Raw genomic sequence first — 112,580 nt, 5'->3', positions numbered from 1 at the left:
TTCATAGACAATTGGACAAGGTTTTGAGGCAGACCTGACCTGTTGAAAAGAGATGGTCTTCATCCCTCCTGGGGTGGCGCCACTCTTCTCTCTAGAAATATGGCAAATAGTCTTAGTGTTTATACTTGACTAACTGGGGCCCAGGTCAGGAAGCAGACAGACTGGCTAAACCGACCGTCTGCTAGCTGCCTCCCGTCACAGAGGTCAGTTAATTCTCAGCACATAGAGACTTTTTCACCTAGATATCACACTATAGAGACGGTGTCTGTTCCCCGAACTAGAAATTACAAAAAACGTCCAAACCAAGTTAAGATTAACAATTTAATTGAACAAACAAAATGAAATAATTTCAACAAATAAAAAACAGAAGCAATAATGATAAACAAATGATAAAGCTTGGCTTATTGAATATCAGATCCCTTTCTATGAAAACACTTTTTGTAAATAATATGATCACTGATCATAATATAGATGTACGCTGTTTGACAGAAACCTGGCTAAAACCTGATGATTACATTATTTTAAATGAGTCCACCCCCCAAGATTACTGTTATAAACATGAGCCGCGTCTAAAAGGCAAAGGTGGAGGTGTTGCTTCAATTTATATCAATGTTTTCAGGATTTCTCAGAGGGCAGGCTTCAAGTATAATGGTGAAGCAATGGTGCTTCATATAACATTATCCAGAGAAACATGTTAATGATAAATCCCCTGTTATGTTTGTTCTGGCTACTGTATACAGGTCACCAGGGCACCATACAGACTTTATTAAAGAGTTTGGTGATTTTACATCCGAGTTAGTTCTGGCTGCAGATAAAGTTTTAATAGTTGGTGATTTTAATATCCATGTTGATAATGAAAAAGATGCATTGGGATCAGCATTTATAGACATTCTGAACTCTATTGGTGTTAGACAACACGTTTCAGGACCTACTCATTGTCGAAATCATACTCTAGATTTAATACTGTCACATGGAATTGATGTTGATAGTGTTGAAATTATTCAGCCAAGTGATGATATCTCAGATCATTATTTAGTTCTGTGCAAACTTCATATAGCCAAAATTATAAATTCTACTTCTTGTTACAAATATGGAAGAACCATCACTTCTACCACAAAAGACTGCTTTTTAAGTTATCTTCCTGATGTATCCAAATTCCTTAGCATATCCAAAACCCCAGAACAACTTGATGATGTAACAGAAACTATGGACTCTCTCTTTTTTAGCACTTTAAATAAAGTTGCTCCTTTACGCTTAAGGAAGGTTAAGGAAAACAGTTTGACACCATGGTATAATGAGCATACTCACACCCTAAAGAGAGCAGCCCGAAAAATGGAGCGCAGCTGGAGGAAAACCAAACTAGAAGTATTTCGTATTGCTTGGCGGGAAAGTAACCTATCCTACAGAAAAGCATTAAAAACTGCTAGATTACTTTTCTTCTTTTTTAGAAGAAAACAAACATAACCCAAGGTATTTATTCAATTCAGTGGCTAAATTAACGAAAAATAAAGCCTCAACAAGTGTTGACATTTCCCAACACCACAGCAGTAATGACTTTATGAAATACTTTACTTCTAAAATCGATACTATTAGAGATAAAATTGCAACCATTCAGCCGTCAGCTACAGTATCACATCAGACAGTGCACGATAGACCCCCTGAGGAACAGTTCCACTCATTCTCTACTATAGGAGAGGAAGAATTGTATAAACTTGTTAAATCATCTAAACCAACAACATGTTAGACCCTATACCATCTAAGCTCCTAAAAGAGGTGCTTCCAGTCATAGATCCTCTTCTGACTATTATTAATTCCTCATTGTCATTAGGATATGTCCCCAAAACCTTCAAACTGGCTGTTATTAAGCCTCTCATCAAAAAACCACAACTTGACCCTAAAGAACTAGTTAATTATAGACCAATCTCGAATCTCCCTTTTCTGTCCAAGATACTAGAAAAGGTGGTATCCTCACAATTATATTCCTTCTTAGAGAAAAATGGTATATGTGAGGATTTCCAGTCAGAATTTAGACCGTATCATAGTACTGAGACTGCTCTCCTTAGAGTTACAAATGATCTGATCTTATCATCTGATCGTGGGTGTATCTCTCTATTAATTTTATTAGATCTTAGTGCTGCGTTTGACACAATTGACCACAACATTCTTTTGCATGGACTTGAACACTTTGTTGGCATCAGTGGAAGTGCATTAGCATGGTTTAAATCGTACTTACATGACCGCCATCTGTTCGTAGCAGTGAATGAAGATGTATCATATCAATCACAAGTGCAGTATGGAGTCAATGTCACCTTTATTTATATAGCGCTTTAAACAAAATACATTGCGTCAAAGCAACTGAACAACATTCATTAGGAAAACAGTGTCAATAATGCAAAAATGATAGTTAAAGGCAGTTCATCATTGGATTCAGTTATGTCATCTCTGTTCAGTTAAATAGTGTCTGTGCATTTATTTGCAATCAAGTCAACGATATCGCTGTAGATGAAGTGTCCCCAACTAAGCAAGCCAGAGGCGACAGCGGCAAGGAACCGAAACTCCATCGGTGACAGAATGGAGAAAAAAACCTTGGGAGAAACCAGGCTCAGTTGGGGGGCCAGTTCTCCTCTGACCAGACGAAACCAGTAGTTCAATTCCAGGCTGCAGCAAAGTCAGATTGTGCAGAAGAATCATCTGTTTCCTGTGGTCTTGTCCTGGTGCTCCTCTGAGACAAGGTCTTTACAGGGGATCTGTATCTGGGGCTCTAGTTGTCCTGGTCTCCGCTGTCTTTCAGGGATGTAGAGGTCCTTTCTAGGTGCTGATCCAGCATCTGGTCTGGATACGTACTGGATCCGGGTGACTGCAGTGACCCTCTGATCTGGACACAGACTGGATCTGGTGGCCACGGTGACCTCGGAACAAGAGAGAAACAGACAAATATTAGCGTAGATGCCATTCTTCTAATGATGTAGCAAGTACATAGGTTGTTATGGGAAGTGTTTCCGGTTCCGGTTTACCTAATTAATGCAGCCTAAAAATCCTTTAACGGATTTGGATAATAAAAGCATATTAGTATGTTATGTGTAAGCCAGGTTAAAGTGATGGGTCTTTAATCTAGATTTAAACAGCAAGAGTGTGTCTGCCTCCCGAACAATGTTAGGTAGGTTATTCCAGAGTTTGGGCGCCAAATAGGAAAAGGATCTGCCGCCTGCAGTTGATTTTGATATTCTAGGTATTATCAAATTGCCTGAGTTTTTAGAACGTAGCGGACGTAGATGATTATAATGTAAAAGGAGCTCATTCAAATACTGAGGTGCTAAACCATTCAGGGCTTTATAAGTAATAAGCAATATTTTAAAATCTATGCGATGCTTGATAGGGAGCCAGTGCAGTGTTGACAGGACCGGGCTAATATGGTCATACTTCCTGGTTCTAGTAAGAACTCTTGCTGCTGCATTTTGGACTAGCTGTAGTTTGTTTACTAAGCGTGCAGAACAACCACCCAATAAAGCATTACAATAATCTAACCTTGAGGTCATAAATGCATGGATTAACATTTCTGCATTTGACATTGAGAGCATAGGCCGTAATTTAGATATATTTTTGAGATGGAAAAATGCAGTTTTACAAATGCTAGAAACGTGGCTTTCTAAGGAAAGATTGCGATCAAATAGCACACCTAGGTTCCTAACTGATGACGAAGAATTGACAGAGCAACCATCAAGTCTTAGACAGTGTTCTAGGTTATTACAAGCAGAGTTTTTAGGTCCTATAATTAACTCCTCTGTTTTTTCAGAATTTAGCAGTAAGAAATTACTCGTCATCCAGTTTTTTATATCGACTATGCAATCCATTAGTTTTTCAAATTGGTGTGTTTCACCGGGCTGCGAAGAAATATAGAGCTGAGTATCATCAGCATAACAGTGAAAGCTAACACCATGTTTCCTGATGATATCTCCCAAGGGTAACATATAAAGCGTGAAGAGTAGCGGCCCTAGTACTGAGCCTTGAGGTACTCCATACTGCACTTGTGATCGGTAGGATACATCTTCATTCACTGCTACGAACTGATGGCGGTCATATAAGTACGATTTAAACCATGCTAATGCACTTCCACTGATGCCAACAAAGTATGACAATGAGGAATTAATAATAGTCAGAAGAGGATCTATGACTTCTGGAAGCACCTCTTTCAGGAGCTTAGATGGTATAGGGTCTAACATACATGTTGTTGGTTTAGATGATTTAACAAGTTTATACAATTCTTCCTCTCCTATGGTAGAGAATGAGTGGAACTGTTCCTCAGGGGATCTATAGTGCACTGTCTGATGTGATACTGTAGCTGACGGCTGAATGGTTGCAATTTTATCTCTAATAGTATCGATTTTAGAAGTAAAGTAGTTCATAAAGTCATTACTGCTGTGGTGTTGGGAAATGTCAACACTTGTTGAGGCTTTTGCTGTTGATGGAGTACCTCAAGGCTCAGTACTAGGGCCGCTACTCTTCACGCTTTATATGTTACCCTTGGGAGATATCATCAGGAAACATGGTGTTAGCTTTCACTGTTATGCTGATGATAATCAGCTCTATATTTCTTCGCGGCCCGGTGAAACACACCAATTTGAAAAACTAATGGAATGCATTGTCAATATAAAAAACTGGATGACGAGTAATTTCTTACTGCTAAATTCTGAAAAAACAGAAGTGTTAATTATAGGACCTAAAAACTCCGCTTGTAATAACCTACAACACTGTCTAAGACTTGATGGTTGCTCTGTCAATTCTTTGTCATCAGTTAGGAACCTAGGTGTGGTATTTGATCGCAATCTTTCCTTAGAAAGCCACGTTTCTAGCATTTGTAAAACTGCATTTTTCCATCTCAAAAATATATCTTAATTACAGCCTATGCTCTCAATGTCAAATGCAGAAATGTTAAACCATGCATTTATGACCTCAAGGTTAGATTATTGTAATGCTTTATTGGGTGGTTGTTCTGCACACTTAGTAAACAAACTACAGCTAGTCTAAAATGCAGCAACAAGAGTTCTTACTAGAACCAGGAAGTATGACCATATTAGCCCGGTCCTGTCAACACTGCACTGGCTCCCTATCAAACAACGTATAGATTTTAAAATATTGCTTATTACTTATAAAGCCCTGAATTGTTTAGCACCTCAGTATTTGAATGAGCTCCTTTTACATTATAATCCTCTACGTCCGCTATGTTCTCAAAACTCAGGCAATTTGATAATACCTAGAATATCAAAATCAACTGTGGGCGGCAGATCCTTTTCGGCGCCTAAACTCTGGAATAACCTACCTAACATTGTTCAGGAGGCAGACACACTCTTGCAGTTTAAATCTAGATTAAAGACCCATCTCTTTAACCTAGCTTACACATAACATACTAATATGCTTTTAATATCCAAATCCGTTAACACCCTATGTACTTGCTACATCATTAGAAGAATGGCATCTACGCTAATATTTGTCTGTTTCTCTCTTATTCCGAGGTCACCGTAGCCACCAGATCCAGTCTGTATCCAGATCAGAAGGTCACTGCAGTCACCCGGATCCAGTACGTATCCAGACCAGATGGTGGATCAGCACCTAGAAAGGACCTCTACTGCCCTGAAAGACAGCGGAGACCAGGACAACTAGAGCCCCAGATCCCCTGTAAAGACCTTGTCTCAGAGGACCACCAGGACAAGACCACAGGAAACAGATGATTCTTCTGCACAGTCTGACTTTGCTGCACTTGGGAATTGAACTACTGGTTTCGTCTGGTCAGAGGAGAACTGGCCCCCCAACTGAGCCTGAGGTTTCTCCCAAGGTTTTTTTCTCCATTCTGTCACCGATGGAGTTTCGGTTCCTTGCCACTGTCGCCTCTGGCTTGCTTAGTTGGGGTCACTTCATCTACAGCGATATCGTTGACTTGATTGCAAATAAATGCACAGACACTATTTAACTGAACAGAGATGACATCACTGAATTCAATCATAAACTGCCTTTAACTATCATTTTGCTTTATTGACACACTGTTTTCCTAATGAATGTTGTTCAGTTGCTTTGATGCAATGTATTTTGTTTAAAGCGCTATATAAATAAAGGTGACTTGACTTGACTTGACTTTAATCTAAAACAGGGGTGCCTAACTCTGGTCCTGATCAAACACACCTGAACCAACTAATTAGGATCTGAAGGAGCACTTGATAATGACAGACAGGATTGCTTAATCAGGGTTGGAACTGAACTCTGTAGGAAGGTATATCTCCGAGAACAGGATGCACCCCTGATCAATAACAATACATCTGTTTCACTTTAAAAACTTTTCAACTAGACTTTTCCTAACCAGGAACAGGAAAAAATAGTCCAGAACCTCACAAATAAAGAGTCCTTCTAAAACGCATACAAATACACTCTTAAACTTTTAGCATCAACCCAAACATAGGCTATGCATACATGTACTATCTCTGCAAAAAACATCAGCAATATAGACTTTTAAATGACACATTTCCAAACCAGGACACATCACAATGTGTTCACCAGGTATGCCATGCTGGCTACTGCTGCTTTCTATTGCTAACTCCTCTACCCACATGGCTTTACATAAAGAAACCTAAAACACTCTATCACCCCTAATGGTAAGGAAGAAAACTGCCAACAAAATTCTTAGGCTCATGTCTGTTACACCTCAAATATGGCTTGTGAGATCCACTTGTTCAGGTGTGTTTGATTAAGGTTAGACCTAAACTCTGAGGGAAAGTAGATCTTGTGATCCAGATTTGATTTATAAAACAAGAAGTTCTGAAAGGTCTCTTTTGGTTTGAGCGATTCCAGTGAGTGTCAACTGAGTGGCTAAAGAATGGCCAGTCAATGTTGTTTGTATTCTCCTAGTTGCATTAAAGGGCTGCCTACACAAAACCTGCATGGGCCCAAAGGATACTAAAGTTTATCTGGGCCCAAACAGGCTGGCCCACACTGTGCCATCATTGGATTAATGTGGGGAGTCCACTAGTGTGGCCTGCTCACAGAGAGCCTTCAGTGATCCCAAAGCTGTGGGCCTCGCCTGGGCAAGCCGGCACTGGGCCTGTTTTGGTTTGGTGTAGACTGGCCCTAGCCCACTGTGCCCACAAAAAGCCAGCGTGGGCCCCGTTGTGTGCAGGGACAGACAGGATGTCCAAATCAATCAGACTTATTTTATCAGCCATGATTTGGTAGGACTCCACATCATCCGCTCCACCACCAAAATTCACTCAGACACTGAGGTTGATAAACAAAAATGACACATTTGTGATTAATTAATTTTTTTAGCCACTTGTATCTGCAGTCTTGTTATTTCAAGTCACCACCCAAAGGACATGACCATAGGTGATGTCATCATAAGTTATTACACAACTCACAACTGAGTCATATGTGTATTGAATAATACATACAGTATAGATATATACATATATATATATATATATAGATATATCTATATATATATGTATATATATATATATATATATATATATATATATATATATATATATTTGATCCTCAATGCATAATATGCTATATACTGTATAACAAGACATGTCGGTGCTCTGCTAGTAGATAGGATGTATGAACTTGATATAACTGATTTCACATATAAATGACCAAGACATTTAAAAGTCAGTGCAAAATATGTTTTAGAGAAGTTAAGTAAAATCTGAGAAAAACTCTAGCAGTATTTGTTTAAAGACGCTAGAATGAAACAAAAGCTTCCTATATTTTTCCTGTTGACTTGTTCATTCAGTTTATGTGTATCTGGCTCATAGCAACTTTGTGTTCTGGCCAGCTCTGACTGACGATGAGACTGACTCCTAGTGGACATTTCAGTATGTGAGTTTACAGACACGCCTGTTTTGCACACGTCTCTCAAACACAGAACCAGGAAACTCAGTTAAAAGGAACTCAAACTGTTCTGCTGTTGAGCTGTTGTTTGTGTGTCTGTATTGCTGTAGACAGTGAAATGGCTGAAGCCAGTGTTTTTTCAGTGGAGCAGTTCAGCTGTCCAGCGTGTCTGGATCTCCTGAAGGATCCTGTGGCCATTCCCTGTGGACACAGTTACTGTATGAGCTGCATTACAGACTGCTGGGATCAAGAGGATCAGAAGAGAGTCTACAGCTGTCCTCAGTGCAGACAGACCTTCAGTCCAAGACCTGCTTTAGCTAAAAACACCATGCTGGCTGAAGTGGTGGAGAAACTGAAAAAGACCAAACTAAAAGCTGCTGTTCCTGCTGGATCTGGAGACGTGGAGTGTGGCATCTGTACTGGAAGAAAACACAAAGCTGTCAAGTCCTGTCTGGTGTGTCTGGAGTCTTACTGTCAAACTCACTTTGAGCGTCATGAAGAGTTTCATTCAGGAAAGAGACACAAAGTGACTGATGCCACTGGACGACTGCAGCAGATGATCTGCCAGAAACATGAAACGCTTCTGGAGGTTTTCTGTCGTACTGACCAGCAATGTGTTTGCATGCTGTGTGCAATGGATGAACATAAAAACCATGAGACTGTGTCAACTGCAGCAGAGAGGACAGAGAAAGAGGTATGAACTGAAATCACACATTTAATGCTGACCCTTCAAGTGTTTCTCCTCACTGTAGTCTCCAGCTGTATCATGAGTGCATCATGTGATCTACTCTCCCATTGGGAGTTACTACATGACGCCTCTGTGCATTAGAGCATGAGTTGAACTTTGCTCATTTTTGTAACATTGCTCATGTTCTCTGCTCTAATCGAACATGCATTAGAGTTTCGGTTTTTTAAAGGTCCATGTCGGCTTCACATTATTTTATTAATGCAGAATAGACAGTAATAATCATATATGTCCCCTTCATGTGAAAGGACTTAATGTCTAATCTAAATTCATATAATGCTCTTACAACTCTTGAGAAATGCTGTAAAGAATCATTTTTTAATCAAACAGACGCCTTTTTATATGATGAATGTGTAATAGTTTTATGTTATAAGCCTTGTGTTTGCAGAAACACTTGAAGGAGACACAGAGTGAAATCCAGCAGAGAATCCAGCAGAGACAGAAAGATCTTGAGCAGCTGAGAGACGCTGTGGAGTCTCATCAGGTGAGTTTGGAGAAGAAGAGAAGTTTGAGACTCAGTTTGACTCCTCTTTCAGTCCCACTGAAGCCGCTGTGAAGAAGCAGTAAGAGCTGATTGTGATGTGTGTCTCACAGCGCTCTGCACAGACAGCAGTGGAGGACAGTGAGAGGATCTTTACTGAGCTCATCCGCTCCATTGAGAGAAGCCGCTCTATGGTGATACAACGGATCAGAGATCAGGAAAAGACTGCAGTGAGTCGAGCTGAAGGACAAATGGAGCGACTGGAGCAAGAGATTGAAGATCTGAAGAAGAGAAACACTGAGCTGGAGCAGCTTTCACACACAGACGATCACATCCATTTCTTGCAGGTAACAGAGATCTAGAAAAAAACAGTAGACTTTAGCAAGATTTGCTGTTACAGGGACTAAATGTAAAGACCTTTAACAAACTGACATTTATTATTTGATACAAACTGACTGAATAAGCATCATTCTACTAATGGGAATAATTAAAATCATAGTCTTAATTATGTTTAACCCTCTGGTACTGTTTAAATTTTGCCCGAACAAGTTTATTTATTTAATTATTTATTTTTTCCAATGTTTCTTTACTTCAGCGAAATGGTGCAATGCATATAAAAGTTTTGGCACTTACTATATACTTAATTTAAAGTTACTATTACTTAGCCTTAAACTTACTTTACACTTAAAAAAAAAAAAAAGTCAGACAAAATTCACTTGTAAATGGAAACAAATGGGAAACTAATTTAATTTGAGGAAACTTTTGCTACTGCACCCAAACAGGATTTGAAGCTCATTTATTAAGACGTCAACCTCAAATTTGAAACGTAACAAAGATGTTTATATATATGACTTTGGCTGATGGTTTTAGAGTAAAGCATGTTTTGGAAAATATTTATTTCACATAAAATCCGAATTAGTATTTTTGTACTTTTTTAAATAATAAAATCACATGTTTATATACACACACACACACACACACACACACATATATATATATATATATATATATATATATATATATATATATATATATATATATATATATATATATATATATATATATATATGTATGTACATAATGTATGTATGTGTGTGTATATGTATTATATATATATATATATATATATATATATATATATATATATATATATATATATATATATATATATATTACACTTCAGCAATAATCAGCTAAGTATCATCTTCAAAAATAGAACAAACTTAAGTGCTCCAAAGCATCTGAGATTTATGACAGTTTAAGTAAGAAATTTTATTATTAGGTATTTGCTAATTACTGCATAAATACAATTTATTAAAATCTAGCCCAACCTAAAATACAAAATATTCAATAAAAAACATGATCAAACTAAAATATAATATAAATTTCAATGAAATATATACTAATCAATCCCACATAGGGGGGCCTCCTGTCAATAATGTGCAATAATGAGACAGTAAATCTTTATTCACATAACATTTTTCAATTATGTGTTTCAAGTGGGCAGCTAAACAATGCATTAGTGAAGAATTAGCTGATAAAAAGCAGTTTTTTAATTATTGTTTTATTTTCTAGGCAGTCATGTTTTGGAAGTTTGAACGAGAGACTGTGTGAACTTTTACCAAATATGTATCTCATTATTTAAACTGTCTTTTAGATTTTTTTTTCTGGTTTATTAATTGTTATTCCTGTAGAGTCTTCAGTCTCTCTCAGCTCCTCCTGAATCTACAGAAAACATCTCTGTCTGTTTCCTCTTTTCTTTTGATGATGTGAGAGAATCTGTCTGTCAGCTGAGACACAAACTGGAAGATTTCTGCAAAGAGGAGATTAAAACGTTATCTGGTAAAATATTAAAGATCGATCTGCTCTCTGTAATGAGCTACACATAGGTTATAATATATCTCTTTGAATGAAATTTACAGTTTGTATCTGTTTGTTTTCTCAGTCACTCACATTAACCTTGTTCCAAGGACCAGAGAGGACTTCCTAAAATGTAAGTCAGTAACAAACACAATGGCACACACTATGATACTTCATCTAGAATGTCTCTGGTTATGTACATAACCTTGGTTCCCTGAAAGGGGGGAACAAGGCATTGCGTTAACTCACACTATGGGTATTATCCCCTTCCTCTAATAGTGAAGCCTGATTGCATTGCGCCGGTAAATCTTACCATCCAATGATGCTTGAGTGCTCAAGCTTGGGGTGGATCCATCCACCTTATAGGTCGATGCCACAGCAGCACACACTATGTCTTGTTCCCTCTTTTTAAGGAACTGACATTACGTACATAATCAGAGACTATACATAGACTGCAGCGCCACTGGTGCCACGCACATATGCAGCATATACCAATGGCAACATAACTAGTAGAATAAACACAGAATCCTTGTCCTTACTGCAGTCAGGTAAATATCCTGAATCAACATTCCTTTAGCCCAAGCCAATGACAAAGCTACTTTTCTCATGGAATAGGCATGTATTCCCCACGGACAAGACTTATTCTTAGAGGTATACGCCAATGCAAATCACTTCCACAATCATATCCTTCGATACCGGCAGCCCTTTGAAACAGACAAAAAGCTGCTCTGCCAATCTGAAATGACTGATGATCCTGATAAGTTTGCAGTCCATGGAATTAGAAATAGAATTAGAATCCAATTAGAAATCCAATCCCACCGAACGATCACCAGTGTGCAAATGAAAAGCTGAAATAGCAGCCACATATACTTTTAAAGTAGATGGCGTGCATCCAGAATCCAAGCAGACATGCAGAAACAATTACAGACACAAACACTTCCATTTCAAGCTATACAGATCTCTGTTCGAAGGACCTTTTGCTTCTGTTATTGTATCCGAGACTCGCTGGAAATCATTTAGCACTCATCCTTCGAGCGGACCTGCCAAAGATGCGGGTTCCATAGCTCTGGGCTGGGGTGCCATACTTCATCTGAGATAAGTGATCCCTTCGCAAACCATGGCTGGTTGGGCCTATTAGGTGCAACCAAGAACACATTCTCGAAATTGCCCAAAGGAGGTGATCAAGCGAACAGGTAGTAAGATAAGTGGAAAAGATAAGTTTAGAAACGCTTGCCTCCGAGAGTGGAGAGGAGGAGGAGGAGGAGAGAGAAAGAGTATCTATGGTTATGAAGCTCGGACACAGATGGTGGCTAGCCTCTGGTCACACAGAAGCGTACACAGATGAAGCACAGGGGGGTACTGCAGTAGCTCTATCAAGCGCAGCACTGATACAGAGCCGAACATAGGTTAGAGCAAAAGCAAATTATACTAGCAGCAAGATGAAACCATGACAAGACAGGACAGGACTAAATAGAGAGGAAGTTCAACATGAGACTTCTTAATGAGTGGTTAATGAACAATCTGACAAAGAGACAGGAGGAAGAGAGGGGAGAAGTAGCAAACCAAATCAGAGGGAAAAAGGGACAGATGTGATGTACTTAGAGTAAAGCAGGAGAAGATAGGGAACAGCTGGGAAGAGGAGAGTGGATGATAGAGTGTGCAAAAAAGGCCAGTGGCCAGAAGAGGACGGAAAAGGATAGAAAGAGCCAGGCTCATGACAGTACCCCTCCCCCCAATGAGCGCCACCTGGTGCTCCTAAGGGGGAAGACTGTGAGAGCGGAGGAAATCATCGATAAGCGAACGGTCCAGGACGTCCCGAGATGGAATCCAGCTTCTCTCCTCAGGGCCGTACCCATCCCAGTCCACTAAGTATTGGTAACCACGATGGCGAACGTCCAGAAGTCTTTGGACTTTATTAACGGAAGTGCCCTCAACTGAGACGGGAGGGTGCGAAGGACGTGACGGGGTGCGTGTGACGGGCTTAACGCAAGAGACTTGGAAGGTAGGGTGGACCCGACTGAGATTAGGAGGAAGTATTAGCTTGACTGAGACAGGACTGACAATCTTAGAAATCCGTAAAGGACCGATAAAACGAGGTGCCAGTTTCTGCCAAATGGATTGAAGAGGTAGGTTAAGGGTGGAAAGCCACACCTTTTGGCCGCAATGATAGTGGGGCTCTTGACGCGACGCCTATTCGCCGCTACGCACATCCTAGTCCTAGAACGACAAAGAGCTGACCTTACCCTCTTCCAGGTTCGTCTGCAACGTTTAATGTATGCTTGGACAGACGGAACACACAAATCTGAATCCTGTGAGGAAAATAAAGGTGGTTGGTATCCAAGGCAACTTTGGAAAGGCGAGAGACCAGTTGCAGAGGATGGGAGAGAATTCAAAGTTAAAAATTTTCAACTCGGGTGGCCGAAAAAAAAAGCACAAAAAGCACCATTCGCACGAAACACTCAATTCGCGTCATTCGCACGAACTAGACGCACGAATGAGGCGAATTCGCATCTTCCGTGCTGCGCTAAACACCTCATTCGCGACGCGAGACCTCCAGATGCGAGTAAACACGCCTTTGCATTGACTTAACATTGAAATCATTCGCGCCAGCTGCAACAAAACGACGGACATCTCTGTCATGGGATGGCCACCAAAAACGCTGTTTAACCAAGTCAAGAGTACCTCTAACGCTGGGATGGTCTGCCAATTTGGAGGTATGGCCCCACTGGAGGACCGCACGTCGAGCAGAGACCGAAACAAAAAGCAAATGTATAGGACAGCCTCGCGGCATGAAGGAGTGAGCGAGCACGTGTTTAACAAGTCTCTCTTTTCCCCAAATCGTCACCCCAACAACCCGTGCAGGAGGAATAACCACCTCCTGGGATGGGGAGACCACAGAGGAATCGAAAAGACGAGAAAGCACGTTAGGTTTAACATTCTTAGATCCAGGACGGTAAGAAATGGAAAACTCAAAATGGGGAAATCGAGCTTGACGCGCATTCAGTCTCTTAGCGGAACGAATGTATTCAAGGATACAGTGATCTGTCCAAACAATGAACGGAACCGACGCTCCCTCCAACCAGTGACGCCACTCCTCCAAAGCCAAATGAATGGCGAGTAGCTCGCAATCGCAGACATCATAATTGCGTTCTGTAGGCAACAGACAGTGCGAAAAATAGGCGCACGGGTGCACCCTGCCATCAGAAGGTGATCATTGGGAGAGGATGGCCCCGACACCCACTTCTAAAGCATCAACCTAGACAATGAACTGGTTAGAAATGTTGGGAGTAATTAAAATGGGAGCAGTAGAGAAAAGGTTCTTAAGACGCTCAAACGCACTCTGGGTGGACTCAGTCCAAACAAAACTAGACTTAGATGATGTGAGGGCTGTTAACGGCGCTGCCACCTGACTTAAATTGCGAATAAACCTACGATAAAAATTGGCAAAGCCAAGGAATCGTTGAAGGGCAGTGTGTGACTCAGGAACAGGCCAGTCAGTGACCGCTTGGACCTTAGCGGGGTCCATACTAATCCCCTCAGCCTAGAAAGGTTACCGATTGCAAAGAGGATGAAGAGGGGGGGGGGGGTGTTGGCGCAGTGGATAAGAAACATTCCTTTGCTGTGAGAGACCCCGGTTCGAATCCACTGTGAGACACCAATGTGTCCCTGAGCAAGACACTTAACCCTTAGTTGCTCCAGAGGCATGCGACCTCTGACATATATAGCAATTGTAAGTCGCTTTGGATATAAGCGTAAGCTAAATGAATAAATGTAAATAAATGTAAAGAGGCGATTCTCTAAAAGGCGCTGAAGAATGCGTCGAACGTGCTGAATATGAACCTGAAGAGAGGGTGAAAAAAACAGAATGTCGTCTAGGTGAGCGAAGACAAAGATATTCAGAATATCGCGAAGAATGTCGTTTATAAGTGCCTGAAAGATGGCGGGAGCGTTTACAAGACCGAAAGGAAGAACCCGGTATTCAAAATGCCCAAGAGGAGTATTGAATGTGGTCTTCCACTCGTCACCTTTCTTTATGCGCACCAAATGGTAAGCATTGCGCAGGTCTAACTTTGTGAAAAACTTGGCTCCCTACAAGATCTCAAAAGCGGATGACATAAGCGGCAAAGGATATTTATTCTTTACTGTTATGTCATTGAGCCCCCGATAATCTATACAGGGATCCTGCACCGGCAGGAGAGGAGGAGGGAACAATGGTACCCGCAATGAGAGCCTCTGAGAGGTAATTCACAAGAGTTTCGTGCTCAGGAATCGATAGAGAATACAGTCTACCGCGTGGTGGCATGGTATCGGGAAGGAGATTGATGCTACAATCATAAGGGCAATGGGGAGGGAGAGAAGTGGCTCGGGAACGACTGAAAACCGTTCGCAGATCGTAATACATCTCCGGCACCCCAGACAAATCCCCTGGCTTCTCCTGAAACACAGAAACAGAAGAAACAGGAGGGATGGCAGAGACAAGACATTTAAAATGACACGACAGGTTCCATGACAGAATAGTTTCTTTAGACCAGTTAATATGGGGACTAACCAGGGATGTCCTAGCACTATGGGGGGAAAAGGAGAACTGAAAATTAAAAAGGAAGTGGTCTTGCGATGGTTTCCAGAGACCTTGAAAGACAATGGAACAGTCTCACGGCAGACCTTGAGAAGGGAACTACCATCTAGGGCAAGAAGGGGAGTTAACTCTAGATCAATGAGAGGAATACCTTGCTCGCGGACCCAGGCTTCGTTGATGAAATTTCCCTCGGTCCCAGAGTCAATCATGGCGCTGGTAGAGACAGAGGAACCCTGCCAGTGCAGATGTACCGGGATGGTAGTGTTGGTCTTGTGAGATGGGACCAGAGGAGTAGTGCTCTCCAGTACCCCTCCCATTACTGGCGAGCGTTGGCTTTTACTTGACACGTTGACACAAAATGCTTGTCGGAACCACAGTAGAGACAGAGGCGGTACAAAATTCTCCGTTCTCTTTCCTTCTGAGAGATACGTAAGCCCACCAGCTGCACGGGTTCTGGTGCAGCTTCTGCAACAGTAGAAGATGGAGAAAAGGATGGGGGCGGAGAAAAAGAACCAGTCTCAGTATACCTCGCTCGTTGTCGCAGGTGGAAACGCTTCTCCACTCGGATGGCGAGGTCGATGAGTGGATCGAGAAGACTGGGAACCTCCCTGGTGAGGATCTCATCCTTGCCCTCTGCATTGAGCCCTTTCAGGAAACGGGCCACTAGCGTCGGCTCGTTCCAGCTGTAGGTTGTTGCAAGAGTGCGAAACTCTAAAATCAGAAATCAGCGGCAGAACGTCTGCCCTGGCGAAGAGAAGTGAGAGCAAGCGAGAGGCCTCGGCTCCATGTGCAGAGCGATCGAACACATGAATCATCTCCTTAAACAGAGAAAAACGATCCAGAAAGTCTGCCTCCGCATCCCAGCTGGCCGCTCCCCACTGACGAGCACGTCCGGTGAGGAGAGAAATCACCAAGGCGACCTTGGCACGGTCCCTGGCGTAAGTCGAGGGTTGAAGAAAAAAAATTACTTCACATTGTGTCAAAAATGAACGACACTGGGTAGGCTCACCCGAGTAATACGTGGATTATTTATTCTAGGTTCAGGAGACACAGGCAGTTGAGCTGATGAGGAGGACTCAAGACGAAGATGATGCAGCTGCGCGGTGAGATCAGACACCTGCTCAGCCAAAGATTCCACCACGCGTCTCGTAACAGTCAGCTCCTCTTCATGCCTGCCCAGCAAGGCACCTTGACGCTCGACAGCAACTTGAAAGGATGTCTCGTTCGTTGGGTCCATCTTGGTCAGATTGTACTATTATAAGGTGAGAGAAGACCCAATAGCAAAATGACAGTCAATAAGCTCTTTAATAAAAAGTAAATGAGGCAGCCACCAGTAGAGTGAATAAACAAAAATCTGAAATATAATCACAACGTAAACCGCCAAAACATCAAGCCAGTAATCAGTAACGGAAAAATCTTCTTGTATTCAAGCTTTGACAGAGTTCAACGAGGAAGATCGGGCACAGATATTGGCTAGCCTCTGGTCACAAAGGAGCATACACAGATGAAGCACAGAGCAGAACATAGGTTAGAGCAAAAGCAAATTATAATAGCAGCTAGATGAAACCATGACAAGACGGGACAGGACTAAATAGAGAGGAAGTGCAACATGAGACTTCTTAATCAGTGGTTAACGAACAATCTGACAAGGAGACAGGAGGAAGAGAGGGGAGAAGTAGCAAACGTAATCAGAGGGAAAGGGGACAGGTGTGATGTACTTAGAGTAAAGCAGGAGAAGATAGGGAACAGCTGTGAAGAGGAGAGTGAGTGATAGACTGTGCTAAAAGGCCAGTGGCCAGAAGACGATGGAAAAGGATAGAAAGAGGCAGGCTCATGACAGTGTTAGATTAATAAGTGTATAAATAGTGTGTGCTCTACAGTTATTGTCAAGTGTTCATGAGAAGAATTGCCTGAGGGAAGAAACTGTTCCTGGTCATTCTGGTGCTCAGAGCTCTGTAGCGTCGACTAGATGGCAACAATTCAAAGAGGGAATGTGCTGGATTTGAGATGTCCAGATTTATTTTACTAGCCCTTTTGCTCACTCTGGATGAGTACAGTTCCTGGAGAGAAGGGATGGTTGTAACAATGATTCGCTCAGCTGTCCGGACTACCATCTGTAGTCTTCTGAGGTCAGATTTGGTAGCTGAGCTGAAACCGACAGTTACTGAAGTGCAGAGGATGGATTCAATGATGACGGAGTAGAACTGTTTCAGCAGCTCCTGTGGCAGGTTGAACTTCCTCAGCTGGCAAAGGAAGTACAACCTCTGCTTGGCCTTTATCACAATGGAGTCAATGTAAGTGTGTCCCACCACATGGTGGTGCCCAGGAACCTGAATAACTCCACTGTCGTTACAGTGTTGTTCATGATGGTAAGTGGGGGGAGAGCAGTGGGGTTTCTCCTGAAGTCAACGATCATCTCCACAGTTTTAAGCGTGTTGAGCTCCAGGTCATTAAGACTGCGCCAGACAGCCAGCTCCTTAACCTCTTGTCTGTAAGCAGACTTGTCACCATCCTGAATGTAAGTGTGGTGTCTTCTGCAAACTTCAGGAGCTTGACAGAGGGATCTTTAGATGTGCAGTCATTGGTGTACAGGGAGAAGAGCAGTGGGGAGAGAACACAGCCCTGAAGAGCTCTAGTGCTGATCATCTGAGTGCTGGATGTGAATTTTCCCAGCCTCACTAGCTACTGCCTGTCTGTCAGACAGACCACTGACAGACAGAGGTGGGCACGGAGAGTTGAGTTGGTTTGGGCAGGAGAAGGTTTGGAATGATCGTGTTTAAAGCTGAGCTGAAATCCACAAACAGGATTCTCACATAAGTCCCTGGTCTGTCTAGATGTTGCAGAACATGATGCAGTCCCATGTTTAATGCATCTTTCCACAGACCTGTTTGCTCAGTAGGCAAATTGAAGAAGATCCAGCAAGGATTTGTGCATGATTGTGTGGAGAAGTGTTCAGGGCGGGTGTTGGGTATTTTTTCAAACCAGCAGTAAAACTCATTCAGATTGTCTCCCAATTGTTGATTCTCCACAGTGCTGGGGGATGGTGTGCTTGCGGAGGAATGTTAACACTAACGAGTGAAACTCCCGTAGTAAATAGAATGGCTTGCAGTTAACAAAGAGCGTTTCTAGATTGGGAGAGCACATTTTCTTTAACACTGTTTCATGTGTACACCACCTTTCATTGATGTAAAAACATGTCCCGCCGCCACTCAATTTCCCAGTTGATTCTGCATCGCGATCTGCTCTGAACATCTGAAAGCCCAGCAGATTTAACGCCCTGTCTGGTATGGCTTCATTCAAAAAATTTACAGCCATTGTTGGACTTTCTGACTGTCTTCGGATAGGCCTCATTTCTCTCAATAATGCAGTCCATCAGATCAACGTAATAGAAAACTCAAGTTTTGTCCAGCAGCTTAACACAGAATATGCAGATCTTTTCCCGGATGAAATAGGAAAGCTTCCCGTAACATACTGCATGAAACTGGACAAAGAAGCCCAACCTGTCATCCGTCCAGCACGCAGAATTCCTGCAGCAATGCAACACAAGGTAAAAGCAGAGTTGGAAAGAATGGTCGCTATCGGCGTAATCACTCCTGTGTCTGAGCCATCTATGGAGCCATCTATCTGAGCCATCTATGGTGACAAGAAAAACTCAGATGAAATAAAACTTTAGGAAGACAAGTTCCTAAAACGTCTGCATCACCCCATGCGCACAGTGGAAGAAGTGGCAGTGCAGATGCCAAACTCCACAGTATTCTCTGTGCTTGACGCAAAAAGCTCCTTTTGGCAGATTTTGCTGGATCACAATTGTTACGGCCAGCTCGTTTCGACCGTACATAAAGTACACAAGTACACTGAAGAAATGACTTGCAAGATTTTATTAGTCTTCAAAAACACAAAATAACTTAATATAACGAAGTCTAGGGATCAAAATCAAAAGGGGAAAAATCATAATCCTGATGGGGAGGAGAAAAGGTTGTTATGGACTGTAAACAAATAAAGGTTCGCAAAACAAGTGACTTCTCCAGAGGGTGTCGATCCCCTGGACGAAGTGAAGAGGAGTGGTTGAGTCCAGTGTTTTATCCTCTCCACAATTAAGTGGTGATCAAGTAACAGGGGTGTGCAATCTCCCAAGCTCTCCTGGAAGAACACCGCCACCAGCAGGCGAGCAAGTAGAATGCAGGGTCGTAACACCTCCCTCCTAAAATAAAGATTCGGCAACGAATCTAAAAACAAAACAAAGAACAGACAGTTAAACACTACCCAGAACGAACACATTAAAAGTTCTGGTGATCCAAAGGAACGTCGTCTTCTCTTCATTCTACAACACCTCTGGGCCCTAGAGATGCAAAGAAAAAGGAACGGACAAAGCAGAAATGATGTTACGCTCTAGAAAGTGTGTCAGCTATTACGTTATCTTTTCCTCTAATATGTTTAATCTGGTTAAGATGCTCAGACCAGGAGGAACTATACAGCACGACGTCATCAAGATATGCCTCACATCCTGACATTCCATACAGTATACGGTTTACGAGTCGCTGGAAAGTCGCGGGTGCATTTCGAACTCCGAAAGGCATTACCATATACTGCAGGAAAGCATCAGGCGTAACGAAGGCAGATAATTCCTTAGAACGACTAGTGAAAGGCACCTGCCAATACCCCTTTAAGAGGTCGAATTTGCTGACGTAACGGGAAGAGCCAACATGATCGACGCAGTCATCAACTCGAGGTAAAGGGAAACAGTCCGGCTTTGTCACAGAGTTAAGTTTTCGATAATCTGTGCAGAATCGATATGAGCCATCGGGTTTATTTACTAAAACACAAGGAGAACTCCACAAACTGAAACTAGATTCAGCCAGATTATGAGCAAGCAGATAGTTCACCTCTTGTTTCAGCAAATCTCTTTTAAAAGGATTGACTCGATAGGCGTTCTATTTAACTGGACACAAGGTTCCTACGTCGATATCATGTTCTATGACAGAAGTACGACCGGGAACGTCAAGGAAAAGAGAGGGAAATGACATCACCAACTCAGTGACATCACTCCTCTCCTTCTCTGTCAAATAAGAAAGATAAGAGGACAGGTTAAGAAGAATCTCAGAGTTTTTAAGTCGCCCTTCGACTTTCCCTTGAGAAAGAAAACACTCATCCTCATCAGCATTCTCTAAAGAATCCCCCCTCGTACTGCAAAAAAGAGGAGATGATTCAGAGTTTACCACGTTAACAGTAACAGAACAAACAGGAGCTATATACAATTTCAACAGGTTACTGTGACAGACTTGTACTTTTTTTCTCCGGTCAGGAGTATTTAACAGATAATTATTATCGCAAAGACGTTTAACTACACTGTAGGGACCTGTAAATTTAGCCTGAAATGGGTTGACAGGTAGAGGCAGCAAAGCCAATACTTGATCACCCACCCGAAACTCCCTTAACTTAGCTTTTCTGTCAAAATGTTGTTGCATTTTTATTTGAGACTTACTCAACTTCTTTTTAGCGAGAGCTCGTGCCTCATACAAGCTACGCCGGAATCCACTCACATAATCTGAAATGTTTTCAGAAGGTTTCGACATTCGCCACTCCTCAGCTAACATAGCCGTAGGTCCTCGCACTACATGTCCGAACACTAATTCATTTGGGCTAAACCCAAGGCTTTCTTGGATTACCTCACTTATCGCCAATAACATCCACGGCAGACCTTCTTCCCAATCCGCATCGAGTTCCACACAATATGACCTCAAAAGGGACTTCAGGGTTTGATGAAACCTCTCAAGAACTCCTTGACTCTGCGGATGATAGGCACTAGAAATATTGTGGTTTACTCGAAGTTGACGCAGGGCTTTTGAGAACTGTTTTGACATAAAGTTCGAACCCTGATCGGATTGAATAACTTTGGGAATTCCAAAGGTCGACATAAAATTAGTGAGGGCCTTCAAGACAGATTTTGTAGTGATGGACCTTAACGGATAAGCAGCAGGATAACGAGTAGTCTGGCACATAACGGTTAGAAGGTATTGGTGACCAGTCTTAGACCGGGGCAAAGGACCAACACAGTCAATGATTAAATGCTCGAAAGGAGCGGAAACAACGGAAATAGGCTGCAACGGAGCAACAGGCACTTTTTTATTTGGCTTACCGGTGATCTGGCACATATGACAAGATCGAATATGTTTTGCCACATCTCGTTTTACCTTAGGCCAATAGAACTGTCGTAAGACCTGATCATATGTTTTACGAACTCCGGTATGACCAGCAAGTCCTTGATGAGCCAAATGCAACACAGAGTCTCTCGCTGGAGAAGGAACCACAATCTGAGTTTTAGGTTCTAGAGAAACATGTTTATGCAGGACCCCTGTCCGACAAAGCAGACCATCATCAAGAAAGTACGAAAAGGACAGAGGATCAGAACACTTCTTAGACCCTGCTGCAGAAAATAAAGGTCTAAGAGTGTCATCGCTCTGTTGAGCTCTAATTAAATCCTCTCGAGAGATCTGTAACAAAGTAGTCAGAGAACAGTTATCAACATCAGAGAGATCAACATTGGTTTTCTCAGGAGTGGAAAGAACCTCAGATGTATCAGCAGATTCACTTTGTAGCACTGTTGAATCTTTCTGGTCAGAAGACAACGAAGAGCAGGACTTCAGGTCTCTTTGCTCAGGACATTTGGACACATCAGATCCTGGCTTACCTGTATTAACAGTATAAAAGAAAGTGTCATGCAGTGGAACTTCAACTTGATTTTCAGATAATGGTTTAGCCATTGATCGAGTAACTGCACAAGCTGGAAACAAATCAGGAAATTCTCTACAGTTTTCAATATCAGATTTCCTAGGTATAGATGCTATTATGGGCGGAGCTGCCACACCACTCCGTCCCCAAACATTCTCACCAGCTAAATCATTTCCCAGAATAAATATAATCCCAGGGACTGGAAGTGCAGAACGAACACCAACCACTACATCACCAGATACAATGGCAGAAGAAAGATGGATTCGATGTAAAGGCACTTCAACAAACCCCATCTCAAAACCTCGCACTAATACATGAGTTCCAGTAGCGGTTTTAGAAGTTAAAGGCAAAATTCCTTCTAAAAGAAACGACTGTGCGGCTCCCGTATCTCGAAGAAGACATACTGGCACAGTTTCGTTTGAACCGGCAATGACACATTTCCCTCAGTGATAAAAGGTGTATAATCAATGGAGGAAGTTATACACTGATCAACAGATTTATCACTAGAACTAGATAAATGACGATCTTTCTCATTACAAGTATCAACAGTGAATGGTGAGGTAGAAACCAAAGCAACAGGTTTCAACAATCTCTCTTTCTTCTTGAGAATAAGACAGTCAGATATTTTATGACCAAGCTTTTTACAATAAAAGCAAACCATGTCTCGTGAGAGTGCAGGTTTACTAGAATGTTCAGCAACTGTCGCCTTAATATTCTTACTCATCACAGGAGACTTTGTCTTAGGTTGAAAGCAAAACTTAAGACTTACTCATATCGTTGCTTTTAAGACCGACTGAACTGAATGACCCACGATGGGTTAACACAAATTCATCAGCCATGATAGCAGCTTCAGAAAGTGTATTCACCTTGTGTTCAGTAAGATGCGTAGCTACAGCATGAGGAACACAATGTTTAAACTCCTCTAAGAGCACTAATTCTCTTAATTCCTCTTTAGTTGTAACTTTCATTGAAGTGCACCACCGATCAAATAAGTTCTCTTTTGCTCTTGCAAATTCAACATGAGTACATTCATCAGCTTTACTCAAATTCCTAAATTTTTGACGATATGCCTCAGGCACGAGTTACACGATTTGCATGTAACACAGCAGATTTCACATCATCATACTCCCCACTCTGTTCCAGTGAGAGTGCAGAATAAACTTCCTGAGCTTTACCTGTGAACACACACTGTAACAATAAAGTCCAAAAGCTTTTCGCCCATTTCATGGATAAAGCAACACGTTCAAAGTGATAGAAATATTTATCCACTTCCTTTTCAGAAAATGGCGGCACTAATCTCATATTTCTGTGAACGTCAAACACAGGTTCACCTGCATTCGCTTGCTGTTGTAGAAAAGGAGGCACATTCGCTTGTGAAACTTCAGCTGTCTTTGCTGCTAATTCTAACTCCAACTTTTTTATCTGAAACGCTCTCTCTTCTCGTTCCTTCTCTAACTGAAACATCCTCTCTTCTCGTTCCTTCACTAACTCAAGCTCCAGTCTTCGCATAGCTAACTGATGATCTAATTTTCTCTCTTCAAATTCTCTTTCTACCACTCGTTCTTTCATAGCACGATCGTCGCGTTCAGCACAAATTTTTGAGGCATCTAAACACAATTGCTTCTCTTGCAAAGACAATTGTGTATATTTTGTCTCACCTTCACTATAAACCTCAGCAGGAGTAGACACAACCGATTCACTGGGATTAATTAACTCAGTGCTTACCTCTATAACTCTATCAACAAGTGACCACTTCAAAGTAGTCACAATAGTTTACTTCAGCCTCTTTTCCTGAGACGTAAGATCGACACTGAAGCGTTCGGTGATTTGCACTAACTGCTCCTTTGTACAACTCTCAAGCAAAGCTTCTGATGGACACGCAAAGAAATCTTCGATCACCGAAGACATTTTGTTCGTATATGTATACGCACAATAACACAAACGAAACTACTAGCTAACACACGGGAGACGCTGTTTACTCGAAATACAACCCCATAAGCCACTTCAAAGAAACTACGTCACCGTATTACGCAACCTATGCTCATTCACAAAAACTTCCCACAAGTCAAAACACAGTGTAAGCGTGAAATTAAACCGCACTATACACACAAACACAACGATTCACCTTTATTTATTTTTGTAGAATGGATTTACCGTTTACAATGAGAAAACTCCAGCTCCTAACTCAGAAAACACTAACTAAATCCTACCTGGTCTTCAGAGATGTACCGGGCTCGGGGCGGCATTAAACGCTGAGCTCCGCGACAATCAGTCAAACTGAAGGTCCGGAAGCGTACCCCCTACAGAGAGTTAATCTCCTCCCAGGATAACCTCCAAAAACAAGAAAGGCAAAATAACAAAACAAAACAACAAACAGTGCCCTGTTGGAAGGATTGTATTCACAATTCAGCTGGAAACACTCTAACTCACCGGAGTTCTCATTTATAAAGGTAACCATTCACAAAAACATACTCACATACAACCCATACTTACCAACGTTTCCTACCCCCATAGGATCACGGACGAGACACCCAATTTATGTTACGGCCAGCTCGTTTCGACCGTACATAAAGTACACAAGTACACTGAAGAAATGACTTGCAAGATTTTATTGGTCTTTAAAAACACAAAATAACTTAATATAACGAAGTCTAGGGATCAAAATCAAAAGGGGAAAAAATCATAATCCTGATGGGGAGGAGAAAAGGTTGGTATGGACTGTAAACAAATAAAGGTTTGCAAAACAAGTGACTTCTCCAGAGGGTGTCGATCCCCTGGACGAAGTGAAGAGGAGTGGTTGAGTCCAATGTTTTATCCTCTCCACAATTATGTGGTGATCAAGTAACAGGGGTGTGCAATCTCCCAAGCTCTCCTGGAAGAACACCGCCACCAGCAGGCGAGCAAGTAGAACGCAGGGTCGTAACACAAGTCTTCCCTGCCTACTATGTTCAGTACGCCATTTGGAAGATTCCAATTTCTTAGGATGCCCTTTGGCATTAATTCGGCCAGCGAGGTCTTTCAGCGCGCTATGGAACAGATCATTGCTGGCTACCCGTGCGCAGTCATAGTTGATGACATCATCGTTGGAGGTAATGGTGAGCAGGAGCACGATGCAAACCTAAGGAAAGTGTTGGACCATGGTCGTGAAGTGAACTTGAGGCTGAACCCTCAAAAGTGCAAAATCCGCCTTAGTGAGGTGAGCTATGTCGGTCATATTTTCACAACCAAGGGACTACAACCTGACCCAGCAAAAACAAAATCAATCACAGAAATGCCAGCACCAGACAATGTCACTGCGCTGCAGCGCTTCCTGGGTTTGATCAATTCATACAGAACCCTAGAGCTGTCTGCCCCTCTTCGCGAGCTGACCTGTAAAAACAGAGTGGAGCTGGTTCAAACAGCATCAAGATGCTTTTGAAGTTCTGAAGCACATGATTTCTAGTCCACCTACCTTGAAATACTATGACGTCCTGAAACCTGTCACACTCACCTGTGATGCCTCCCAGTTCGGACTCGGAGCTGCGTGTCTTCAAGAAGATGCTCCTGTCACGTACGCGTTACACGCAGATAGAAAAATAACTTCTGGCTGTTGTATTTGCGTGCACCAAATTTAATGACTATATATATATATATATATATATATATATATATATATATATATATATATATATACATATATATATATATATATATATGGTAAACAAATTCACATCGAAACGGACCACCAGCCATTGGTTACCATCCTTAACAAGCCTATCCACACAGCTCCAGCAAGGCTGCAACACATGATGCTAAGATCGCAGAAATACAATTTCACAATCACATACAAGAAAGGGAAACATGTGTTCCTTGCTGACACGTTGTCACATTCCCCTAGAGACTCTCTGCAGTATTATCAAGTCAGGGTGGCCCTCTAGCCAATCAAAGCTGCCAGCAGAAATTCGTGAGTATTTTCCCTTCAGGGATGAGCTCACAATCAATGAAGATATACTCATGAAGGGACAGAGAACGGTTGTTCCAGAATCACTACACAGTGAGTATATCACCATTATTCACAGAGGTCATCCAGGCCTTGATGCGACCAAACGCAGGGCACAGGGCATTGTATTCTGGTCTTCTTTAACTAAAGACATTGAAAAGGAGGTTCTATTGTGCTCTATCTTGTAACAGTATAAAACCCTGTAACGATTAAAACTCCATGATCACGAGAAGAAGGAGGCGGGAACCGGCGGACAATCAAATATAAACTTTAATAATCAAAATAAATACAAAACAACACACAAATAAAAAGCAAACTAAAACTGAAACCCAGGCCTGGTCCTCTCTCGTCCGTCACTGTCATTGCTCCAGTTTTATATCCCTCCATCTCCTCTGTGGGACTCGAGACCGGTGGGTCGAGCAGGTGTCGCTCATTTCCCAATCACTCCACCGGCCTCGCTCCTGTTCCCACGTCTCTCGGCCCCGCCCCACTCGTCACATACCCCCGACCGCTCACGGGGACCTGCGGGAACCTGGGGGTAGGACAGACGAGGCGAGAGAAAAGGAGATGGAAGGAGGAGCGACAGAGACGAGAGAGGAGAAAAAAAAAATCTGGGCGATCTCCTCCGCGGTGCCTGGCAGTGGCACTGGACGGCCCTCGGCGGACGGCATGACACTCCTCTGCCGCCCGGTGGACGGCGACGGCTCCTCCGGTTTTAGGCATCTGGCAGGAGTCCCCCGTTCCCTGCTCCTCCCCATTCCGGCGGATGGCAGCAGGCTCCGGCCCCTTGGCAAACGGCGCCGACTCCTCCACATCACAGGTGGCCAGCAGCGAGCTCGCCTGTCCCCGGCAACTCACTCCAGCCCACCGCCTCGAGCGTCCATGGCGGCACACTCCCTCGCCTGCTCGATGGCACCGCGGATTCACCACAGCAGCGAGGGATCTTCAGCAGCGCGTCCCTCCTTCTCCCGGGCTTCGGCACCACTGTAACGATTAAAACTCCATGATCACGGGAAGAAGGAGGTGGGAACCGGCGGACAATCAAATATAAACTTTAATAATCAAAATAAATACAAAACACAAATAAAAAGCAAACTAAAACCCAGGCCTGGTCCTCTCTCGTCCGTCACTGTCGTCGCTCCGGATTTATATCCCTCCATCTCCGTGGGATTCGAGACCGGTGGGTCGAGCAGGTGTCGCTCATTTCCCAATCACTCCACCGGCCTCGCTCCTGTTCCCACGTCTCTCGGCCCCGCCCCACTCGTCACAAACCTCATCAACAAAAAGAGCCTCTACACTTACATCACATCCCAGATCTTCCATGGTCAAGTGTGGCTACGGATATCTTTGAGTGAAATGGTCAGCACTACCTCGTACTAGTTGACTCATATTCGGGATGGTTCGAAATTGATCTGCTTTGTGACCTGTCCTCCTGTACAGTAATCACAAAACTCAAAAGGCACTTCTCTGTTCATGGGAGTCAACACAAAGTCTTTTGAGACAACGGTACTCAGTTTACAAGCAAATAGTTCAAAGAATTTGCTACTGCTTGGGATTTTACACATACCACTAGTAGCCCTGAATATCCACAAGCTAATGGGCTAACGGAGAGGGCAGTGCGGAGTGCAAAACATCTAATGGAGAAATCCAAGAGGGATGGTTCTGATGTGTTTCAAAACTTACTCAACCTCAGAAATGTTCCACGTGACCAGACACTGGGTTCACCAGCAGAGAGAATAATATCGAGGCAGACGCGCACATCTCTGCCAATCAACAAATTAATTCTGGTGCCAGCCTCAAAGAATAATGTTGCTGTCAAGAATCAGATCTCAAAAAAGAGACATTGTCAAAAGACATCCTATGACAAGTCCGGCAGAACTCACTGTCCACTCTTACAAGGAGAGTTACTGAGACTTTCAACGACCAAAGGCCATGACCGAATCTGACTCGTTAAACAGCTCTGTGATGAACCAAGATCATATCTTGTGGAGGTTGAAGGAAGAGAATATAGACGAAACCCAAAACATATCCTTCCTGTCGCGGAGCCACCACCACAAAAGTTAGACCACAGCGAAATGTCGCTCCCTTTTGTTCAGACCCCCTCTGCTGAATCTAAGCACAAATTCTCCACTCCAAATGAGGTCCAAGAACAATGCACCCCACAAGGAACCAAGAAGAAACCACTGAATGAACATTCAAAAAAAGGTTCTTTCTACAGCTCCATATGTGACCAGAGCAGGTTGCATTTGCAAACCAAACACAAAGTACCTGGAATGAAAAACAAAAAATTAAAAAGAGAGACAGAAAAGAAAGTTGAACAAAATGTTCAATTTATAAATGTTGACATTATAACTGATGTAAAAATGTGAGTTAACAAATGTTGTGTTAATTGCCCTTCTTACTCTCAGCTCAAGTAATCTGTTAAATGCATTTCCTATGAGAAAAAAAAAAAACTTTGAGTTAACTTTCATATAAGAAACTGTTCATTAAGGAATAACTGTCAAAGTTAAAGAAGGAGAATGTAGAACATAGCTTTAAATCTGAGCAGACTATGATCCTCAAGCTTGTTTTATATGCATGCGCTAGTTGGTGCTACGGTGTTGAAGTTTGTACACTGCATGTTGAACTCCTGCATTTCTCATAGTAAAAGATACTGTTGATAAAAGGATCTTTGCCTTGCCACTCGTCATTCAACACCGTACATACATTTTCAATGGAGGGACAGAAAGCTCTCGGACTAAATCTAAAATATCTTAAACCGTGTTCCGAAGATGAACGGATGTCTTACGGGTTTGGAACGACATTAGGGCGAGTCATTAATGACATAATTTTCATTTTTGGCTAAACTTACCCTTTAGGTTAAAGAGTTGGACTTGTAACCCAAAGGTGACAGGTTCGAGTCTGTGTACCGGCAGGGATTGTAGTTGGGGGGAGTGAAAATGCAGTGTTCTCTTCCACCACTGAGGTGAGATCATTGAGCGAGGCACCCAACCACCATATGCTCCCCAGGTGCCGCAGCAAAAATGGATGCCCACTGATCTGGTGGTGAATACAGTGTGTATATGTGAGTGTGTGTGTGTGTGTGTGTGTGTGTGTGTGTGTGTGTGTGTGTGTGTGTGTGTGTGTGTGTGTGTGTGTGTGTGTGTGTGCGTGCGTGCATATATATTTTTATTATATTTAATTTTACTTTTAGCTTTTGTTTTTAATTTAGATTTAAGTTTAGATAGGTGGGAAAGTGAGGATCTGGGAATCAGAATAAGATAATTTCAAACTCTTATTTTCTTCATCAGAATCCCATCAGTTCACTCTGGATCCAAACACTGCACATAAACTCCTCTATTTCTCTACCTGGTAGGAAGAGTTGATTTTCCATAACCAACTACAGCCGTATCCTGATCATCCAGACAGATTTGATGTTTATCCTCAGGTGTTGTGTAGACAGAGTGTGAGTGGACGCTGTTACTGGGAAGCTGAGTGGAGTGTCAGTGGGAGTTGGGGTGGTGTGAATATATCAGTGTCATATAAGAGCATCAGAAGGAAGGGATCTGGTTATGAGTGTTTCTTTGGATATAATGATCAGTCCTGGAGTTTGTGCTGCTCTTACTCTAGCTTCTCATTCTGGCACGATAACAAAGAGACTAAACTCCCTGTTCCCTCCAGCTGCAGGAGAATAGGAGTGTATGTGGATCACAGAGCAGGAACTCTGTCCTTCTACAGCGTCTCTGACACAATGAACCTCATCCACACAGTCCAGACCACATTCACTCAGCCGCTATATCCTGGGTTTTATGTTTGGGGAACAGTGAATCTCTGTAATTTAGCAATTATAGATGATTCTGAAAATTAATACCAATAATGTTGTCGAATTAAAGCTTTGAGCTGCATGATAAATCACCAGCCATGAGATGTTATAGTATCTCAAAAAAAGATTTCAAAGAGAGCGACAGCTTGTTATATATTGTTTTTCAATTAACAAAAACAGATAATTATTTAATCCTTGAGAGATATCTGCAGTGAAGATAATATTCACAGCAATAGTTACATCACTATAATACACTGACATAAGAATACTCTTCAACTCTATTTAAAGTATAAAGTCAATGTGTTCTGATACTAAACACACATTCACACACTCATACCTGTATATGTGGTTTACGGGGACTCTTCAAAGGTTTTTCTGCTGTACAAATTGCATTTTACGGTGTCAGAGAAGTGCAAAACAAATCACAATTCTGAAAACAAAAGAATAAATTACAAACGCAAATGCAAATCTAAAAAATACAAATAAAATAACAAATCAAATTCTCTCTCTCACTATTTTATATTTATATATATCTCTATTTACATATATATATATATATATATATATATTATTTTTATGATATATTTATATACTATTTGAGCAAATGGGAATTTAAAAAAAGGCAGAGGGGTGTTAAATTGTGGTTTTTGTGGGTTGTGGAGCAGATAGAATTTAAAGGGGAGAATATAAATACAAAATATTAAGAATTGAACAGTCTTTTTGTTAGTAAAATTAAACTGGAACTGAGTTATATCAAACAGCATTAAGGGTGCTTTCACATGAGCACTTTTGTGCACACCAGGGTTCGACTGATGTCAGTTTGGTTTGGTTCACTGCTGATATGAACACAGTCGTACCAAATCACAGAAGTGAACCGCTATTAATGACATATTATTTGATAAAAACTGTTTATGTGTGTTTCACTCACTTTCCTGACGTGACTGATGCACTGCAAGCAGAGAGCTTTATAAATTTAGCAATTATAAATTTAGTCAGAGAACACAGCAACAAGGAAATGAGATATTATCTCATTTCATTGTCGCTGTGTTTTCTTACTAAATTTGTTAATGGGTTTTTTGACTTATTTTGTTTGTTAGATTTGAATTTGTAAAAACACTGTTTATTTTAAGGACACAGTAAGTATCCTCATAAACCATGTTTATGTTGTATTACCCGTGTCAATATACACATTTGTGCCATGTATTCAGTCTGTGATGTCCATATTTTTAATGATTTATGTATGATGTGGGATGCTTTTCTCTGTGTATTCTGTATTCTTCTATAAGATAACTATATGCTAACTTCTGTATACTGTATCTGAGAGATTTAAGATCAATCTGAGCTGTGTATCAGCTAAAATGCTGTGTCCATCAGATGTTCTATTATAGGGCTGGGCGAAATGGCCTAAAATCAAAACCTCGATTAATTGAACACTTTAGCTTGATTATTATTATTTTTTATTTACATTTTTGCCCTCATAGTTCATTAAAGGTTGAAATGAAGATGAAAAAAAGTCACATTTCAGTTTTATCTTAAAATGGATGGATGAGCAAAATTGTATTAAACTGTCATTGTGTATGTTACACGTATGATGAAAATGTATTCCTTCTAACAAACATATTATAATAAACTTTACCCCTACCACGAAACCATGTATGTATATGCCTGTGTTCAATTATTTCATATATGAAAGTGATGCCTTTTTTTGGTTTGTTTTACTCTTGTGTGTTTTATTTAGGGCTCTCTCTATGTTTCATCATTTTGAAATTGTAGGTTCCTAGATGGCACCAAAAGTGTTTGGTTTGCAAACCGCTATTTCAAGAGTATACTCTTACATATCTAATGGAGTTTAGCAAATAGTAAGCATATTTTGTGTACATATCATGCTAATTACAGTAAGTTGATCAGCTAAACAGAGCTCCACCTGTGCTGAATTGGTTGATTATCTGATCATGCTCTTCCCGAACCTTGTTAATAAAACATAATTAAAAGAAGATGAAATGCAAACAGGGTGTAAACAGCGGCGTGCACTAGTGATGCGCAGGTCGTCTCATAACACACGGACCCCCTGAGTAACCGGTTGGGGCGGGTAAAGAAATTGTCACTATACTTGTGGGCTAAGTCATTAAAAACTCTATGTATGTTGTGTGCAATTACCTATAGCCTATATTAAAGATATGGAATACATATTTTCATATTTTTTTAGGTTCTTATAAGGTGAAGTGCAACTCAGGATAAAATATACAAACACTACATATTTGTGACACGTCTCAAAATATTACCACTTTCCTCAAAAGTAAAGTATCAGCACGTGTCAAGTCCGAGGTCACAGACGCCTGTGTTGAATTGTGCTGTCGAGATCTGCATTGGTTCACGTTACGGATGTGTGCATGCCAGCAGTGTACTCCCTTACAGGCAAACTGTTTGCGACAAAGCAAAAGCAACTGTGAAAGAAAAAAACAATCCTCTCAAAGAAGATAAATAAAGCTCTGGATTGTGGCATAGCTATAACCACTGACATGTGGACTGATGAGTTCAACAAACGAGCATACACAGCGTTTACTGGTCACTTCATTAATGACAACTGGAAATTGGAGAGTTGACTCTACTTTCAAAAAGACAGCACACAACATCCACGAGCAAACTGTTAAGGAGCTGCATGACTTTGGTATTTAACCTGCTCACATATCAAAAGTAATGTTTGTAAGTGACCTGGGCGCAAACATAAAAGCAGCCCTTCGCAGCTACAAGTGGATGCCGTGCACAGCCCATGTCATTAACATCGTTCTCAAACACACATCTGATGTAAAGGAGAACACGCCAACATACGTGCGCGACGTGAGTGATATCATTGCAAAGTGCAAAAGCCTTAACTGAAAAAATGTGTCACTAGTACAGCTCCCACACACCGTGATGCAGGAATGCAAAACCCGATGGAACAGTAAAGTTGCGATGATGCAGTCATTCAGTAAACAGTACCGTGAAATCCAACAGGCCTTTCAGGAGAAAGATCAACTATTCTGCATATACAGAATAGATGCCATTCAGATGGATGTGTTGAACGCAGTTACTGAGTTTTTGTTGCCTTTTAAAACTGTGAGTGAAGAGATGGAGGGTGATACGTATCAGACTATTCGGCTGGTCGTGCTTACTGCGAGCCCCAATACAGTGATCTGGAGTACAAGGTTTATATTCGGACACAGGCAACGCAGCTGCTAAATGATAAAAAGTCCATCAGCATCACCCACAAGCTTGGAACATTTCTTTGTCCCCGTTTTAAGTCCCTGAAGATGTTTCAAGTGGAGGAGAGGAGCGCTGTGTATGACCAGGCCAGAAGACACTGCATACACCTCCAGCAAGTGTGAGGAAGCCAGAGCCCATGCCTCCAGGTGAGTAGCACCAGCCTATGGGCCCGGGTCTTACGTTTTAGCTACAGTGGTCTAATGTATGTGTAAAAAGGTTAAATATCTTATTTTTAGTAGAGGAAGCCGAGCGAGTCAAACGAAAAAGAGATGAGTTTAGTGAGTGGGAGGACGATAGTGAAGAAGTTGCAGAGAGAGCGCTACATTGAGGGATGGTGAGGACATTCTAAGGTTCTGGCTGTCACAGTCAATCACCTTTCCTGTGCTTGTCAAGGTGTCAAAAATTATGACAAAAACATCAGTGCACGCATGCATCAGTGTACACAGGGGGCATCGCTGACGGTAACATGCCCTTCAAAGTGCCCATTTTGGCTCAAAATGAGCAGCTAACATCATTTCACTAATATTATCAGCAGAAAGTGTGAACAAGCGCTAGTTAGATTAAATTATAATTACAGTTTTTTGGAGTATTCTTTTGTTGCACAGTGCACATTTCTTGCTTTAATATCACTATTAATGAGGATTGTATCTCTGTATAATATCAGTCTTTAAATGCAAGATACCCTAAGTGTTCCACTTTAGCACAAATCAAATATACTTCAGTATATCTTTAGTCAGACCCCAGCACTACTTACACACAATTAAAGAGCACAAAATTAGTTGTTCCAGCTAAACAGACTTTAAGTATACCAGTTTAACATAACAAAATTATTTATTTATTTATTTTCACTAGAGCAGCTAGCATTGCATCAAAATTGCCTCCGTGCAAGGAAAGTGTTGAAATGTCCATTTACTGCATCATCAAGAACTTCAAGGAGAGTAATAAAGGCTCCAGAACAACCCAGAATAAGACCATGTCCTCCTGTGAAGTAGTGTGTAGTGTTTACATAAACGCAAAATAAAGTGATCAAGTTTCTGTGCGTTAATATGTCACAATCTTCACATCAAATACATTTTTTGACATGCACACGCTGCAAGCATATAGAGAGTTTCCAGCTGTTTGCACATAATAACCATTCTCCTACACTGTTTGTTTTAATATTTATCCATTTCTGATCATAACTTGAGGAAAATTAGCATATAACCCTCTTTGTCCTGCTTATACACAGAACAAAATTATAAACACAACACTTTGCCCACTTTGGAACACTTTCTATGTACACAAAAGGCCTATTTCTCTCAAATATTGTTCACAAATCTGTCTAAATCTGTGTTAGGAAGCACTTCTTCTTTGCAGAGATAATCCATCCACCTCACAGGTGTGGCATATCAAGATGCTGATTAGACAGCATGATTATTGCACAGGTGTGCCTTAGGCTGGCCACAATAAAAGGCCACTCTAAAATGTGCAGTTTTATCACACAGCACAATACAACAGATGTCGCAAGTTTTGAGGGAGTGTGCAATTGGCATATTGACTGCAGGAATGTCCACCAGAGCTGTTGCCTGTGAATTGAATGTTCATTTCTCTAACATAAGCCCAGGACCTCCACATCCAGCATCTTCACCTCCAAGATCGTCTGAGATCAGCCACCCGGACAGCTGCTGCAACAATCAGTTTGCATAACCAAAGAATGTCTGCACAAACTGTCAGAAACCGTCTCAGGGAAGCTCATCTGCATGCTCGTCGTCTTCATCAGGATCTCAACCTGACTGCAGTTCGTCGTCGTAACTGACTTGAGTGGGCAAATGCTCATGATGGGTTTGTCTTTACGTTACATGTTGCTTTTGTTTCTCCATGGTGCGATTGTCAGTTATCTGTCAGCCGTCTTTTTGGTTTAAAAGACCAAAAAAATCACCGGACTTGTTTGTCTGTGTCCGACTGAGAAAAGCACAAAAAATATATATTTTTGTTTTCACACTGACAAATTGTGGTGTAAAACACTGCATATTTAACACTTGGTATTGATAACTTTGATGTCATTTCGTGTTAGTTCCTCTTTGCTAACTAATACATTAGCGTTGCTGAACTGGTTAATCTTCAAATAATAAGATTCGACAATAAATCATAAACTCAAAAATCATAGTCATAAATTGTAATCATCAAAATATACTTTGTGGTAAACAAACACTTATGACAAATCAAAAAAAAAAAAAAATCACAGTTATAGCCAGTAGACAACAGCAAAGGAGCACTTATTGACTTATTAGTCATTAATTTATGCTTTTTCTATATATTTTGAAATTAAGGTCACTATTATAAAATATCAAATCATCAAGATTTTGTCAGAATTGTACACTTTTTTTGTGTATGAAGAAAGAAAAGTTACAAACTTTTCTTCATTTTGCTACTAAATCACACATAATCACTGAACTTGTTCAGCTCCACTGGATAAAAGAATAATGGCACATTTAATAAGAGTGGAATATATGTGTATAAAAAGTAGATTTTGCACCTGTTACTGTTGTTAATAAAAGTACATTTTGTATGCATCTTAACTCAAGCTTATTGCTTTATTGTCAAATCTGTATAAACAATACACAAGAAATTAACATGAAATGTTATTAGTAACTGCACTTATTAATGCATAGTAATTTTATGATTAAATGATCTTTATTTTGAACACCCCCACACACTACCCCCTACTGCTGTCAAATGTTAGTCTGGAGCCCTGCCCCATGTCAGCAGAGCAGTCTCAGTGCTATAACCTGACCTAAATCCGGCTAGCTTGAGGACTGAAGAAACCTTTCCAGTAGAAAGAGAGTTGTTAATGATTGCAGTAATAAAGGGACCCAGGAATGTTGCACACTGTTTCAATACCTCAATGGGCAAGAAGGCACGTAGATGGATTCATAGACATGACCCGTTTCAAAATCAAATGAACCAATAATTTAAAAATTAAAAAAATTAAATAAATTTGTAGGGTGGAAGAATCAGCAAGCATGGAATTGTGAATATCTTGCACTTTCTCAGTGAAGTACTCAACTGAGGGACTAATGTTTGGATTATGAGGCTTCAAAAACATGTATGTAATACAATTTTTAAACAACTTTATTTATTTATGGACAGTACGACCAGATTTTTTGTATAAGCACTCAATCTTCCTTCCTTCTACTTTGAGAGCCCGCAATTCCCTAGTGTACCAAGGGGATGACCTAGTGAAAGAAGCAACTCGTTCTTTCAAAGGTGCCACAATATTAAGAATAGAAGATAGTGCAGAGTTGTAAACCTTGTGCATTGTTCAAATTCACTACCCTTTCGTTATGTTCGGGATGAAAATATCCACTCAATTAAACTGCTGTAAAAATGTATCAGATTCATTTTTTTTTCACATTTTTTTGCATAAATCTATTAATCAAGGTCAGTCCTGATCAAAAATCCAAGATCCAATCCAATTTTTTAAATCCAAGATTTTAACTCTTTAATTGCCAAGTTCATAAATGATGTCACTGATTTGAGGGGGAAAAAAAACAACAAAATGACATATTTTCAATATAAAAGTAATTGTGGCTGGATTTTTTTGTTTACCTTTTATCACAGTCTTGGGCATGTCAAAGATTAGTAACAACATTGGCTTTGATGCATTGTTAGTTTTTGTGCAGCATTAGATGAAACTTTTTTCTCCCTCATTTGTTGTTGGTGGCTGTTTTTGCCCCATTGACTTCCATTATAATGACATTTTTTGATTGCAAAGCCATGACACCATATAATCATGCATTCTTGATTGTTGGTGGTTTTCCCTGTTGGGAAGAGGTAAAATTTGTTATTTTTACAGTTTATCACTAGGTGGGACCATTAACCCTATAGATAGGCCTGTGCAAAAAAAGCTTAGTTTGCCATGCTACAATCCATCACACTCCCTAAGGTCACAAAACGCTGGACTTTTGGGAGTACATAGGATAGCAATGTCCACTAAAGGAGGTATAGCTTTTTCACATTTGGCTCCCAAACTCTGGAATAGCCTTCCTGATAACATTCGGGGTTTTGACACATCTCTTTGGCCAAGCATTCAGATAATGCATCTCATAATCTTGGAATGCAGTTATATCTGATCAACTGCGCATTATCATTCTTTAGCTTGGGTTAAACAAATTCATTTTACTTGGTTGGAACACCAGTTGTGCTAATTATGTCTCTATTTGTTTCTCTGTTTTGTAACTAGGATTTACACAAGCTCCAGTCTGGATCCAGAACACCTGAGAAGAGATGATGCTGACCCTCAGATGACCTCAGATGATGCTAACCTTGAAACAACATACAGAACTAACAAACTTTGTTATAAGTTTGACTGCATCACAATGATTGCTGTTAATAGTGTTCATCGTCTGTTTGATTATGTCTTTAATTGATTTTTCTGTACATTCCTGCCTTATGTACATAAAATGAGTCACCACTGATAAGCTACTACTAAATGTTGTAGAAAAAAGTATTTTCTGTAAAGTTGCTTTGCAATGATTTGCATTGTAAAAAGTGCCATACAAATAAACTTGAACTGAATTGAATATTTAATTCTTGGCCTGTTTGACACACATGCTTCACAACCGGCCGAACAAAGATTGTTCTCATTGTTTTGATTGTAGCATCGAGAGTAGCTTTTGATAGGGAACTGTGAACTCTTCAACAAAATCTGGAGAGTATTTTGAAGGCCTGTAAATAATAATAAATAGAATGGAGCACCTTTCAGCACAATATATTCAAAAGACAATTATCGACCAAATGACACTTGCTTGCATTAAATAGTGTAGCTACACCCCCACCTCTCTGCAGACACTTAAAGGTAGAGTTAGGAGGAGCTGCTTCATTGAGGACTGTTGCACTGCAGCTGTCTTCTAGCCATGTTTCGTTTAGAAACATAAAATCCAGGTTGTTTGTGGTTTATAAGTCACTGATCAGAAATGATTTATTTTTTAGCGAGTGAATGTTTAAAAATTTTACTTAATGGAATTACTTTTTGTCCCCTCAGCAATCTTAGTTTGACACATAATAGGCGAGAGATTATATGGGTCAGCTGTACGGCTTGAGAAGGCCTTATACTTTCTATCACATGATAAAACAGAAATAAGGAAACCGGCACACTGGGTTCCCTCTTGTTCTGTAACCATTTGTGAAAGTTGCTGCTATTGTGTCCGTGATATCCAGTTTAAACAGTTGTCTATGGGCCAAGAAAACACGTTGTTAATGAAGTTGATACCTTTTAAACTGCAGGTTTTTGTTGCTTGAGGAAGACAGCATGTTGTTGTAGTCCTGCTACTGATGTTTCTGATAACAGAGTCACTCACTATGAGAGTCCTGGGCTCGGCTGCGCTGAATGCCGTTGTCTGCTCGTACTTGAGCGCCTGTTAGTAGCGATGTTAGCTGTTGGCTGATCCGATCCATGTTTAATCACATTTGGGGATTTCTCACCCGCATTCATCAATGCTTCAAATCTGTTCTCAAGATGTATGGGGGGGGGGGGGGGGGTAGAATACCAGTATTTACAAGCCTTGTCATAGTCGAATCTGGGGTAGAGGAAGCTACGGCAGCAATACGAGAAACTCGTGACAATCTGATGTCTCGTGTTCCTTTGGGTCTCGCTCCCTGTTTGTGCCATCGATTTGTGTGGCGATCAGTTTCGGCTTGTTCCTCTACACTTGGTATAAACTGTTGAGATTCATGGGACTCACCGGCTGTATGCTGAAGGGGTCCCTGATGGCACTCTGCTGTGTGTTCCCCTTTTGGAAGACCAGAAAGTTACTTTGTTTCAAGAACCGTGATCCTTAGTAGAAGTCTGTGTCAGTTCATGCAGCAAGAAAATTCCACAAGAAGCGTTTTCTTTCTCGTTGGTTTGAATGTAGGCAGCTGTGTTTTCCCATCTCTGGAATGTAAGCTGCTGGCAGTGGGAGGCAAAGAGTCTTCTTTTTCTGAGTATTATTCCAATCCTAAAAGGTTTATGCCAAAAATTGTGTTGTTTGAGCATTGTGCTAATCTGCTGAAGTTAAAATCTTAGAAAATTTTGAAAAAGTGCAAAAACAAGGAGCAAAGGGCAGTGCAGTAAGCACTGATAAAAAGCAAATAAAAGCAAATAAAACAATAATACCTATCACTCATTATGTCTATTAATAACTGAAAAGTGTTTTTGTTGTTGTTGTTGTTTTTTTTTAAGGAATTTAGTTCTTCCGGTTCAAAAAGAAAAGTTGAACCATATATGCATTAATTTGCATAGGTGATTGGCTTCCGTAGCTGGAGAGTAGCCTACACGTCATCAGTTTTCCGAGCTTTCTCAGTATTATTCAATAGAATGAACTCTTATGATCCAATCCCTGCACTGTATTATGCATGAAGTCTTCTTACAGTGGAGAATTCAAATCTAATGGGAGTTTCCACACTGTCATTTCATCTCTATAAACAATCAATGTTTAACAAAAAATATTTTAAATCATTATATCATCATATTCCCATCTGTTTACTCTGCATCCAAGCACTGCCACCTCTGTCTGTCTGAGAGAAACAGACTGGTGACTTACACTTACACACTCCAGCAGTGTCCTGATCATCCATACAGATTTGATGGTTGGGGTTGTGTAGACAGTGTGTGTGTGGATGCTGTTACTGGGAGCTTGAGTGGAGTGGCACTGGTGGTGTGGGTATTTCTGTATCATATAAGAGCATCAGCGGGAAGGGATCTGGCTATCAGTGAAGTGAATGTCAGGACATTTGCCAAGTAGGTTAACCCATACTCGGAATTGGTGCTCTGCATTTAACCCATCCAAGTGCACACTTCAGCCATGGGTATTGAGGGTGGAAGAGAGCGCTGTTCATTCACCCCCATCCCAATCCCCCCCACCCACCTCCACCTCCTGCCAGCACCGAGAATCGAACCTTCAGGTTACAAGTCCAACTCTCTAACCATCTCTGCATTTAACATAAATGCAGAGCTGATCTGTAAAAAGGGACAACAACGATTGTACTTCCTAAGGAAGCTTAACTCTTTTAATGTTGATAAGGTTATCCTGTCTTTATTTTATAAATCTTTTATTGCCTGGTATGGGGGCATCAGCCTGAGGGAAAAAAATAACCTCAGCTATATTGTAAAGGTGGCTGGTAAGTCAATAGGCTGCCCATAGGTTTCCTTGACAAATATTTATGAGAGGCAGGTTATGAGGAAAGCAGATGCCATATTGGATTGTGTAAATCACCCCCTTCATTGTTCTTTTGAGGTCCTCCCCTTAGGCCGGAGATTCAGAGTCCCTCGTTTTAAATCAAATAGGACAAAGAACTCTTTTATACCAAGTGCAATTCGGTTGCTAAACTTGCATAATTCTTGATCTAGATGAGTAGTAGTGTAACAGTGTTTTTAATTAGTAGTTGTATTGTTATTTGTATGTGTATGTGGTGTTTACCTGTTGTGCTACCTGTGTGTTTACCTGGCTGTAAGACAAGTTTCCCTTAGGGGACAATAAACTGAAACTGAACTGAACTGATTAGATTCACCTGACAACTGTATCTGGGTTGACATTTACTCTGAACAGCAGTGTTTGAGATTGTGAGATCTAAACAGTTATGATATGATCTAATTTGCCATAAATTTATTTTATTTACAATTTGTGGACACAAATTACATTTCTGTGATGAGAAATATAGTTATAGGTATATATATATATATATATATATGAAATTTATCCTATAATGAAAACCTGAACTGTCACATGACTGGAGTAATGAAGCTGAAAATTCAGCTTTGATCACAGAAATAAATGCCATTTGACAATATACATTTTACAGTTGTTTTAAATTGTAATAATATTTCACAATATTAATGTTTTGTTTCGAGCTGATAAATACAGCCTTTGTGAGCAGAATAGTTGGTTGTATTGATTGAAACATTTAAAAATCGAATTATCCTCTTCGTTTTATCAAGGACCGTCATATCAGATATAGGACTACATTTGTAAATTCGGCAAAATTATGTTTTCATATTTTACAAGATTTATGACTTTACGTTACATCTGAATCCATATTACGGGATTTTGCGCCATCTAGAGTGGCTGAAATTTCAGAGACTATTATTACTGACTCATAAATCGCTTTAAAACAAGAACACAAATACGAATGCCAAACCTAACTGCGCAGTTTCTAGACTGTCATCTGATTGGCTTGTTACTTCAGCGATTATTCTGTACCGCCGTCTGATTGGTCCTCAAGTCCTGCGATGTGTCTCCCAGCCAATCATTGCTCACGTTTTTAGAGTTTCATAAGAAACTCGACTGTGGTGGAAAGATTGACTTCCGTGTTTTGCTTTAGTTTCGGTGTTTCCTCCGTCATCATGGGTGCGTGTATGGCCTTGTGCTCTCTGGCGAGCTGCGTAAGTCTAAAATATTATTTTGACTGAAATAAAGTTCGTCTCTTCATGTTGTTCAATTTCATATGCTGAAGACAGCAAAGCATTTTCTCAAAAACTTTTTATACCAAACTGTTCATAGCTTTAGAGCGCTTTAGAGACCGTTTCCTCGTTTTGTTTACGTAAATAAACTATATAAGTTTTGAGAAAACATAAATAAATTACTCAAGGGCGACATTTCTGTATGTTTTTAGACTTTGTTTGCTCTTAAAAATTTAATATTTGTAAACGGTTTACTTTAAAACATTTTCTCGAGTTTCTGATTAACTTACGTTAGTTGACGCAGTTCAGTTATTTTAACAGTATTATTTAATATAAATGTTGAGCTCATATGTGACCCCTGGAGCACTAAACCCTGGAGTCATAAGTAGCAGGGGTTTATTTGGAGCAATAGCTAAAAATATATTGTATGGGTCAAAATGATCGATTTTTCTTAAATGCCAAAAATTCATAAATATATTAAGTAAAGATCCTGCACCGTGAAGATATTTTGTACATTTCCTTACCGTAAATATATCATTAGTTAATTTCTTATTAGTAATATGCATTGTAACAAACTTCATTTGGACATCTTTAAAGGCGATTTTCTCAGTATTGATTTATTTATTTTGCATCCTCAGATTCCAGATGTTGAAATAGTTATATACCAGATATTGTCTTAACATACTATACATTAATTAAAAGCTTATTTATTCTGCTTTATTATTCAGCTCAATTAAACAATGTTAAAAAAAGACCCTTATGACTGGTTTTGTGGTCCAGGGTTACAGTACATACAGTAGGTTTGTTCACCCTGTAGTGCAGAGAAGAAATGTGTGTGTTTTCTGTGTTGAGTGTGTTTCTGTCATTGTAGGCGTCTTGTCTGTGTGGCTCTGCATCATGTCTTTTATCAAGATGCTGTCCTTCTACACACAACTCTGTTGTGACCCGCCTGGCCTTCTCCTTCTTCCTGCTGCTGGGCACCATAGTGTCCATCATCATGATCCTGCCCGGCATGGAGACACAGCTGAAGAAGGTACACAGACCACTGCTGCAGGGGACATGGCATCATCATGGCATAGTTCACCCAAAAATGAAGATTCTGTCATTAATTACTCACCCTCATGTCGTAATCTTTGGAACACTAGCTATCCCTTTATGCTGAATCTGGCCCAATTCGATTTCTTCTCTCTTGCATTCCAATCCTGATTCTGGCCTTCTGAAATTAAAATTTGTTTTGAAAACAAACATGGACATAAACAAAGCATATGAGTTTCTATATTTAGATTCTAAATATTGGCAGTACTAGTCACTAATTTGAAATAATTAAGATATATTCTTTAAAGAAGTCGCGTGTTCATCAAGACTGCAGATTATTTGATTAAATACTGTGAAAACAGAAAATAGGCCAATCGCAATAATAAATTTTTGGTGACAAAAAAGATCATCATTTATATTTACTTAAAAATTAGTCACCATGATGTTTTACATTCCATTTCTTTTGCAGCGTATTGCATATAACGTGGCATAGTGCAAATTAAAAAAAATGCAAAAAAAAAAAAAATCTCCATACAATTTGCACTTTTTGACAGAAAATGTTTTTTACTATTTAATCAAGTTAAGGGATCTAATATTTTGATACTTAATTTCCGTGATCTAAATATTCTTTAAAATTAAAAATTTGCCATTTTCATTTTGAAATGTGTAGGCCTTCTTGCATTATGCTGTAACATTATGAGTATATATTCAGTGGCATAAAATGGTTTTCAAAATGACAATAATATCGGTTATCGCAACTATTTCTGGGGTCGTATATCGCACAACAAAAAGTTATCATCATGACTGGCCTAAAAGAAAATCATAATTACTCCATTCTTTTAACAGGTAGTGTAAATAATTATTTCTGCACACTATTTCTTGGTTATTTCTAAATAATGAAATGTAAGTGAATTTCTGACACTCAATGTAAGCTAAATATACCTTTAAGTTTGGATCCAGGGCAGTGTAGTGGTCTGAAATTAGTAGGCTTAAATAATTAGATTAGATCCCTCTTTGCGGTTTTCAAAGCATTATGTAAATCCATGTTTTTCAGTTCTGTTTGATGTTGACATGGATATTCCAGGTTATGGGAAAATTACCTTTAGACTACTAACATCCTAACAATCCAAAAATATGTGTGAATGCTTATATTTTCATACTTTTATGAAAAGCAAGTTAACAAAATACATCACACTGCTCTCTGGCTGGTTTGTTTTCTTCCTCTGATTTGAACTATGCTTTAGTAGCTTTATGAAAACGCAGCTAGTTTAAGATTATTTAGTGGTTTATACATTTATAATCTCACATGTTCATAATCTCAAATGTTTATTTTTTATTTTTTTTTATGTTATTGTGTTTTAACATGCTGTATTAACAGCCACAGTATGTAATCAAGATGTAAAGAGAGAAATATTATAGTTGTTTGACCCCTGTGTAAACCTGCATTTTTATTTTTTTTTATTTTTTTTGACTTGATCATCAGATTCCTGGTTTTTGTGAAGGAGGCACTTCTATACCTGGAGTGCATGGGAAGGTGAACTGTGAGATCATTGTTGGCTATAAGTCGGTCTACAGGATGTGCTTTGCCATGACCTGTTTCTTCTTCCTCTTCTCCATCATCATGATCCGTGTGAGAAGCAGCAAGGACCCACGAGCCGCAATTCAAAACGGGTAGAGTTTTGCTATTTGTTGTACCAGCTGTAATCTCTCCCACTGAAAAGATGGACAAGGTGTTCTCAGACAATGTTTGTAACAGTGCTGCCCTCTTTTGGTGAAAGCTGGGGTTTTTGAAATATTGGAAAATTCCTTTTTGCACAATAGTTTTACTTTGTCCAGGAAGTCTTAAGTAATCAATGATGCCAATGTGACTATGTATGTTGTTTTTCAGTTTCTGGTTCTTCAAGTTCTTGATTCTGGTCGCTCTTACAGTGGGAGCTTTCTTCATTCCAGATGGAGAATTCAACACAGGTACATTGATAAATGTGATCACAAAACCAGTCTTAAGTCGCTGGGGTATATTTGTAGCAATTGCCAACAATACATTGTATGGGTCAAAACTAATTTTCTTTTATGTCAAAAATCCTTAGGATATTGAGTAAAGATCATGTTCAATGAAGATAATTTGTAAATTTCCTACCTTAAATTTATCAAAATGTTATTTTTTGATTAGTAATATAATAATTTCTAAATAGTTATGTCCCGGCCAAATATTGTCCGATCCTAACAAACCATAAATCAATGGAAAGCTTATCAGGTTTTGTTGTCCATGGTCACAAATAATGACTAATAAAAGCTGGTTATTTTTAGTATATTTTTAATTTTTTGTTGTTTTAATTTTTCCCACTCTTTATAGATTATGGCACATGGCCACTGAGTGTGTGGCTATATTACATATTAATATATATAATTTTTTTTAATTGACATTCACAACAAGTAGGTTGTTTTTGAGTGCTCTGTAGTTCCCAGGAGTAATAGTAGTTTCTCATGTACAACCAGTTGGGAATGCAAGCAAACAACATTTAAAGGCCCTGTTTACACCTGATACCCATGTGACTCTGGTTACGTGAATGTTTAAAAGTGGTGATAAATCCCATACATACACCAGGATTCCCACCGTCATTGAGAAACTAGATTTCAGGGAATATTAAAATTGCGATTTTCATACCTAAGGATAAAATTGATCCTATCATAGATGGATCAAGACCTTTTTCATCCAGTCCACCTATTAATCCATAGGTGGATTAATAATTTAATTAATCATCTCAATTAAATCCAGTAAATTATGGAGTGCCGCAAGGATCTGTCCAAGGCCCTCTGCTATTTTCAAAATACATGGTGCCCCTTGGTAATATTCTTAGAAAATATTATTATATTATTAGTTTCCATTGTTATGGTGATGATACTCAGCTATATATTTCAACGAGACCAGATGAAACTTCTAAATTACTTAAGCTAACAGAGTTTGTTAAAAATGTAAAAGACTGGATAAACTGAAAAGTCTGGTAATTAACCTTAATCACAAAACTAAAAAAAAAAAAAATAAAACAATAAAAGTAATAAAATAATGTTTCCGCTTTTAAATACTTCCTTGACTAACACTGTGAGCGAAAGTCTTCCAAGGTCACACTGTTAAGTTGTAACAGAAGTGCTTTCTGAAGTTTCATGTAGCTGTCTGTACACAGACTGTTTAATACGGCTCGGAGGTGGTATGATTGTAATTGTACAGTAATTACAGTTGGATACTTTCATATTGAAGTGTGAGAACAGGCATATTTTAGTCTGTCCTCAACAGAATTTTGAGAGCAGAACAGTCTGAACTCATACTCCTTACTGTATGTAGAAGATTTTTATTAATCAAAATATGAATTAAGGATAATCACTGTGAATATAGCCATTTGTGTATAAAGTTATTCTACTACTATTATTTTAAAAAAGCCTTCTAACACTAGCTTTCCCTGTTCTTTTTTATTTATAAAAAAGACTCTCTAACGCTAGTGTTTCCTATTCATTTTCTATTGTATCTACTATTCTTAAAAACAAAAAACACCTTGCTACATGTACTGCAACTGAGACTTGTCATATCACTTGCATTTTATCGCTCTTTCGTTGGTTTTGATTGCTTCTCTTGTCCTCATTTGTAAGTCGCATTGGATGAAAGCATCCGCCAAATGATTAAATGTAAAAGACTAGAAACTCACTTTGTGAGTGCTGTCTCTATAAGATGAGAAATCCCTCCCAGTTGTCAGGAACAGCTGCTGAAGTCATGTCAGTTCGGAAGTCAGGAATGGATGTCTTACTTAGCTCACATTTGGTCCATTGCAGTGTGGTACTACTTCGGTGTGGTTGGGTCCTTCATCTTCATTCTGATCCAGCTCATTCTGCTGGTGGACTTTGCTCACACCTGGAACCAGAGGTGGGTGGAGAACGCGGAGGATGGGAACAGTAAATGCTGGTATGCAGGTATGTTCAGCAACATTGTTTCAGCTTGACTAAGCTGTTAAACTGATAAAGCTAAGAGCTGAATGCAGGGGTCATGTTAAAGTCACATGCGTTATAAGATATCTTTGTCAGTTTAGTAGTACTGGACACTAAATGTTTCCTGATGGTTCTACATCTAATTCTTCACATGAAATCTGAAATCTTCTGCAGTTAACGTGTCTTTTCTTCGTTTCACCTGTTTTTTTCTTGCCCCGCTGACCCAGTGAGCGTTTTGCTGTCCCTTGCAATATCTGTATTGCATTAGTCTTTAATATTTCTCATGGGGATTTAATATTTTTTGACTTTTCAGTCTGAGTTAAGCCTCTTTTTTTTTTTTTTTTTGGCTCATTTCATCTGTAAAAGAAAATTGCCTTATAATACTTTACACCTGACGATAAGGAGTTGTTCACTTCCAGCCTTTATGGACAATTCCATATCACTCATAAATGATTAAATACAAAATTAATAGGAGTTATTAAGACCAATGTGGCTTGAAATTGAAAAAAAAAAATCATTTGAATATCAGCGTGCCTAATTATTATGCAAACGGTGTATATATATACTGTATGTATATACTTTATATATAGACTTTATATTATGGACCAGTTCTCACTATGAACTAGTTCAGGGGTCCCCAACCTATGGCACGCTAGCAATAGGGAAATCTGCATATCGACATACATTTTGAGTCACACAGCCTGTTAGTTGCTATAAATACTGTGTGAGAATCAACCTGCGCTAGTCTACAGATGCATGTGGCTCTGGAAAACCATTTGCATGACTGCTACGCATACGAGCCACAGTGGTTAACCAGGAAAAAAAAACCTTAACATGCATATTACTCTTTTATTAGTACTTAAAAAGCATATATTAATGCCATATTCTGACCATATTCTAGATCCCTTAACCCTTAAACAACACTACTACAACAACTACCTTACTATGAATAAGCAGCAAAGTAGGAGTTTACTGAGGGCACTTTAATTTACAGTCCTGTTACTTGTGTACAGTGTACACAGTATGTACTTATTATAGTAATTACACAATAAGTATGTACTAACCTTAAACATACCCCTTAAACCTAACTGTGCCCTGTGTAGTTATTTTAAATTACAGATACTTTCTTAGGTAGGTACACTGTAAGTACATGAAAGTACACATACTTTAAAATAAAGTCTTAGTTCATACTAATAGTGAATATGTGTTACTTAATTTAAAGTGTTACCTTTTTAGTATACTACCAACTAATCCTTACGTGTCAACGGGACTGATGTATATCGTCCTGAGCATCATTTTCTTGATGTTTCTGCATTTTCATCATAATATTTCAGCAATCAGCAGGTTTGCTAATAAATCACTCCTTAGATCGAACTGGTCAAACATGTTTGCAAAAAGTTCTGAAGTTGTTCTCTATACAGTTTGTTTCATTAGTTTCCAGACTATTTTTTTTAACACACTACAATAGTAACGGGATACTTTATAAGACAGAGAACTAGATCAGGTGAATATTTACCTAAACTTGCAAATGTTTGTCATTGTCTGTCTTTTAAACTACTTTGTGCTGCAGGTAAAGACAATTTATATCCAAAACATCAAAAAAGAGTATCAAAATATGGACACACTTTTTTGACTGTACTCACGTTTTTTATTTTCTTTTCTTTTCGGTCTCAGTACTGATGGAAAAACTACAAACACCCTCGATCTATATTTCTTTTCTGCTTTTGTAAAGTCTTAGAAACCCTATTTGTGGTTTTGTCTTTTGCTATTGAAGCAAATGGGAATGCCAAAATATATTAGTCGACCATAGAAGTGTAGAAGTTTACCTACTATGTAGTTTTCCACTTTTGAGAACCTGAAGAATGTGAAAAGGGTCAAATTTGTTGCTCACTCTTTCTTTCTTTGACCCAAAATCCACATATCTGTATATTAAATATCAAATATGAGCTGATTGGCTACAACTGTATTCCTTTTCCTCCACAGCCCTGCTGTCGTTCACAGTGGTGCACTATATCTGTGCCTTTGCTGCTGTGGTTTTATTCTATATATTCTACACCCAGCCGGATGACTGCGCCGAGCACAAAGCCTTCATCAGTCTCAACCTCATCTTCTGCATCCTGGTGTCTGTGGTGTCTATTCTTCCAAAAGTGCAGGTCATTACCATGCTCATTTGCTCCGCTTGATTTTCTTGCTTTTCTCCCTGAAATGATGCAAACAAGATAAAGCAGACAAGTTCTCATCAGATCTGCACACATCACATGCACTGACAGTATGATTATGATTGTGGGTAACTGTGTTACAGGAGGCTCAGCCGAGCTCTGGCCTGCTCCAGGCGTCGCTCATCTCTCTCTACACCATGTATCTCACATGGTCTGCCATGAGCAACAACCCCAGTGAGTCTCTCAAACACATCACATGTCCATATGAGATCAAACTTCATGAAATGCTTTTTTGCGGTACCTCCGAACTTTCTGATTTTATTTAAATTCACGAGAATAGTTATGCATCCTCATCTTCACACCTCATCACACCTCATCACACCTCAAACTTGAATGTGCAAAATGACTATTTTGTATATATATATATATATATATATATATATATGTATACACATAATACGTATACACACATATATTATATAAACAAAAACTTTATTTTGGATGCAATTAATCGTTGCCCAGCACTCATTTTTTAACATTTCCATTAAAAATGTTGAGATATATTGGATTTTTTTTCTCTTAAGAATCTCAACAACGATGCATTTCATTATTAAGAACTAGAGTAAAACCTGTAATATTGTGAAATATTATAATAAGCTAAACAAATGTATTGTAAAGTGTAATTTATTTCTGTGATCAAAGCTGAATTTTCAGCATCATTGCTTCAGTCTTCAGTGTCACATGATCTCCAGAGATCAATGCAGGAAACAGTTGTGCAGGTTCATATTTGTGTAGAAACTATGATCTTGTTATTGTTGTTCAAAAGAACAGCATTTATTTGAAGCATCTTTTGTAACATTATAAATGTCCATACAGTCATTTTGATCAATTTAATGCACCCTAGCTGAGTACATTTTTTCTATAAAAAAGGTAGTTTTATTGCTATCAGACAATTATCCTGTTAATAAACTGAATGCTGTCTCAAACTTCATTTCGCTACCAAAACTAAAAAAATCTCATGCCTGATAAAGTTTTACCAAAACAAAGCAATTCTCAGAAAGACATGGGAAAAATTCCAGATGCAGGTTGTTTGTTTACATAATTGGATTCTGGGAAAGAAGACTTGCATAAACGCATGGAGCTGCTTGAATGGAAAAAATGACAAACCTCAGCAACCTCCAGGCCAAATGTAATGGGATGTAATGTAATTAAAGTTTAAAGGAGCTTGTTTTGCTGTGGAGAACAGTATGGAAATCCTGTGTCACGATCCCTTTATAATTGGCCCTGCTTAACTCACAGCCAGTGCTTAATAGCGCAGGTAGCATGTGTAAAATGAATAACAGAATCACTATCTGTTTTAGAGTGTGCTATGTTATGCTCATAAATAACCTGTTTCTCATTTGTTGCATTGCTCTTGTCTGTGCACAGATCGTAAGTGTAACCCGAGTCTGTTGAGTCTGGTCCACAGCGGGCCGACAGCAGTCCCTCCCACCAGCGCCCCGGGTGTCCAGACACAGTGGTGGGACGCCCAGAGCATCGTGGGGCTGGTCATCTTCCTCCTCTGCACTCTGTATGCCAGGTCAGCTGGTTACCATCATCCTCACCACTAGTGATGTCCGATTCATGAACGAATCGTTCAATTTAACCGGCTCTTCTTAGTGAACCAGTTGAACCAGTTCACCAAATCGAACTGAATCGTTTGAAACGGTTCACGTCTCCAATAAGCATTAATCCACAAATTACTTAAGATGTTAACTTTTTTAACGTGTCTGACACTCCCTCTGAGTCAGAATAAACCAATGTCCCGGAGTAATTCATCTACTCAAACAGTACACTGACTGAACTGCTGTGTACTAGACCGAACTGAAGATGAACACCGAGCCGAGCCAGATGACGAACGAACACGCCCACTGCTGGAGCAGTTCTCGTTCTCGAGTCAAGAACCGGTTGCATCGGTTTTCGGATCATCAGTACACTGAACCAAAACCGTTTCTTTCGGACGTGTCCGTTTTGAGAACAGAGGAGCTGATGATACTGCGCATGCGTGATTCAGCGTGAAGCCGACTGACTCACAGCGCGTCTGAACCAAACTGATTCTTTTGGTATTTGATTCTGAACTAATTCTGTGCTAATGTTAAGAGCGCGGGTAAACCGAGGGCTTGAATGAAGGGGCAATCTGGCGAAACGTAAGTTCATTTAATAACAAATACATCGCAATGGTTTATGTATAGTGGTTTCTGCGCTGATGACACCTAATTTATTTACTTTATATCTTCAAGACTTAAATCCTCATGCACATTATTGCTGTTACTGTACTTGGGTGCATTGTTGCAAAACTTAATTGTAAACCTTTTCATGATTATGAGGTTTTTAACTGACTAAAGTTATGATTACTGACTTTATATATTTGAATGTTTGATAGACGTGACGCCATTACGTCATCGCCAATGGCGTCATTACGTCGAGCGTAAAAGAACCGGTGAACCGTTTTTTTCTACCGGTTTATTGAATCGAACCGTCCGAAAGAACCGGTTCGCGGAAAAGAGTCGAACTTCCCATCACTACTCACCACTGCCAGAAGCAGACAAAGAAACGTGCAATATTGTTAGCTGAATGAATACAAGCTGTGCTGAATAGTATATCTTACATTTCTTTTCTTTTTTTGCGTTCAAAGAAATATTTATTGGTGTATTTCCTTTGAAATGACTTAAATTAGAAAGAAAAAAATATATATTTGTTGGAAACATAATGATTATATACAAAAGACATTAAAATCATTGATATATTCATGATTTTATATATATATATATATATTTGTATTTTACATTACTGCTTTAAATTTGGGCTCTAAGATTTTTAAAAATGTTTTTAAAAGTCATTAGGGCTACATTTATTTGATCAAAAATATAGTGATATTGTAAAAATATATATATTACAATTTAAAATAACGGTTTCTCTCTTAATATAATTAAAAAAAAATGTCATTTATTTCTGAATATTCAGCATTATTTCTCCAAACTTTTTAATGGTAGTTTATATAGGCTACTAATTCATATTCCATATACAGAAAAAATTTAATATATCGGCCCGCCGTAAAATTCCCATTTGAAATGAAGTCATTTTTAATTCAATTATTTTATCGAAGCCATCTTTTTCGTGTTTGCTTCTTGTCTTTTTCTAGCATTCGCTCCTCAAACAACGGTCAGGTGAATAAGCTGATGCAGACAGAGGAAGTTCAGGGGCTGGTGGCCGCCGATGTCAGCGAGGGCGACTCTGAGGACGGCTCCAGACACGCTGTGGATAATGAAGAGGACGCCGTCACATACAGCTACTCCTTCTTCCATTTCTCTCTGCTCCTGGCCTCCCTCTACATCATGATGACCCTGACCAACTGGTACCAGTGAGTGTCTCTCTCTGTCCCATCAGCTGCTCCACTCTGAACTGCTGGAGAGTTCTGTGTAGATGTTCATCTCTTTTTCTCTTTACGTCTCAGACCTGACACAGACTACACAGCCATGAAAACCAGCATGCCATCTGTGTGGGTGAAGATCTGCTCGAGTTGGCTGGGACTGGCGCTGTACCTCTGGACCCTGGTGGCTCCGCTGATCCTGAGCGACCGAGACTTCAGCTAAACACAAACAGTGGCCTTGCACTGACACAATACACCTTTTACCAAAGAATTCACTTATTTAGTACATTACAGAAGTTTTTATCAATCTTTAAGATGCGCTGAGCTGTATGCACTATGCACACATGTATACTTTAACTAGACACCTTTCGTATTTTTTGTCGTTACTTAATCATAATCTGTTAACAAATATCCTAAATTCTACCCACAGTACACCTCAGGAAGCCAAGTTTCTTGATTGTAGGCTTCTTGAGCTTGAATTCTTTGAATTAATTCTCCGTTCACATATGTACACAGTTTGAACATCTATTCCTGGATATCTCATAGTCTTTTCTATCTGTCTTGGGTCCAGTTTTGTTACAAATTGCATTATGTTTGATCAATCACAGTTGAATGTCTCATACATATCAAGATGTTTATCTAGAGCTGTATCCACTTAGTTTTGAAGCTTTATTTAATGAGCTTCATGATGACACTCCTGACCAAACGTTTTTAGATTTTCAGATCAGTTGATCTTTTGTATATGTTACTTTTATCCATTCTTATAAAACGTATGATTACAGTAATTGTACACGAGAGGTTATGTGTCTTTAATCCAGCTGTTCCTATCCTGATGCTGTAATACAGGAAGTGTTTCCTCTAGGTGCAAGTGTTGTTCTTACAGAAGTACATTTCCTTTACCTGAAAAGTCACACGGTATGCTATTGCTCATAGACTGTATAAATTTAAACAAGCCCATTTAATTATGACTGCAGAAATGGTTAGTTAAATTCCATTTACATTACATTTAGTCATTTAGCAGACACTTTTATTCAAAGTGACTTACAAGTGAGGACAATGGAAGCAATCAAAAATCAACAAAAGAGCAATAATATGCAAGTGCTATGACAAGTCTCAGTTAGCATAACAAAGTACATGTAGCGAGCTTTTTTTATTATTATTTAATAAAAAACTGATAGAATAGAAAAAGAATAGATCAAACTAGTGTTATATAAGTGTATAATACATAAAAACAAAAATAGAATAAAAAAAAAGATTAGAGAAGTTAGTGTTTTTTTTTTTAAAGAATATAATTAGAATGGAGAGTGCTAGAGTTAGAGGGTCAAATAAAGATGGAAGAGATGTGTTTTAGTGTATTCTTGAAGATGGTTAAGGATTGAGTTGGGATAGAAAACAAAAATAATGACTTCATTCAACAACTCTATTCCCCTGAGTTACTGTCTTCCACCATTTTAGAGAGTATCACAACACATACGCAGGCTTTACCCTAAGCACAAACAAAGCTGATTACATAGTTATTTCTTATTATTTTTATTCAATTGAAGGAGGGACCCAGATATCTAGAGTCCAGAGTCATGTACTGTACATTGAAAGAGGATTCTTCGTACTTTTTCCGAATATTCTATTTTTACTATATTTCTAAAGGCTAAATCGTCATTCTGACATTCTCTCTGACCATAAGCCTATTCACTTTCAACCTTAAAGACTTTTAACCTTTATTTTAAGTCAAATTTTGATTGTTTCATTTAAAAATTACACTTGAATAAATCTCTTTGAAATTCAATGTATCTTCATTGTTTACTACCACAATTCAAACTCAGAAGTTGAATTCTAACCTTTATTTTAAGTTGTTCTTGTTACAGTGTATTTACATGCAACAAAGAAATTGATACAGACGGTGTGACAATGGAGTACAGGTTCAAAATGCAAGCTTTATTACAGAGCGTAGTCGAAACAGGCAGTTTCAAACTCCAGCAAACAACAATATCCAAGGGCAAGACAAAAGAGTAATCCAAGAAACAGACAAAAGTCAGGGCAGGCAGCAAACGATCACAACACAAGAGAAAAGTCCAAAGAAAAAAATACACACTTGCAAGGCAAGACAAGGCTAATCCTAATCCTGATCCTTTCTATAGGGTTATGATTAGGGTTTGGTTTATGGTTAGTGGCATGTAATTATGCGTAACCTTACTTTTAAGGATTTGCAAGGTGTAAAAAGCACATCCACACACAAAAGAAGCATTAGTTCAAAGGCACTCCCAGAGCAATTAACTCAACACTGCTAATTGTTGTGAGTTGCAATTTCAAAGTTGCAAATATTGGATTTCTATCCATGAAATAAGTACACAAATAACTGCCAGTTAAAATTCTGCAATATTGTCATCCCACCAACCAATTACATACAACAATAAATAAATCAAAATTAGAACAAAGTAACATATGAAACACAAGTACATAAAACAAATAACTAAATAAAACATACAAATTAAAAAGGTTGTCCCAACTGCACAATCAATAGAAAGCTATGGATGAGTAAATGTGTATGTTTTTATATATACTGTATATTTATATATTTTTTATTTGTGGACCCTGAAACTAGAGTGACAACTGGAGACTGTCAACTCTTAGATCCCAAACAGGAATAATTCCTTATATACTGAAGCGACTCTTTGTCTGTGCCGAATGCATTGAATGTTTATGAGCTGAGTTAAAGGGTTAGTTCGCCCAATTTGCAAAATTATGTCATTAATGACTTACCCTCATGTCGTTCCAAACCCGTAAGACCTCCGTTTAACTTTGGAACACAGTTTAAGATATTTTAGATTTAGTCCAAGAGCTCTCAGTCCCTCCATTGAAGCTGTGTGAACGGTAAACTTTCCATGTCCAGAGAGGTAAGAAAAACATCATCAAAGTAGTCCATGTGACATCAGAGGGTCAGTTAGAATTTTCTGAAGCATCGAAAATACATTTTGGTCCAAAAATAGCAAAACCTATGACTTTATTCAGCATTGTCTTCTCTTCCGTGTCTGTTGTGTGAGAGAGTTCAAAACAAAGCAGTTTGTGATATATCGGGTTCGCGAATGAATCATTTGATGTAACCGGATCTTTTTGAACCAGTTCACCAAATCGAACTGAATCGCTTTAAACAGTTCGCATCTCCAATATGCATTAATCCATAAATGACTTAAGCTGTTAACTTTTTTTCAGCCACATTAAACAAGTTAACAGCTTAAGTCATTTGTGAACTGGTTCAAAAAGATCAGGTTACATCGAATGATTCATTCGCGAAACGGATATGACAAACTGCTTTGTTTTGAACTGTCTTACAACAGACACGGAAGAGAAGACAATGCTGAATAAAGTCGTAGTTTTTGCTATTTTTAGACCAAAATGTATTTTCGATGCTTCAAAATATCCTAACTGACCCTCTGATGTCACATGGACTACTTTGATGATGTTTTTCTTACCTTTCTGGACATGGACAGTATACCGTACACACAGCTTCAATGGATGGACTGAGAGCTCTCGGACTAAATCTAAAATATCTTAAATGTAATTTTATTAATAAGATTCGGGAGGAGCACGTCAGATACTTAGCCTAATCAACACAGGTGGACCATAATCAAGTAATCAATCCCATAGTATAAATATCGCTGACTTACCTCTATCCATTGACGGTTTATCAGCATCCCTCCTCCACCCCATCTCCTCACTTCAAGTTCACTTTATAAATAGACGGGGAAGTACTCTATTCCCGAGCTCGGAGCCCTTCCCCGGACAGCACGCCAAATACGCATTCCATACCTCAGCTAATTATATGTAAGCGTGAACTATTGAAACTGTGTCCCGAAGATAAATGGAGGTCTTACTGGTTTGGAACGACATGAGAGTTATTAATGACATAATTTTCATTTTTGGGTGAACTATCCCTTTAACTGTTCATACTGCACTCATTGTTATGCAGCATGACTTGGTTACTTGTGTTTCTATATTACTGTTTTAGAAATGTAAAATTATATATAAATATTCCATAAATGACAGACAAAAAAAATCCAACACTAAGTGCAACACTAAGGAGTCCTTTCCCATTACGCATCACTTTGAAGTGACCTCACTAATTGTGCTCTCTCTCACTTTCCACCCACTGCTGTCCCATTGCGGGTATCTCTCTGTCTGTCTCGTCATTACTCCTGATGGTTTTAATGACACACACACACTCCAGGGAGCAGCAGGCAAATCTAATTCTGTTATATAACCAGTAACTACACCACAACATAGTCTAAAGTGGGACTGTCTGTCTGCTTGAGTTCAGCGGCTGCCATCGCGTCAGCACGGGAAGCTGAAGGCCCAAAACCGGCTTTTCACAATATCAAAGTCCCTCTTAAGGGACTGACTCAAATAGAGGATGATGCACTGGTTAGGGACCCTCTTGAACTCTCCCGAACTGTGTGTTTGCTGTCAGGGTAATTAAAGGTTCAGCTGCCTGCCTCTGAGACAACAGTGCGGTGTGTGGGGAGGCTGCCATGGTTATGTAGAGGGAAAAACAGCAACCGTTTACACCTGCTCCATAACAGCAGTAATTGCTCCTAATGGTGCTCATTGTGTTGTCCATCGGAGCTCATTTTAGGAGTCTGGTTAGTACACCAGAGGAGAGGCAAAAAAAAAAGCATTCATGATGAAAATTGTTTTATGAATGCTGTTTGGTGGCTCTCTTTTAAAATCATCATGAACTGAAAAGTCACCCTATATATATATTTTAATTTTTTTATTTTTATTATTATTATTTTTTAAACACGTTTTCAATGTAATTGAGAGATTCTGTCATGCACTTTTTTTGACTTCATTATGGACTTCTCTCTGGAGATACATGCCAGGTTTCTCATCATTACTCCTCATTACCTCAAACTCAAAATTAATCTGGTCTATTTTGCAAACACATGATTTATCCATATATATGTATATTTACAACGTTTTTATCTTACTTTTTAATAAAAAATATTCAACATCAACAATCAACATCTAAGGCTTAGAACCAAGTTTCTGCTCTACTTTTTATTCATTTTCAACAATCTGTTACACGTGTTTGTACTGAACAGACAATGTGTCTGTGGACAGTGGTAAACCATGCAGAACAACTGGTTGCAGCTGTAAAAAAAAAATGCCACTGAAGCATTATCTTCATTTTTAATTTATCTATTTGTATTAATTAATACTATTTTTATTATTATTATTTGCTTTGGAATGTACATTTGAACTAATAGATGGATATAATACAACCCTCAGACCTCAAACTAATTTGAGTTTTGGCTCTCCACAGTGAAAAGGTTTGGTCCTCTGGTCTTACCTTTTGATATTGTGTGTGACAGTAATGACAGTAACATTTTAGAGGAAAGTCTTAACCTCCAAATACAATAATACAAGCTAAAGTAGGACTTAATAAACCCTGAACCCTCATAAAATAAATAAATAAATAATAATAATAAAAACAGATATAGATGCAGAAAACTTTTTTTTTCTTCTTAATATAATTCTAAAAAGCCTGACTATTGGCACCTAATACACAACAGATCATAATGATTTTAAGCAGTTGAATACAATTTTATCCAAGTAAAAGTTCCCTTACTTAAAGATATATAGCCTACTCCTCAGAATGAAGCTACAGGTTTTAGGCTACTTTTGTGGTTGTTAGACTTTAGTGGAAAAATGAGTTTAATTCATAGTTAATGTGATGAACTGTGCATGTGGTTACTGTTAGAACTACCGAAATTGAATAGAACTGACTTCATACTTTAACTAAAACCCTGTTGAAGAAAAGAAAAAGGGGGGGCATGGCATGAGAAATCCAATTTGCCTTAATCTTTTGGCATATAAGAGGTCTTTGTACCATTAAACATTCTACAAGTTTCATAGGTTAAAAAGCATTTATTTAATTCATCTCCAAATGGCTGTTTTTGATCCGACGTCACCTTGTTGATACTGTCCCTATGCAGTGACTTTAGCCAACAATAACAATGACTGATCACTGACAAGCCTTACAGGACCCACACCTTAAAAACCATTTGTTTCAATCATTTGTCCACATAATTATTAGTTGTTGTTGTAGTCTGTGTGGGCAAAAAAACAAAACAAACAAACAAAAACACAACCACTTTATTATCATTATAAGTTAACCTCACCTAACATATTAATAATAATAATAATAATATATGTCCTAATTCCTTTAAAGCTCTAGCAACATTTTTGCACATGCCTTTTGACTATATATTATCTAATGAAATGAATAACTTTCAACATTAAAGCTGATCTAAGCATCCAAACACGTTTTGGGGCCACTGTATGTCTTCAAGGAGAAGCATACTGTAAGCGACTGTAATATGGAAGCATGCAGAGGGACTGACAGCTCACTGAAGGGGGCGTGGCGCGGGCTGCTCAATGGGCTCGTGCCGGATAGCGTGGCGCGCGGCGCTTGCGCTCAGCGAAGCAGCGTGTCCTGCGCGAGATTGCAGCTCTGCCAGTGCCATCCGCGGGACGAGAGGAGAGACACGTCCCAGCATCCGACAGACCTGCCTCTCCGGACCTAAATGCTACAAAGCAATCGGGCTTCTGAGTCATCGTGGACTAATAGATGGAGAAGAAACGGGCGCGCTGTCAGGTAAGCCTCTTTTCTGACATCGCTTTCATTATGTTCACAGATCTGTCTTGCAGGGTACAGTGACCGAGCATGACCGAGCCTGTCCCGTGCGGTCTGTAAATATCCTTTAAAGAATAATGCATGTGCTAGATCTTTAATATGACGCCAAAATGGAGCGTTTAGTGCGTCAGTGATTTATAACCCTGTGAAGTCACATGCTCGCTGCGAGCATCACTCTAGATGCCAAGGCACAGGGTGGGTATATGGTGCATTGTCAGTGGTGTTAAGCGGGTCACCAAACATGTTCAGTGGCTTCATGTGTTTCCCAGCTGCCCTCCTCTTGTTGATAGGCATTTTGACGTGCAAGCTCTTTGTTAAACCTTAATTTAGTGGAACTGAAGTATAATGACATCATCGCTCTTTTCCTACCGGTTATTATTTCAAGTGCAGTTTTGAGTCACCAGGAAATCCAGATTCTCTGGGACGGATTATTACATATATAATCAACACTACTGCATATGAATACCAGAATTAATATAGTGTCTAATCAGCGTTGATCTGGATAGTGTGCCGTTTTGTCGCCGGAGTGAAGTGCTGGAGTATTGCAGGCGCACAGAATTCCCGGCATTGTCCAGAGCGCGATGAAATCATCAATAATGTTACATAATCGCAGAATGCGGGATTGGGTTAAACCGGGGTCACTGCGATCCTGTCGATCCTAGAAAGATGCGAAATGTCACTAGCTACATAATGACGATTAGTCAATCAACCAAGCAGTCGCGTCGTTTGCTCATCGCCTTTGTTACATCGACATCCGCGCAGCGGTGCAATACGCGCGAGCGCATCGCGTTGTAGAAGACAGTAAGTCTGTTGATCTTTATTGCAGGAGAATATGAGCGCCTTAACAGTACAATCGCTACCCCTCAGAATAAGCGTCGATGTTTCACAGAGCGCTAGTTTCATTCTCGGTACACACGCGTGCGGATATCTTTGCGTCGCGTTTTAGACAAAGTGTAATGTGAGCAACGTCTCCACAACCCTGCGCTCTGTCTTGTTGTTTCTCTGTGAACGCCTCCCACATAGCGTACGCGTCGCTGATTACAACAAGGGAGCGTTTTTGTCGCGTCGCTCGCTCGCGCTGTGGATGACGCTAGCCTATAGCTCATGTGATTTATGCTAATGTAGCCTAATTATAGCCTACCTTGTTATAATTTCCAGTCACATTCTGCCTGAATAAGCCAAAGGCACACTATTAAAAATGATAAAAATATGAGCAAATGAGAGATTGTTAAAAAATGAAACCATTCATTTAGATTTTACCTACTGTAAAACTGGCATTACCCATCATCCAGAAACCTATACGTCTGTGCTGTCAGGCAGAGAGCACTTCAGGACAAATACACAGTTTTCTGATATTGTACCTGCTGCATTTGACCCAGTTGTTAGCTGACATTTCCTTGCTGTACAGTGCGCGAGAGTATCATAACACTGAGCTTGTGGAAATGCGGCCTGGCACTGTGCTTGGAATTGTTCAGATTCTTGTGTCTGAGAGATGTTTAAATATTAAGAGATATGCTTGTGATGTAAATCACTTACAATGTCATGTGAGTTATAACTCTGGAGCCGCAGAAAAGTGATGTCATAACAGCACTGATTGGCTGATGGCACCCCAGATACCAACACGCACTGTCCCGAACGCTTCATGTCGAAGACATCTGACAGGGAAGTTTCCTCTTTAACGAGCCTTGAAAAAAGTTTAAATGACAGAATTTTCAATTTTGTGTAAAATAACCCTTTTAAAGTACATTTGTGTTTGAGATATGCCATTAGCTGTTGCCACTAAAGAGAATGACTCTTTACTCAAGGAATCCATGTATCATATGAGCAATTAATAACATAATAATAATGGAAATATTAATAATCACTCATGGATCGTCCAATAAATTCCAGTTATTAATCAAATACAGAACTGAGCCACTACCATGTGGTTTGATGAAATAAGTTCTTCCCTGCAGGGCCCACAAAGGCACCTTTCCTCATGTTTCTGACGGCCTGGCACGCTGACATAATGATAAGGCAGTCTGATTTTTCAGGTTGCCCTGCGTCGAACAGGCCATTCCTTTTCAAGGAATCTCCTCAGTGGCCCATGTGTATATCTCACTTCTTCTTCCATAAGTGCAATGTTGCTCAAGATCGACCAGGATCTTACCTTACACAGCCTACTTTCTGTAAACACCACTGGGCTGCTTTTATTTGTGCAGTTCGTAGCTCAAATTAACATGCAAAATGCCAGTGGAGTCATGCCAGAAGTGTATAAATGACTGGTAAACCTATAACGACAATATTGAAGTAATAGAGGACGAAGTGGAAACGACACTGGCTTCTCAATGACATCTCAATGGTATCTGCTTATGTAACCAAATATAAAGATACTTCTTACATCGCTCAATGGCTACCTCAAATAATCCCAAGTATTCCCTTAAACTCAAACCTGATGCTTAACTGTCCTTCCCGTAACTCTCGTAACTCGGCTCTCCTCTTTGCTAAATGTGTCCTGCCAGCATAAGATTTAGCTCACTGTGCCTTTTCTCTCGGAGGTTATTTAAGACAATCCCTCTGTAATCATACTTAAAGTCTCAGCCGTCATAGTCCAGAGGAATAAAGCCTCGATTGTGAAACTGATAGGCCCGGAGCCCAAATGGCACTCTGAAGGTGTGTCATCAGAGCCAATACGGAGTTTGATTTCTTGATACCTGATACAGGCACAGTTCAGAAGGAATTAAACCCATTCTATCCAGACAAGAGCCAAGCGAGGGCCAAATCTGCTTTAGTGCTTGAGCTGTTTGATAAGTGTATGAGAGTGATGACAATATGACTCATATTTGGTGATGTGCACCACGATGAAGCTCCGGCTTTGTTGTTGACTCCGCCAAAGTTTTGAACTTGAGGAGATTACAGTAAATCCCAGTTGGACAAATATGTTCAATTCAGGGTTACCACGATACCTTAATGTCAGCGGTGATACCGGTGAAATTTCATTATTCTTGCTACCCATTTTAATCACCAAGGAAAACAAATGCACTATTGAACACACTCTAAATTGAAAGTAAAGATGAGGTGTTCATATTAACAAACTAAAACATCTCAATCTAGCCTGCAGATACTAATCGAACTGTATTCATAACTATCAGTATAGCACACTTTGAATACAAAGTGAAGATGATTATAAAATAATTACTCCATCATAATAACAAACTAATTATTTGAGTAAATGTTCAGTTATAAATTTATTTTAGTTCATTTTAAGTAATACATGAAAGCAATTTAACCCTGGAGCACAAAACCAGTATTAAATCGCTGGGGTATATTTGTAGCAATAGCCAAAAAAACATTTTAAGGGTCAAAATTATAGTTTTTACTTTTATGCCAAAAATTAGTAGGACATTAAGTAAAGATCATGTTCCTATAACATATTTTGTAAGTTTCCTACCATAAATATATCAAAACCTAATTTGTGATCAGTAATATGGATTGCTAACAACTTAAAAGGCTATTTTCTCAGTATTTAACATTTTTTGCACCCTCAGGCCAAATATTGTCCGACCCTAACAAACCATACATCAATGGAAAGCTTATTTATAAAAGCACATCTAATCCCAGTGAAGTCTAGATTGAAATTCATGTCTCGTTCACATTTCAGTATCTGTCAGTCAGGTGGCTCCTCTGGAGAGCTGGGACTTAGACTACCGTCCAGCCCACCTTAGCAATGCATCACACAAGAAAAAATAGCCAACTGCCCTGTCAACCTTTAACCCCTCAACTGGAATCAAAGATTTCACCTGTAGTCCTGTATGCTCAGCTAGCAAAACACTGAAACAAAGGAAACTGTAGTTCTGATGGGTAACTGAAAGAGTAATCTAGGTCATCATTGTACCTAATAATTAAACCAGTAGATTTGACAGATATGTGTAAAAAATAAATTAATAATTTTTATATATATATATATATATATATTTTTTTTTTAATAATTTAAAATATGTTTTATTCAAAATAAAGCAGCCACACCCTCATAGTAGCCATAGTGGATCCATCATGTCTTTTAATTTGCAGTTTGCCACCCCAAAATGAAAAATTTGTCATTAATTACTTTTTGTACTTTTTGTACATGAAGAAAACAAAAATAATGACAATGAGCTGAACGCAGGCAGCTTACAGTCTTCGTAGTGGCACTACAGTGATGTGGAGAGAGACAGAGGAGAAAAGTTGTTGAATATAGTCGTTATTTTTGCTTTATTTGCATACAAAAAGTATTGTTGTCACTTCATAACATTATGGTTGAACCACTGATGGCAGATGGACTATTCTGACGACATCTTTCATACTTTTCTGGACCTTGACAGTGTATTTTACTTGGCAGACTATGGGACAGTCACAGGCCTCCCGGTTTTCATCTAAAATATCTTAAATTGTGTTCTGAAGACGAAAGAAACTAGCTCGATCTGTATTAAATTTTGATCGGATTGTAGGGGGTAGTTTATTCCTTTTCTACGTGTTCTGTGCACAGAACAAATTTATAAATGCAACACTTGTTTTTGTCCCCATTTTAAATGAGCTGAAATAAAAGATCTAAGTCTATGTACACAAAAGGCCTATTTCTCAAATATTCTTCACAAATCCGTCTAAATCTGTGTTAATAAGCACTTCTACTTTGCCGAGATAATCCATCCACCTCACAGGTGTGGCATATCTAGATGTTGATTAGACAGCATGATTATTGCACAGGCGTACCTTAGGCTTAAGAAGAAGTGAACAATATTTAAGATGATTTGTGAACAACATTTGAGAGAAATAGGCCTTTTGTGTACATAGAAAAAGTCTTAAATCTTTGAGTTTAGCTCATGAAAAATGGGGGCAAAAACAACATTTTTGCGTTTATAATTTTGTTCTGTATAATACGTTTGAGAGTGCATGTAAACACTCGATCGGATTGAACCGCAAAACTGAAAGTACTGCGCATGTGCAATGATGCAGAAATAGCATAATGACGTGTGACGCGCAGAGTGAGCGGCTCTTCTTTTTGAATTAAGTGTTGTATAAAAGCCTGCCCTGTCATTATAAAACTCTCCTTTCACTTGGCAACTGTGAAGTGGAGCAGGACAACCTCCCACCAGTCCTTGTTTTGGATTGTCATCCACAGTAAACAAGTTTTGGGGGCAGGGAGGGGCATTTTTACTGCGTGATAAATATGAGCAGCACAGAACAGTGGTTTCTATGTATATTTATCTATAAATGCCCATAAATGGATAAATATTAATTCTGCTGATAAAAACAAATAAAGAAACAATGTAGGGGAATGGTTATTATGTGCGAACGGTGAGAAGCTTTTTATTTGTGCTGTGTGTGCATGTCAAAAAACAATCTATTCTGATTTGAAGCTTGTGACATATAAATGCACACATAAACCCGATTACTTTATTTGGCGTTCATGTAAACACTACATACAGATTCATCAATCGGAATAAATTCAGTTGGGTTTAACCATAAATTGTGTTTGTAAACGTAGCCATTTTGGGGTGGAATATCCCTTTAATAAACACACTTGATATTCATGCTTGATCTTCAGGCATTATGACCAAAAATCTGTATCAGTGTATTTTTTAGGATTCTTGGTGTTCCACAGAATATCACAGTATTGTTTATTTGCATGCCTGGACCTTTATATAGGTTGATAGTGTCTTAATTTACTGCCAGGAGGATATATAATCTAAAACTATTGTAATGTCAAATCAAAATTTACTATTGAATCGTTTTATAAAATTAAAAATTTTTAAACATATGATTCTTTAATTCTTTACATTTTTATGCAGGTTTACTTTAATTTGAGAAGTACATTCTACCCTGTCTGCTATAATTTCTTCAAGTTAGTCCAAACTTTTATTTTGGCGGTTAGTGTAGTAATAAATGAATACATTTTTTTGTTTCTGTGTGTTTAAATAAATTGTATTGCTACATTCTACTGTACAAAGGTAAGGTATTTCTATATTTCTATTTACATAATGGTAATGTTTTTTTCTATATAAGTTAATCCAAACTTGTTTTTTTTTTATAAGTTGTCAGGAACCTAGCATTTCCTTTGAGTTTCTATGTGTATATTTGTTGAGAGATTTTATTAAAAGAAATGATTAGAGATTAAGATCATGTGTTCTTCTCTTCAAATTGTGAGACGGCAAATGCTAAAAACACCACAAATGTCAAGTGTGCTGCAGTATATGTGTTATCGATGAAACAGTGTCACTCATTCTAACAGACATACATGCAAAACATGCTGACCTCATATTACATAACATTTTTTATTATTTATTATTATTATTTTTATTTTTAATTATTATTTTTTGTGTGTGTGTGGTTTAATATTCAAGGACACTAGTAAATATCACAATGTTTAAACAAGTTGTTTCGGTTACCCTCCGGTATGGCGAGATTTGAAAAACACATACCAAATGAAATTGAAACCAATATACAGGTTTATCAAGCACTACTTAAGATGAATTCACCGATCAACCTGTGGTACCTTCACATGGGTACTTCAGAACTAGTGGAGGTGGCAGAGAAGCAGACAACCTTTCTAGGTTGGAGCCGGTCTTTGGAGCACTTGTTGTTGTGATCAGGGATGAGTGGTTTAATGTGCATGTTGTGTCCGTGGTGCGCCTGCTTTGCCTCTGTCCACAGTGCTGAAGCATGTCGTCCTGTTTGGAACCTGGAGCAACACTGACAAGGATACAGGGGGTTTGACCTGACAATATGCAATTGTCAAGCTTTCACAGCATATTTATCTTCCCTCTTCCTCTGACTTTCTCTCTGCTTTGGACAGAACAGCCAGTTAGGCAGAAGGAAAGAACACTCCCAATTTCCCCATGTTTTGGTTAGAATAGAGAAATCATCCGAAATCATCTTTGTCACTGTCTTAAGGTGGCTTAAATACTTAAAAATAAGTAAATGAAAAGCAATCGGTCTTGCCTGTTAGAGTAACAATAGTGTGCTATTTCTAAAACCAAAAAGTTCTGACAATTATAGTAATCATGGCCTTACTTATCTACATATATCAAAGCCCCATCACCCACCCTAATCTATCCAGCTCTTGTACTATGAATGCTATACATTTCAGGGCAACAGGGTCTCTTGATTCAGTGTGGGTGAAATTAGAGAACATATGTCTGGTCCCTCTCCGCATGACATCACCTTGCTATCAGAACTGATCTGTTTGCCCGGGCTGCTCTCATGGGGTGGAACCATAGTCGCTTTCATTTCAAAACCCTCTACTCCCTCACTATTTTCTATGATCTGAATACCAGGATAGCCAACTGGTATAGATTCCTGTCTGCTTTGCTTTGTTTAAATTCAATTTAAATTGGTGAACACAAGTTATGCCATTAACTCCTTGGAGTGTTACAAATACATGTCTATGCTTACAATTTGCTGCAGGTTCTAGCTAAAATAAACACTAGTGGCAGTAAAACACCAACAACGTTTAGCACAAATTATGATTATAGGCAGATTCTACCAAAGACCTGATTAAATACATTTTAACATTTGGATCACATAACCAGCTCTGTGTGCATGGCTTCTCTGGTGTCATAAACTTGGTGCAGCATTGCACTTATGATATAAGAGATTTTGATAGTTTGATGGTATGATAGTTTTTATTTCATGTTTACTTTTGTTAACACTGCTGGTTAGGTTAAGGTGGTACAATAGAGCCTTAAATGTTTAGCGCCACTCACCAGAGAGTTTATTTCTGAAAAACAACCAAAACCTTACAATAATGGGGAAGACTGCTGATCTGACAGTTGTCCAGAAGACAATCATTGACACATTTCACAAGGAGGGTAAGCCACAAACATTCATTGCCAAAGAAGCTGTTCACAGAGTGCTGTATCCAAGCATTTTATCAGAAAGTTGAGTGGAAGGAAAAAGTGTGGAAGAAAAAGATGCACAACCAACCGAGAGAACCGCAGTCTTATGAGGATTGTCAAGCAAAATCGATTCAAGAATTTTAGAGAATTTCACAAGGAATGGACTGAGGCTGGGGTCAAGGCATCAAGAGGCACCACACACAGACGTGTCAAGGAATTTGGCTACAATTGTCATATTCCTCTTGTTAAGCCACTCCTGAACCACAGACATGGCGTCTTACCTGGGCTAAGGAGAAGAAGAACTGTGCTGTTGCCCAGTGGTCCAAAGTCCTATTTTCAGATGAGAGCAAGTTTTGTATTTCATTTGGAAACCAAGGTCCTAGAGCAGGGATAGGCAACTCCGGTCCTGGAGGGCCACTATCATGCAGAGTTTAGCTTCAGCCCTCATTAAAACTCACCTGCCTGTATCTATCTAGTAATCCCGAAAACACTGATTACCTTGTTCAGGTGTGTTTAATTAGGGTTGGAGCTAAACTCTGCAGGACAGTGGCCCTCCAGGACCGGAGTTGCCTATCCCTGTCCTAGAGTCTAGAGGAAGGGTGGAGAAGCTCATAGAACAAGTTGCTTAAGTCCAGTGTTAACTTTCTACAGTCTGTGATGATTTAAGGGTGCAATGTCATCTGCTGGTGTTGGTCCACTGTTATTTTTTGAAAACGTACTCGGTTACTAAACGTAACCTCGGTTCTCTCTAGAAGAGCGAACGAGTACTGCGTCTTAGCTAAGACGCTACGGGAAAAGTCTCTTTTCACGAAATACTGAAGCAAAAAATTATCCTTAATTTTGTATTTTTGTAAAGCGCATTTGCAGCAGTACACAGCCATAGGCGAGACGGCTCGTTCGCTCATTGGCTTGTTCTGCGGCAAATGCACAGCCTATCGAGCGCAGGCTGATGCAACATCAGACCAACAACATTCGCGACCTTCTTGCCACTTCCCGCCGAAACGGGTGTGGCCCAACCTATAAAAGGAGCTCGAAAAGGCTGACTCACCTGATTTATTTCATCGCCGAAGCAAACCAGAGTGAATCGTACGCACGGCAGAGAACGCAGTACTCGTTCACTCTTCTAGAGAGAACCGAGGTTACGTTTAGTAACCGAGTACATGCTCTTACGTGAGCTCTCTCGTACTGCGTCTTAGCTAAGACGCTACGGGAACCCAATGTAAAACGCTGTGTGCGCAGGGATCACACACCAATAAACCTGAAGCAACGCCCAGGATTTACAGTGCACAGTCACCTTAGGGACTCACAGAGAGTCCAGGACAGAAAAGGGAAAAAGCCCTCCGTCCCATATCTAGCAGCATCCGTAGATGCGGCAATATGACATCACACAGCCGAGGCAAGGCCTGACTAATGTGGCAATGCGGGTCTTACGCAATACTGCCCATATAACAGTCGGCAGCGTATAGCGCTCGTGAACTCAGAATTCCCCTCAGGGCCCTGATTCGACTATACCGACAGCAGCCTTGCTTGCAAGGCGGGAACCTCCAGGTTATAGAACCTGATAAATGTAGACGGCGAGGCCCAACCTGCCGCCATACATATATCCTGCAAGGAGATCCCAGTAGACCACGCCCACGACGAGGCGACGCCTCTTGTGGAGTGTGCTCTGACGTCCTGGAAGCGTAAGCTAACGCTATGGCGTCAACTATCCATCTGGATAGAGTCTGTCTCGAAACAGTCATTCCCTTGGAACGTCCACCGAACGAGACAAACAGCTGCTCCGTCTGCCGAAAGGCAGCAGAGCGAGACACATAAGCTCTTAAAACCCTGACAGGGCAAGGTCAGGTCCCACATAGGGACTGACGGAGGTCTGGGAGGATTCAGCCTCATAGCTCCTCTGAGGAACCGGATGACTAAATCGTTCCTTCCTATTGACTGACCGGACGCCGTTTCAGAAAACGCCGCGATGGCCGCCACATAAACTTTGAGCGTGGATGGGGCTCTGCCCTTATCCAACAGCTCCTGTAGGAAGGAGAGGACCTCCGTCACCTCACAACTAAGGGGTGAATAACCTCGAGCTGTGCCCCAGCTGGAGAACACCGACCACTGAGAGGCATACAGACGTCGTGTTGACGGAGCTCTAGCCTGACTGATGGTATTTAGCACTCCCACTGCGAGATCAGCGCGTAACCGTTGAGCGCCCACACATGGAGGGACCACAACTCCGGTTGAGGGTGCCAAATCGAGCCCCTGGCCTGCGAGAGGAGGTCCCTCCTCAACGGTACCGGCCACGGGGCGACATCTGCTAACTGCATCAAATCTGGGAACCATGGTTGGTTCTTCCAAAGAGGTGCTACAAGCAGTATTGAACATCTCGTTTCTCTTACCCGTTCTATCACCTGCGGAAGGAGGGAGACGGGAGGGAAAGCATAAAGCGGGCAGCACGGCCATCTCCGTGACAGCGCGCTTTCGTTCTTGGAAAAGAACGCGGGGCAGTGAGCGTTTTCGTGGGACGCGAAGAGGTCCACCTCCGCCCTGCCAAATCTCTCCCACAACAGCCGGACTGTTTGCGGGTGTAGAGACCATTCGCCCGTAGGAACATTGCCTCTGGACAGCCTGTCTGGACCCAAATTCTGCAGCCCAGGCACATGCACTGCTCTCAGCGAGCGCACGATGCGTTGAGCCCAAACCAGGAGGCGTTCCGTCAGCCTGAACAGGTTTCGAGACCCGAGACCGCCCTGGCGATTTATGTAGGACACCACGGACCTTTTGTCCGAACGGACTACGACGTGGTGATCCTTGATATGGGGACAAAAGCGCGTCAGCGCGTTCTCCACTGCCAGCATTTCCAGGCAGTTGATATGATGGAGCTTTTCTCGTTCTGACCATAGGCCAAAGGACGGTCTGCCTTCGAGCAGCGCTCCCCATCCCGAAGTGGAGGCGTCCGTCGACACCATCTTCACATTCGGGGAAGTCCCCAGGCTTACACCTGATCGGTACCAGCCGTTCGCTGTCCAAGGTGCTAGAGCCGTAACACAGCTCTGATCGACCTTGAAATGCAGCCGGCCAGACGCCCACGCTCTGCGCGGCACCCGAGCCTTCAGCCAGAACTGCAGGGGGCGCATGCGGAGCAGGCCCAGCTGCAGAGCCGGAGATGCTGAGGCCATGAGGCCCAGCATCTTTTGACAGTGTTTAAGCGACACGGTCGCGCCGCAGCTGAATGCCCATCACGCGCTGTGGTGACAGCCGCGCCGTCATGGAACATGAGTTCAGAACTATACCCAGAAACAGGATCGTCTGACTGGGGTTCAGCGAACTCTTTGCCCAATTGACACTGAGCCGAGCTTCTCGAGGTGATCGAGTAAAACGGCCCTGTGGTCCACGAGCTCCGCTCGTGATTGGGCCAGAACCAGCCAGTCGTCCAAATAATTCAGCACTCGTATGCCTCTGAGTCTGAGAGGAGCGAGCGCTGCATCCATGCACCTCGTAAACGTACGAGGAGCTACGGACAAGCCGAACGGCAGGACTGTAAACTGGTATGCCTGGCCCTCGAAGGCGAATCTCAAATATCGCCTGTGGTTTGACGCTATCTGTATTTGAAAATACGCGTCCTTCAGATCTATTGACATGAACCAGTCCCCTCTGCGAATCTGCGCGAGGAGCTTCCTGGTCGTGAGCATTTTGAAACTGCGTTTCATCAATGCCTTGTTCAGCTGTCTTAGATCCAGTATGGGCCTGAGACCCCCGTCTCTCTTGGGCACCAGAAAGTATCTGCTGTACAGCCCCCCTCGCTTTGAGCTTGAGACACAGGCTCTACAGCCCCTTTGCTCAACAGTTTTGATATTTCGGCCCAAAGTATGTGTGCTACTTCTGTTTTGACCGTAGTTTTGACGCGCACTGAAAAGCGCGGTGGGCGTCGAGAAAACTGTAGCGAGTAGCCTCTCTTTATAATGCCTAGCACCCAATCCAAAACCCCTGGAAGCGCTGACCATGCATCTGCATGAATGGCTAAGGGCTGGATGCGAAGCGTGCTCTGTTGACTCGGCGGCGCTCGAGTGTGCTGCGCATCTGAGGCGGGGAGCGAGCTGATCACAGCGGGCAGATCGCTCTTCCTCGACCCCGTCCCGGCGCTTAACCGACTGGGGGGAGGCTGAGCGGGTCCCGTGGGACTCGATATATATGTGAGTAACCGTGGGCTGCATGTGTGCACATTTACCACTTTCAACTCGCTGTCTGCCTGTGCAGAATGTACGTGCACGGGCCTCGTTTTTTTACAGAAACCCCGCGCCGTATGTGACATAGTGTATGTGGGCACTGGGAAGTGGGCACGTTTACTATGCGGCGCGCTCGACCGATCTGTGTCGATCTTATGTGCGCTAGCCCTGTGTGCAGGGCTGTGCTTACATGTGGAGATGGGCACTGAGTAGTGGGCATCGTCACTGCACTTATAGCATCATCGGCCGTGGCCGGATGAGTGTGCACGGGTTTCATTTTTACAGAAACCACATGACGCGTGTGACATAGTAATTGTGGGCACTGAGGGGTGGGCACGTTTACTATGCAGTGTGCGCAACCGACTTGAGTCGTCATTATGGGCGCAGGCCCTGTGTGCAGGGCTGTGCTTACATGTGGAGATGGGCACTGAGGAGTGGGCATCGTCACTACATTTATAGCACCATCGGCCGTGGCCGGAACACCAGAAAAAACACTCTTTTGAAACATCTGGGTAGCTGTGATAACGGCTTTTGTGTGCAGGCAAGCGGGCACTCGTGCAGGCTTGCGCATTGCAGAGGACACTGAGGCAGTCAGAACTCTTGGAACTGCAAAAGCGGCGCGCTTGGGTGAGAGCTCGGCCGCAGCGGAAATCGAACACCGGCGCTTTCCCAGCAGTGCTAGGATGCTTTGGGGCTTCTGGCTTCACCGCAATCCTCTGCCGCGGCTCCCGCGGCGCGGGGCGACGGCTTGAAGAGCGAGAACGGGGTCCCGAGCTGCGTTGCTGACGCTGTCGCGATGACGCAGCAGGAGGCGGTCGGCGTGACTGAGAGCTCTGTGGGGCGGTCTAGAGCGGCTAGCTGCAGAACTGGAGCGCTTCAGCAAGAAGTGCTTGAACGCCTGCAAAGCTTTCTGGTCCTCGGCGAATCTCTCCACAAACTCGTTGACGGAGGATCCGAAGAGGCCGGCAGGAGTTAGCGGCGCGTCAAGGAACGCAGGATCTCTCCCTCCGCGAGACAGATCGCTTCAGGTCCCATCTCATCCTGCTTGCGGAGGAGATCGCCCTGGAAAATCTGTAGCGTAGCCATGGTGTGTAGCGCAGACTGCCCAGCAGCAGAGAATATCCGTGCGAGCAGCGATGACGTCATGCGGCAGGCTTTGGGTGGCAATGCCGCCTTAGTCCGCCGTCCAGCAGAGGGCGGGCAAAGGTGCGCTGCTATAGCCTGTTCCACCGGCGGAAGTGACAGGTAGCCTCTGTTCTTAGCACCGTCCAGTGTGGAGAATGCTGGCGAAACAGATGAGCGGATTCTCGCCGAGAATGGAGCGTCCCAAGCTATCGCCACTTCTTCGTGAAGCTCAGGAAGAAAAGGGGCGAGCTTTGAGCTTGAGGAAGAGCGCTCATCCGGAAGATAGCTACCATCCAGCCGGGAATGTGAAGGGGGCGCTGGTGCAGACCACTCGAGGCCGAGGCTCGCCGCGGCCAGCGAGAGTACACGCATCAGCTCCTTATCGATATCCCCCCGTCTGCTGGGCCTCTGAGCAGCGGGCGCGAGATCCACGGAGCTCGCCCAACCCTCACTGCCCGAAGCAAGCAGAGAGCACGTGTCTTCTTCCTCCGACGCGGGCCTGAGATCCACTTCCTCAGATGACGCGTCGGCAAGCAGCGGACGCTGAACATCGAGAAGCGATGCAGGCTCGGCCGAGCTGGAGGCGGTTCTGGTAGGCGCTGCGAGCGGCGCTTCTTATGGCGCTGCGGCGCAGCGGATGATGCAGGCTTCGAGAAGGATGCCAGGCGAGTCCTCAGAGTCACCATAGGCATTAACTCGCAATGAGGGCATCCGCCGTCAGCGAGCGCTGCATGGTCCTCACCCAGACAGGAGACGCAGATGACGTGACGATCTCCTTCGCTGAGCGGGGCTCTGCACGAGCCGCACGAGGGCATCTTTAAAAAATTTTGTGAATGTGCGTCGCAGGGCGAACACACACAGGATATAACAGATAAAGGATGTAAAGGATATGGGCGCCGGATAGCGCAGCAGGAACGGCAGTGGAAGGCGGCGATGCCAGCAGCTTCAGAATGGCTCGTCCTGCTGATATGCTCTTTCAGACGGCGCTTGCTTCCTCCGTGATCCAGCGATGCGCGAGCTTCGCTGAAGAGATGAAAAATCAGGTGAGTCAGCCTTTTCGAGCTCCTTTTATAGGTTGGGCCACACCCGTTTCGGCGGGAAGTGGCAAGAAGGGCGCGAAGCCTGCGCTCGATAGGCTGTGCAGTTGCCGCAGAAAAAGCCAATGAGCGAACGAGCCGTCTCGCCTATGGCTGTGTACTGCTGCAAATGCGCTTTACAAAAATACAAAATTAAGGATAATTTTTTGCTTCAGTATTTCGTGAAAAGAGACTTTTCCCGTAGCGTCTTAGCTAAGACGCAGTACGAGAGAGCTCTCGTAAGAGAACCACAGTCACTGCACCCATTTACCAAGTCAAGAGGAAAATGAGAAACAAGAGACCAAAAAATGCAGATGAGCTGAAGGCCACTGTCAAAGAAACCTGGGCTTCCATTCCATCCCAGCAGTGCCACAAATTGATAACCTCCATGCTATGCCGAATTGAGGCAGAAATTAAAGCAAAAGGAGCCCCTACAAAGTATTGAGTACAAAGACTTAAACTACTTCAGTCTGTGTGCACTGAATTTATTTAAAGGGTTAGTTCACCCAGATAGCAAAATTATGTAATTAATAACTTACCCTCATGTCGTTCCAAACCCGTAAGACCTCCGTTTATCTTTGGAACACAGTTTAAGATATTTTAGATTTAGTCCGAGAGCTCTCAGTCCCTCCTTTGAAGCTGTGTGTACGGTATACTGTCCATGTCCAGAAAGGTAAGAAAAACATCATCAAAGTAGTCCATGTGACATCAGAGGGTCGGTTAGAATTTTTTGAAGCATCGAAAATACATTTTGGTCCAAAAATAGTAAAAACGACGACTTTATTCAGCATTGTCTTCTCTTCCGTGTCTGTTGTGTGAGAGAGTTCAAAACAAAGCAGTCTGGATATCCGGTTCGCGAACGAATCATTCAGTTCACCAAATCGAATTGAAACGTTTTAAACGGTTCGCATCTCTAATACGCATTAATCCACAAATGCCTTAAACTGTTAACTTTTTTAATGTGGCTGACACTCCCTCTGAGTTCAAACAAACCAATATCCTGGAGTAATGCATGCACTCAAACAGTACACTGACTGAACTGCTGTGAAGAGAGAACTGAAGATGAACACCGAGCCGAGCCAGATAGCGAACAATAGACTGACTCGTTCACGAGTGAAGAACCGGTTGCATCGGTTTTCGGATCACCAGTAGTTCTTTCGGACAGTTCGATTCAATAAACCGGTTGAAGAAAACGGTTCACCGGTTCTTTTGCGCTCGACATAATGGCGTCATTTGCGATGATTGCCCTTGATTCAAGCCTTCGGTTTACCCACGCTCATAACATTAGCACAGAATCAGTTCAGAATCAATCACCAAAAGAATCAGTTCGGTTCAGGCGCTCTGTGTGTCATTCTTCTTCACGCTGAATCACACATGTGCAGTATCATCAGCTCCTCGGTTCTCGAATCGGACGCGTCTGACAGAAACGGTTCTTGACCCATGAACGAGTCAGTCTGTTGTTCATTATCTGGCTCAGCTCGGTGTTCATCTTCAGTTCTCTCTTCACAGTAGTTCAGTCAGTGTACTGTTTGAGTAAATGAATTACTCTGGGATATTGGTTTGTTTGAACTCAGAGGGAGTATCAGCCACATTAAAAAAGTTAACAGCTTCATTTGTGGATTAATGCGTATTAGATATGTGAACCGTTTAAAACGATTCAGTTCGATTTGGTGAACCGAATGATTCGTTCGCGAACCGGATATCCAGACTGCTTTGTTTTGAACTCTCTCTCACAACAGACACGGAAGAGAAGACAATGCTGAATAAAGTCGTTGTTTTTGCTATTTTTAGACCAAAATGTATTTTCGATGCTTCAAAAAATTCTAACCGACCCTCTGATGTCACATGGACTACTTTGATGATGTTTTTCTTACCTTTCTGGACATGGACAGTATACCGTACACACAGCTTCAATGGAGGGACTGAGAGCTCTCGGACTAAATCTAAAATATCTTAAACTGTGTTCCAAAGATAAACGGAAGTCTTACGGGTTTGAAACAACATCAGGGTAAGTTATTAATTACATAATTTTGCTATCTGGCTGAACTAACCCTTTAAGTTTAACAATTTGAGTTGAATTACTGAAATTAATAAACTTTTCCACAACATTCTAATTTATTGAGATGCACCAGTACATGTTTTCACTTTGAATGTGTTGCAAAACATTGAAGAAGCAATTTGCTGAAATGTTGCCACAGGCATGTATTCCAGCGAGCCTGGTTTGAGCATCAAGCAGCTTCAGTGACTGTCAAATTTCAGGTTGAGCCTCTATGACACCAAGTTTTGCATCCTGTTTAACATTAGCTGAGTGATAATGCATCCTGCCTGACACCATTAGCATCGATCCGTTCAGCACCCCATCTGAAGTAACATACACTGAGTATGTTCAGACAGTTTCAAACGACTACTGTATGGTGGTTAACTAGTGCATTTACAGCTGTCTATAGACCCAATGTTATATTACTTTTATGTTTTTATGAATCGCATCACATAAATTGCTTTCATCATTTCACTTTAACTAGTTTACTCAACAGTTACTTTAAAGACAACACCTGATATCTGTAGGTGATCTGCACATGCTATATGTGTGTACTAGAAGTGTGTGCAGGCCTAACGTAAAGCAATATGCTTCTGATTTTCAGATGGAGCTAGATTAGGAAAGTTTGGTGAAGACACCTGCTCTTTGTCTTGGAAACTGTACTGTATAGTACGAAACTGATATTGTATATGATGAATGTATGTTTGTATGCTGTGTATTTTGTGGGTGGAGAAAGTGTTTTCTTTAGATGTTTTGTCAAAACAAGTAAATATTTTCATTTTTATCTTTAGAATCAATTACAAACCTCACCCACTTATTTTGAATGGTATATGCAACTGCCCTTTTCCCTCTTCTGTATATTTTTCTTATTCTCTGTTTCAAAAGTGTCCTCAGTGAACTACCATTTGTATGCGTTTTACTGCTTTTTCCACAAAAAAAAAAAAAAAAAAAAAATTTTTTTTTATGATTTCCATCCTACATGTCAGCTGTGATGCTATAACTTAATACACTACAAAGATGTTGGGCATCATAATCAGGGTTTTTCCAGTAAGCAACACAAGAAACAGTAATACAGAGTGGTAAGTCAGGAATGAGACTCCTCAGTGAGACTCTTTACTGGAAATAAGATGACTCATATGTGATGAATTTTCTTTGAGTTCTCCAGCGCTCTCTGGTCGGATACAGTTGGTTTGATCCATCTTGGTTTAATCCGCCATGGTCCAGATGTGTGACCCTGTGCTGTGACAGCATTTTAACAGCAGTGACAATAATATGCTGAGCCCACCTTTTCCGAGATAGATTTAATTACTATTTGACAAATATTGGCAGTGTTAGATACTGTGTAAACAGTGTTGTTTTTATAGTTAATAACACATATTCCAGAAGAGCCTTACCATAGGGTACATTGTGGCTACAAATATGTGTTTGAAGTGAAGGGGTCCCTGCGTGCGCTTCTGTGCTTGAATTTATTTATTTATGAATTTTTTTTTCATATCACAGTTTTATTTAAAGGAGTAGTCCAGTCTATGGTTTTCTTGTTACATGCTGAGACGTCCATCATTGCCTCAGGTTCAAGGGTGTTTGTGTGTGTATGTGTGTGTGTGTGTACATATTTTCATGTTTTACTGTATGTATGTGGGTTTATGGACAAGGGGTGTGACTGGCCCCCACCCCAGATGTGGTTGTTTTTTTAACCCCTCTTAGGTGCCCTCGAATGCTCACAGGGAAATGAAAGACCCTCATTTATTGTGAATATATGGCACACACACACGTGCTCTCTCACAGTCTTAAACAAACACACGTATACTTTAGGATCCTACACTGCTGCGACATACACTACCAGTAAAAAGTCTCAAACATTTGACTGAATTTGTGTTCCTCAATATCAAGATAATGATGCTTATCTCTAAATAATGAAACAGCTGTCAAGCATTCATGATAACTCAACACTCTCAGGAAAAAAAGGTACAAAAGCTGTCAATGGGGACATACCTTTTTAAAAGGTAGACATTTGTACATTATTTACCCCTAAATGGTGCATATTAAAGGTACAAACTAGTATCTGAAGTATTAATATTAGTATCTTTTGAAATTTTACCACCCCAGTGATAATTTTTTTTTTTACATTTCTTTTTCTAAAAGTGAAAGAGTAGAAAGTAGAAACAACAGGACACAAATACAATACAAGAAATTAAGTAAACAGTACTTTAATTCTTTTTTCAGTAAGTAGTTCTATTTACAGTAACAGTTGCATTCGATTAGGAAACTGAACTTTCAAATGTGAAAATAAAACACTTCAAAATCTAGATGTATAGATATAAATATACACAGTTAATTATTAAAGATAAAAATGTTATTCAGTCGAGCAGTGAGTGAATGTCATTCTTTTTTTTTTATTAAAATTAATGGTATTGATAATAGGTCGACATTATCAACAGCTTCGACAATGAAAATTGATGAATAATTGATCAAAGCCTACTGATTAATTGGTTAAAAATGGACAATTTGTAGAATAATAATGATTTGATGCCGCCCTAATAGATATCTGCAGGTATATTAGGCTGCTGTCAATTTAAGACCTAATCTTAAATCTGATCTAGAGCCATGCGCAGGACTGTTTTCTTAAACCCACACTTACCCGTACCCGCAATGTTTGTGCCCACTCCCGCCCGCTGCCACGTACTTGAGAAATGTACACAAATATGTATTCAGACTTAATATTCGTTCAAGTTAACATCAAGAATATCAGATTTTAAACATGATTGCATTTAAATAATATGAAGTAACCAATGCTAAACCAAAGCACCACACATGACAAAAACATTGGGTATTTTTTTTTTATTAGCATTATAAAACATTAACCATTAAAACAAAACCGCAACTAGTGGCACCTCAGTTTTTAAATGCAGGCTAGGCCTACTGCATACATGCACCAAACGATTAACTAGGAAATAACTTTTTCATTAAATAAATAAACACAGAGAACTTTGAACGCTTGATTTAATAGAACGCTAGATATAATTTTAACAAAATAAATATAAAACAAAATACAATGTTTTTTAAAAAATCTCAGAGATTTCACATTCACAATAGCATGCTTAACAGGCTATTGCAAAAAGAAGATAAATAAAACTATATATATATATATATATATATATATATATATATATATATAGCATATAGCATAGAGTCTAGTGGTAGTAGACTACTTAAACAAATGAATTTGATCACTGGTCCTTATTGCTTTGCTTACTCCATATTACTATGAAGGAAAAGTATATTGCTGACTGACTGAAGTCCCAGATTTGTGCATCTTTCTTCCAAGATCCACCCATACACACTGAATGCCCTCTCTGATGGCGCACTAGATGCGGGAATGCTCAAAATAAAATGTGTGAATTTTGAGAGGATGGGAAATCGCTCTTTCCCATTTTTTTTCAGTGACAAATGGGAATTGTTTCCAAATGTCTGACTTGCCTTGCTATGCTTTTGTCAAGTAAACAGCAGCTTTAATTTTCTTCTCAACTTTTTGTGTTGACTCCATTTCTACTACACACCATCGTTCCCCACGGGTCTCTCGCGAAATGTTCTGACTGCCCACTCCCGCCCGCAGCAAAGGTAAAACTGCCCGTTCCCATGAGATTTGCATTGCCCAAACCCAATGCAGCCCTCTACACTGATCCAATACACACTTCTTAAGTTAACTGAAGACATAACCAAATGTGTTTACAGTAATACTCACTAAGACAGGTATTTTGCCAATTGTATGTGTATATAAGCGTTCTGCCAGAAAAATTCATGAAAGACAAAGCATTTGGGATCACATGTTATCTGTGACATGGCTTTCTGCGCGCATGATTCAGATATGTGTCAATGCGAGAACACATTACATTCAAGGTTTATTTTGCATAACAGCACTTTTTAACATCAAGCATGTCCTGCACTTCACTTTATCATTTATGCATATTTCTTTAATATTTTATGCAGTATTGCGCTGCTCATATGTATTTAGATATTGAAATATACACAATATAGCAAACTCTCTATCGATAGACACTTTATATCATTGCCAGAATATACAGATATGTTATGCTAGTTTTGACAATTCTGTGTGGTAATATGGAAAATGATAGAAATTAAAGTGAGCAGGTGTGTCCAAATATTTTACTTTTGGTGGTGTACGAAAAGGAAGTTCAGTTTATAATAGCAGATTGGCTTACAGTTATTTATTATGCTGAGGTGTGTATTTAGCTTTTGGTTTAGACTGTGTGTCTGAGTGAGTGATTGTCTTTCTCTGTTTTGCAGATGACATTGAGCCCAGAGTTTTCTCCTTTGGCACAGAGAACAGAATATTCAGACTGACCCAGATGGAGTACAAGGGTAAAAGAGAGACTCACCTAGCGTCTGATGTTCTAGTCTAATGTGACGTGACAGGCGAGGACAATTTGAATGTGATCTATGACAAGGACATCTAAGAGATGTGTGGGGTTGTTGAGTAACTCAGGGTCTGTCTTCTGTGCTGTTATCCTGCTTTGGAGAGAGCTGATGCACATCCCTCATATATTTTATTTAGTAATATGCAGGGACATCAGGGGTTTTCAAACATACAGCCCTTTCTGGAAAATTACTAGAAAATTATGGTTTAGAAATCATTTGTAAACAGATAGAGATATACCAGTAAATCAGTTCTATCAATTTGTCCATTGCGCCACATCTTGCAGGTAAGCAGCATATTAAAACACATTTTGAGACTCTTCCTAATTATTAAAAATGCTGTTGTCCAGCATCTTGCATTTTTAAAGGTAAAAATGTGTTCTGTGTGAATGGCTCTGTCACTTGTAAATCAATAAAACATATCAGATTAGACAGAAACTAAAACACATATCTCATTCAGGGCATATGGTAAAAAAGGCTAAGTTAATTTTCAACAATTGACATCATAGTTTACTGCTATTGTATTTTGCTGCCTTTGTGTGAGTTGTATTTCAAATTCTGTGCAAACAGAATCCAAAATTTTACAGTAATTTACGGAGTTTGTAATTTAATGGACAAAATAAAAGGTCCCAGGACAGATCCCTGAGGTACTCCATGCCCCCTTTCCACTGTCAGTTTACTGCTACTGGTATGGTTGCTCCAAATGCTAAACAAAACTGGAGCTGTTAAAACTGGAAATGCCAAATGTCTAGTTGACAGACATCCTATTCTCGTGTTTGGCATGTTGAACATTGGCTTACAATATGTACTTAAAATTAAGAGTAAACTAAGACTATAATTTGCTGTGTTTGTTTGTAGTACCATACAGTAGTAAGTTATATCATTATTCAGAGTAGTTTGTAGTTCTCCCACTTTAATTTCACCTCTGGCAAAAGAACCAGCATTATTTCAGTGAAAAAGGTAAGAGTTTTTCAGGACAATTACATAGACCCATGACTTTACTAAATACTTACTGCCAATGTTGTTGTTATATTCCAAAGCAAGTACCCTGAACAGCAGTGTTGACTTGAAAGTAAACACTATAGTAACACACACTTAGGCAATTCTACATTAGAGAATCACATAATGTGGATGTTTTATATTCTCGAACAGTGTGATAATTTGGCTTTTCTTTTTAGATTTGCTTTTCCACATAGGAGATTATAGTTGCAAGTAGGTCATCCTTTGTCATAGCTGTATTACACAAATTTTATTCATATTTTTTTGACTGATTACTTTGAGTTAAATGTTTGTTATGTCTAAGATTTCTGCAAAGTAAATACACAGTCTTGTCTGCTCTGGCTCTGGCAGCAAGGGACAGACACGTGTCTGTTTTATCACTGCCTCAGAGGCAGAAGGGCTCATTTTCTGCCTCTGTATTCTATAAGTATTGTTGTGACAGCCCTAACTGACCAGGGGTCATTTCTTGTGCAACAATGTAACTGGCTGCTTAACTACCATAGTATAGTGCATTATTTTAGAATGTTTGGTTATTGTGCCTAAAAGCGAAATCTATTTAAAATCCACGTCATAATAACAAGAAACGTCTCGGTTATGTATGTGACATTACCTCAGTGACTGACGAATTGGGATTTCGCTAGAGCGATGAATCGCCTTCGAGTGTTAACAAAACAAGCCAATGAATGTTGGTGTGCAAGATTTGCATCATGTACCCCACCCTGCAGTGTGGGTATATAAGGAGAGTGCGAGCAGTCGCACATTCAGTTTTTCACTGAGGAGCTGAGACGGTGTGCCTCTGCCGTACAGCGTTCCCTCCTTCAGGGACATACGTAACCGAGACGTTCCTTTTCAGTTGGTCACATTCAACGTTACGTCAGTGACTGACGAATTGGGATCCATATGGAAAACTCCACTATTGTTGACACCCTCCAGTACCCTGCAAAAGCCGGCAAGTCCCCCAACACCAGTTGGGATGGAAGATAGGACAGGGCTTAGGCAGAGGTACCCGCCACTGCTGTTCCATAGAGTAGGAATTGGATAACACTGGGAAAGTATACCCAAGTAGGGTAACGCTACGGAACCACTTCCTGCACATGGGAGGTAACGTGGAAACTACACACATGGACTGGCCATAGGGCAGTGCTACATTTGGAAGTCCCTGTGGTAGACTCAGCCACCTGGGGTGAGATCACTATGCAGCAGAGACTGCAGAGAATCTCTGCCAGGGAAAGACACGGGCTTACCGTGAGGGAAGCCGTACCATGGAAGAATACACATGTGGGATCACCCAAAGGGGGAATCACTACACACGGGCACCTAGCCCAGCACAAGGGCTGACCGTGTGCATACACACAAGTGCTGGGCCTGGCATCTGGTGCTCCGCCACGCTTGACTGCCGAGAGTATGGGAGGAACTTCAACAGGGTTTACCAAGAGGGAAACTGAACTGAGAACAAACTTAAGCACAAGTATCCGGTCCGTAGAGGGGAATGACACAGCAAGCGTGATTGACACTGAGCCGGTCAAGAGGGTACCAGGTGAGGGTGCAGAGGGTTTAGCCTCCTTGCCCCCCTAAGGAACCTGATGACCAGGTTTTGCTTCCCAACGGACTTGTCGTCTACTGCACTGTGATGTGTGGCAATAACGGCAAGATATACTTTTAAGGGTGGTGGGAGACAGCCTTCGCTCCAGCCCCTCTCGCGGAAAAGAGAGCGCAACCGCGATCGAGCATTCTATGGGGGTCTTCCCAGCGGAAGAACACCAATCGATGAACTGGTTCCACTTCAGCGCGTAGGCGTGCCTCTCGGAGGGGGCTCTAGCTGAAGTGATGGTGTTTACTACTACTGAAGTAAACCACCTAGAACCTCCGCGTCCCGTCCAGAGACCATACATGGAGATTCCACAGGTCTGGGTGTGGGTGCCACAGTGTGCCCCCTTTCTGAGAAAGGAGATCCTTCCTCAGAGGAATACACCAAGGAGGGGCAATTGCGAGGAGCATCAGTTCTGGGAACCAAGTCCGACTGGGCCAATATGGCGCTACTAAGAGGACCTGCTCCTCTTCCTCCCTGACCTTGCACAGCGTCTGTGCGAGAAGGCTCACTGGAGGAAATGTACTCGGACAGGGAGTAGAACAGCTGGCAGTGGGACATGTCCAAAGAGGCAAACAGGTCTACCTGAGCGTCCCCGAAGTGTCTCTAGATCAGTTGGACTGTCTCGGGGTGGAGTTGCCATTCTCCCGGAAGGGCGGGCTGTCGTGAGAGCTCGTCAGCTGCACGATTGAGCTCGCCTGTGAACAGCACAAGGCGACCTCAGATACTTCTGACTCCAATTGAGGAGATGGCGAGCGAGTTGCAACATGCGGCAGGAGCGTAGACCGCCCTGGTGGTTGATGTATGCAATGGTCGCAGTGTTGTCCGTATGGACCAGTATGTGCTTGTTGCGTAGCCTCAATCTGAAGCGGTGCAAAGCAAGCCATACTGCCAGCAACTTGAGGCAATTGATATGCCACTGCAGGTGAGGCCCTGTCCAGGTGCCTGATGCAGCATGCCCGTTCCATCGGCACCCGTGTGGGAACCACACCACACCACATCGGCACCACACCCACGACCTTGGTGAAGACACGAGGCGACAGGGACAGCCTGAAGGAGAGGACCTTGTACTGATATGCCCGCCCCTCGAATGCGAAGAATCGAGAAATGAAATTAAGCTTCCTTCAGGTCAATTGCTGTGAACCAATCTCGTGGACTAACGCATTGAAAGATACATTTCTGTGTTAACCTCCTGAACTGGAGCTTGTGAAGGGCCCAGTTCAGAACGCACAGGTCCAGGATTGGCCTGTAACCCACCGCCTTTCTTGGGTACAATGAAGTATGGGCTGTAAAACCCTGACTTCATATCGGCTGGAGGGACCGGCTCTATTGTGTCCTTTGCCAGTAGGACGGTGATTTCCGCTCGCAAGACGGGAGCATCTTTGTCCAGCACAGAGGTGAACCGTATGCCCCTGAACTTGGGAGGACGCTGGGCGAACTGAATCGCATAGCCGGGTCTGACTGTTCTCGTGAGCCAGCGAGAAGGGGTGCTAGCCAGGCCCCCAGAGACTGAACAAGGTGAACCACCGATGTACCCGCGGTGGGGCAGCGAGGCGGAGCACAGGGACCCAACCCGGAAGGCACAGCATCCCAGAGTGGGGTCTGAGTGAGTGGTGCGACTCTTACCTGGCTCTGGGATTGGGCAGGGGACGTGTGAGAAGGTGGAGCATCCTCGAACTGGGCCCTGCTGCCCGCTGGTGAAAGGAGAGGGGGATGGGAGTGTAGAGGCTGCGCCTCGTGTACCTCCATCCTGGCCCTCTTGAGACCCAGAGAAAAACAAGAAACTGCTCTTTTATTGAATGTTTGGGTACCACTGGCTGGGGAGCCAGTGGCAGAACAGAACAAAAAGGAAACAAAAGATTCTCCACCCGGCCCTCCTCCGGAAGAAGGAGCGGTGCCCTCACCATCTCCTGAAGAGCAGGATCCTGAGTACCCAGGTCGCCCATCTCTGGGGCGCCGCTTGCCCTGGCACTTTACGGGCTGGGTAGGGGCAGAGACGGGCTGCACCACTTTCCTGGTGCCATCTTCACACCATGGCCATGAAGGCTGCTGCTGAGGCTGGAGCGGAGGTGGAGGCAACAGGAGGGAACCCGCGGTGATGAGCAGATGGAAGGGCTGCGGCCAGCAGCTGGGTGACGGCAGTAGCAGGCCGCCGGGGAAGGATGTGTCTGATTGCCTCCGTCTGCTTTTGTGTGGCGGAGAACTGTTGAGCGAAGCTCTCCACCGCAGCGCTGAAGAGGCCAGCCTGGGAGATCAGAGGGTCCAAGAAGCGGTGCTTGTCGGACTCCCTCATATCTGCCAGGGTAAGCCAAAGGTGGCATTCCCGGACCACTAACGCAGACATTGTCTGACCCAGGGACCACGCTGTGACTTTTGTTGCCCGTAGGGCAAGGTCCATCGCGGTGCGCAGCTCCTTTAACTGCAGCTGCTTTAACTGCAGCTGCTTTAACTCCTTGGCCTGGTAAACCTGCAGGAGGGCCATGGCATGCAGGGCAGAGGTGGCCTGTCCAGCAGCTCCGTCAGCCTTGGCCGTCAGTGCAGACGACAATTTACAGGCCCTGGCGTGGATTACCCCGCTAGGCGGCAGCGCTCTATGTGCAAAGCTGCATCGCAATAGCGCGCTCAACTGGGGGGATCTCCACATACCCCATAGCCCCCCGCCATCGAGGCACTTCCGGGAAGAATGGAACCGGAGGTGGCTGCCGACAATCGTGCGGCACCCCCAAGAACCAATCGTCCAGCCTTGATCGTTCAGGGGAGGAAGGGGCCTTCCATGGCAACCCTATGCTCTTGGCAGCCCAGGCAAGTATAGCAGTCAGCTCTGGACTGACTCAGGCAACGCCACTCTCCCAGAAGGAGGCAACACAGCCTATTTCCTCATCTCCAGAGCCTAGCTTGTCCCCCAATGCAGTGATCGACATCAGGTCATCTGCTGGTGGGCTGGATGAAGTGCTGGTCCGAGGCACCAGCATCCGCATCGTGGTACACCAAAGGGCAGGATGCGCTGGAGGAGTGAGGGGGCCATGGAGACTCGCTCGGCGGGGAACCTCTCTCTGTAATCTTCAGATCACCCTGGCCATAAGCCTAACTAGTCCTTCTCTTGAAGGAGGAACCCGAACGGGGCATGGGGAGGGCGACTCCTCATTTGGTGAAGAGGAGCCTTGATCGCAATATCGCGATGGTCCCCGCCGATCGACTCATCCACGAACGCTGCCTCAGCATGCTCGAGGCCCAGGCACGAGATGCAGTGATTGTGACCATCAGATGGAGCCAGGAAGCGACCACATCCAGAAACGCACGAGTGGAAAGACATCTTTAAAAAGACGCCCCATCACTCATGGAGCTCTTTTAGTTGCTCTTTTTGTGAATAAACACCAAAGTGTTAAAGCGCCCAGGAGGAGTTGCAGCGTGACCACAGAATATGAAGCTACAGCATGCTGAAATCAAAGCAGCAGCACTGGAAACCCCTGCTGACGCGCCGTAACCAACACTCACGTCAAAAGGCTGTCTTGATGACACTCTTTCCAGAAAGCTGAAAGGCTCGGCCATAGACCATAGCTGGCTAAAGATACTTATGGGAAGACCTTAAACCATTGTTAGAACTTTTGCTTTTCCTTTATTTTTGCCTTTATAAGATCATTGTTTTTCTAACCATAAATAAAACAGGAACACGCTTTCCATTTGCATAATTTTATTTCTCACTTCCTTTATCAATTCATTGAAACAAATTTTCAGTATGAAAAAGTTTAGCTTTTATAATTGACTCAAACCTGTCAATTCAAATCAACATGTTTGCATTGCAAGTGCATGCATTCAAAGACACAAAAATAATTTAGAAGACACCAAGACAATTACCAAAACACCCTAAACCACCTTTGAAACTCATTCTCGTCTAAACTGGTCTTCTCAGCATGGACGTCCGTCCAGCTTGCACTTTCTCTCACCCGCCAGCTTACTGCACTCTGTGCTTCAGCTTCCTTCAAACTATATGAATGGAAAGAAACAGAAAACTGTGGTGATGTCAGAGTTTTTGGTCTTATTTCAGCTGGAGCAGAGGTTTTTTATCGAGTTTGGGCAGTTTCATGTGGAAGTTCTCCAGAGCCACTTTCTAACTGGACCCCCTTTTTCCACCTGCGGCCTGATTCTTTCCATCTTGTGCAGATTCAGGACTGATGGGTACAGCAGAAAGCTGAATGGGAAAGGGTACTTAAAAGTATTTTCCCTCACTCTCTCCACATTGAAAAAAAAGAAAACAACAGCTTTACAAAATAACTAGAAATGTCCAGTTCTGTCTGGAGTGAATGAGGGAATCCTACTAAATGCTTCTAAAATATGTGTCAACAGACACCAAATGTGCATTAGACCACATAACCTTTCAGTTGGGAAACACAGTTAGACTCTGAGAGGTATTTTAAATTAAAACTTTGAATTTGACAGTATTACAAAAAAGGCCACTTTTTAAAAAAAGTTTAAGTGGCATTTATTTATTTGATTTATTATCTGCAAGTAGTTTTTAAATATACTTTTAAGTTATGAAGTACTCTACAAGTGCACGTGTAGTTGCAAACTAAAATACAATAGATTTAAGCACACATTTTGTGTAAAATATCACACATCATTGTTCATTCATGATCAACAATTATCTAAATGAAAAAAAGAGAAAGAAATTTTTTATTGTTTTGTATATAGAACATTAAACACTTTAATAAACAAGATATGCATATATGCGTATTCGACAGACTTGATCTTTCATTCCATTACAGCTCACTACAGTGAATTGCCATCCGTTCTACTCACATGATGCAATGTATTTCCAAGCAAAAAAAAATATTCAATAAGAAAATAATGTAGAAGAGACTTCATTTTGTCTGTATTCCCTTTGCAATTGACTGGATGGTCATTACTAGAATGATATCAAACCTTAATGCAAGATTGCAAAAAAATAAAATAAAAAAAATAAAAAGCCTAATAGCTTGCACGGTCTATATGATGTCAACAGAAACTGTCCATTTATGAGGCAGCAAGCATTTCTGAAAATGTATCAATGAATAGTTCTCAATAAGAACATGCATGTGATGTGTTCAGAATGGTAAAATTTGATTTCCCCCTCCTCCCTGAAAATATGACACATTTTGGCAATAATAAGTGGCATCTTTGCCTCCCACACTTTGAAAAAACGACGCATAATCTCACCTCCCCTTCGCCTCACGGTTAGCGCGCTAGACTACGATAGCTCATTCATACATTCTGCCTCTCTCTCTCTTGCTATGACTCACACACTCTCAGCCTTAAATCAAAGCCTGACTGCTCTCACACATTGGCAGAGCTGAAGAGGAGACCTGCAGCTACCAGGTAAAAGACATTGATGATTACTAGACTAATCTGCTCGATTACCAGATTTCACACATGTCCCCTTCTGCAGGGCTCACAGGATCATGCTGCTCTTCTTAGCATTAGTCTGTGTTGTTTGTGTAATGTGTTACGCTGAATAGTAAGAGTTATTTATGTTTGGCTGTACAGTGTGTACCAACTGACATTGAGTCAGTCAGGCTGCATGCTACCCGTAGTGTACCGTATGTGTGTGTGTTTCAAATGGCTTCCAGTACAGAAGGCATGCAAAGAGAGGATGAATGGACTGACTTTACTGTGTATGTGTCCTCTTCTACGCTGCTGCTGTATGAATGAGACTCGGGGCGGATGGATGCCGGCGGTTGCCCAGGGCTCTTTCACTGGATGGAGGGGAAATTTAAATCCCGGGAGATAGATACAACAGTGTAGTTGAAGTCACTGGGATCTGGTTGATGGTTTGCGAATGTGTACGGAAGAGACATAGGTATAGTAAAGGCAAAAGACTAATTATCTGCAATGCCTGACACAGGGTTTTAGTGCATCAACAGAGAGCTGAGATGCTTTGTGTTGTTTATCCCTGTCTGCATGAGTAATGTTTATGTAATGTGAAGTTCTATGAGAGATTTCATTATGACCATGCAGTAAATGCAGACAGAGCATTTGTTACTCTGAGATTTCAGAATTGTTCCAGTATGGTTCAAATATGCGCTTTTTATTTGTCTTGATCTTATAGTTAGCTACTTTGGATCAATTTATTTTTCTTTTGTATTCCTCTTTTAAAACTGAATTTGAAAATATGTAATTTGATTTAAAATTTCATTTGATTTAGTTTTTTAATGAAACAATGAAAATAAATACCAGATTCTGATATTGTTTTTCCTTGTCCATCCGCTCCTGTCTGGAGAGATAAGCGTATTTGGAGAGATGGGGAGGGGGACATCTCCTTGGCTTGTCAGGCTCTCACTCTGTAGTCAGGGAGGATGCTGGGAGATAAATTTAGCCCTCCAGCTTTGCTTCCATCTGCCATTGCATGGTTTAGGGCCGTTGCCATAGGAACCACCACTGGGTGCCCATTAGTGAGCGAGAAGGAAAATTGGCGAGCTTTCTTAAACGTATTAAACGACATATTTTAGATTTGGTTAAGTACAGTGTAAAGCTTATGTTTCGCATGTTTGTGGTTTTGACGGAGTGGACAAAGCTTTGTTCCCAGATTCTAACCATCTCAGCCTGGCAGGGTTACGCTGTGGTTTGGTAAGACTCGTCACTGACCTCGTTATAAAATATTTTCAAATGCTCACAGGTGCCCAGTGATAATTCACAGTGCAGCGTGATGATTCTGTTTGACACATATTTGCTGTTTTCGTGTTCTCATCAAGTGGGTACAAATCAGTGCCTATGGTTCTTCCCAGTTGCTGGCCTGATCCCTTTAAATGCACATTTTTTCTGTAATCTAGGATATCATAATGACTTGAGTTGATTACCTGCAGAGATTTTATGAGTTTACCTCAAAAGACCTTGAGTTTTTCGAGTTAAATTCTAACTCCTAATCAAGAACATGTTTGGAAAAGCAGTTCAGAGAAGACAGATTGGGCCTCTCTGTAGAAGCAGTGTGTGTAGTTTGAATACAGAATTTTGGAATGGTTATAGAACTGTGTTTAAGCTAAAATGAGTCATTATGATGTGCCACTGCAGTCTGTGATTCAAGGTTGCCAGTGTTTTTGAGTGGGAGGACAGAACAGGTGGTTCTAGAGCGATGAATGGTTGCTTGACTCACATCCAAGTCCAGACAACCACCATGTTTTAGGCCTCCTACACTATCCGTCCGACCTACATATCCTCAACAAACCCAACAAACCGTGAGCCAAAGAATGATATGTGAATACAACCCTGGCAGTTCTATCTTATTTTGGTTAAAACTGAGGTTCATGTCTTATTGTTTCAACCATTTTGGGTTGAGCTTTTCAAACCTTTTCATTAAAACAAAAAGATTTGTTTAGAGCTTCAATGGTTATCGGTTAATTTTCCAAGAATAATTTATTTTGGCTAACTGAATGTCAGATTCTCTACACTCTGTATAATAATATGTACATACACTGCAGCATTCTTTAATAATACACTCACCAGTATGCTCTGTTTTCACTATAAATGGAAGTCTGTGAACTCTTGGAGTTGGATTCACACAAGAATTGTGCTGGAATGTATAGCTGGCAGTGATTTTGATATGGACCAGCAGGATCTCCTGTGGTTCCACACCTAACCGCCCCCTAAAGCAAAGCGTGGGTGCCAATACCAGCTGGTCAGTGAGTGGGATGCCTAATTCCTTATTGCCTTCCAGCGAAATTAGTGTCAGAGTTTATTTTCACAACCATCCGTGCTGTCTTAAATTGTGCTTTTTTTAAGAAAAGAAGCCTGACGTCTTCACTCTTTACTTAGACCCCTTTTCTCTTTTATTTACACACACACAGACACCTATAGAAACTCTAATACCTTGTAATGTTATTTTAAGGCCAGTGAAACCATTTTTTTAACCAGTTTACTTTTAAGTCAGAGTGAACTACTGTTACAACTGAACAGGAAGAAGGTTTATACCAATCCATTGCATAGCTGTCAACCCTACCGTTTTTTCCGGGTTTCTCACGTATTTGTCTTCCTGTTTTAGTATTTTCCAGTAAAATATCCCATTTTTACACTCTGATTGTGTTAACTCAGAACACGCAACTATCTGTGTCTGTTAAGTGGCTTGCACTTGGACTGCTAGACCTCCAGTAAAGCAGGTGGCAGTATACAGTAGCTTAGGCTACTATCGAAGAAGAAGACAGTTGCAGGCGGGTGGAAGGAAGAGGGAAAAAGCAGAAAGTGAACTTTGAGAGTAGAGTAGATAAGTGTGATGTGCGATGATGGATCAGGACGCCGACTGCCAAAATCACCGGATTAATCACCAACCAAAACCGAGGACATTATGCCGATATTTAAATAATATAGTAGTGGAAGGGAGACTACCTTCCACTACCTGACAAGCAGCCATGTAGGTCCAAATTATGCCTACTGCAAAATTTGTAGTTGTAATTTCAGTGTTGGTCATGGAGTGAAAAACGATATTCCGCAGCACAAAATTATTAATATTAATATTAAATTATTATTCATATTACCTTGTTCATAAATAAATAACTTTTAACATATCCATTGGTCTGTCATTCTTTAATATATATTGTGTAGTTATAAACTCTTTATACTGTTAATGATTAGTGCTTTTTTTAATGTTTGTGGGTAAGAATGGTGTAAAAAAAAATCCCTTATTTTGGGGATGGATTCCGGGAAATCTCCCTTATTTTCAATGTTCAATGTTGACAGCTATGCCATTGTGATTTAATGTCAAAAGTGTTGGTACATTAGTACCAAGTTGATGTGGCCAGAAGGTTTTGCAGCAAAAATATAGAGTGTGTTGTGCATTGTATTTTATTAGTAATTGTAACATTGTTGTCTTCTGATATTTCCCAGAATTCAAATCTGGATCAAAGTGGATCATCATAAAGCATCTGCAGAATAAGGCAACTTGAGAACATTCATGGAAAAACATAATTGCCATGGATTTCCAAGGACAAGAAAGAACAAGAAACAGAAGAGGCAGAATTTCACCTAACTGAAAAAAAACCTGAAAAAATTGTATAATTGTAAAGAATTTTGCGTTTCATATTATTCCTTTGAAGAAGCTCTTCCCACATCAAGCAATAATGTTTACAGAATGCCCCAAAACTGTACAATCCATTCATATGTTATATGGAACAAAAAATTATGCGATGCTCTGAATGGACATAAATGAATTGATTGTTCATACAGTCTGGAATAAACAGTACCTTAAGCTTTCATCTCATTTTATGGAGGCCTTGCATAGCCAGTTGACCACAGGGGAGCAATCTGGATGTTTAGAAAATCAGAATGAGACTCCAGTGGAAAGCCCCCAGCCACATTCAGTCCCACAGTATCATGAACAGAACAAGGTTGTCACCGAGCAGCAACATGCACAACAGCAAAAACAACAGAATCTTAATATTGAGAGAAAACGTCTCCGAATACAGAGGAAAACTGCTCAGGAGACAGAAACTGTAAAACATGAAATGTCATCGAGAACTTCTGAATTTCTTGACACTAACATGAGGCAGCCTAGTGAAATGCCATCTGGAGCTGCCTCCTCAGCAGTATCAGCTACACCATCCTGTTCCACGGATGAGGCCCTGGAAGGTACACCCAGACAAAAACGTGAGCGTAAACCTCAAAAGCCCGGAAAGTATGTGTGCTCATACTGTGGTCGGGCTTGTGCTAAGCCTAGTGTGCTTCAGAAACATATTCGATCCCACACTGGAGAGAGACCTTACCCCTGTGCACCATGTGGGTTCTCCTTCAAGACTAAAAGTAACCTTTACAAACACAGAAAGTCCCACACTCATAGGGTGAAAGCTGGTCTGACTGCAGAAACGGAGGGACCAGGTATAAGTTGTTCAGAGGAGCCACTTACAGAATCAGATGAAGAAAGACAACGATCTTCCTTTTTAGAAAAACAAAGAATGTCCATTGAAGAGTCAAATGTCACAGAAAAGGGCTCTGAGGAACAGTTACAAAGTATAGAAGACTCCCATGCAGTTAAAAAGAGACTTGCAATGAGACTTAGCAGAGGAAGACGAACACCTATAGGATCGTCTGATGAAGCGTCCTCATCGTTTGGTCTAAGTAGCAAAGGTAGCACAGAGTCTGGCTATTTCTCTCGATCTGAGAGCACAGAAGTCTCTCAAGATAGTCCACCAAACACAAGTGCCAAAAGCTATGCAGAGGTCATACTTGGAAAGTTTGGTCGTCTGGGTCATTTACAAAGGACTGCTCCTGAACAACATGGCAATCCTGCTGGGCAAGAAGGGAAAAGAATTCCATTCACTGTGCCTAAAAAGCAAGTTATCGACCACATAACTAAACTCATTACCATCAATGAGGCTGTGGTAGACACCAGTAAGATTGATAGTGTCAAACCCAGAAGGTTCTCACTCTCTAGGAGAAGCAGCACAGAAGTGAAGCCAACCTCTTCTAAAGAGTCCTTTCTTTACAGTCCTAAAGAAATAGATCTGAGTGCAAAATGCAGTGGTTCCATTACTCTTGGTGTACCTTGTGAGAAATTTCAGCACCATTCTCTTATTATCCAGCAAGCTGACCCGACCACCACTGCTCCTCTTCTAAGAAGTCACTCTATGCCCTCAGATGCAGGTGTTAGTGATCTGTCTGAAACTTCTCATAGCCTTCGCCTTAGCCAATCCTTTGACGACCAGCAACCAGTTCAGAATCGGCGTCACGGTATGCTAAGACGGCAACCTGCCATTGAATTGCCCATAGGTGCTGAAATGACCATGGAGGAACAACTGTATTCCAGCTCAACATTTCATCCATCTGTTTCTACAGTGCCTCATCCAAGCCTAAAACAAGAGACATTTGAATGTGATGCATGTGGTATAGTTTTTTCTGACTGGGAGAGATATCAAACACACAAACAGCACTGCTGTACGGTTCATATTTCTCAACAAACTGAAAGTCAAGTCTATCAAGTGAAAGAACCCACAAGAACAGACACAACTCGTCCTGGTGCTTTTGCATTTAGAAAAAGAAGGAAAGAAGAGAGTATTGAACTTGAAGATCCTTCTTTACCCTCTGCTTCTTATATACCACTGAAAGGTTTTAAACAATCATGTGAACAGCCTGTTAAAGAGACCACTCAAGAACATGGTACAGACGGCGCTTTGAAAGCAATATCTGTCATACAGCATACTAGTTCATTTGAGAAACATGATAGTACTTTAAAAAACCCTGGACCAGATGAGGTCTCTCACTCGCATGATGTCTCTCACTGTTCTCCTTACTCACAATCAAAGCAGCAAGCAAGTAAACCATCTTTCCGTAAACTTGTACGCCAACACAATGTCCAAGTGCCAGAAATCTTGGTCACTGAAGATTCAAACACCAACACAGTGGCAGCATCACCCCTTCCAACTGTCCCAAAAATAAAGGACATTGAAAAAGTCAGTGAGTTCCAATGGCCCCAAAGAAGTACAACTTTGGCCCAACTTCCAATTGAAAAGTTACCACCTAAAAAGAAACGTCTTCGTCTCGCAGAAGCTGCCCAGTCATCAGGGGACTCAAGCTTTGAATCAATGTCCCTGCCTCATAGTCCAAGTCAAGACAGTTGTGTGTCTCATACCTCCAGTCGATCAACTTCATTTGAAGAGACTTGCAAAGGTGATGCAGACACGACGCCAACTAGGAAATCAAGAGCCACTCATACTTTGACAATTCCCACAAATTCTCACCGAGAAATGAGGCGCTCTGCATCTGAGCAGGCGCCCCATGTACCTCAACATGCTAACCTTATTATGGAAACTCGCAGTAGGTCATTCGACTACAGTATTTTGTCTCCAGATCAAACCACTGCAGGATGGAAAGAAAGGCGGAAATGCCTTCTAATGAGGCATAGTGCAGTGAGGGAACCTGAGGAGGAAGACCAACCTTCTAAAGCCATCAGCACCAGTTCTCCCACTCTAAGGAATAACACATTGCCTAGCTATAGCCCAGGCACCTCCTACAGTCAAACCACCACCCATCTTGTGACTTTAAGCAATACTGTACACTCATTTGGTGAGAAGCAGGTCATGCAATTACAGCATGTTTTATCAGAGAATACCCAGCAGAATGCATTGCAGTTGACCCCAATGATACACACTGATCAGCCCACAACAGTGGGAAGTCTTCTTTGTCCATCAGGTGCTGCCAGAGCTCACTATTCTTCAATGTCGACAGGCCTTAAGCTTGAAATTCCACTAGAGAATGAACTGGTGAATTCTGATACAAGGGTCAACCAACCATACCTCACTCATTATCACCATCAGAATCTTGGTTTTGATGTTACTTCAAACCCAGAACCAATGAGACCTTTACCAGCTCAGATAATTCCAGTCCGTATCAATTCACACCTTCCTCATTATGCAGGCTCAATTTACACTACAGTTTCACAAACATTTACCGCAAGGCCTTGGGAACCTTGCTGCTCTGGAGTCGGTTCAGTTCCAGGGGTTTCAAACCTTGAGATCATGCACCAACAACCAATATCTGATGGATCCAAATCAGCAAGTGCTGGCACAACCAAACGTGTGCTGTCCCCCACGAGCGGTGAGGAGCTCATCCCAGAAAGTGAACAACAACAAAAACGAGTGAAAGAGGAGGAGGACAATTGGGAAAATGAAAGTAGAAATAATAAAGTTTTGATCGAATGCAAGAAGGAAGAAAGACTTGGTGAGCAAAGTGTCATCTTCCCTATAGAACAAAAAGAACCTTCATTTCCGACTCTTAACACTAACCTTAATTTTAGCTGGTGCTATCTAAACTATATTAAGCCCAATCCATCCATACAGAGTGAACAACAAAACTCAGTCTATTCCTCATGGAGTACAAGTACCCGCAACCCATACCCTCCTGGCCTGACAAGCAAGGACATGCTAGCCTTGTTGCACTGCAGGCAGAGACAGGAAGGACTCATCTACACCATGGCGGACATGTCACCTTCGCTGGACAGGAAACAAGAAACACCTGACTCCCAAAAGCCTAACGTGACTGAGGTAAATGTAACAACTCTTGAATTTATAGTCAATGCATGAAAAATCTTACACTTGTGTTTCGGAACATGGTTGCTGTTTCCAAACTGCTCCAAGCTGGTCATTAGTTATTTAACCAGCTACCATTTTCTCAAAACTGCTTGGCCATTTAAAACTTGAGGGAGAATGATTAATATGGTAGTTGACATTGACTTTATTAACTTGGGGGCTTATGTTTGCTTAGCTCAGTATTTTAAAATGTATGAGGGTTTTAGTAACATAAAATATTAAAAATGTTCTTAAAAATATCACAATTAGCTTTAAAGTCCACATTCCAGTATTTTTTTATGCTATAATTTTTTTTAACTACTCTTGACAACGTAAACGTAAGTCAGATCTAATGCTATCTGGAAAATGTTGAATGAGACTTCCCCCCCATCTCTGTCTCCCTGGGCACCTGGAATAGGGTTGGTGAACTTGCCCGTGTCTCTCTCGAGTGTAGGTACATGCCACCCAGCCCACAGAACCGAAAGAAACCCAGCAAACTGAGTTGACCGAGGTAGAAAAGAAAACATCAGAGGAGAAGGAAGATCAACTATTTACCTCCAAATACAGCTCACGGGTTCAGATTTGTGAGGGAGGGTAAGTCATACTAATACATAATACTTGTACAAATGCAATGTGTATATATGGAAGCAAGTGTCAGCCACTAAATAAAAAATAAAAAGGTAATTGCAATTCTACATCTCGCAATTTTCTTCTTGCAAATTGCAAGTTATAGTCAAATTAGTATTTTTTTCCCTTAGAATTGGACTTAATAACTCATAATTGTGAGACTATCTCTCAATTCTGAGAAAAGATGCCAGAATTGTGAGAAAAAAGTCAGAATTATATTTTGCAGTTCCCACTTTATTTCTTGCAATTGTGAGTTTCTATCTTGCAAATGTATCTTTATATATATATATATATATATACATATATATATATATATATATATATATATATATATATATAATTAAAAAATAATAATACAATTAATTTTCTTTTTTTTTCTTCTTTTTTATATTCTGGCTTTTAATACTGACATAAATGCAGCAGTTGTGGTTTTTCCTCTTCTTCTCATCCATCTGAAAGCTAGAGTCTTTTACTTCTGTGGTAGTTCCTGCCCGGTGCACCCTGCTCATAGGCTACTGTATGTATGGTGGCTTTCTGTCACCAGTATGTCAGTATTTTGAGCAGTGTTGTTCTTGCCCCGCTGCAGGAAATCGGTTGGTTGTCAGAGCCAACACGAACCGTCTGTTACACAGCCCGAGCCAGGAAACTACCTAGCCTGGCGGTCACTTCCTGTGGAACCCCACAGAGTCCCATTTACACCATACTGCATCAATGATTTTGGTCATTGAGCTGAAGGCATATGGAGATGGCCAAGATGCAGTAGACTCACTTTTGAGGTGTTTTATATGAATGAAAAACCAATATCTAAGAGATTTACGGCTGTTTTTTTTTTTTACTTGGTTTGCTTCAATACCAAGATTCCAAGTGGCAACCAACCACAGTACCGAAATTGTTTGTAGTACAAAAGTAAAACGTTTTCAGCAGCCAGTAATTCACTACACACAACTGTGGTTAGCATAAATCAAAGGTTATATTAGACTTTGAACATTCTAAATTTATTTGGAAAGCACAATGAACAGGAATTTGATATTATTCTTCGGTTTTAAATAATTAAAAATCGGCCACAACTAACCCTTATTGCAATTAAACCTGTATTTAATGTAGTCTGGGTGATAACATTTGGATGCTTTTTAACTGGATTCATGGCATTTAGCATTTCACGATCCAGTCAAAACAGACAGACATTTTCGTATCTTGACCCAGTTGGGTTAGGGTCTAAAGCCCAAACCAATCTTTGGTTTTTATGCAAGTGCTTAGCATTTGCACACATGTGAAAATATAGCCTTCAGTATACTGAAAATAATACCTTACGCAAACACAGACGCTCAAAACATGCACTTGCAATTTTCACACTTGCCAGATGTGTGCATTTACCTCCTGTACTCATTTAAAATGAAGTTGCAGGTATCTCATAACTCTCCAACACAAATGCTCAGCAGCATGTGCAACTGTTGTTGTCTCCTGTAATTTGTTGTTATTATGTTTTATCCATTTATTTTTCTACTTCGACCACTGAATAAAAAATAAAAAAGGTAATATTGTTTTTCTCACAATTTGTCATTTTTTCTCAGAACTGCGAGATCTAAAAGTGCAATTTCGAGTTACAAATGAACTGTGTAATATAAACTTACAATACTAACTTTTTTCTCGCAATTTTAAGTTAATCTCTCAATTATGATTTTTTTCTTGCAATTGCAAGTCTATATCATTCGATCATTAGAAAAAAAAGATTGAGTTGCAAGAAACTCGCAATTGTGAGAAAAGAAATATTTTTTTATTCAGTGTTGAAAATGGGCTTCCATGGGCTTAGTGTTGCCATCTTGTGGACAAACCAATTAGAGCAAAAACAAAAAACTTCAAGTTTACTGGGAGCATGCACATGTAAAATCCAAAGTATACTTTGGGGCATGACATATGCATTCTAGAATTGTTCACGTTTGTCCAGTTATGAGCAGTAAAATTTCTTTCAATTTTTTTTTTTTTTTTTTTTTGAGTTGCAGCATTCTGGTAACCCCTTTCACAAAGGTGCAAAGGTGCAACATGTGCATCTTTTTGCCATGTCCAATATTTTGTCTTTAGTGTTGCTTCATCTCTTCCATTTGTTTTCAGACTGTGAAACAACAGCCCGGGCTAGTGTTGGCACCTTGTGGACAATCTAATTTGTGCAAAAAAATCAATGCACATGTTCAGCCTACACGTACAGAATACAAGTAATTAGAAAATTCAGACTTATGTGACATTGTGCACATTGTCATCTGCATATTGTACGCATACCGAAGCATATGTGTAAAAACATTGTAAACTTTGGGCCATAGTTTTTCAGAGTATACTCCATATGATTAGCACATGCACACTAGAAAATTGCATCTAGTATCTGTGCTATTATATAAGTTATTACTGATAAAATCTCTTTGTAATCTTGTAACCAAGTTGTGCGTCTCTTCCGTTTCTTTTTGACTGTGAAACAACGGTGTAGCCACCTTGTGGACAAAGCAATTATTGCAAAAATTCCTAAATTAGTACATAAAAAACAAGGCATATGAAAAATTCTGGCTGCATGCATAGAGTATGTGCATACTTTGCTAATGATGAAATTTATGGCACGCTCAGTTCAAATACTATACCTTAGCATATGCATAAAAAACCGAAGCACACTCTGTGCTATACAGGATGTAAGGGATTTTCATTAGAGTAAGTGGTTATTTTTAATGAAAGAGGGAATTCTACATAATAAAATAATCTGAGCTATGAATTAGAACTCTGAAACTGTCTGACTTCAAGTCTTATATGAACTGCAAAAGAAGTCTTGCACACTACTACAAGAAAGCAATGTAATTTTCAAGGTTATGTAGTCTGCCGTGACTGAGATCAGTTCACAGGCACACGTCTTCCTAGAAACAACCATCTGTGGTGTTTCTGAGGAATGATGGCACTTGTAACACACAACATACTCTTCACAGCAGCCATGAAATTGACTCATATTTTGGCTGTGCTCTTCCACCATGCAAGTATGGTCTCTGGGGAGCATTAAAACAGAGTTTAGGACACATTTCTGTCGCTTCAGAATGAAAAAGTTGAAGGTGGTTAGGGTGGTTTGTGAATCTTAAATTGGAATCTCTGAGGTTTTAGTTGATGTATGAGCTTAGTGATTTTGCGTGAAAGTTTAGAAAATGTATTTAGTAAGCGTTTCAGGTGGAGGTTATTTATGTGGTTTCTGCACAAGATCTCTATTTAAAACACGACAAGATTGAAGCTCTTTCATTAGGCATTAAGTGTTGCACTTAAGTGCATAACTTAACCCACATCCTACTAAAGAAATGGTTGATACTTAAAAATCTAAATTTAAAATCAAATCATGATTTTTCTAAGACCTGGCAGATGATAAATTGGGCAAAATATCATACAGACTTTCAGTAAAGGAGGGCCACATGCAAGCAATTTTCTAGACCACAGAATATCAGAAAATCTTTTGCAGGTTCCACTTTTATCAATTTAACATATCCTTACTAAATAAAGGTATTAATTTCTAAACAACAACAAAACTTTTGAATGATACTGTACTGTATATTGTTACCAAAAAAAAAAAAAGTAAATGCTATTCTTTTTAACCTTTTATTCATCAAATAATCCTGGAAAAAGTATCATAGATTCAAAAAAAACAAGCAAACAAATAAATAAATACATAAAATATTAAGCAGCACAACTGTTTCCAACACTGACAATAAATCAGCATTTTCAAATTATTTCTGAAAAAGATTTTTTTTTAAGAAATATAAATATAGAAAGTATATTTAAATAGAAAACCATTACAATATTACTGTTTTTACTTTAAAGAGACTTAATGTCTTATGTTTTATTGTGTGAAGAACAGTAGTCTGTTAAAGTAAATAGTTGCAGAGTCTAAAACTAAAAAACACTAAGCCCCCCAGAATTGAACTCTATTATGACTGTTATTTTTAAGAAAGCTGGCACACAGTTCTTGAGTTGTACTCATGTCATAGGATATAAGCATCTGGTCGGGTCCAGGGTTCTCACACCCCCTCAGCTGTTTGGATTGGCACAGACTCCTGGACTCTGGGCACAGAGCGGCATTGCAAGAACCCCAGGTTTGAGCCGGGGTGGTGGTGAAGGGAGTCGGAAGGGAGGGGGCCCTAGTTCTTGACATTATAAATGGCGCTCTGTTTGAGGTCAAGTGGAGGCTCCCGTTTTGGGACTTTCTGGACACAAACAGGGTGGATACCCAGCCAGACTTCCCATATGTGTGTGTGTGGGTAGGCGGAGGGGGTGTGTATGGATATATATCTATGCCTGGTGTCTGAAAGAGGGACTGTGCCAAGCATATCAAGCTGTTTAAAAACAACTTTAAAAGCGTAGCATGCAGGTGCCATAGATTGGAGATCAGATCTCCCACACAGACCTGTGAGATCAATGTATAGGCCTCTTTATGTACGTATTCCAGCCCAGAGGCTATGCTCTGCTCAATTAACCTAGAGGTGATGTTGAGAACTTACAGCTTAAATGTCAACCTACTGTACATGTGCTGTTTTCTGTTACATTCAGTTTTTTTACATTAAATAAATATTGCTAGTCTAATATGATTCACCTTTTGTTTGCACGCATTTCAGCCAGGTTAAAAGGTTGCTGATTTCGAAATCGCATGCTAGCATACTACTCTTACTATTCCTGCCATAGAAAGAGATAAATAGTAAGAGTGTTATACTAATATCACGCAGTTCCAAAATTTAGTATCTGTTATTATTTAATCAACAAATCCAGATGTAATCTATTGATGTACGTACATGAGATATAAAAATAAGTGTGCTTGATTGTATTAATTGTGCCCTTGTAGTGTACTTCAGATCTTAAAAAAGTACAGTAAAAAAACAACAACATAAAGGTTGCAGGTGACATGAATCAAAAGGCACTTAATTGCACTTTCATGGCTATGTTTCTTAACAAACTTAAATCAATTTTTAAAAACATCCTTTACAATAATGTCAAATTAAAAACTATATTATCAATGTTTCAGTAATCTTTTGTCAGGCTTTACAGACGTACACTTATTTTGTGTTGATTAACATACTTGAGTACAGTTTTAACAATGTGTTGTCATTACATTTAAAGTTAATAAATTGTAGAATATGGTGCACTAAAGTGCACCGTTATCATTACAAATCTGTATTTTAATATAATTTGACTGCACTCTCCACCATGCAAGATCCATGGGTCACGGGAATCCCACGGGATTGGAAACAAAATCACTATTATTCACGTAATTAAGGGACAGGAAAAAATGTCAGTGGGAGTTGGCGGGATCGGAAATCGTAATAACACTATGATACCCAACTTTATACACAAATATACATTTTATATAAATAAACTGTAAACTGTATATTTGAACTGTGAACTCAATTCTAGTTGCCCCGATTCTCTATGCTCTCCTCCTTTGCTTTGGTGCGGCTGGTTAAGTGAAAGACGTGCGCAGTCCGTGACGGACAGATCATTAATGGCTGGTCTATCTAAAAAATCTAATCTAAAAACACACACAACATGGGAGTGGGAGGGAATGGGAATCATTCTTTCGGGATTGGGACGGAACGGGATTTTCCCCCAGTTTTTTTTTTTGTGGAATTCAATTGAGACGGGACAGGATTTTTTATTTTTGCAGGAGTTGGATGGGAAAGGTTTGAAAATCCAGTCCCGTGTCAGCCTCTAAAAAAAGATTTGCTTAAGTCCTAAAATTAATCTAATTGAAATTTCAACTGTAATGTGGTTTAACTGAATAACAATTAACAGGTAATTAAGTGTCTGAAAACCCTACATTCAGTATGCACTTAAATATACTTCCATAATAAGTAAGAACTCTTTTTAAAAGTATGCTTATATTCTTTTTTAGAAGGTTCCCAGAGTACCGTTAGAACCTTCTAAGAACCAAAAATAGCAAAAGTAGTCCATACGGCTTGCGCATTATATTCCAAGACTTCTGAAGCCATTGTTGAGGGAACAAAAAATTGTGCATCAATTGGTGGAAATTATTATAATTTTTTGCTCTGCAATCTTAAATCTATTTTAATTTAAATATCTTGTGTTTGCCACCAGGTCAAATACAGTGATCTCACAAGATATGCAATGACCTTTGACCTCTGAGCCTTATTTAATAAATATGACTCAGTTTTTCTAAACAAGTCTGTAATTCAAAACATGTGTTATCTGTCAGTGATGGTGACGTTCTTTCAGCTGTTATGTTGTGTTTTCCAGCTACAGGTCGAGTGAGGAGTACGTGTATGTCCGGGGCCGTGGGAGGGGCAGATATGTATGTGAAGAGTGTGGAATACGCTGTAAGAAACCCAGCATGCTGCGCAAACACATACGGCTGCACACGGACGCTCGGCCCTACGTCTGCCAGCACTGCAACATCGCCTTCAAAACCAAAGGTACTGTAAGCTACACAGCTGAGCCATTTAGTCCATGTCTGCCCATATTACATTTCATTAATATTACTAACAGACATGCATGAATTAGATAAGAAGGCAATATAAGCCCATCTATAAATTAGTGTACAACTTAAAGAGAAAGTTTTTCAGACATATGGACATTTCAAATGTACAGTCTTTTACTTCCAGTTAAATGGACCAAAATACACATGACACAATGTCCTGCAAATATTTTGTCAATGCCATGTAAAGTTATTTAAACTAATTTATGAAAAGGACAAGCACAACAATATGTGCCCTGTCTTTCTGTTTTAGAAAGATAGGGGTTTATAATGAGGTTTATAAATGTTATAATATCACTAGTTGACATCAGAAGTTGTTTATACAGCATGCACATGGTTAAGTCTACACCTGTATCCTCACAGGGATGCACATGATATAAATACATTTCATATTTTCTTTTGTGTTCCCATGATGAAACGGCTTTCTTCAGGGAATCTAACTAAACATATGAAGTCAAAGGCTCATGGGAAGAGATGTCCAGAGGGAACTGCTCCAGGACCGGTCCAGTGTGAACTTGAGACAGATGAGGGAGGTGAGAGAAAACAAAAACATCTTGAGGAACTTGGATGGGGAAAAGGCTTCAAATTTTATACTAACAATATATATAAAACTATGTAATTTATGTAATAAAACTTGTATAATATTGTCTAATCAAAAACACAGTAAAACCAGTAATATTCTGAAATATTTTGTACAATTTAGTTTTCTATTTGAATATATTTTCAAATGTTGCGATCTTTCAGAAAACATTCTAATATGATGATTTAATGCTAATATATGCTTAAGATTTATTATTTGTCTTTAATATATTTGTTGTTATTATTATCAGTGTTGAAACCAGTTGTGCTACTTAATCTTTGGTCCAAATATTAATAAAAATATACATTTGAAAGATTCTGTAATTAGTAGAAAGTAAAAAAAAATGCATTGATTTGAAATATAAATTGTTTGCGACATTATAAAAGTTTACTGTAACTTTCTGATCAATTTAATTGCATTTTTGCTGGCTATAATTAATTCTAATTTAATTATGAAAACAAAACTTACTGACCCAAAATTTTGAATGGTAGCATACATATGTATAATTTATGTAATGTCAGTTTCTCAAGATAAACTTCTTTTTATAGTACTGCTAGTTGAAAGAATTAAACCATTGACAGTCACTTAGATTAAAAAATAATCAAATTATACGATACACATAATTAATCAATTTGATTAATTACAAATAATAATATAGACAGTAATAGTATTTGTGAATACAATAGATTACTGTGGTATGTGGTTTAAATATTACGGCAGTTCAGTTGCACGTTAGATATATTGTATATAATATTTTGAGAATAAAGTCAAAATTACAAGAATAATGTTGAAATTATGAGAATAAAGTCAAAATATTTAGAGAAGAAAGTCGAAATTAAGTCATTTTAGAAATTAAAGTCAGAATGTTTTGAGAATAAAGGTGAGATTCTAAGAATAAAGGTCGAAATTCTAAGAATAAAGTCAAAATATTTTGATAACTTTGAAATTACAAGAATAACATCTAAATATTTTGAGAATGAATTCCAAATGTTTTGAGAAGAAAGCTGAAATTACAAGAAAAAAGTAAAAATATTTTGAGAATAATGTAAAAATTACAAGAATAAAGTCATAAAGTTTTGAGAATAAAGTTGAAATTACGAGAAAAAAGTGTAAATTCTTAGAATAAAGTCGAAATATTTACAGAAATTGAAATTACAAGAATAAAGTCAAAATGTTTTAAGAATAAAGTCAAAATTACAAGAATAAAGTCAAAATGTTTTGAGAATATAGTTAAAATTACAAGAATAAAGTCAGAATGAGTTTGAGATTAAAATTTAAATTATGAGATTAAAATTTGAGATTAAAATTTAAATTATGAGATTAAAATTGAAATTATGAGAATAAAGTTGAAATTATGAGAATAAAGTTGAAATATTTTGATAATGTTGAAATAACAAGTATAACATCTAAATATTTTGAGAATAAAGTCAATATGTTTTGAGAATAAAGTCGAAATTACGAGAATAAAGTTGAAATTATAAGAATAATGTCTAAATGTTAACGAGAATAAAAAAAAATTACAAAAATTAAAGATGTAGCCTAATATTTTGAGAGTATAGCCTATATTGCACATGCAAATGGCCCTGATTGGGAGTACCGGGAGAAGTTGCCAGGCCACTGGAATTTTCGAATTCGACTTTATTCTTGTAATTTTGACTTTTTCTTTCAAAATATTATGAATTTAATCTCGTAATCTTAGATTTGTTTTATGTTTAACGTGGCACTAAATCACTGTCATAAAATATGCTCAGAGGGCATGATATTTATTGATTTATTTTTGAGGAATTAACTGTGTCGAATGAGTGCTGATAGAGACACTGTCCTGTGCTGTAGGAGACAGTGATAAGCATCTCCTCGAGACGGAACTAGTGGAGGAGCATCAGTTCTCAGATGCAGAGGAGACAGATGAGGACGAGCCTGAAGATATTGATGAAGGTGATGAGCAAGGTGCACCTAAGACCCTGTCTCTGTCCAGAGACCCTCCTGGCTCCTGTGGCGTCTCAGGCCTGTCAAACCCAGGCTGGGAGCAGCATCCCAAACTGCCTGTCAGCATGAGCCCCCGCAAACCGAGCCACTACAGAGAAGCCTCCTCTCCTAAGACCACCAAGTCTGTCATAACCCTTCCACTCCTCGAACCCTCCACAGGGAAGTGCTCGTCCCCCATCCGCAGTCTGTCTCCTGGCCTGCAAATGTCCCCTGCTTTACCGCAGTCTCCTGGACATTGTCCCTCGCCGAGACTCAGTTTCTCTCTAGCATCCTGCCTGTCCTCTTTGTCTCCTTCAAACCGCCAAGCCTCGTCTTTCCCAGAGAGACGTGTGTCCCCCATTAGAGCCCTGTCCCCCAAACAACCTGCGTCTCCCAGCTGTCCACATGCACTGACCGTCGGGGCCAGTGTGACTATTCAGTACCCAGCCGATGAACCCAGAGATTCAACAAAAGCCTCGCCCAGCAGACTACACCTCAAGACCAAACTGGTTAGTGTCTTAATGCAGCTTTGTCTTACTGACAGGCTTATTTATGATTTCTGTGCCAAGTAACTATAATGAAATACTGCTAAAAGACCAACACTTATGAATGATGTAATTTATTTGAAGTGCATTTTTATATTGGTCTAATCTGAAATTGTGGTTTTGTTCAGTTTGTCTAAAAGCAAATAATGCTCCCCATAGAAAGAAAAAACTAAAAAACTAACACAAACAGTTTTGTTAAATAGTGTTTTTGCTTGACACCAGAGCGCTGATGTGCAAAACACACACCAGCTAGAATAACTGACTGCAATAAAGCTTGTGGGTTTGATTTTTCCTATTATTATTTTAATAAATAGCAGAAAATGCAATGTATAAAGACATCATAATATTTCAAAATGGTCTTATTTATAGTTATAGTTAATATAAAAATTATTCTTAAAACTATATTATATTGGCTAATTAATTAACCTTTTGGCTAATGTCTAAAGAAAGAATAAACTGATTTATTGTTTGAATAATAAATCATATTTTTACTTTGCATTAATGTTTTGGAAAGTCTTTGGAAAAAGATTAAATCAAAATTAAAAGTCAAAAACTAAAAAAAAAAAAAAAAAAAAATCTAAACCAAACCATAAATATGAGTAAAACGAATACATAACTGTAACTAATTAGAGTATTTTTAGATGGTTCAAAGGATTATTTTCTTTTCAGTGAGTGTTATTTATATATAACCAGTATTATTTATTATAATATTTATGAAATATCATTTATTTAGAATTTGTATTTTTATCTTTTCAAAGTATGTTTTAGTAATTGTGTGTGTGTGTGTGTGTGTGTGTGTGTGTATATATATATATGTATATATATTTTTTTTTTCAGACCGAACCATGTAACCCCTTACCACCTCTTTTAACAAACATTCACCCATATTTCAATAGTGAGTAAACTGTGCTTTTCTAGCCCTGATAGCTAAATATGTTAGAAGGATAGAAATATGGTTTTTATTAGCACACAAAGTCTAATTAGTATGAAAACAAGACAGACAAATATATCCAAGATAAACATCCAAAACAAATATTCTGATTCCAAAAGCACACTGTGTGTTATTTCAGTGTCACACCTTTATTAGAAATAGAGGCCAGGCTGCTGGTCTCTGAAAACAATTGAAGCCAAAACCTAAGATACTAACCAATGAACTTATAAATACACACACGTCTGTTTACCATCTGAAATACACATTTGGGATGAACCAGGGCTATCTTTAGCTATAGCTGCAAAACAAGACTTAACGCACAGTTTCGCCTTGAATAAAGATGACTGCATTATTGCTCACTCTACATGGTGATTTCACTAAAAATGTCTTTCTGGCTCCTCTCAAGGAGAAGACACACAGTCCTCAGAGAAGGACCAGCATGACACAGTCTTGGCCTCCGGCACAGTGGTGTCTCTCCAGGAACACACAGCCCAAGGAAGGCCAGCGCGTGTTAAGTCACCTGCCCCTGCACTCGCAGCCCCATGTGATGATTCCCAGCCTCAGCCTCACCATTCCCATCGGTGGGATCCAGATGGTGCAGCCACGCTCCAATATACTGCTCCGAAGCGCATCTCTGAACCACAGCGTGGCCCAGATGACTGTCACTGTGCTGACGAAGGAGAAAGGGGCCGATGGGAGTCCTCCAGGCGAAGTTTCTCATCCCAGAAATCAGCTGATAGTGTTCACAGAGCCTGCGGTGGAGATGAGCTCGAAGAGCGACGCTTCCTCCGATGAAGGAGCGGTTCAAGCAGAGCTCGGTTCAAAAAAGAAGGAGGTCCCCAGTGTTCCCATGACCACATGGAAGAGTATCTCTCAAAGAAACAACAGAAAGCATCCTCGAAGTCCTAAGAAGGCTCAGCCAGTTGACGCTTCAAGATCATCCATGGATGCTAAGTGTTGAAGGAAAAGTTCAGCCAAAAATGAAAATGTTGTTATGATTTATGCACACATTTGTCATTTCAAACCTGCGTGTTAGGCACAATGATTGGTTTTGCTCTTTCAACACAATAGCTTTTGGTATTGGCCAACAGTGTTGGCAATAAATGTGAGCTTGGGGCAAAATGCAACCAAAAGGAACAAAAATGCCCCCAAATTCAAAATAAGGGGGCAAAAACTGCCCCGAGTAATATCGGAGTATAAATACGGCCTTTTATCACTTCTGTGGTTAGTCCTTTCAGCATCCCTCCTTCTCCCCATCTCCATCTTTTAGTCATATTTACAGTATTTATTTATCTTTCTGACTATAGAGTGACTATCAGAGCTAGAGCAGAATAGTCTCTCTCAGCCCCCCATTGCAGACATCAAGCCAAATCTGTTTACCACTAATGCTAAGTTTATATTGGCACACAAACTCGTGAAACTATATAATGGCTGTAATGTAAAAATGAATGAAAAGTGATGATTTTGGCATTACGTTTAGATCTGCTCATATTACATCCGAGTTCTTCTCATCAGGTCTCATCAGTGTTTATTTTTTTGCAGAATTGAGCATCATAACCAGTCACACATTTCTGTTGAGCTTATGAATGCAAAGACCAGTCAGAGGCTTTTAGATTGGTCACTGCTGAAAACACCAGTTTTGTTCACGACACATTCACTGACTGAATTGTGCTCTCTTGTCAAATACTCGGATCATAACGTGCAGATGCAATACAAAGAGTCTTGATTTTCTAAAGCGTAAACTGCAATAAACTAGTTCATAAATGGTCCTTAAGTATGTTTTGTCTGTGTTGCCAGATTATGACATGCAGTTTTCCCAAACATTTATTGTTCCTCCTTTAATTTTGAAAATTACATTTCATGCATTGTGTAACAATGCTGTCCCAAATGGAACACTTCACGTTCACTATCGGACTTGTGCACTTACAATGACCGCTGTGTGCACATGTCCATTAAGTCCACGAGACCGTTGGGTGTCCCATTCGTCATTTTAGCATTCAGAACTTTGCACCCCCTTTTGCAGCTGTTATGTGCCCTCGATCTACAGTTTTGCAGAGTCCGCAGTGGGGCGAGCTCCGCAGCAAACTTCAACCTGACAGTCAAAGCGTAATTACATTACGGAAGTGCAAACTCAGAGGAAGCCCGTGAGGGTTCAGGGTGCCATTTGGGACAGGGCCTAAGTGAATGAAAATATCCTTCAAAGTTTTAAATCTGAAAGTGCGCCCTGTATAAAGTTATTGTCTCTCAGAAGAAAGTCAACTCTAAATAATTGAAATGAGTCATTTTTTAAACGAATCCCAGCCGTTTCTTCTTTAGCATATTGCCTGCCCACTTGTTGGTATTTTTGCATTGTTCTGAATGATAATGTATATTCATTTTTTGCCACTAGGTGCCACTTTTAAAACTTAAAAATAGCCGTTTCCCCGGTAATGCGGCACACAAAGCAGCACTGTGCTCACAAACGCAGCTTTATCAGGCGTTACAGGCTCATGATGAAATGACACAGACCAATCGGACCAATCACTGCAGATTCGCAACACGCAAAAGAGGGGTTTGAAAAAAATTATCACTGAGTGAATCGTTTGGGAGCCGTTGAGCAAGTAAGGTAAAAAATAAATGCTTAAGACAATTAAAATGTTTTTTGACTTTGCATGCATGTCCACCTGTTGTTGGGGACTCCCAAAACCAAAATATGTAATGAGGTAATTAGATTTTATTTTTTTTAAGACCCTAAAAATCCCCAAAGGCAAATATCGCCCCATAGTGGAAAAGTGAATTTCTCACCCTGTTGACCAACATGTAAAATATTGCAATAATCATGCACTATTTTTGAAGATCGAAAGGCAAGATTTGCACAGAATAACAACTTAAAGGGGTCTTGAATCAAACTATAATTTTATGGAAAATTTGTTTGAAAATATTTCTTGTTAGTCTAAAAGAGCTTTTATTGAACCAAGTTTCAAAAAAGAACAACCTCTGGGTTTCTATGATGTTATAGACATGAAAACATCAGCAGAGTTCAATTCTACATATATGATTTTTTTTCCCTGTCCACAGGCAGGAGAAATAATAAAACAGGATCATAGTTTTTGCAGGCTTTGCAAATAGACATTTACAAAAAGATTATGGACCCACCACATGCAAGCATGTTAATGTTAAAATAAGGACTCATTTACAGTCACATGTTCTTTTGTTAATAGCTGGTTTTGTGGTAGTGAATCAAGCCTCTCTACCAGACTTGTCCTGCATGGGATTTCTTAATTTTCTTAAGATATCTAGGTTTTTGCTCTCTACAGTCTCAGAAAAGGTATAACTGAAATGCACCTTTTGGGTGCAAATAAAGTACAAAGATGTACTATTTGAAAGGGTACCATCCCAGTGACAGCTTTTTACCTTTTTTCTGAGAGTGTACAGTTCTCGTAGACTATACAGTATTTACACATATTTGCATTGCTCTGACCATCTTTAGACCCCACTTTCTTGCATGCCATAATAGGTTGATTATGAACAATACCTGCATTCAATCACTGTCAGTCACTTCAGTTCAGCAAAACATCTGCACTCTCACCTTTAGCCCATGTTTACTTCATGTCTTCACTGTGCTAGTTATGATGAAAGCATCCGTCTGAGTGTAGAAGTCAAATTGCATTGGCAGATCATTGCATTCGTGTGCTCAACAGACTGGACTGATCACCTACAATGCTAGCTGTAAATCTAATGCTAACAATCAACACGTTTTACAATTAGTTAACCATGGCAGCTGTGATATTAAAAACACAGTAAAAGTTTTCAAAAGAGTTTCTCATGTAACTCTTATTTCATATGCAAAGTTTGTTGAACAATTATGGAAGTGGGCGTTTACAGTGAAGTCTTAAAGGAGACAGCAGAGTGTTTATATCATAGGGTTAAAATCAAATAGCCTTTGATCTCGAAATTATCACAGTTTTGATGTAAAAATACTGTTAACATTATAAGTGCAGCTCAGGAAGCATAAAATACTGAAAAATGCAGTTTGTGACCATTGGATGGTTTCAGGAGACATGATTTGTATTTTTAGGGTATTTTATAGGATGCTTTTTGTAGCATTCTGCCTAACATGCTGGTTTGAATGCAGGAGGAAATGATGACAGAGCTTTATTTTTTGGGTGAACTATCTTTTTATGGGTCTGTCAGATTTTGGGTAGCAGAGAAAATGTCAAAGACCGGGATTGAATCATTGGACTAAGCTTTGCTGAATCATTTTTGCTAGTTATGTAGATGTGTAGATACATTACGTTCCTGATCTATGTATATTTTCTTGTCTGCAGTTCACATTTTACATAGACCTACCACACATACACATTTATGTGTGTGTGTGTGTGTGTGTGTGTGTGTGTGTGATATGCAGTGTAAAATGAATACATTTTATTACATGTATTTAATAAGATAATATATATATGAGGTGCCAATAAAATCCAAGTCCCATTTTTCACATTCTATTGTGTTACAGCATGGAAGCATTTAACTAAGGAATTTTCCAATCATCATGAGGAAAATATATCTATATCTACTGTAAATCTTAGTAGAAATCCTACTGTACAAATGTATGTTTTTATAAGCATTTATACTATATTCTATGGCATTGCAGCATCTGTTTTTCTTTGTTGTATGTGATGGTCGGTAGACTATTTTTGGCCAGCATTTTAAACACTCATGCATTTCCAATAAATAGACTAGAATGTGGTCAAACCCAGAAGATGAGCAGCTCTGGTTGATGGTTCAGTTGTTCTTGTGGTGTTGATTATTTAGTCAGTACGGTGTGCCTCCCGTTGTGAAGTACTCTTTCAGACAGGACAAAGTATTATCAGAAATATAAGAGTAACAGGAATTTAAATTGAAAGATAGTTTCAAGAGTCTGTTGTTGCTTTACCTATCTTTATTTTATTCGATAAACTATGCACAAAATGTTCCCGTGTTCTGTCATAATTATATATCAGACTATATGCAAATATATTGTTAATTCATGGATTAGCATCTTCATGTTTCCATTAATTAACGCTGTTAATAGCATTTTAATAGCATTCTTGTTTACAAATGTTTGTGCAACTGTTTAATTGGACCAGTTTTAGCTTTAGTAATATTATGTGTCATTTTAAATTTAACATTAATTAGCATTTTTATGATTAAGACTATATAGAGATTTTCTATCATTTCAGACCATGAGTAGGCTACCTTTAAAAAGTCCTCTCAGCCAGTGAATGGCTCTGGTGTTTAAAGGATAAGACAACTATTCTTGTTAAGCGTCATTATCTTCCAGCTGATGCTAACGAGGTCATGCTAACCAGCAGATCTGTGCACTTAATCTCGTACCTGTTATTTCTGACTCCTCATGATTTTAGGAATGGTTCAGAGGAAATATCGCCCCCTGCTGGCGCGTGATCACAGCGCTAAATGACGTCCTCAAATTATTTAGAACATTTTTGATTAATTTCTCCGTAGTTGTTTGGAGGAATATTCGGTAATTGTAAGTTTTAAACACTTAATTAGTTTTTTTTTTTTTTTGGAAATTTTACCTCAAACACTAATATTACAATATTACATTAAAACAAAATAAAACCACACTGCACTTAATGAACTGTGTTTGCAGGACGATTGCAGTTTATTAATGTCTTTTTTTTTTTAAGTCGTCACATTTTATTTACGTTTTTTAATTTAATTAAACAGAAAAAATGCTGAAAGGTTTCACTTTGACAATGTACCTAATTATTTTTTGCTGTTTCCCAAATAGTAGCCTATATTTTCAGTAGATGTCGCTGATGCGCTAAAACAGACAAGTTACATACAATAGACAGGCCTACTGTAATGTAATGTATAGTAATGTGTGTGTGTTATTTTGACAAAACTTTTTAGGACTAAATGTCCTCACGTGTTATTACAAAATACTTTGACAATCCACTAGTCAGGACAAGATATTTAGATGTAAATCTAGTGTTCTGCATGTTTCTGTGATGGGTAAGTAGGGGTTGGGTTATAGAAAATATCATTAACCTGATGGAAACTCAATGAAAGCCTATGCAATGTCCTCACTGCGATGGCTGAATAAATATGTGTGTGCATTAAAGTCTATTTA

General features: G+C 40.2%; 2 protein-coding genes and 1 pseudogene across 4 annotated transcripts; all 3 read left to right on the top strand.

Moving 5' to 3' along the window:
• Nucleotides 1-7,879: 7,879 nt before the first annotated feature.
• On the top strand, nucleotides 7,880-30,418 carry LOC132145678 (tripartite motif-containing protein 16-like; annotated as a pseudogene).
• Nucleotides 30,419-41,553: 11,135 nt separating this feature from the next.
• On the top strand, nucleotides 41,554-53,080 carry LOC132145677 (serine incorporator 2-like). Its single transcript, XM_059556862.1, has 10 exons — nucleotides 41,554-41,694; nucleotides 42,584-42,745; nucleotides 44,231-44,418; nucleotides 44,636-44,715; nucleotides 46,570-46,707; nucleotides 48,706-48,875; nucleotides 49,025-49,115; nucleotides 50,310-50,460; nucleotides 52,063-52,281; nucleotides 52,375-53,080. Exons 1-10 carry the CDS (start codon nucleotides 41,656-41,658, stop codon nucleotides 52,511-52,513), a joined length of 1,377 nt encoding a protein of 458 aa, XP_059412845.1. The 5' UTR covers nucleotides 41,554-41,655; the 3' UTR covers nucleotides 52,514-53,080.
• Nucleotides 53,081-58,551: 5,471 nt separating this feature from the next.
• Nucleotides 58,552-108,151, top strand: LOC132145676 (transcription factor HIVEP3-like). 3 transcript variants are annotated; one of them, XM_059556861.1, is made up of 8 exons: nucleotides 58,552-58,942; nucleotides 79,593-79,667; nucleotides 91,156-95,303; nucleotides 95,782-95,921; nucleotides 102,213-102,388; nucleotides 102,882-102,983; nucleotides 104,864-105,504; nucleotides 106,881-108,151. In XM_059556861.1, the coding sequence occupies exons 3-8, from the start codon at nucleotides 91,464-91,466 to the stop codon at nucleotides 107,430-107,432; spliced, it is 5,451 nt and encodes a 1,816-aa protein (XP_059412844.1). In that variant the 5' UTR covers nucleotides 58,552-58,942; nucleotides 79,593-79,667; nucleotides 91,156-91,463; the 3' UTR covers nucleotides 107,433-108,151. The 3 variants fall into 3 exon arrangements, with proteins under 3 accessions (XP_059412844.1, XP_059412842.1, XP_059412843.1); XM_059556859.1 differs by having other exon boundaries at nucleotides 58,553-58,942; nucleotides 106,878-108,151; XM_059556860.1 differs by lacking the exons at nucleotides 58,552-58,942; nucleotides 79,593-79,667 and adding an exon at nucleotides 87,575-87,660 and having other exon boundaries at nucleotides 106,878-108,151.
• Nucleotides 108,152-112,580: the final 4,429 nt, after the last annotated feature.

The sequence above is a fragment of the Carassius carassius genome, chromosome 8 (assembly GCF_963082965.1).
Source record: "Carassius carassius chromosome 8, fCarCar2.1, whole genome shotgun sequence".
In the NCBI taxonomy this organism is placed as follows: Eukaryota; Metazoa; Chordata; class Actinopteri; order Cypriniformes; family Cyprinidae; genus Carassius; species Carassius carassius.
Note: the sequence above shows the minus strand (reverse complement) of the source record. Positions and strands in the feature narration are given on the sequence as shown.

Excerpts from the sequence above, each read along its gene's own strand:
- LOC132145677 (XM_059556862.1), top strand. The coding sequence starts at position 41,656 with ATGGGTGCGTGTATGGCCTTGTGCTCTCTGGCGAGCTGC. Across the intron at positions 44,419-44,635 it reads CGAGCCGCAATTCAAAACGG|TTTCTGGTTCTTCAAGTTCT; the intron begins GTAGAGTTTTGC and ends GTTGTTTTTCAG. Across the intron at positions 46,708-48,705 it reads CAGTAAATGCTGGTATGCAG|CCCTGCTGTCGTTCACAGTG; the intron begins GTATGTTCAGCA and ends TTTCCTCCACAG.
- LOC132145676 (XM_059556859.1), top strand. The coding sequence starts at position 91,464 with ATGGACATAAATGAATTGATTGTTCATACAGTCTGGAATAAACAGTAC. Across the intron at positions 95,922-102,212 it reads GTTCAGATTTGTGAGGGAGG|CTACAGGTCGAGTGAGGAGT; the intron begins GTAAGTCATACT and ends TGTGTTTTCCAG. Across the intron at positions 105,505-106,877 it reads TACACCTCAAGACCAAACTG|GAGAAGACACACAGTCCTCA; the intron begins GTTAGTGTCTTA and ends GCTCCTCTCAAG.